General features: G+C 37.4%; 3 protein-coding genes, 1 non-coding gene and 1 pseudogene across 4 annotated transcripts; 1 reads left to right on the top strand and 4 right to left on the bottom strand.

Moving 5' to 3' along the window:
• Positions 1-520: 520 nt before the first annotated feature.
• Positions 521-73,738, bottom strand: PSPC1 (paraspeckle component 1). Its single transcript, XM_090273721.1, has 9 exons — positions 73,191-73,738; positions 64,885-65,186; positions 55,253-55,348; positions 52,922-53,118; positions 36,563-36,647; positions 25,028-25,133; positions 6,681-6,738; positions 3,169-3,338; positions 521-1,293 (listed from the first exon to the last, which is right to left on the bottom strand). Exons 1-9 carry the CDS (start codon positions 73,560-73,562, stop codon positions 1,108-1,110), a joined length of 1,572 nt encoding a protein of 523 aa, XP_090129847.1. The 5' UTR covers positions 73,563-73,738; the 3' UTR covers positions 521-1,107.
• LOC150012359 (U5 spliceosomal RNA) lies at positions 24,658-24,770 on the bottom strand. The gene has a single exon (XR_016510951.1). It is a non-coding gene; the product is annotated as a U5 spliceosomal RNA (small nuclear RNA).
• Positions 60,680-61,026, top strand: LOC150012360 (small ubiquitin-related modifier 2-like). The gene is made up of 2 exons (XM_090275689.1): positions 60,680-60,833; positions 60,891-61,026. Exons 1-2 carry the CDS (start codon positions 60,680-60,682, stop codon positions 60,965-60,967), a joined length of 231 nt encoding a protein of 76 aa, XP_090131815.1. The 3' UTR covers positions 60,968-61,026.
• Positions 73,739-94,906: 21,168 nt separating the features above from the next.
• ZMYM5 (zinc finger MYM-type containing 5) lies at positions 94,907-127,021 on the bottom strand. The gene is made up of 9 exons (XM_090273722.1): positions 126,905-127,021; positions 125,910-125,970; positions 123,306-124,610; positions 117,100-117,592; positions 116,768-116,861; positions 103,708-103,993; positions 102,991-103,156; positions 101,707-101,919; positions 94,907-96,480 (listed from the first exon to the last, which is right to left on the bottom strand). Exons 3-9 carry the CDS (start codon positions 124,253-124,255, stop codon positions 95,725-95,727), a joined length of 2,958 nt encoding a protein of 985 aa, XP_090129848.1. The 5' UTR covers positions 124,256-124,610; positions 125,910-125,970; positions 126,905-127,021; the 3' UTR covers positions 94,907-95,724.
• On the bottom strand, positions 119,082-120,591 carry LOC150012362 (non-selective voltage-gated ion channel VDAC2 pseudogene; annotated as a pseudogene).
• Positions 127,022-144,179: the final 17,158 nt, after the last annotated feature.

Raw genomic sequence — 144,179 nt, forward strand, 5'->3', positions numbered from 1 at the left:
AGAACTTTGTTTTGGGATAAAATTTATAATGACTTAAAATGTTTCTCCTTAGTACTGAAAATCAAACTTCAAAATACATATTCAATAGCAGAGGTATACTATGATTCCAATGACCCTAGCCGTTCTCAAGTTAATTCTGTTTTTTGAAATCCCCTCTTGAACTTGTATTCCTTGGAGACAAACACACCTCCCTATCAGACAAGTTTTACTGGAGACTTACCAATTATTGGAAAATATTTACAACACTGAAATGTCAAGCCATCTTTAATACTTCTAGAAACCAACCCTCTCAAGAAATGTCTTATTTCTTCTAAATTACACAGCAAATCCCCACTTAACATCCAACCTGACAGTATTGTTTGATTTTAAAGAAAATTTAAAGGGTAAGATTCAGATATTGACACCAAATAGATGGCAGATAAGATTAAAAATAGACATTACTTCATAAGCAAGAGATGTGCCTTCAAACAGTTTTTTTCAAGACTGAAAATATTTATTTGAAAAAAATCAGCACACAAAGATACCCTTAATATTCCTCTCAAATACTAAATATTCAGAATCTATATGAAATTTGACAGCAACTATGGTTTCACAGAACATCAATGGTTTACATAGATGTAAACTCCCAGGCCCAATCCCTTACTGGCATTAACTCTAAGCTGCTAGCTTTAGTGCTACTTGCACAAACTAAAAAGCAGAAAATCTATTTTCATTTTTAAATGGCTGGGATTAAAGCAACCAAAGTACTACTGTTACAGCAAAGTTTAGCAAAACTGTAAGAGAATACCACTAATAACATTTGTAAATTATCCAAAATTATTTCTTTATTGAAGTAACTACATAGATTTCACAGTACTATGGCATATTTATATTTATCTAAGGTCACAAACACATTTTTAACATTCACAATGATGAGCATAAGCATTACCATTCTAACCTACAAAACTCATGAATAAAGAAAAATACAAACACCTTAAGTTTTACAAAAGAAATTCTTTAAATTCTACATACATTAACAATAAAATCATTTCTTCCAAGGTAACAGGTTAAGTGTAAAGGCATACCAATGAATTTTTTTTTCTCTAAACAGCTAGGAATGAGAAGTATTTAATATCTACGACGCTTATTAGGGCCTTCAAAGTTACCCCCTTGGCTTCCCCTACCAAAACCACCAGGACCACCACTAACAGGACCTACACCACTAATGGGAGTTTGAGGGGTTTCAGAACCTGTTCGACTACTCATAGGTGATCCCATCTGAGATGGTGGTCCTTGTGGAAATCTATCATTGGGCTAGAATACAACACAATAAATATGAAGTCCATTTGGAACACGCCAAATATAAGTGACAAGAAAAATTGGCAAAATCCCAAGTGGTGGTGTCATGGAGTTCAGCAGAAAGTCCAGCAGAATCAGGATCATACATAGAAGGAAGAAAGGAGCAATTTAATTAGTTACTATGTTTTTTTTTAAAGCATCTGAAGAGTTACATATTGCTACTATGTCCCAATTTCATGAAGAATGAACTGATTTTTTGAAGCAAATGTCATCTTAAACCTAATCAATATTATAGTATTATTCTGGCATCTTTTTATAAGTTTGCATGTAACTGTGGTATCATTAAAAAATACTTTTAATAAATCAGAGATAAAACTAGGGAGCAGCATCACATTCAAAAAGTAAACAGTTATTATAAAATCTTTTGAGATGTTTTTCTGGAAAAACTATTATTGGGAAAATAGTTTTTTTTAATTGACCAATTTATTAAGATGTACTACTAACAGCACAATTAAACATCTGAATCATGTAGTTGGAAAAAATTTCACAGTGATAACCACATAAATTAATCTCAAAAGTTGAGTAGACTCCCTTTGTGCAGTAGTAAAACCCCATTGTGAAAAAGATCAAAGATAATATTTAAGTAAAGTTTACAATTTCAGAGGGAGAGGTGGAAAAATGGGCCACTTAATAGTACTTTGAAATTACTACCACAAAAATTTAACCAAAGTGTTTTAAGTTTTTACTAGCTTTCAAACATTTTCCTATAAAATTAAGCCTCCACTGAAGGAAACAGTACACTAATTATCATGCGCCATCTATCACAGTAGACACAACAGCACTGCCCTTTTTATCTCCCTGAACACTCATTTTTTAAAAATTGTTAGCATGTCTAATTTTTCAAAATTCATAAAAGGTAGCATTTAAAGTAAATAAATTTTAAAATGCTAAAATACTGAATCCATCAATTCTAAAATACACATTCACTTTTAACATCTCGGAGATCAGGAAGGAGTTTACAGCTGATGGCATGTCTGAGTTTAATTAGCAGTGCTTTTTCTTTCTTAGCAACAATGGCACCTCCAGATTTCTGTAGTAGTTCCAAAACAATACCGCCTTTCCAAAATATATAATCAACCAATCTTCCTTTTCTAAATGGTATTTAGAACAATCATTAACAAAAACTAAATTAGAAAATGTTTTTACGAATATAAAGCCTCATTTAAGTGTTAGATTGGAGGGAAATGAAACAGGTATGAGGTCTTGCTACTGAAATTCAAATGTACTACTAAAAAACATTTTTATAATATTTAATGCACACAAAGATATCTTCACACTCTGAAACCAAGACATAAAATTGTCTACATTTAACTCAGTAACAAATGTAATTAGTAATTCTACAATGTAAGAATAAAGATTTTTAACTATAATGTAAATTACTTTTTACAGTAATAAATTCTCTGAAATTAGCAAGTGATCTTTTACTTAGAAATGTTTACTAGAAACTGTTTTCCACATATATTGGAGTTTTGTACCCCCACCAAAGATAAGGAGTCCACAGAGGAATGGAACACAACCATAAAATACTTGAATGCTGGTAAGAAAGAAGTGGATACAAATTAAAAGCACTATAAAAATAACTGTAATTAACATGTGTTTGCTACACTCTTAAGTACAAAGCATGCCATGTATGGTGATTATAACACTCTTGGGATATTTAAAAATAGCCTCTTATAATCAATATATAACTTCACAAATTACTTTTTATTCATTGCATATTGCTCTTTACTGCCAAAACAAATGATGCCAAGTTACCTTAAGTGTGAAGTTACCTTTGGGGCAGAGTAAACATTATTTAATATAATCAAAATAATGTTTATGATACATTACCACTGCTCCATTATCTGGCATCATTGGAGTTCCCATATTTGCAGCTCCTTCTGGTCCCATGGCAGGACCAGGACCCATTGGTGGGCCAGGTATAGTTCCTCTGTTGTTCATATTCATACCCATCATTGGAGGAGGACCTTGGTTACCAGCAGGTGCTGGGCTAAACGCATCTACGCAAAACAATCTATACTTAGAGCTGTCCTATCTTAGTTCAGTAAACATTAAAAATGTAACAACACTTAGGCAATGTATATAGACCATATCATCAAAATCATTTTCCTTCCTTGAGAATGGGAAACTCAATTATCTAATATGTAACAGATTGTTACCTACACTAACAAAATTTTCATTCCAAAAACAAATTTGTATAAAACAAATGAGACAATTATCAATTATCTGAGGACATTTGAGACTGTAAAAGCTTGAGCATTTTTTAAAAAATCTCCTTTACAATGGTGATTAAACTCTACCAGTTTAAATAACCACAAAAGATTAGCACTTAGAAAAACACTTCATTTTCTTAAAAGTCATGACTAAAAATATTAGCATGTAAATTGCATTAAGTTGGGAGAAGACACTCCATTCCCTGCAATATAGCTTTTATAGTTTTACAACTTCTCCCAGAATTAAAGGAGGCATTGTTTTTTAACATTACGTAGAAATATGTAATCTAAACCAAAAAAATTGAATGACTCAACATGACAGAGCTTATTTTTAAAAATAATTGCAACCAAATACAAATAAACAGATTTGATTTTTTGGCATGCTAAAATGCTGCAAATGGAAACAAACAGGTATACTTCTAACTTTTTCATCAGAAAGATATACCCCTGGCCTCATGTTAATTGCAACAGTGTTTGAGCAGTATATAATACTACATTTATAATGGCATCAAACACAGCACTTTTAGGTACTCAAATATTTTTCATTTTTAAACCCTCCATATACTTTTTTAGCATTAAAAATTCAAAACAAAGATTGACTTCAACTTTTGAGTTTTCTTCTAGTATTTCATTATGTAGGTAAATTTTATGACACTCTGAATTCAATTTCTCAAAAACACATTACAATAGGAATTGAAGTTTTCACTGAAATCCACAACTTTACACAGTACCTTAAGCAGCTGAACTTTATAAATGGCTGAGTCCAGGGAGGAGCTGAGAGGAAGAGAAGTCTTACTCCCTGTCAGTCCCTGGCAAAACACTGCTCTTTCTGAACTCAGGCACCTAGCAACTTCACAGGGAAGAAATTATTTCCTTAACCCCTAAATGTTCTTGCTAATAAATCTATAACTTTATCCAAGAATATTTATATTCCCTTAGCATAACTATAAGTAAAAATGTTACTAGACTTTCAGAACAGCTCTCACAATGGAAATGAGAAAGAGTGAAGACACTATCTAGGAAGAATCAATCTTACCTCAACTTTCCCAAAAACAGATCAAAGATTAGGTTTTTAGTTTTGGTTCTTCTTCTCCTTTTTTTTTTAAATAGAACATAACTGTCAAATCTAACTTATGAGATTCTATGTGTATAGTAAAATAACAAAAAAATAATATTTCCCATTATGGATAGCTGAGATACAGTCTTACTTTTAGGAATTACATCTTCTACCACACAGCTATAATTAAAGTAAATTTAAAGATCTAAGGAATGTTAGAATTTTTGTTCCCCTGAAAAGCTTTATAACCTATCTTTCACTTGGTATGCACACTGGTAATACACCAGAAAACCTAATGACACATCTTTTCTATTTTTTCTAATAACGCATTCTGTCAATGCAACTTCTTGAAATGATGTGACAATGTACTGACTCACCAGCAACAAACACTCAACTGCACAATAATACATAACTCCAGTAAAACCATTAGGATAAAGTCTCTGGTTAAATGAAGTATAAAGAGGAGAAAATTACAAGAATTAGACTTTAGGGAGTTGAGTAAATGCTTGAATGTAAATACAGTTCTCTGGTGAATAAACTGCCATAAAAACTTTAATTCTCTTAAATTCCTTACTAAGTAAGGAATCTAAAGGCATAGTCTCATATTTCTATTCATAAAATTGCTAACCAAGCAGTCAGTCAGAATGTTTCTGGGTCTCTTGCAATATCAGAAACATTTGAAGTTTGGTTCTGATGTTAATGGCAATCTAATAATTATAATGGCATTTCAAATCACCTCCAATTCATAATGACCTCTCACATCCTTAAAACCACATGGACCATCTCACAATTTATTTTGAGAAAGACATAAATACTAAACTAATTGTATTTATTATATATACCATTGTTTCATAATTTACAATTTTCACCACTTACTCCTCACTGATTATTTTGTGTACGCATGGTACTAACTCACAATGAAGTTGTTTATGAGTAAGCGCCATGTTTCATGCTTATTTTGCATACTGGAGATGCTCAGTTACTACTCTGATAAAAGAAAAGTGACCAAAAAGACATTGATAAACAACTTTAGGTCATCTGATTGACAGTGCAACAAAGAAACTGTCATAGAGGAAAGAAGGAAGCTGCTCATGGAAAATACTCATTACGCAGATGCTTTAAGATATTTTATTCCATACACTATGTACAATCTGGATTTTCTCAGCTGCTGTGCATGTTATGCATACAAAAATATTAAGGTAATGTATTCTTTACAATAATATGTACATTTCACTTATATAAAGATTTTAAACTCATGATAGCTCCAGTGGGAGAATGTATAAGGAATATATAAAATTATTTATCTAACTTAAGTGTATGACATTTCAAATTTAATACCACTTATGAAAAAATGCCACACTTATTTTTCCCTAGCTTATTTACCTGGTGTTATTTCCCTGACAACCTGGTTATCTAATCAATATTATAGATGTTAATAATATAGGAATTTTCTTAAAAATAAAACTTTGTATCAACTTTAAAGATATGCATTAACCTAAATGTACAAGGCACATCTCATTTTCTTGACAAGTCATAAATGTCTCCAAACAGCACATTTCTGTGCACAATACTGTAGGTTAGGGCAAAATGTTAAACATTAGTAAAATGAATAAAATTAGCTACATAAAGTTACACAAAGAGTTTACCTTAAAACAGAAATTTATAAAGTACTCCCAAAAGGTTTAGAAACACTACAACCAAAAAAAGCACCAAATTTCTAATATAAAAAAGCCAATTTGAAGGCATAAAATTTAATTTTAAAATATTATACCACAAAATTACTGAGCAAGTTTCATATTTCATCAAAACCTGGTTATGGGTTTCCTTCATTAAATCTATAAAAGGTAATACATCTTTTAGCCTTCAAATAAACAAAATGAAAAAGATTTTCCAAGGCATATGTTTTTTATATACTTGTGTTTTTCAATTTAATAAATATAAGAGATTTCACCATTAAAAAGTTGATTCCAATTTTTTAATTTGTTACTGACATGTAGATACCACAAACAGCATGTACAGTTCCCCAAAGAATTACAAGTAAGTTATAGAAGCCTTTTGCTTCCAATCCCTACCTCCCATGTTTATTGCTCCACGGGGACCCATATCACCCATTCTCATTTCCTGTTCTCTCTGTAAGTAAACATAGTTGTCACAGTCAACCTATCGATCTTATCACATTTCCCATCTAAAATCAAAAAGAGAAGAATAAATTGGGACATCACTTTCCATTAAAAAAATTTTAATTTTGCAACCTCTTTGACTTAATAAGAACACTGAAACTTCAGTCTCCCAGGCTTAATATACTGCTACAATGTTTAAAGCATCTAGTTCACAATACCAGATTATAAATGAATCAGATTACATAAAGTGTAGCACAGAATAGTTTTAATGTTTTTATTCAAATAGATCAAAGACACAAGCTTGGATCCCCCCCCCCCAATCTAATAACCACCATGTCCGATTATTTTTTCCTCTCAGGTCACTGACATCTTAAAACAGAAATGACTGTTACCACTTTAATATTCATATGCATTCAAACATATAACACAAACAGTAAGTTAAAAAGTTATAAATTATTTTCACTTTTGAAATACTGCAATTTATCCTTGCACTTTTATTCAAGTATTCAATCATTATCTTACCCAGGACCTATAGGTCTACCATAAAGTTTCCACTACACACAAGAAATTATTAAACAAAGTAAAATCCCTTCTCTTATGCAGCTAGCAAGTTCTGAAACAAAATGCTCTGAGGTTAACTATGACACAAAGGATCATACAAATGTAAAAAGTATCTTCAATTTCAGTACAGAAATTGCTTCCTAAAAAACTCTTCATTTAGTAACAACCACAAAGAATTAACTTCAATCAACTCTTGGTGAAATGACTCAACATATTATAGCTGCAATTTGCACTATTATTTGATTATCTTTCCCAATTTCAGACAAGTGTGTTAAATGTAGCAATCCTAAAAAACATTCTCAGACAAAAGTAGCAATGTCTGAATCTAAAGAAGGCATAATGTTTCTACTGTTAAAAGCAATTTTATTAAAGTATGTTTGTTTAAAATTCCAGTTAATAATACAAAATACTGGTGAAAAGCACCTATAAGCTAGAAATAAAAGAAATAAAAGCCTATGAGGGATAAATGGCATTAAGCAGCAAATCAACTGCCTATCTATCCTAATGGAAATGCCTCAAAAGGTTATCTATAATTAAGCTACAGTACAAGAAAAACACCTAGTTACATAGCATCATGAAGAAATTTTTTGTTATTTAGAAAATTTAAATGCCAAAACCTTTCTCTGAGCTATTTTCAAGCTTTCCTAAAAACAAATTTGTCTCATAAAACTTTTGATTATTAATGGATACCACCTAATGATGAGCAAAAAAAACTATAGAGTATTTTATAAAACTACTATATAATTTTTCCAATTATATGGAAAATACTATTTTACAAATCACCCTTAGCACTATTATCAATAAATCAAATAAGCTGTCCTGTCCAAACATACTGATAAAGCATGAACAGAATCAGCACACCCGAAGTCTTCTAGGTATTATTTATATAAGATATTTAATATGTGGATTTTATAATAATGACATTCTGGGGGGAGAATAAGGGTTTAAGTTACATTTTTACTTTTGTATTTGCCTTAACTATGAAAGATTAGAAATGCAATACCTAACGATTAACAGAAGATAATTATTATAGTCTTACTGTTCGAAACTTCCATTTTCAAATCTCCCTTATATACCCTAACACCTAACTGAATGAAGGCCTGATTCACTGGAGGGAGCAAGGGAAAGTGCCTACCATTTCTATTGTCTTTTTATAACTTCAGCTTTACCTATACACCTATCACTTTCGGAACAATGGTTAGCTTTATTAATTATTAAAGCTAAATACTTTTTTTTTTAATTCCTAAATTATTCTATTACTCCATTTTCTTTATTAACAGAATTTTGTGGAAAACATGAATTAACATACTGAAAAGATATATAGTTTTAAGTCAATTATTCAGTAGTAGCTATAACATTTTCCCTTCCTGATGCTCTATTATAAACTAGTTCCAGTTCTAAAATATATTTCTTTAAATGAAATAATCAGAATGTCTTCCAATAATTCATGCTAATGTAGCAATTCACTATATTAAGATACCAATTTATATTGTATAGTATAGCACATTTCACTAAATATACATACATTCGATTAATTTATTGATGACATTTCCTTAAAGAATATCACTTGATACTATTTTATACTTCAATCATATTTTTTTAAGATAGTATAATTAGATGACAGATCATTTTAAAATTATTTTAGAAGGAACAAAAGAAGTTATCACCTAATCAGTCATGTCTTAAAGGTTACTGTTTCTTTAAATCCACTGCTATATACATCTAGTAAAATAAAATAGAAAGACTTTAACAGTAGTGTTATCAATGGAAATTAAGACAGCACTTCTTATAACCTGATATATCAAATATCAACAAGGAGAATCACTTGAAGACTTTCTCTATAACTGTGTACCCACCCAAGAAGCAATACACAAGGCCTTCACTTCTCCTATGAATTACTTCTAATATATTGTAAATTAGAACTGGTACATAATACATATGTGTAATCTTTTTATAATACAAATTTTAATGATGCTTTAATGTATTAGTAAAAATTAAGAGTTGTTAACATGAAACAACCTATATGTAAACAAAATCTCAAAAAATGACAGTGCAATGAAATGATAAAGCTATAATGAAAACTGCTTTTCATTGATTCAATTAATCCTCACAGCAACCCTGTAAGAAGGTTTATTGTTATCCTACTTTAGAGATCAAAATACTGAGGCACAGAGCTATTAAATAACTTACTCAAGGTCATACATAAAGCAAGTGGTTGAGCTGACCTATAAAATTCTGCCAAAATAGAGTTCATGAAATTTTCACCTTCCCTTTCTAATAAGAATTATGCGTTGGTATTCCTGACACCTTGTCACTAAAGAAAGCTTAAATTCACAGCTGACCAACAAATTAAGGAAAGTATGACTGATTTTCAGAACCACATATCAAAGCAGCATTCCATTCTAAAAGCAGGTCTTAAAGTGTGATTCATGGAGTACTCAAGAGTCCTCAATACTCTTCTGGGGAGTGTACATATTTAAAACTATTTCATGTCTTATTACCAATAGAATATAGTCATAATATTGTGGTCTAATCAGGGTTTTCACTCTCTCGACATTGCTGGATAATGCAAAAGTAATGATGGGCAAAATTTCTAGTTTTTTGGCACAAATCAAAAGCACTTGTCATTCAGTTTCTATTACAAATCATTGTATTCTTCACATGCAATTATGAATACCTAAATGAAGAAAACTTAACTTTATTAAATCACTATCCTTGGGTACATGCCCTTTTAAATATTCTATGCAATAACAAAGGATATATACATAAAGCATGTCTGCTGCATTCTGAAGTAAGGTGGTTATTTCAAGAATAACAATTCTTATAATTGGGTTGCAAACTGAAATGAGACAATTTTTTTCTTAGGACAGGAATTTTACTTAAGACAGCACTGGACAAGTAAATGTTCGCAGACATTTTCTGATAAGATCAGTGATTGATATTAAAATGTGGTTTTTAATTTTGTATGATAAAATGCATCAAAATTTAAAAGAATTGTGTAACTTGATAAATCAGTATTTTTCTAATGTTGGTTATATCAATTACAAAATCATGTCTGGGTAAGAGACCCATTCAAAGCTCAAAGTAAACACCAATAGACTGTAATGCAAAAGAGTATTTCCAAGAAATGACTGTTTATCAAGTTTTACCACAGTATCAAACAAGAATATCCAATTACCAGAAAAGGTTAAAACATATCTCCAGTGTGAAGTCAGTTTTTTTCACTGTACTTTAACCAAGAGCATTTTGCAATAAATGGAATGCAGAAGCAAATACGGAAGCCAGCCATTTTCCATAAAGTCAAGCATTAAGCAAATTTACAAAACAGTAAAACAATACCACGCTTCCTACATTAGAGTTGAACATTAAAGAAATTTGGGAAAAAAAAAAAAGTGTAAAATAAGCTTTGGTTGGTATGTCGCTGGGTTGAGCGCTGACCTGCAAACAGATTCCCAGCCAAGGCACATGGTGAGGTTGCAGGCCAGATTCCAGGTTGGGGGAGTGCGAGAGACAACCAATGAATTTTTCTCTCACACGTAGATGTTTCTCTCCCTCTCTTTCGCACTTCCTTTCTCCCAAATAAATAAATATTTTTAAATGTTTTAAGTGCAAAATAAGGCCACTCTTCCCAATAAAACCAATTTTCTTTCAAAATTCTCCTTTTAAATTTCTAACATGGTAAAACACTAACATAATCTGAATAAAAGTTCACTGGAGCCCTCAGTAATTTTTAAGTCTATAATTTCAAAACCAAAAAGTCTGACATAAAGTAGCAGAAAATTTGCAATGATTTGAATTAACTACAGCAGTAAACACCAAAAAGCAGAATTTGATGCGATTTAATATAATGTACAGATTTTTCTCTTTAATACTTAGGGTATCAATCTGTCATTTCGAACATAGTGCATTTATTTTTCTAGGTAACCTAATTTAAAGGTTTTACATGGTACATAAATAAGGATAAAATAAAGTATATGAATGCCTAAGATTTAGGAAACAGTGAGTAAAAACGTATATCAATTGTGACATTTTGCGATCAATAAAGTATGTTCATCTAATACTGTGATCAATCTAAATTCTTGTTTGAGTGAACTCAGTTAATAACCAATCATTACTCTTCTTTAATTCATAAAGACATCTCATGTATGTCTCTAAAATTTTCTAAAGGTTATCTGGAAATCACCATGAGTCATTTAGGTTCTATGTCTTAATAAACAAAATGCTAAAAATCCTGATGTAAAAGTACAGACATAGAAAATTTTAATCTATGAAGGGAAGTATGATTCTAGAAAAATGTATTAGTTCTGGCAGGTAACAAGATTCAACTGTTTTATCATCAAATATTTAAAAACTTTTTCTTAAACAGAAATTACATTTACCACTTGGGAACATCTTTTCTTTCATTAGAGAATTAAGAGAATAATATGATCATTAGAGAGCCAAACTGTCAAGGGAGAAATTAAATAAAGTGTTAGTAACCAGAAATATTGGGTAGTAAACACAACATATTTTAAAGTAAATAATGGAACAAAAATAAAGTTCATGAAATATTTAGGTATAAATTTTTTAAAAATCTGAAAATGAAAATACACCTCTTTGCCAAAAATTTACTCACATTTAAAAGGTATTGAGATATTTAAAAGTGTGCAACAAAGCTATCTCTTCCTTAAAAAAATAAAATAACTTTAAACTAAAAACGTAACGAAGACATGTTCCCATTGATATAACTCAAACAATATCATGGAAACTTTCCAACATAACCAACAGAGAATGCTTGGAAAACTGAACTTAACATTTTTAATTAAGACAATTAAAAACAAGAATTTCCAGAACATTCCTCTCTCTCTCTCTCTCTCTCTCACGCACGCACGTGCGCGGAACTAGACAGGAATGGGACAAAATACTTCCAGTAACATGAGACAAACTTAATAAATACAACTTATGGTGTTTTTTTCCCCTCAATTTGAATGCATGCATGCCAAAATATCTGCATCCATCAATATTAGGGAAATGGTTCTCACTTTTATTTTTAAATTAAAACTTTACCTCATATATCATCAGGGAATTGCAAATTAAAACAACGAGATACCACAATACACCTATTAGAACGGCCAAAATCTTGAACACTGGCAATACGCAAAGCTGGCAACAATGTGGAGCAACAGGAACTCTCCAGCAGTCATGCTCCTAGGTATATAATAGAAGAAGTTGAAAATTCATGTCTATGCAAAAACTTGCACATGGATGTTTGCAGAAGCCTTACTTGTAATGGCCAAAACATGGAAGCAACTAAGATGTGGTACACTCAGACAATAAAATATTATTCAGCACTAAAAATAAATTAGCTATCTATCAAGTCATGAAAACACAGAGGAACCTTAAATAAATATTACTAAGAAACCAGTACCAGCCCTGACTGGTGTCACTGAGTTAGTTGGGTGTCATCCTACAAAGTGAAAGGTCACAGGTTTGATTCCATCAGGACACATGCCTGGGTTGCAGGTTCAGTCACCAGGCAGGACATGTACAAAAGGCAACTGATCAATGTTTCTCTCTCACATTGATGTTTCTTTCCCTCTCTTTCCCTCTCTCTAAAAACAAATAATAAACTTTTTTTCAAAAAGCAAAAAAAAGCAGCCACTACCAAATAGCAAATATGATTTTGACTAAATGACATTCTGGAAAAGGCAAAACTATGGACAGAAAAAGAATCAGTGGCCCAGGTCAGGTAGCTCAGTTGGTTAGAGACTTGTCTGGATAAGCCAAGGTTGTAGGTTTACTCCCCACTCAGAATACATACAAGAATCAACCAATGAATGCGTAAGTGGGACAACAAACCGATGTTCCTGACTCTCTCTTCCCTCTCTCTAAAAATCAATATATAAACATCTTTTAAATAGAAAGGAAATCTCTCCCTCCCTATCTAAAATCAATCAATCAATAAATAAAACAAGTGGTTATCAGCAGTTGGTGAAGGAGGAACAGGCTGAACACAGAAAATTTTAGCACAGTGAAACTACTCTGTGTGATAATATAATGGTGTGTCCAAAATATTATATATTTGTATGAACCCAGAGAATGTGCAACACCATTTGTGAATCTATATAAATGATAAACTTTGGATGATTAGGATTGTGTCAATTACAATAAATGTACCTCTCTGTGGTGTGGAACTTTGATAATGAAGGAGTCTGTGTGTTTATGGGGGAAGAAGGCACATGAAAATTTTCTGTATTTTCTGCTCAATTTTGCTGTGAACTTAGAAGTATTTTTTAAGTCTATTTTTAAAAAAATTTTTTTAAATGTTTTGCACAATTATCTTACTTTGTATCACAAGTATTAGTTACAAACTAATATTTGTTAAACTTCAAATCAGAAATAGAACAACAAATATAAGTAGGGGGACTTACTTTTAGCTCACTGTATTCATTAATCTAAAGATATATACCTCAAACTAGAGTCACTCAACAATGTACTTTTAAAGTCTGGTTCAGGTAACTTAGTAAGCAGATTATTCTGATGTCACTATCAAATTCAACTGACTATGTAGCAAAATTAAATGTCACTTTTTATAATACACACGGTAGCTAACTAAACATGAATTAAATGTAATTACATATAATTCAGCATGTTTTGAGACAGAGGGGAATAAAGATTTTAAACAGATTAATTTTAAAACATTAATATTCAGCTGAGATTTTTATTTTTTAATCTAAGGGACATTTTCAAGATTATCATTTTCAATTTTCATGGCAAGATCTCTCTGAAGAGGTGCTTTTACAAACTGTAATTGCAAATACCGTATGATCTCACTTATACAAGGAATCTAATGAACAAAATAAGCCAAAGAGAACGAGACACAGAGAATCATGGAACAGACTGACAGTGGTCTAAGAGATGAGGAGGGAGTGGGGCATCATTTGGAAGAAGGTGAAGGGATCAGTCAAGGAATATATATGAAGGGCCCATGGAAATGGACAATGGTGTGGGGATTGACTATGGAAGTTGGGGGAGGGCTGGGTGGAGGTGGGAGAACTGTAACAACATAAACAATAAGACAATTTTTAAAAACTGAAATCGATTAGGAATTAATCATTCTTCAAACTGTTATTTTATCCCAAACTTAGAAGACTTTTAAATATAAATAATAAATCAGCAATAATGGTATAAATAACAGTATCACAGCTATAATACAAACCCAGTACTTTTAATATAGTATCATGCCGAAGCTCACATAATACTAGAGACTAGTCTGCAGTTTTTTACTCAACCCCTTACTAGTACATTTTCTCATCAGAAACACTATCATGACAGGCCAGATTAAGGTATGAAAGATAAAGCCATAGAACAAATATAAACTGCACAAGAAGGTATTCCATCTTAGTCCCACAAACAGAAAAAAGCATAGAAGCAAACAAAGCCTGTATTCCAATATATAAAAAAATTAAACACATCTTTAATAGAAAATATCTTTTTCTGTTTGTGAAACTTGACAGTAAGCAAATTAGTCTACTGAAACTTTGAAATCCTGTGTCCAAGTATATTTTTCTAAGTAGGTAACACAAAGCAACAGATTCAGTATGTATAGCAATTTTTAACTTATTTAAGTGGTAACTAAATAAAATTCAAGAAGTTACTTACAATTATAAGAGAAACTACTATAACAAGCATATCAACTGCATAAAATGAGGATTTAGAAAAAGCAAAAATATGCCAAATGAAGAAAATATGAGAAACATGGTAAACTTACAACCAAAAAGAAAGGATTTGAAACATGCTACACAATATAGTGAAGGATGTCATAAAACAAAGAGGCAGACTTACCCATGTATTTTTAGTTATTTGATATTTTGAGCAGAAACATATACACTTCATCAGCAGAGCATGCCTACAAACCCAAGTCCCTATCCACTATATCACTAGTAGTTTAATTAATAGCTACATATGGAAACTAACATTCACATCTATCCTGTGTGATCTGGTAATTTCAGGAGATCCTACTAGAACTTACTGCCCTCAATATGAAGTACAAAAGACACAAGATACTGATTGACCTGCAAAAAATTTTTAAAAATATAATCACCTTGCCCTGGCCAGGTGGCTCAGTTGGTTGGAGTACCTTTCAGTACACCAAAAGGCTGTAGGTTTAATTCCTATTCAGGGCTCATAACTAGATTGCAGGTTCAACTCCACAAACGATTCATGTTTCTCTCTCACACTGATATGTCTGTCTGTCTGTCTCTCCCCACCCCCAACCCGCACCTATTCTTCTCTCTCAAGTCAATAAACATATCTGCAGGTGAGGATTTAAAAATAAATACATACACACATACATACATATATATATAAAATCACATTGTAGGACAAGTTTTATAAAAGGGCTCTAAATATTATATTAAGAAGTCACAAAACAGAAGTAACAAGTTAAATTGAATCTTTTGCTATTAATTCAAATTATTTAATAATTAAACAAAATTCTTATTATTCATATATGGGACATTTCAAAAACGTGTTTACTTCAGTTGAACACTTCTATTCACCAATCTTGACTCTCCTCTTCATCTCCTCAAAAAAGGTAAATATTAGCTAAAATATCTTACCATTCTAAACCAAGATTAGAAAAACTTACCATTTCAAATGAAAAGACACGAAGTATACCTACAACATAGTGAATAAACCAATCATTTAAGAAAAAAATAATAAACCCAAAATCATTTCCAAAACAGTGCTGAAAATATTCAACACCAACCCTGACACTCCCAAGTAGAGAATCTCTAAAGTCTCCTAACTTTTTAGCTATCTCTCTCTCATACTCTACAGAGACTGCACCTAAAATGCTCTGAAACCTCAGATAGGACCCTGGGCTTGATTCACCTCTGTATCCACTACAGTACTAAACGGAACCCTCTGAATTTTCCTGTATGTCTAACGCTATGAAAGGATATTCAAGTTGGATCTGCATATTGAAAAATTAGGTGTGCTGAAAACCAAGCACAAAAAATTGTGGATTATTTAACTGTTTAAAATTCACTCTTCAATATGTGATTCCATTATGAAGTCACAAAAATAGTTGTGGCTCAATGTCGCCTATGTTTCAAAAACCACTGATGTTAACATGAGACATTAGTACTCCATCAACACTGAGGTACAGTGACCCATAAAGAACAATGAAAATCACCCTGGCTGGTGTGGCTCAGTGAATTGAGTGCTGGCCTGTGAACCAAACTGTCACTGGTTCAATTCCCAACCAGGGCACATGCCTAGGTTGCAGGCCAGGTCCCCCATTGGGAGTGTATATAAGAGGCAACCAATCAATGTGTCTCGTGCAAAGTGATGTTTCTCTTTCTCTCTCCCTTCACCCTTTCTCTAAATCTAAAATATATATATATAAAAAAAACACTGAAAATTGCATAATTGAGCTGTACTGACATTTGAAAAATCAGACACCAAACAACCATTTAATTCTCCCAGCTCGTATCTATGTGACTACAATATGACATAGATTCTTGACCTGAAAAAAATTCCAAGTACAACCAGGACAGCAAAGTCAGAATCATATTAAAAATGACATAGGATGACAGCTGAGGTGAGTAGTCAGAGAAGGTTATGTATGTACTCAGTGAATGTATACAGACTTACTCCAGGAGGAAAAAAGATATGAAAATTTTTCTTGATTATGAGCCTCTGAAACTCTAATGGGAGGTAAGACAAAAAAAGAATCATTAATATGACACGGAAATAAATAAGTACAATAAAATGTCCTCTGATAGTGTATATATGATATACAGGATGTAAGGGACTAAGTAACCATTTCTATCTGGACTCATTCAGAGACTTGTAAATAGAAATAATAAAACAGAAAGAAAAAAAAACCCACTATAATCATAACATATAATTAGGATGACTATACATCCTAGTTTGCCTGAGACAGTCCATGTTATGCTTGCTGTAACAAACATTATATAATACCTATATTCACTTCTCCCAGTATGAATGAAATTTTTTGTTTTCCCTACATATAATTAGATATTATTAAAACCATTAAATAATCCTGTTGAGAAGTGATCAAAGATTTCAACAGCTGGTTTAAAATGACATGTATTTTCAAACTAAATACCCAAAATCGTACAAATCCTAGAGATCATTTCCAAGAGTATATGTAAACATTATAAACATCTATCTTGCTTTGTTTCCATGACTATGAGAGTTTAAGTCAAGTTCTAATTATGTAGCATCCCAAATATTCAGAAAAGTTCTTAGCTCATTATAGTAGGAAATCAATTATTTTAATGAATAAATTTTTAAACACAGTAACAATATAAAAATGGTCACAACTGGAGCATTGTATGTGAGACTACTACAATATAATTGTTATTATCCATTTTGATTTTCACCAGCATGTCAAAACCATTCAAACTGGGCTGCCATTATACCAGTAATAGGTAAAAAACTGCCCAGAGCAGGTCACATCTAAATCTGACACCAAATCCTACATCAAAAATTCTTCAGCAATTTCCATATAATGATGAAGAGGCTATAAAAAACTTTGTGAAATATTCCTTTGTTCAAATGTTTCAGATGTTTAAACTCCCAAAAAAACCAATCTTCTACTGCAATTCAATCACATATCTTGCTAGAGCTAAATAATTCATAGAACAAAGAAGGGATAGCCATGTGGAAACCACAAAATGGCAACTTCTCCTCTCAAAAATTCACAAACCATTTCAGAAAATGTATCTGCACCTCTTATTATTAACAATCAGGATCAGCTATCTCTGCCAGCATTTACCGAGATTTTATTATTGGCAGAAGTGTCTGTTGTGAGTTTTTTACATGGCACATCAGGGAAAGTTCCATTATCATTAAACTAAGGATAAATGGTAAGAGACAGGACACCTACTCAAGAAGCCGGAAAAAAAGAGACTGACATAAAGCGGCTGACTAAACAACAGGCTAAATTTGGGAATCCTGATCAAGAGGAGGTAACATCTGGCCAAGAACACTGCTTTATGTCTCCACTGATTAAAACAAAAGGTTTAAAAACTCCAATATTGCCCTGGCAGGTGTGGCTGAGTGGACTGAGCACCGGCCTGTGAACCAAAGCACTGCCAGTTCAATTCCCAGTCAGGGCACATGCCTGAGTTACAGAGTTACAGGCCAGGTCTCCATTTGGGGGTGCGCAAGAGGCAACCACACATTGATATTTCTTTTCCTCTCTACCTTCCCCTCTCTCTAAAAATAAATAATTAACATCTTTAAAAATTAAAAAAATAAAAATAAAAATAAACACTCCAATATCCGCTATGGGACAGTGAAGCTTTATCAGTTCTTCCTATAACTTTGCTCTTATTCATAACCATGAATATCAATGAACCTTCTGACACTAATTCGGATTCTTCAGGAACCTTGGGTCTAGGATATGAGGTGCTCTGCTCAATGAGCCTTCTAAAAACACTGGAAAAGAACATATAAATTAATAAATTTGCATTTTAATTCATAAGCTCTTAATGAATTTGGTTAACACGAGCCACTTTTTATAGACACCCCTCCACCCCAACTCCCAGATTAGCCCTAGATCAGGGGTCTGCAAACTTTTCTGGTTTAGGGCCAGAGAGTAAACATTTAAGGTTTTGCTGGTCACAGAGTCTTGATACAATTTCATACAGTTCCGTCACAAATAGATAACTGTTTTACTTTGAGGCAAAGCAGCCATACACATAGTATTAACAAGGCTGTGTTCAATAAAACTTCAAAAAACAGGCAGTGTTCAGAGTAGACCTGGCCTACCCTAGTCTGTGGACCCCCGCTCTAGATGAAATATTTAAAACACTAAAAATTAACACATCATTTGAGATAATACCTTCCCCCCACATATAGGCTGAAAGCCCAATGAAACGTTGTCACATCAAACTCATACAGAGAACTATTCATACAGAATGTGGTGCTATTTACACTGTTAACTATATGAATCCTGTCCCCCCATAAAAAATTCAACTGCTCCTATTCTCATTTCTATATATGGCCAGTGATGTTCTAGCTTTGCTTATGAAATAAGTAAGCTGAAGAACTTTTGAAAATGCAGATCCTAAGGCACCAACCCAGACCCACTGTATCAAATTATTTGCTGGATTTCCTCTTGGGCATTTTCTGAAGTTCCAAGTGCTGCAAGGGTTGTCAACTACTGGATTTAGCCAAAAAAGCAATCAATAAAACAATGCATTAGAATCTACTGAAACTACAACACAAACCAATTTATATGCTGGAAACCTAAGAGCCTGTATTTTTAAAAAGTTCCCAGTTTATGCATTACAAGTAACCCAGTATAACATGGTTGTTAAGTTCCTAACAAATGCCATGTTATGCGAATCCATGTTATACGAAACAAAGAACTAGTACAAAAAGGGAAGTTAGGTTCCAAAAATTTGAAAAACATACTATTATATTTTTATAATTAAGAAATATTTTTATTAAAGCAATTTTCATCAAAAGTATTACATATTAGTATGAATTAAGTAGTTTTCTTCATCATCATCACTAAGCTCCATTAACTGAACACGTTTTCTTTTTTGACAAGATAGCCTCATCCTCTGAACTTTCTTCAGCATTATCTTGATTTCTATGCTCTACTTTTTGCAAAAAATCTGTTATTTTAGATTGCTTGCTTTTAGCTGAGATATCTTTATAAATTTCATTATATGGTGCTAAGCACTTTTGAAGTTCTCTCTTAAACTTTGTGCTTCCTTCAATACAAGGATCTTCATTTAAGAAATATGACTAACTGTTCAGCTAAATCTAGGCCTTTCTTTACGCTTTTCAGAGTAAACTGATATGACGTACACGCTCAAATGAAAATTTTTAAATGAGTTATCTTTTGCTCTTAAAAGCTTTTATCACATTCAGTATTGTACGGGGATTTCCCTAATTTTATGTTATACAGGAGTTTTCCCCAATTCCCTAACAGTGTATAGTGAAACCGTGTTGTAGAAGTACTATGCTATACTGGGGAATACCTATATATTCGCAAACCACTGCCACAGAAGAGACAGTAGACCCTTAGCCTCTTGGTCACATCTCCTTAATGCTTTTGGCCTATTTAATAATCCCTGGAGCTTTGATGGGACAGCCACTGACAAAAAAAAACATAACTGGGTCAAATCACTGCCTTAGCATGTAATATACATATCTTTTCAGGATTATTATGTACATGTGGTTCAAATATCCAGGGCTATTCCCACCTATTCAAAGAGGAATAAAAACTCTGCAATATCAATTCACATACGTATTTGAAACAAATATAAAGGTCTACTCTTTTCTTCACTAAAAACCAAATGTTAATATTTATCATACCAGAAAAAAAAACTCTTAACAAAAAGCATCCAATCTAAACACAGCCCCAATTTTCCTAAAGAAAGTATTTATTACTATTATAGCTAGAATGGCATTTAGATATTTTTATGACACTACCATTTTCCCAAGGAAACAAAGTTTACTCTGGAAACAGCATTTTGTTAAAAATCTAAAACGCCCCCCTTTCCCTGGCCTGGTAGCTCAATTGGTTTAGAGTGCCATCCAGATGCACCAAGATTATGGGTTCCATCCCCAGTCAGGGCACATACAAAAATCAACCAATGAACAATGTAATCAATAAAATACATTAAAAAAAAAAAATCAACCAATTGAATGCATGGATAAATTTAACAACAAATTGTTGTGTCTCTATTCCTCTCGCTCCCTAAAAATCAATTAAAGACAAAAATCTCCCTTTACTCCAACCCACAATGAATCCACAAAGGCAGGACACTCTAATATTTCAATGTCTAAATCACTTTAATCAACAGTAAGTGGAACAAACTAACATGAATACACAAGACAATCTCATAAATTCTTACTGTTATTAGTGTAATGCCCAATAAACTTAATAATTTTTTTTAAAAATAACCTCTTGTGATGTGTCCAAAGCTATAAAACTATGATATGTAGAAAATTTCAACTTAGACAATGGTTTGAATAAGCTCTACACTGTAAATATAAACTTCAATGCAATGAAGGCACAGCATAAAAATATATACATTCGTATGGTATTCAAAAATAATTATGCTAAAGAGTGAAAATAACATGTTTAATTTATAATTACAAGAGCTATTGTCAAAGAGCTTGATTTTCTTTAGGGAGAAATAAGGGATAAAATAAAAATGATAACTTTTAAGTGAAGTGTTGACATATCCTTAAAACTTTTTAAAAATATACTCACATATACATCATAAAATCATGATAAAGTTGAAGGCTAACAAAGAAAGCATAACCACACATGATGTGCTTTCCCTCATCTTTTGTTACATTTAAAAGCATTCTTCAAGGACACAAAATATGAAAAATCAGTGTTTATTTTCTACTTCAAAGCCCATACTATTAGTTGTATTGAAATATTTATAATAGAAATGTTGCAAAGAAATGAGAAGTGGCATCTTAAAACAAACCAAGTAAATCTACTTTACTCTTATTACATGGGGAGCTGAACACTTACCATTTGATTCCTCCCTTTAAACTGAACAGTGAAGAAAAGAAAGCATGAAAGAGGGCCTAATTTCAAGGCTTTTAAGAACAAAAATAAATGATAAAATTGTTTAATAATTTTTCCCAGAGCCAGTTTTCAAAGTAAATACAAAAATAACTGAAACAACTACCTCAATGTTTTCTACATTAACATAAAAATATCTAAGATCTATAAAGAGCTTTTCTTAATATTTCTTTAGTACTTGATTAGTATAAGGTAACAAGCATCATGAAGCTAGAAACCAAATAAAACTGACAGCAAATGATGAAAAACTTGTAATTATTCATAATGTCTAATCTCAGAAAGATCTAAAAATAGAACAGACTATTTTCCCCCCAAAGATAGAATTCCATTGCAACATACTATTTTAAATATGGTTCTTCTTCAAAAAATTAAGAGCATAGTAACTTTATGGCCTAACACGAGTATTAATTTATTTTTTTTTAAAGTCATCAACAGTCCAGCCCAAGCTTCAGCAAACTTTTCTGTAAAGGATCAAAGAGTTAAGTATTTTGGGTTTTGTGGGTCACAAATATCTCTGATATTCCTTTTTTTCCCCACAATCTATCAACCCTTTAAAATATAAATACCATTCTTAGTTCTGCAGTAGGGTGGAACAATAATCTATTTTTAAAATGCCAATAAGTCCAACATGAATATTTAAATATTAAATTTATTTGCAAAGTTCATTCAATACTTGTAAACTTTTGCCCACCATTAAAAGGCATTTTAAACGTACAAGTGTTTTTAAATTAAAATAAGAATATGCAGTATTTCAATTTTAAATTGCAGCAACATTTCCAAATCAGTTTTTAATAGAAAAGTAAAGTTAAAACTATCTGTCCTTCATTAATTACACTTATATTTAATGCCATTGAGCATAGTAAAACAATGGTGTATGTTTTGAAAAATAGAAATGATTTCAAAGAATGAATAGTATGCAAACAAGTTTGTGATGAGTCAACTTAATCAAGTTTAACCCTAAGATACATTTTAATCATTACCTTATAGACCCCCAAAAGATTTATGTATATATTTTCACAAATAGCTAAATATTTGCTCTAAGACTGTAAAGTTTATGCCAGAAAAACGCGAAGAAAGTTAATTCCACCCACTTCACAATATGCAAAGCATTTTAGTAAAAGAAATGTTCAGATACATAAGGCCTAGGAAAAAAATCTCTTAATCCTCAATGGAACATAATTAAGTTTCCCTAAGAAACAGAAACACCCTAGCAACTGGTTTTCAAAATATGGGCCTGAAATTTTTAATTCCACTTTCTTTTATAACATCAGAAAATATCCTCACATTGATAAATCTAACAGATCTATATTCAAATATATCAGCCAAGAAACCAAAAACCACAGTTTAAAATATGTCACTGACCCAAGTCCTATGCACTCAAGGAGAAAAAGAGAATTGTAAAATGTTATAAATTACTCAAAAAACTTTTAATAATGCGCCCTGGCAGGTATGGCTCAGTGGATAGAGCGCAGGCCTGCCAACCAAAAGGTCACCCATTCAATTCCCAGTCAGGGCACATGGTTGGGTTGCAGGCCAGATCCCTCAGTTGGGAGTGTGCGCGCAAGACAAATAATCAATGTATCTCTTCCGCACATTGATGTTTCTCTCCCTTTCTTTGTCCCTCTCTTCCCGTATTTCAAAACGTAAATAAATAAAATCTTTAAAAAAAGCTTTAACAGTGCTTTAAAAACCTACTCAAATAATTTGGTGTTGAATTTAAAAACCAATTAAGAATGAAACCCTTCATATGACTTATAAATAAAAACTTGTCTAATGAATTAAATGCCACATAATTTTCATTCAGTAGATATTAACTTGATGGGAAGATAAAAATTTCTTGTTGCTATACAAGTTAGAACTTACTTTACTGTGTGTGCATTCTTCCTAATAAAGTTTTTAAATGTTTTGGAGAAAGAAGAAAACGACAAAAAAGGTAAAAAAAGGGGGGGGGGCACCAATGAGCTGACTACTTTTAGCTTCACGAGCTTACTAAAGAATCATGGCTTTTAAACATCTAGAGAAAAAAACACTAGTAAATATTTTTCAGAATAAGTTAAGCTGGCATTCACCTAAGGTAAACAATGGGACTCTGTTGGTTAACATTAAGAATTTTTGAATTTTAACATTTGAAGTATCCTTTTCTGTCCTATCATTTTGCCTCCCCAAAACAAAAGCCCAGGTTAGAGAAAGTCTTTGGAACTAACTACAGTTTACAAGAAATTCAGGAATGAAGGAACTCGACAACCACAAGAATACAATCAACATAATTCAGGATGTAAGACACTGTATACGAGGACTCTGTTTCTTTATTTAAAGAAAAATTTAAAAGGAGGGGAAAACCTATGAATTAAAAAGACTGGATCTATCAGACAATTTGAAGAAAACAACTTTTGTTTAAAAAGAAAGAGACATTTAACACCTGGGAAAATTTGGGCTTTTATTAAATTGAAGAACTGGCAACTTTCAAGATATAAAGACTTTTTTTTTAAAGAGTCCTTATTTAGAAATACATATTAAAATACTGATGAATAAAATCATATGAAGTCAAGGATTTCATACAGAATAATTTGGGAAACTAGGTATACCTGAAGATGAAAAAGATCACCCATGTGTTAGTAACTGTTATGGTTGGGTGATGAACACATAATACTAATCTACTTTTATAATGTGTAACATCTTCCAAAATAAAGAATTTTTAATTTCAGTAAATGGTAAAAATCAGTCAAGTGGACATTAACTTTTTAATAAAGATTTCTAATTTAGTAGCATGCATTTATATTTTGTTATTTAGCCTTGTAAAAACAAGGCCTCACAGATTGCTTGAAAACTCAATTGTTTCTCTCCACCGAAATCTTTAGTAAAAAGGTGAAAGATGCATTCATTTTAAAGAGAAACCAGAGTACAGAATAGCATATATTTTTAAAAAATAAAATAAAGTAGAAGAAAAACTTAACATCCATTTCATGAAACATGAATATTACCTTCAGAAACTAATTCTAATTTATCACCTGAAGGAAGCTTAAAAAAATCATTAAACATAAAAAAAATTCATATAGATCAGGAAATACACTAATATATAAAGCAACATTTAAAGAATTCTAAACATACATCATCTATTTGATAACAGAAAATAATTTTAGTTAACTAGTGTTTTACTTACATTTTCCATATAATTTGGCTTAAAGCCTTCTTGCTGTCTCCTCAGTTCCTCCTGTTCTCTGTGTCGAATCATTTCCTCCTCACGACGACGATGCTCTTCTTCATGTCTAAAAGATGTTTAAATAAAAATTCAGCATGATTGCTTAGTAAGCCATAATCGAGTGTTTTATTTCAGGTTAAACAAAATCATTTATGCAAGTTACATTATGTTAAATCTGTCAATAATGACTGGCTTAGCAGACTGACCTTCCTTTATTTTGTTCTAAATCTTTAATAGATCAAATAAACCAAAGAAATAAAGTAACTTAACTAGGATAAATCCAAAAGAATAACAACATATAATCAGGATACTTAAATGCTTAAAGCAAAAAAAATTCAGAGTCCAAAAGCTCAAACATGTACTCTGTTACTGTTTAAAGAGAAAAGCCAAGGATCCATCACTGGCACAGCAGAGTACAAAGACATGCAGAGTCTATCTCTGTATAAGCCAGCACAAAAAAAAAAAAAAAAAAAAATACTGCCTAGACAAAAATTCTACTATGTGTAGAAGAAAGTCTTAAAAAGCCCTCTCATCCCCATTTCAACAACCCACTGAAGAAATCCACTGGAGCAAGGGTCAGCCAACACCCTGTTTTTGTAAATTTAGTTTTAAAGAGCAAGCATTTACTTACTGCTATGACCCCCTTCAGGCTAGAGCAGTGTTGATTAGTGGAGACAAACCATATGACCTGAAAAGCCTAAAACAATATTTACCATCTCACCTTTTCCCCAAAACATTTGTCAGACTCTGGCCAAGAGGTATATTCAAGCATTAAGGAAAAAAATAACCAAGCTATATGAATATGCAAGATTGCTATTAAATCAGTAGTTATTATATGATTAAGAGGAAAAACCTACAAAATAATATTACGGTAACAAACTGATATTATATTGGCATTTAAATCAAATTCAAATATACATGTCCTCCACCCCAAAACAAAAAAATAATTTAAATAGTAAAAACTATATGATACTGGTACCCCCTTAGTAGGTCACATTTTCCAGGATACTCTTATAAGCATCTTTCTACACTGAACATAATATCTGAAATCCAAGAAACTCTGTTGTTCTTTATTGTATTACACAACATTCCCCATAATAAAAGTCGCTGAACTAAAAAAATGCTGACATCTCTCACAGTCAGCAGAAAAAAATGGCTGTTAGGACTTCATGTCAGACCACATCCAAGTAACAAGACAGTGTTCTAAGGAATTTCAAGCAAAATCTGAACTATTTTGAGAATTATGCCTAAGTTTCCAATATAAAACTATACTCAAGTAAACTGGTTAACCCACTTCTTGGGTTATTAACACTCATAATTTTACTGTTAAGAAAATACTTTCAGACAAATACCACAACAAAAAATTAAAATTGAAACAGATTCATAAATATAAAGAACAACAGAGCAAAGAGGAGTTAGAGGGCTGGGTGAAAAAGGTGAAGAGATTAAGTACAAATTGGTAGTTACAAAATAGTTACAGGGATATGAAGTACAGCACAGGGAATACAGTCAATAATATTGTAATAACTGTGTATGGTGCAAGGTGGGTAAAATACCAGGGAGATCAATGTGTAAAGTATATGAATGTCTAACCCTATATTGTATAACTGAATCTAACATAAGTGTTGAATTTAAACTATAATTCAAAAATAAAATTTTTTTAAAAGAAAATAGTTTCAGCCCTGGTCAGGTAGCTCAATTGGTTAAGAGTATTGTCCTGACAGGCCAAGTTGGCAAGTTTGATTCCTGGTCAAGACATATATAAGAATCACCCTGGCTAGGGTGGCTCAGTGGATTCAGTGCCAGCCTGCGAACCAAAGGACTGCTGGTTCAATTCCCAGTCAGGACACATGCCTGGTTGCGGGCCTGGTCCCCACCACTTAGGGGCATGGAAGATGCAACCACACATTGATGTTTCTCTCTCTTTCTCCCTCCTTTCCCCTCGCTCTAAAAATAAATAAAATCTTAAAAATAATAAAAAAGATTCAACCAATGACTTCCAGCCAAGATGGAGTCATAATTAGACACACTTCGCCTCATTCCACAACCATAAGAAGCATTACGTCTACCTCCAAAAAAAAAAAAAACCTACTACCAGAAAATCAAACTGCATGGAAAGTCCAACAAAATATATATATATAAAGAAGTAATACTCATCCACACAGGTAGGAGGGATGAAGATGGGGAGCCAGGGTGGAGAGGATGCAGTGCACAGGGACTACGGAAAGAGCAGTCCCACATTATAAAAGCTGAGAGGGATAGCGGGGGAGAGATCCCAGCACCAGGCCAGAGCATGCAGCTCACAGTTCCAGCGCCAGGAAAATAAAGCTTCATTGCTTCTGGTTGTGAAAATCAGTGGAGGTTAGGGTGGTGGAAAAAACTGCCTGTCTCTCAGGAGAGTCCATTTGGAGGGCCCCTGTGGCCCTAGAACCCTTGCAAACCTACCCACTCTGGGAACCATGAACAGCTAGAGGTACACCAGTCACAAATAGGAACCTGTTTAAGTGACTGGAAACAAGTCAAGTGCCAACCAAGCAAGTGGCATTGTTCCCTCTAAGATCCCTTTCCCACATACAGAGCCACAAGTTGGTAACCCAGCACTGACGAATACCTAAGGGTCCTCGCATTACAACATAACAGGTGCGACGGCTCTAACTAATACCCAGAGGCAAACACAGGAGGCTGTAGAGTTGAGGAGACAGAGAAGTATGGCCCAAAAGAGGGAGCAAATCAAGGATCCAGAGGGAAAACTAAGCGAGAAGGAGATAGGCAACCTAACAGACAGTGTTCAAAACACTGGTGATAAGGAAGCTCACAGACTTGACATATATGATTATGTACATTAAATGCATAAGGGAAGACGTGAAGGCTACACTAAGTAAAATGAAGAAAAGTCCACATGAAACAAATGTAAAGGGAAGGAAGCCAGGGTTCAAATTAACAATTAGAAACATAAGGAAGAAATAAACAGTCAACTAGTACAGAAGGAGGAACAAGAATTGAAAAAGAGGAGGAGGATTAGGAACCTCTTAGACAACTCTAACCTTACCAATATCCAAATCACAGGGGTGCCAGAAAGAGGAAGAGCAAGAAATTGAAAACTTATCTGAAAAAATAATGAAGGAAAACTCCCCTAATTTAGCAAAAGAAAATAGATATATAAGTCCAGGAAGCACAGAAAGTCCCAAACAAGCTAGACCCGAAGAGGATCATACCAAGACACATTATAATTAAAATGCTAAAGGTTAAAGATAAAGAGAGAATCTTAAAAGCAGCAAGAGAAAAGCAAAGACTTACCTACAAAGGGGTGCCTGTAAGACTATCAGCTGATTTCTCAAAAGAAACTTTGCAGGCAAGAAGGAACTGGCAAGAAGTATTCCAAGTGATGAAAAGCAAGGACCTACAACCAAGATTACGCTATCCAGCAAAGCCAACATTTCAAATGAAAGGGCAGATAAAGTGCTTCCCAGACAAGGTAAATAAAGGAGTTCATCATCACCAAGCCCTTATTAATGTTAAAGGGACACATTTAAGAAAAGGAAGAGTATCAAAACTACAAACAGTAAAATGACAACAAACTCACAATTACCAACAAATGAACCTAAAAAAAAAAAAGCAAACAACTAGAAAAGGAACAGAACCACAGATATAAAGATCATATGGAGGGAGAAGCAGGAGACTGGGGTAAAGGTGCTGGAGATCAAGAAGCATAACTGGTAGGTACAAAATAGACAGGGGGACATTAAGAAGAGTAAAGCAAATGGAGAAGCCAAAGAACCTATATGCATGGCCCATGGACATGAACTAAGGGGGGGGGGGGGGGGGCATTGCTGGAGGGAAGGGAGGTACTGGGCAGAGGGAGGCAACAGGGAAAAAAACTGGGGCAACTCTAATAACATAATCAATAAAATATACTTAAAAAAAAAAGAATCAACCACTGAATGCATAAATAAGTGGAACAAATTGATGTTTCTGTATTTCTCTCTTCTCTTCCCTCTCACACTCTAAAATCAATAAATAAAACCAAATTTTGTAATAGTTTCATATCATACACTGTTCACAATGTACATACGGTAAAAATTCCCTTATTCAAAAATCCTTAGGGCCACATGTGTTTTCAAATTGAGTGCTTCCTATTTATTTTTTTTTTAAAAAAGCATACTCTGTGTGCTTTCATTATGTGAAGTTTTTATTTTTAATTTATTTTTTAACAAGGTTACTTTATTTTATTTTATTTTTATTTTATTTTATTTATCTGTTTTTAGAGAGAGGGGAAAGGAGAAAGAGAAGGAGAGAAACATCAATGTACAGTTGCCTCTCACACGCCCCCAACTGGGGACCTAGTGTGCAACCTAGTCGTGTGCCCTGACTGGGAATCGAGCCAGCAACACTTGGTTCGCAGGCCAACGCTCAATCCACTGAGCCACAGCAGCCAGGGCTCGTGCTTCTTATTTTAAAAAGGGTCAATATACTTTTATTATATCCCCAGTGGATTCTGAAACAAAACCCACTAATCAACCACATTAATATTTCTGCAGTAAGATGAGCACTCACATTCTGCGAACATAGTTGTGGAAGAAAAGGGGCCACATACTAAACCTGTCAAGCTCAGGGGAGCCCTGCTAAGCAGCCTTACAAGCTCAGAGACCTAAATTACGCAAAAAGGATGTTCTGCAATAGATTTAACCAAAAGCAGTTCATGGCAGGTAGTCATGTCCTAGGCCAGTATTTTTCCCTAACAAAGATCAACCTTTATCTTAACTGAGCTTGTCTGTTGTCTTTTTACATCTATAACATACATTTAGAATGTCTAATTTCCTTTTTCATGACCCCACAAAGCACAGGCAAGAAACCAGCGGAAGACCACAAAACCCCTTGTTATTGTTATGTTAACTATTAACTACCCTATACGCACCTGTGTAACACTGTGTCTATCATTTTCCCTTTTATCCAATCGCAGAGGTTTTCCCACTTTGTTTTCTCGCCTATCACGAATGGATTTTATGGAACCCAGTTACATTTTCTCCTTTGATTCTGAAGTATACAATAAGGTGCTAAATTGTCATTCTCTGAGGATTTCCTCAATTCAAAGAGATTTTGTTTTCCAGCAATTGTCATCAGTGTGGCTCAAATGAACTCATAAAATTCTTACAGGTTTGGACATTTCTTACACTGACATAGTAAAGGCTTGACATAACCACAACCTAAGGACAGGTCAGGTTTGTACATTAGATAGCCTCATATCAGATCATACCACAAATGGCACATTAAAAGGCTTTTGGTTTTTAAAGCTTTTTGGTCTTCGGAATTGCAACGATGACCTTGCTGAAGTCCAAACAGTAATACACAAGGTAATTTTAACTGTGGAAGTCCACAGTTTCCAGTAAACTAAACAGAAATATCAGCACAAGTGTGCAAGGGTATCTATACAAAGATGTACACTGTGGAAAAGGTTGAAGACACAATTATACATGGGGTACAATTACGGTACCCTGATGCAAAGGAACACAATGCAACTGTTACAAAGAGGTAGACTTGCATTTATAGGCATAAAACAATGTCCAAGGTACAGTTGTCTGGGGAAAAAGGCAAGGACAGGAATGGTACTCCTATCACTGTTTTTAAAAATTATTTGTAAGTCTCTGGACTGTGTGGCTCACATGGTTGGAGCACCATTCTCTAAACCAGAGGGTTGCAGGTTTGATTACCAGTCAGGGCACATGTCTAGGTTGAGGGTTCGGTCCCTAGTAGTGGCACCTACCAGAGACAATCCATCAATGGTGCTCTCTCACATTGATGTTTCCCTCCCTCTCTCTCTCCCTTCCTTCCTCTCTCTCTAAAATCAGTAAACATGTACTCGGCTGAGGATAAAAATTAAAATAATTTGTATGAGCACAAAAGAGAGTATGAAAAAGTTTATACTACACTTGGAATATCTGGGGAAGAGGAACATTGCCCTTTTTATTTTATATACAAATGCAGCATGCGAATTTTGTAACATGTTAACATATTAAAGTAAAAACAATAAAAAGTATTTTTTTATCCTCACCCGAGGATATGTTATTGATTTTTAGAGAGGAAGGAAGTGGGAGGAAGAGAGAGACGGAGAGGAGAGAGAGAGAGAGAAGCACTGATTAGTTGCTTCTTTTGCAAGCCCTGACCAAGGATCAAACTTACAACCTAGGTTATGTGCCCTAACTAGGAATCTAATCACAACCTTTCAGTGTAGGGCTGATGCTCCAACCACTGAGCAACCCAACTAAGGCCAGATCAAGTATTTTAAACAAAATTTAAAATGTATTTCCCCCACTGTTAAAAGCAACTTTTTCTGATAACATGAGAACAGATTTATAAATCGGGAGGAAAAAATATAGTAAAAAGGCAAATTTACTTCAAACATTTTATATTTTCCTTCCTTTCCTTTCTCCATGAATTCCAAATTTTCTTTTTTCTTTTGAACTAAGCTGTGATTATACCACACTGACAAGTCTATAATCTAAATTCACAGACTGTACACAGGAACATTCCCTATTGTACATGTATGCTTTGCACTTTTTTTCTAATCCACTAATGCTTTAATGATCAACTTTGTATTTAATGTCTATCTCTTCAGGTCAAGGATAAGTTCCTAGGTCACAGACACAAATGAAACTAATAATTAAGAAATTATGACACATTTTAACATTGTTCCTGTTATATATAACTGAAACTGATAAAAACCTAAATTTGAAGATTTATTTTAACTTGAAGCCCACTAATTATTTGCAGGTCACATATATTTTTATAGTACTCTGGAAAAGGAGAGGCTCTAGGCAGTGAGCTGTGATATGACTAGTGAGGAAAGTTCTGTTGCTCTTTGTTCCTGTTCAGCACTATGCCCTTGACACCTTTCACAGGATTCAGCCCATGATAATTATGTCAAATGACATAAAGAGGAAAGAATGGTAGATGAGTAGGTGAGTAGGAGGGTAGTCAGAGAAGGAATGGAGGAATAAATGAACAAACAATGGATGAACAACTACTAAGTGGACAACTACTAAGTGAACTAGCTCCTCTAACTCCTCTTTCCTGGCCTTCCTTCTTCACTGACACAGCCTTTGGAGAACTAAGTGACCCATGAAAAACTAAACTAATTTGCAGTATTGAAAGGAAAACTACAAACATGTATACTCCAAATAAATCATTTCTCTTAAAACAACATACTTTCTTAAACTAGTTTTTCAATCTCCCACTGAATTTAAAACAAAAAGACAGAATCCCAACTATCTGCTTGTTAACAATTCACAGTTCTTATGTGGTAGCAGATCAGTCAGATAAATCTCTGCAGTTACATTGCTACAGTTTTATTTGCTTTGTCTTATAGGTATTATTAGTATAAAATTACTGTTCCCAGACACAGCAGATTTTCCCTTCCTTTGACACATGCTGCAAAAAACTAATGATTTTAAGACAAGTTGTTCACATTCTTAAATCAAGATTCTCACAGTAATTTCAAAAGTAACTCCACACCACCAGGCACAGGGTAAGCTAGTTAAAAAATCTGTCACTGCCCATTTCTGCTAAAATGTAACCAAGCATAAAGATTTTCCATCAAATTACCACTCAATGTTGAGGTATTTTTATTGTTAATATATAGTTATCTGAATTTCAAACTGAATCTGACATACCCCTGCATATGAAATAAGATTAATGAAAACCAATTCAATAAAAAATCACCATGAACACAGAAGGCTTGCCACATCAAGCAACCAATATTTCTCCTGTTATGAGACTAGGTAACCTATGAAAAATTCAATAAGTACTTCATACTATTTCTGTGCACTTTACTTGCTTTTTAATAATCTGATTATTCCAATTTTTATATGCTTCCCTCCTATACAAATGTAAGTTCCACAGTGGTAGGACTTCTGACTTTTGTTCCTCACTGTATCCTCAATACATAAAAGTACTTTTTCTTTTCTTCCCCTTACCACTAATTTCAAATTTACAGAAAAGTTGCAAAAAAGGTAGTTTCTACATATCACTCATGCAACATCCTGTAATACTAACATCTTACATAAGCATGGTACAATTGTGAAAACCAAAAATTAACACTAATATAACGGTATAGTTAAACTACAGATTTCAAATTTCACCCATTTTCCCTACTAATGTCCTTCTTCTGTACCAGGACTCCATCCAGAATCCCACATTGTATTTAATTATTATCTCTCCTTAGTCTCCTCCAGTTTGTAATAGTTCAGTCTTTTTCAATCTTTCATAACCCTGGCACTTTTTTAAAGAGTACTGGCCATTTTGTATAATATCCTTCAATTTGGGTTTGTCTTAAGTTTTCTCATGACAAGCACGATGTTACAAATTTTTGGCAAGAAAACCACAAAAATAACACTATCCTTCTAAGTGCATCATATTAGGGGGGCCCTGGTGTCAATGTCTTATTACACTGACATAAAAATTAACATTCTTGGTAATGGTGGTGTCTGCTAGGTTTCCTCACTTTAAGTTTACTATTTTTCCCTATGTACCTAATACAAATTTGAGAAAATGCAAACCCTGTTTCTCAACTTTTGCATAACAATTTTAGCACCCATCAATAGACCTTATGTGTAACCATCATCAGTCATGTTCATCCACTGGTGATTATCTCTCCCTATCATTCCTTCCGCAATAATTAAAACTCTACTTTAATGATGAGCTGCCCATTCTCCTCCATTTATTCATTCATTCATTCATTTACTTACTGCCATCACGTAGACTTATGAAAATTTATTCTACATTTTAAAATCTAACACTATCGGGTTTGGCTGGGTAGCTCAGTTGGTTAGATCATCGTCCCATTACACCAAGGTTTCAGGTCCAATCTCTGGTCAGGGCACATAAAACAAGCGACCAATGAATGTATAAATAAGTAGAACAACAAATTCATGTCTCTCCCTCTCTCTCTAAAATCAATAAATTAATTTTAAAAATTTAAATCTAACACAATCATTTTTTACTTCGTTGTTGAAACTGTTCCAACTTTGGCCATCAGGGCTCCTTCAGTTTTGCTCCTGTGTTCTTTCAACATGCCCCATCCTTTCTTGAGTATGTTATTACTGTCTGGCAAAAATATTCCAAGCTAATCTTAAACTTTTCAGTCCTTGGAATCAACCATTTCTCCAAATAATTCTTTGCTGTGGGGCTGTCTTATGCATTCAAAGATATTTAGCAGCACCCTTGGCCTCTACCCACTAGAAGCCAATAGCGTGAGATAGCCAACATACTCAAAAAATATCCAAATCAATACAGTTATTGGTAAAAACGAAAACTGCCTTTTATTTTACGGAAAAAACTAAACAGACTTTTTGGCCAGCCCAATACTATGTCTTTATTTTAGGTGGGTACAAGAAATGTTGGGGGTAAGGAACATTTTCTAAAGCATACTGTCTAACCGCTCTGCTGCACACCTGAAACTAATACAAAATAATGCTGAACATAAACATTAATTGAAAAATTAAAGTAAAAAAGAAATATCACTAAGGTCATATTAAATAAAATTGAATTGGTTAAAAAAAAAAACTATGAAGTATAAATATAAGAGAAGAAAGCTGGATTCAGACAGGGTTTTTTTTGGTTACTGAAGAGGTTTCTTTTCCTTTGTAAAGTAGAAGAGACTTGACGACATTTACATAAAAAGGAAAGAAGTAACACGAAAGACCCTTTATAAAGGTCCCTAGCAGTAAGTGGTGTGGCCCAATGGGATAGCAATCCTCAGGCATACTGAAAGGTCCCTGATTTCATACCTGGTCAGAACACATAACTGGGTTGCCGGCCAGGTCCCTAGTTGGGAATATTGTGAGGGGCAACCGATAAATGTCTCTTATACATTCATTCTCGTTCTCTCTCTCTCTCTCTCTCTGCCCCGTTCCCCCTTTCTCCCTCCTTCTCTCTCCCCCCTTCCCTTTCCTCCCGTCTGTCTTAAAAAATATTTTTTAAAAAAGAAAGGTCCCTTAGGCAGGAAGCTGATGTAGGAAGCTATATTCAATAGTCACTCTGAAACTTTAGGTTGTACCAGCATCACCTGCATAATTTATTATAGCTCTGCCCCTACAGATTACGAAGAGAAATTTGAGGCTTTCTAACAATTCCCCCAGTTACTGGTGCAAACTGTCCAAGTAGTTAAGAGTACAATCAGACTAGTTCCAGGACAGAAATATATGTACAAATCACATACACTGTGGAGAAAAATAAACTAAACTATACTGAATACTACCTATCTCCAAACTGTGAAGACAATTCACACTCATTCATGGTTTTACACTTTCTGCTTTATCTTTTATTTCCTATGAGCACTTTACTTCCTACACAAGTATTTACTACTTTTATAGAACTTCCAAAAACAAATTTTTGCTTTAATCTATCATAGTTTTGTTCACATTTCCTAATTACTATGATTTTTTAAAGTATATTTTATTGATTATGCTGTTACAGTAGTACCAATATTTTTCCCCTTTGCTTCCCTCCTCCCAGTAGCCCCCATTCCCTCCAGCAATCCCACCCTCCTAAGGTTCATGTCCATGGATCGTGCATGTAAGTTCTTTAGTTTCACCCTTTCCTATACTATTCTTAACATCCCCCTGTCTATTTTGTACCAACCAATTATGCTTCTTAATACCTGCACCGTTTTCCCATTAACTCCCCTTCTTCCTCCCAGCTGATAAGCCTCCAAATGATCCCCATACCTATGATTCTGAATTTTGTTTTTATTTTTTAGATTCAGTTGTTGATAGTTGTTTGTTGTCACTTTAATGTTCATAGTTTTGATCCTCTTTTTCTTGAATATGTCCTTTTAACATTTCATGTAATAATGGCTTGGTGATGATGAACTCCTTTAGCTTTACCTTCTCTGGGAGGCACTTTATCTGCCCTTCCATTCTAAATGATGGCTTTGCTGGATAGAGTAATCTTGGTTGTAGGTCCTTGCTTCTCATTACTTCCAATACTTCTTGCCAGTCCCTTCTTGACTACAAAGTATAGTTACTTTGTAGGTAACTCTTCTTTTCTCTTGCTGCTTTTGAGATACTCTCTTTATCTTGAACCTTTGGCATTTTAATTATGATGTGTCTTGGTGTGATGAATTCTTCTATAAAATTATATGCAATAATGCCTAGGCCTCATATGCAAGGTCACACTTTATGCAACCAAGATGTCACTAATCAGCTAAAAAATCATAATAATAATAATAAAGAATTAATGCTAGTTTGTGGAGTAATTGCCCAAGTATAGTCAAAAATGGACAATTTTGTTTGTATTTTCCAACCTGTACAATTTATTCCCAATGGAAGAGCAAAGTTTTATTTGTAATACACAAGAACTATGTAAATTCACACCTACGTTATAATGGCTGTTTTGTTTGTTCGTTTGTTTCAAATTTATTTGTTTTTCTATTACAGTTGTCCCACTTTTTCCCCCATTGCTCCTCCCCCACCCCGTTCACCCGTTCGTTTGTTTTTTTACCTCAGTTGTATTTGCTTCCGTTTTTGCAGCTCTTGGTTCCTGAGTTCTTCCAGGCGTCTGAGTTCTTCTTGACGTCTCATTAAATCTATAAAATATTGATTACCCATTAATATTTTAGCTGCCCTTCTCTATTTTTATATCAATGAACATAAAGACTAATACTGGCAATGATATATAATAATTTATTCATACTCATTCACCCAATGTCTATTACATCATCTTATAATGAGATTATAAGCTGTGTAATTAATCTAATTAATTTCCTTTCTGGGCCTGTTTCTTCATGTGTATGAAGACAATAATAAAATTCATCCTTTTCTCAGAAATTAAGTTTCCTTTAAAAACATGAATTAAAACATGCTAAAAGCAGAATGACAGCTGTATATTCACTTATATATTTTTAACATATTAGAATTTCTCAGCAGCAAATGCAAAGCCTAAAAAGATGTCTTAGGAGATGTTAGTAGAGAGCAGGTAAGAACCAGACCAGTAGGAATAGCAGTAAGACATTTCATAAGGCCCAAAGATCACCAACCCCCCAACATAATTAGTATAAGATTCCTCATACACTAAGTCAGTGTCTTATGAAAAAAGACAGCAAAGAATTCTTGAAAGTGGAAAAAGACTGAATACTGAGATGAGCGAGATCATTTTAAATAAGACAAGCATTGCCACTGACATCATACTTGCTGTATCAAGAACAAAGGCTCCACAGTAGTATAAGGTAACAAAGAGTACATTTTTTTTGCATATCTAAGAAGTAGTAAACTTTCCAAGTGTTAAAAATTTTTGTAATATCTCACCAAATTATGTGGGCCTGCATGTATAAATTTAAAACTACCAAAATATTAAGATATTCTGAAAAGCACAATTATTGGTTACTTTTATTTTCCTTGTCTCTCATCATGTTATCTGATTTTCTAAAATGGCCATAAATTAGCTTAACATTATTTAATAATTCACTACACTCAGAACTTACATAATACAGTTTCAGTTAACTTTCTATGTCGCAATAACTCTATTATCATAACTGTAACAAGGTTGGCAACACAGCCCTAACAAGGTAAATATTATCCTCCTATTTCATAGATTGGAAACAGACTGAATTATGTATTATGTCAAAGAAAAAAAGATTCAGATAAATTATAAATGTGCTCCAGCTATCCACCTATTGCTCGGCCAATCTATCATTATTCCAGAGCTCTTTCCGACATACCAGTAACCCAAACCTGGATAGTCAGATGCAACTGGGAAACTAAAAAAATTAAAATTAAAAAACAGATTTTGGGACTCTTTTCTTCAGGAAAGTCAGTTTTGGTACATGGGGTAGGGACCAGGTGATTATAACAATGTTAGTTAACACTTAGCAATATTAAAAGACATCAAATATGACTACAATGATTTCAGACATTTACACCATTAGTTGTCAACTATAACTAACTACTCATTAGAATTAAACACCTTTTAACCACAGACCAATTAAATCAAAATATCGTGGGATGTGGACCAGACATCAGTATCTTTATTTGAAGCCCCCTAAATGACTCCATTGCACAATCAACGTTGAGAGCCATGCATTAGTTGAGTGGGAGAAACCTAGTGCATAGAAAAAAAATGTAATCTACTTACATTGCTAAAGAGGAAATTCTTCAATAAGCCAAAGAATGGAAAATGTCCCACTATCACCTATAACAATTTCAACATTGTTTTTGGAGATTAGCTGTAGGTTAGCTGCTCTTAAATTAGAGACTACCTAAATATAAAATTCTAAATATAAAAATATGCAACAGATTTTTGCCCATGAGATTTCTGGCCAAGATGGAGGCGTAAATACACGCGCTGCTTCTCTTCACAACTAAGAAGAAATTTACAACCACTTCAAAACTTAAAAAAAAAACCCATAAAATCCAAAAAATCAAAACTATAGGGAAATTCAGCAAGAAATAAAGAAGAAATAATCAATCAGAGGGGTAGGAGGGGCGGAGCTGGGATGGAGAAAAAGAGAAAAGCAGCGGCTGCAGGTGAGTGCTTTTTGTCAGCATAGGTAGAGGCAGTGCAGCTCTCAGGAGAGAGGCGGGCAGACAGGGCTAGCAGCACCCTTGACAAGAAACACATTCATACTGATTAAACCCGAGAAATTATTCAAGCTCCAAACTAGACCACACAGTTTGCAGTTCCAGAACCTGGGAAAATAGAGCCACATTACTTCTGACTATGAAAGCAAGTGGGGTCGGGGCACAGAAAGAAGCTGCCAGTCTCGAAAAGGAGGCAGCTTGCTTAGTATGGAAATGGGAAGAAGTGCCTGGAAAAGCTGCGGAAACTGGCACTTTCCCTCTCAGATCCCTCCCCCACATAAGCACCAAAACACGGTGAACCAATTGCCAGCACTAAGGAATATCTAAGGCTCCACCCCCCATAACGTAAGAGATCCAACAGCCCTTTCCCAAATCACAGAGGAAATCACAGAAAGAGGAGGAGACAGAGAAGTACGACCCAGAAGCAGGGTCAGATCAAGGTCCCAGTCACGCAACTAAGCAATGAGCAGATAGCATGCCTAACAGATGAGAAGACAGACAACTTAACAGATGCACAGTTTAAGGCATTGGTGATTAGGATGCTCACAACTCTGACAACAAAGATTAAATGGGACGGGGAAAGAATGAAGGCTATCCTGGCTGAAATAAAGGAAAAGACACATGAAACAAGTGGTGAAGGAAAGAAAACCAGGGTTGAAATCAACAAATTGGAACATAATGAAGAAACAAACAGTCAACCAGTACAGAAGGAGGAAATGAGAATTTTAAAAAATGAGGAGAGGCTTAGAAACCTCTGGGACAGGTATAAACATGCCAACATCCAAATCATAGGGTTTCCAGAAGGTGAAGAGGGAGAGCAAGAAATTGAAAAATTATGTGAAAAAATAATGAAGGAAAACTTCCCTAATTTGGGGAAGGAAATGGATGTACAGATCCAGGAAGCACAGAGTCCCAAACAAACTAGACCCAGGGAGGACCACACCAAGACACATCATAATAAAAATGCTAAAGGATAAGGATAAAGAATCTTAAAAGCATCAAGAGAGAAGAGGAGACTTCCAGCCAAGATGGAGGCCTAGACTGACACACTCCGTCTCCCTCCACAACTAAGAAGGAATACAACTATCGCAAAACCAGAAATGACCAGAAGTTCCACAAAATAAATGGAAGTCCAACGTATGAAGCTATAAAGAAGTGGAGCTCATCCAGACAGGCAGGAGAGGCGAAGCCGGGGCAGAGAGGTCAAGTTGTGCTGGTGGAGGCAGCAGTGGCAATGGCGGTGGGACAGGGGTAAGCATAGACACCTATATTTAAGGGGAGGCGAGAAGCACCTGGGGAGCAGCCCCGGCTGCAGAACAGACCCATCAGCTTGCGATTCCAACGCTGGGGAAGACAGACCCCCATTACCTCGGACTGTGAGGCCCAAAAGGGGTGGGGACAGAGGAGAAGACTCCCAGTCTCTCAGTGGAGAGTGAATGGCAGAAATCCATCTTTGACCCCCAACCCCACAGAAAACACCACAGCATGGTGAGAAGGGTCACCCAGTTGTAACCAGTGCACAGGCTCCGCCCACTATAGAGTAGGAGTTGACAGCCCCACCCAGGAAGCAACGGTACACACAAAACTGTCTGGATGGCACAGATCATGATAGAGATCCCAGTGACACAGATGACCTGACAGCAAACATCTGATCTAACAGATCAGCAGATAGGAAATCTTTCTGAGGCACAGTTCAGAGCTTTGGTTATAAGAATGCTTACAGACCTGACAGCAGATCTTAAACAAGACAGGGAAGGAATGAAGGCTAGTGCTGCTGAAATGAACAAAAACACATAGGAAACTAGTGGTGAGGGAAAGAAAACCAGACATCAAATCAACAAATCGGAACACAGGAAAGGAACAATCAACCAGTACAGAAAGAGGAAATGAAAAGTGAGGAAAATGAGGAGAGGCTCAGAAACCTATGGGACAGCTATAAGTGGGCCAACATGCGAATCATAGGGTTGCCAGAAGGGGAAGAACTAGAAATTGAAAAATTATGTGAAAAAATAATGAAGCAGAACTTCCCTAACTTGGGGAAGGAAATAGACTTACAGGTCCAGGAAGCACAGAGAGTTCCAAAAAAACTGGACCCAGGGAAAATCACACCAAGATACATTATAATCAAAATGTCAAAAATTAAAGATAAAGAGAGAATCTTAAAAGCAGCAAGACAGAAGAAGAGAATTATGTACAAAGGGGTCCCAATTAGACCATCAGCTGATTTCTCAAAGGACACTCTGCAGGAAAGGGAGTGGCAAGAAATATTCAAAGTAATGAAAAGCAAAAACCTACAACCACAATTACTCTATCCAGCAAAGCTGTCATGCAGGATAGAAGGGCAGAGAAAGTGCTTCCGGGACAAAGTAAAACTGAAGGAGTTCATCAGATCCAAACCACTGTTATACGAAATGTTAAAGGGACTTTTTTAGAAGAAGGAGGATCAAAACTAAGAACATTAAAATGAAAACTGTATCACCACAACCAACAACAGAAGCTTGGGAACCAAAACAAAGGCAAACTAAGTAGGCAACAAGAGTGGGAAAAGAATTATAGGTATGGGAATATTATGGGGGGAGGTCAGCAGGGAGGGGGAAGAGGGGAAAGGGACGGAGATGGTACAGGAATTAAGAAGCATAATAGAAGGAAGTGGAGTAGACAGGAAGATGTTGAGAAGAACTATATGCACAACCAATGGGCATAGACTAAGGGGCAGAGGACAAATGGAGGTAGGGGGTCAGTGGGTGAAGGGGAACAAAGGGAAAAGAAATTGGGACAACTGTAACAGCATAATCAATAAAGCATATCTAAAAAAACAAAAGAGAAGAGGAGAATTACTTACAAAGGAGTACCTATAAGCCTGTCAGCTGATTTCTCAAAAGGAACTTGGCAGGCAAGAAGAGACTGGAAGGAAATATTTAAAGTGATGAAAAGCAAGGCCCTACAACCAAGATTACTCTACCCAGCAAAGATATCACTCAGAATGGAAGGGCAGATAAAGTGCTTCACAGACAAAGTAAAGCTGAAGGAGTTCATCACCAAGCCATTATATGAAACATTAAAGGGACTTATTTAAGAAAAAGGATATCAAAACTATGAACACTAAAATGAAAACAGTATCACAACTATTAACAACAGAAGCTAGGGAATGAAACAAAGGTAAACTAGAGTGGAAACAGAATCATAGGTACGGGGAGCATGTGCGGGGAGGGCAGCTGGGAGAGGGAAGGGGGAGAGGGAGGGAAATGGTGCAGGAATTAAGAAGCAAGGTAGGAGGGTGGGGAATAGACAGGGGGATGTTGAGAAGAGCTTTATGCACAACCCATAGACATGGACTAATGGTGGAGGACTGCTGGAGGGAGGGGATGTTGCTCGGTGGAGGGGAGCAAAGGGAAAAGGAACTGGGACAACAGTAACAGCATAATCGATAAAACATACAAAAAAAATTTTTTTTGCCCATGAAAAAGGAATAAGAAAAAACATGAATGTTTGTTATCTGACAACTGGTTAAGCTGTGCCAGTTCAGAAAACTGCTTCAACCTCTCGAATCACATTCCCTTACCTGTAACATTGGTATAATAATTAGCTCAAATGCCTGGCCAGGTAGCTAGGTTGGTTAGAGCATCAACCTGATACTCCTGATACCAAGGTTGCAAGTTCAACCTCCAGTCAGGGCACATACAAGAATCAACCAATGAATGTATAAATAAGTGGAACAACAAATCAGTATTTCTGTTTCTCTCTAAAATCATTCAAAAAACTTGTTTAATGCTTTCAAATAAGCTTAAAGGCTGGACAATACAATTATCAGATAAGCATCTGATAATAAACAGGATCAATATCAACTTAAAACTACCATATGACAGTGGACTGAATGCTGACCTGCGAACCAAAGGGTCGCTGGTTCAATTCCCAGTCAGGGTACATGCCTGGGTTGCAGGCCAGGTCCTCAGTTTGGGGGGTGAGGGGGGACGTGTGATGCTTCTCTCCTTCTCTTTCTCCTTCCCTTTCCCTGTTCTCTAAAAATAAAATCTTTTTAAAAACTTAAAAATTAATTAATTTAAAAACCTACCATTTGACATTCACAAAATTATTTTTTAAGTTTTGTTAATATCCAAAGTTCCTAAAATTTTAGAAATGTGTATATATCTATATACTGCCATAGTAGTATCGTTTTGGGAAAAAATTACCAAAAAAATACATAACTAGATATGTTTTTGTCCTTTGATCGAGTAAATGACACACTAACAGACATATTTCTTAAAAATATAGCACAAAAGTATTCACAGACATGAATACACCACCTGTAGTATACTACTAATTACCAGACCAAATAACATTTTTATTTTTTTAAAGATTTTATTTACTTACTTTTAGAAAAGGAAAGGGAGAAAAACATCTATGTGAGAGAGAATCACCTGTTGCCTCTTACACACCACCAACCAGGGACCTAGACCGCAACCCAGGCATGTGCCCTGACAGGAAATGAAAGCAGTGACCTTTTGGTCTGTGGAACAACAACCAACCGAGTCACACCAGTCAAGGCTATACCAAATAACATTTTTAAACTTACCTAACAAATTTAATGATAAAAGAACACAAAATTAATCAACACTATAACTTCAATATATCAGAAATACAGATACACAGCAAAAGGGAAAAGAGAGAAACATAGACAGATTTAAAGTTTTATTTACTGGACTGTAAGAAAGTGTTTTCTGAATTGAATAGCCTTCAAGTAATGAAAACTGAATGTATGCTCTCTGATGTAGCAAGTCGACTTTCTGAAAATACAAGAATTGAAACTACAGATTGAAATGACATCATATATTCCCAAGGAATATTATGGCATACAACAAAATACATCTTGAATACGAGAATGGACAGATAAAAAGATGTAATAAAGCAAATATGATGAAAGGTAAAGCAAAATCTAAGTAGTGAACACCTTGATATTAATTCAAGTTGTTTTTTGTTTGTTTAAAACGTCTCCCCTGGCTGGTGTAGCTCAGTGGATTGAGCACAGGCTGATGAACCAAAGGCTTGCTGGTTCAATTCCTAGTCAGGAAACATGACTGGGTTGCAGGCCAGGTCTCCAGCTGGGGGCACAAAAGAGACAACCACACAATGATATTTCTCTCCCTCTTACTCTCTCCCTTCCCTTCTCTCAATAAATAAAATCTTAAAAAAAAAAAAAGAAAAACTTCTTAAAACAAAATGTGGGGGGTGGGGGCATCCTAGTAAGTTATTAGACGTTAGAAATAAAAAATTCATATGAAAACCTGACAAAAGGATCAAGTCACTTGCACAGTGGGAAAAAAATCCAGCCTTATTTAAGACTTCTCCACAGACACGTTCAACACTAGAAGACACTGAAAAATGCTATTACATACTTGAGAAAAAAACGGGAGGGCAAAAACGCACAAATTTTAACCATTCGAGCATCAGTTTAAAGTACAAGGATCACAGAGTACTTTAGAACATGCAAGAACTCCAGGAATGTTGTTTCTATAAACTCCTCTTAAAGAAATTATGAAGACAGAAATGATCCTTGAAGGCTTCAAGTCAAGATGCAGGTATAGGGAAATATGTTTCACTTCCTTGTACAACCATAAAAAGGATCACAACTAGCATTAAAACAAAAAAAACCCAGAATTGCTTGAAAACTGAACTATATAGAAGTCCAACAACTAAGGATTTAAAGAAGCTATATTCATCTAGATGCGTAGCAGGTGCAGAGACAGAGAAATGGTGCAGAGAGGATGCAGTGTGGGAAGGGTAAGGCAGTGGAACAGCATTCACATGTGGAGGATAAAAATCAGGTGGATGCAGGTTAGACTGCACAGCCCAGGGTTCCAGCACCAGTAAAAATAAAGCCTCATAACTTCTGGCTATAAAAAAATCACTGGAGCTTTGAGCAGCAAAAGGAACTGCTGGCTATTAAGGAGTGTGTGTTTACAGGGACCACATGGCCCAGAATGTATGCAAACTCCCATTCTGGGAACCACCATGACAACGACAGCTGGAGGGGTGCCAGTCTTGTACAGGAAGTGGGTGAAGTGACTGGAAACAGGGCAAGTGCCAGACAGCCTCCAAGAAATCAGGCAACAGCAGCACTGTCCCCCCTCTGATCCTTCCTACCCCACAAACGAAGCCACTAGTGACAAAAAGGGTTGCCGTCCTCATTGAATACCTAAGGCTCCACCCCACACAACTTAGAACAGGGCGTCAAAGCGGCTGAACTTAATACACAGAAACAAACACACGGAGATTGCCAAATTGAGGAGACAAAGAAAAATGCCCCAAATGAAAGAACAGAACAGAATTGAAGAAAAGGAGTTAAGCAAAGTAACATAGCTAACTTAACAGATTCAGAGTTCAAAATAATGGTGATCAGAATGCTCAGAGATCTCACTGAGAAGCATAATACATGAATTGAAGGCTACAAGAAGTGAAATTTTAAAAAATCCAGAAGAAAGCAACCGTGAAGGGATGGAAGCAGGGATTCAAAGCTATGATTTGGAACATAAGGAAAAAATAATCATTCAATCAGAACAAAATGAAGACACAAGAATTTAAAAAAAAAAGAAGAAGAATTTAAGAAGACTCTGGGCCCTAGCTGGTGTGGCTAAGTGGATGAAGTACAGGCCTGTGAACCAAAGGGTTGCTGTTTCGATTCCCAGTTGGGGCACATGCCTAGGTTGCAGGGCAGATCCCCAGTTGGGGTTGCACAAGAGGCAACCACGCATTGATGTTTCTCTCCCCCTCATCCTCCCTCCCTTCCCCTCTCTCTAAAAATGGATAAATTAAATATTTTTTAAAAATCCATTCTGGGACACCTCCAAAAGTGCCAACACTCGAATCTCAGGGGTGTCAGAAGGAGAAGAAGAGTAACAAATTGGAAACTTATGTGAAAAAAAAAATGAAGGAAAACTTACCTAATTTGGTGAAGGAAATAGACATATAAGTACCAGAAACACAGAGGGACACAAACTAGACCCAAAGAGGACCACATCAAGAAACATTATAATTAAAATGCCAAAGGTTAAAGATAAAGAATCTTAAAAGCAGCAAGAAGAAAGCAGAGAGTTATCTACAAAGATTATTAGTTGATTTCTCAAAAGAAACTTTGCAGACAAGAAGGGGCCGGCAAGAAGTATTCAATGTGATGAAAAGCAAGGACCTACAACCAAGATTACTCTATCCAGGAGAGCTATCATTTAGAATGGAAAGGAAGAGAAAATGGTTCCCAGACACGGTAAAGCTAAAGGAGTTCATCATCACCAAGCCCTTATTATATGAAATGTTAAAGGGACTTAATTAAAAAAAAAGATCAAAACTATGAACACTAAAATGACAAAGAAACTCACAACTATCAACAACTGAATCTAAAAAAAAAACACTAAGCAAACAACTACAACAGGAACAGAATCATACGTATGGATATCATTTGGAGGGTTATCAGCTGGGAGGGGGAAGTGGGAAGGGTTGAGAAAGAGGGTAAAGGTACAGGGATTAAGAAGCATTAATGCTAGGTACAAAATAGACAGGAGAATGTTAAGAATAATGTAGAAGGAGACTTCCGGCCAAGATGGAGACCTAGAAAAACACACTGCATTTCCCTCCACAACTAAGAAGGAATACAGCTACCTCAAAACTCGAGACAACCAGAAGTTCCAGAATACTGAGCTGCATGGAAGTCCAAAAACCAAAACTATAAAGAAGAAATATTCATCCAGACAGGTAGGAGGGGCAGAACCAGGGAGAAGACCCGGTGTGGCAGAGGCAGAAGCAGAGGCAGGCCGGTGGAAAGCGCAGACACACGTTTTATATAGTAGGGAGGGACACCAAGGGAGCGCTCCCAGGCCCAGACCAGACGGCACAGCTCACAGTCCCAGTGCCAGGGTAAAGTAAAGCCTCATTGTTTTTGACTGTGCAAATCAGCAGGGGTTGGGGCAGAGGAAGAAACTGCTAGCATCTCAGTAGAGTCGCCTGTTTAAAGGGCCCCTGTGGTCCTAGAATGTCCGCAGACCCACCCACTCTGGGAACGACGTCCATGGCAACAGCTAGAAAGGCGCCAGGCACATACAGTAATGGAAGAAGTTCCTGGAAAAGGGGCAAGTACTGAGCAAACAGCATTTTTCCCTCCAGAATCCTCCCCCACCTACAGCACCACAACGTGGTGAAATGGCTCGCCCATACTGACAAATACCTAAGGCTCCACCCCTTACAATGTAACAGGAGCAACAGCCCTACCTAAGACACAGAGGCAAACAAACATAGGAGCCTGTCAAGATGAGGAGACAGAGAAGTATGGCCCAAAAAAGGAAACAAATCAAGATTCCAGTAGGAGAACTAAGGGATGAGGAGATAGCCAACCTAAAAGACATAGAGTTCAAAACACCGGTGATAAAGATGCTCACAGGCTTGACAGATATGCTTCAGTACGGCAAATGCTTAAGAGAAGAAGTGAAGGCTATGCTAAATAAAATGAAGGAAATCTACACAAAACCAATGGTGAATAGAAGGAAACCGGGGTTCAAATCAATGATTTAGAACATAAGGAAGAAATAAACAGTCAACCAGCACAGAATGAGGAAACAAGAATTGAAAAAAATGAAGAGAGGCTTAGGAACCTCTGGGACAGCTTTTAGTGTGCCAACATACGAATCACAGGGGTGCCAGAAAGAGAAGAGAAAGAACAAGAAACTGAAAAAATAATGAAGGGAAACTTCCCTAATTTGGCGAAGGAAATATACATACAATGTCCCGGAAGGACAGAGTCCCAAACAAGCTAGACCCAAAGAGGATCACACCAAGACACATCATAATTAAAAGTAGCAAGAGAAAAGAAGAGAGTTACCTACAAAGGCATTCCTATAAGACTGTCATCTGATTTCTCAAAAAAAACTTTGCAGGCAAGAAGGGACTGGCAAGAAGTATTCAATGTGATGGAAAGCAAGGACCTACAACCAAGATTACTCTATCCAGCAAAGCTATCATTTAGAGTGGAAGGGCAATAAAATGCTTCCAAGACAAGGTAGAGCTAAAGGAGTTCATCATCACTAAGCCATTACTATATAAAATGTTAAAGGGACTCATTTAAGAAAAAGATCAAAACTATAAATATTAAAATGACAACTCACAACTATCAACAACTGAATCTAAAATAAAAACAAAATCCAACTAAGCAAACCAAAATAGGAACAGAATCGTAAGTATGGGGATCATCTCAAGTGTTATCAGCTGGGAGGGTAAAAGGGGAGAAATGGGGAAATGGCGCAGGGATTAAGAAACATAATTGGTTGGTACAAAATAGACAGGCGGGAGTTAAGAATATTGGAAAGGGTGAAGCCAAAGAACTTTATGCATGACCCATGGACATGAACTAACGGGGGTGGGATTACTGAAGGGAAGGGGGGTAACTGGGCAGAGAGGAGCAAAGGGAGAAAAACTGAGACAACTATAGTAGCATAAACAATAAAATATACTTAAAAGAAATTATGATAAACATAAGACAATCAAGAGATGAACAGAAAAGTCATAACTCAAAGAACATATATGATGAGGATTATGGTTAAAGAACATTATGTTAAAATAAAAACATAATATTGAATTAATAGCTGAACTTCCACATTCATTGCCGCATTATTCATACTAGGCAATATGTGGAAAAACCTAAGTGTCTATAAATGGATGATTGGATCAAAAAGACATGATGCAGGGAGGATAAATGGTGATGGAAGGAGACTTGTCTTGGTGTGATGCACACAATACAATATACAAATGATGTAGTATAGAACTCTACCCTTGAAATCTGTAATTTTATTAACTGATGTCACTCCAATAAAGTCAATAAAAGAGATATATATAATAAACATGTAGTGTATATGACATACAATGTGGTGATATACAACACATGTTCACGTATACACAACATATGTACAAAAATCATATATATACATACACATGATGGAGTATTATTCAGCCATGAGAAATACAGATATCTTAGCAAATGTTTGTAAATGCTGATATCCTACCATTTGAAACAACATTGATGAACTCTGAGGGCATTATGCTTAGTGAAAAAGCCAGAGAAAACCAAATACTGCGTAGTACAAGTTACTTCTGGAATTGAAAAAAAATTCAAACACATAGAAATAGAATAGAAATGTGGTTGCCAGGGGGTGGGGGGGTGGGGGGGCAATAGGGAGAAGTTGGGAAAAGGGTACTAGTTAAAGATGAATGAAGTCTAGTGACAACTCTAGCTGTTAACACTGTATTATATAACTGAAAAGTTGCTTAAAGATCTAGAACTTAAATGTTCTCACCAAAAAATAAATAAAACCAGGTTCATACTTTAAAAAATTAAGTTAATATCATAAATCCAGACCAATTGGAAGCAAAATTAATAAAAGATGAGGGGGAAAAGAGAAAGGACGAACTGAAAATATGCCTATTTCCTTGTTCATTTTTCTTTGCTAACCAGGAATCAAAAGAGAACATTTAGAGAAAACAAATATATTTCTATTACTTGATTTATCAGACAAAGGCATACATAAAGAACAATAGTATCAAGAAAAATCCAGTAGTGCAAGAGTAGACAGTAATAGCAAAATGAATGTCAGAATTAATGTCATCCACTGAGAGCTATATAATTACATAATAAAGGGAACACAAATACATCATGAAGAAAATTCAGGAACTGCTTACTATATTTATGATAAAACACAAACACGGAACAAAAACATAACCTCTAATGAGTATAAAGGGATTTGGATCTAAACTAAATAAAGTATAAATAAGGCAATTATTAAAAGTACTGATGTGTCCAATAAGAATCAACATCTAGAAGAATTTGCTAAGACATATACATAAATATTCACCGTAGCACTGATTTCTCTAACAAACTGGAAAGAAAATTAGATGTCAATCAGGGAAGGATGATCCAAACTGATTACAGCTATTTAATAGAATATAGTGCAGCTATTTAAAAAATAAGTTAATTTTTATGTATGTACCTATGTAGGAAGTAAATTATAAACCAGATGCAGAAAAAGATAAACAGGGTTTGTTATAAATACAAACATCTACGAAGATATACAAGATTTTTTTTTTCACTGAGAGATACAAAAGCCCTGACTGGTGTGCACAAATTGGTTGCCTGTCATTCCACAAATCAAAAGGCCAACAGTTCTATTTTTGGTCAGGACACATGCCTGGGTTGCTGGTTTGGTCCCTGGACAGGGTGCCTACCTAAGAGAGACAAAGGATCAATGTTTCTCCCTCCCTTCCCCGCTCTCTAAAAATAAATATATATATTTTTAAATACAAAAGAGGCCCTGGCCAGGTGGCTCAGTTGGTTGGAATATTGTCCCATACACCAAAAGGTTGCAGATTTGATCCTCAGCCAGGGCACATACCTAGGTTGAGGGTTCCATCCCTGGTGAGGGCACATGCTGGAGTAAGTCAATAATGTTCTCTCTCTCTCCTTTCCTCTCTCTTTCTCCCCTGTCTCACCCCCACCCCCCCTTCCTTCTCTCTCTAAAGTCAATAAACATATCCTCTGCTGAGGATTAAAAAAACAAAAACAAACAAAGAAAAAAGATAGAAAAAAGTCCCTGGCTGGGTAGCTCACTTGGTTAGAGCATCATGCAGATACTCCTAAGGTTGAGGATTCAATCCCCAGTCAGGGAACATATAAGAATCAACCAATGAATGCATAAATAAGTGGAAAAACAAATCCACATTTCTCTCTCTAAGAAAAAAACAAAAGAAACTTAAATACAGAAGAAACTGACTCCCACAGAAAACAGAAGGTGGGGTAAAGGTGGAGGGACTTTTTCTGTACCATTTCATGATCTTTCTCCTTCCATGATAGGTCAACTGGAGAGTCCCGTGTTTCTGCAGAGCCACGAAACTAAAATTACCTAAAATCCTTCCCCAACCTGAACACACACCTACAAATGTTAGATAAAATATAAATTGTAGATCAAAAAAGAAAAAATTATAAAATTTTAAACAAACACTTAAAAGAATTTATCACCAGCAAACTTCTGCTGAAATACAAGAGGTACTTCATCAGAAGAAAATCCAGAAGCACAATGAGTGGTATACATTAAGCAATGTGCTTTTCTAATATTATAAACCAAAATATCGTTACCGGGGGTATAATTAAACGCACAAGAAAGCAAAAAAATAGCCCTGGCTGGTGTGGCTCAGTGGATTAAGTGCCAGCTTGTGAACCAGAGGGTCTCAGGTTCGATTCCCAGTTGGGGCACATGCCTGGGTGGGGGGCCACATCCCCAGTTAGGGGCACAAGAGATGCAGCCACATGTTCATGTTTCTCTCCCTCTCTCCTGCCTTTCCCCTCTTTCTAAAAACAAATCAAATCAAATCAATAAAATATATTTTTTTTAAAAAAAGCAATAAAATAAAAGCTCAAAGGAAATAACTTTGAAAAGTTACTCTCCTTCAGAAATGAAAATGTTCTTAGGGGTGAGGCAAAGTTCTCTAAGAGCTCACAAGAGCTCTTTTAGGCATAAAGAAACACTGTTCTTTGTCATCACTAAGTCCTCAGTACTTCAAAACAGCTTTTCCTACAACTAACACTAAGTATATGTTGAAGTGAATGACTTATACTACTGTCAGTAGCAGCAACAAAATACCTCTTAATGCTTTCACTTACTTCCTAGCCATGTCATGACTGTAGATAGTGGGAAAATAATGTGACAAAAAGGCCTAGCAGGCAATGAGCAGAAAACAAATCTTATCAAACAGAAGTGCTAGAGCCATTATGGGGCCTAGGAAACTCAAGTTTTTTTAATTTCCCAGTTTATTCAGGTGTGTAACAAAATTTTAAAACCACAAAACCACCACCAGACTGGATGAACTTGAAGCTCTTCCAGCTCTAACCAGCCAATAATTCTTGACTTTATCTTAGGTAACAATTTCCAAATTTTCTGCAAGAGACTTTATTTTTAATCATAATATATGACATGAACAAGTTCAGTCTTATTAGAAAACTTACAGAACTACTAGGTTTAAGGGTACAAATTAAAAGTAGTATCTAACTAGTTTCTAGTGTTCATTGAGCTGCATTTTGTTTTAACTTATATGGCATCAGCAGTTATTCAGTGACGTGATCATAACTGCTCAATCAATATTTACTGGACAGGGAGATGGGAACCCCCAGATTTTTATTCTAAAGGAAATGAGAATCTATCAAAAGGATTTAGAGATTGAGTGGTGATCAGATTTTCACCTTTCAAAGAAATACTGGCTCTAGTATTTTAAAAAATGGTTTAGAAGGGGGTGGCGAAAAATGCAGTAAGGAAACTGCTGCAGAAATCCAGGCAAGTATCTGTGGGGCCTTAATCTCTGGGGGCAGACAAGAGACCACAGATAAACATTTACTGAAATGCTAACCTAAAGAACAAAACCAGCCCCAGCAAGTGTGGCTCAGTTTGTTAAAAGCATTGTCCCATAAACCAAAAGGTCACAGGTTCAATTCCAAGTCAAGCCACATGCCTAGGTTGTGGGTTCATTCCCCAGCTAAGGCACAAGTGAGAAGCAAAAAAAATTGTTTCACTCTCACATCAATGTTTATCTCCCTCTCTCACTTCCCTTCCCTCTCTGTAAAATCAATAAGCATGTCCTAGGATGAGGATAAAACAAAAACAAAAAATTTAAAAGCAAAATAATAGAAATTAATTTGGTGCTTATTTTAAGAAATACAAAACTATTACAGATAGTGAAAATGATGAGAAATAGGAAGAACCAGAAGAGATTGTTTGGAGAATTAAAAGAAAAAGGGGAGGAGAGAAATAATCAAGATAGGCATAAAAGAGACCCAGAAAGAGGAAAAGTGGACAAGAAGTGAGTTTCTGATATACATTAAAACAGTTTTGCCCTGGCTGGTGTGGCTCAGTGGATTGAACACCAGCCTGCAAACCTAAGTGTGTGTGACTTTATGCCATTAACTACATACCAAGAATTACATACTGTACTTTCCCTTTTTTTGGCAGCCGAATAATATATTAGCTACTGGCAAAATTTAAAAATCTTAATTCCCCCAACTACAATACTTGAGCAGGGAAAACTTAATTCTTCTTTTTTAAAGAATATTCTTTTGAAAAGGGGCGATTGTTTTTTTCTGTTATGTTGAGTTCCAACTGTCTCTAAACTTCTAACTGGCAACTTGAATAGTAACAGATGTCCGCAAGAACTGTAAATGAACCTCAAGAAAAAGAAATCATAACCTATCTACATGAACCTAACTTACCTTGCCTCATCAGCATTAATTGGTGCTCGTGCCTGGCTGCCTCCATTTCTGCCTCCAGCTTCTCTTTGGCTTCTCTAATGTTTCTGTCAACCTGCTCACGCTGCTGCTTCTCCATTTCATCAAGAGCCTTCCATCGAGATGCATATTCAAATTCAAATGTCCCAGGCTGAGCAAAACGTGGTGGCTGTTCACGTTCCCTAAGATTATATTTAAAAACATAAGAAATATATTTTTAAATTATAAAAGAACTAAAAATAACTATCATTTACTGAGTCCTTAGAATGTTCATGGCACTGTGTCAGCCAATACTCACTTTAGCGGTTCTCTAAATAGTACTTTTCATTACTTACTACATGTTTTATAATCTTCAATTCATTATTATTACATTTTTGTCATTTTGCGTTCTTATTTTCTATTCTTCAGTTCATTATTTATTGTATACTCCACCACCAGAAATGTAAGCATCATGAGAGCAGAAATAGTGTCAAGTTGCACTGGCAGCACCTAGAACAGTGCCTGGCATTAAGGCATTCCAATATTTGTTCATGTTACAGTTTATTGTAATAAGTATGTAAATGGTTAAAATGTGTACATACAGAAAACTTAACATTAAAAGTTGTATCAAGCCCTGGCTGCTGTGGCTCAGTGGACTGAGCGTCGGCCTGCAAGCCAAGTGTTGCTGGTTCGATTCCCAGTCAGGGCACACGACTAGGTTGCACGTCAAGTCCCCAATTGGGGACGCGAATGAGAGGCAACCACACAGTGATTTTTCTCTCCCTCTCTTTCTCCTTTCCCCTCTAAAAAAAATATAAAATAAATATACAAATAAATTATTTAAGAAAAGAAAAGAATAAAAGGAGTTCATATTCTGTCTGTGAAGACAAGAATCAACACCCAAACAAGGCAGGATGGATACCTCTAGAGGAAGGCTTCATCTGCAAGTGTCCCCATTGGAAACACAGGGGAGCAGTTGGCCAACGAACACAGCCTCCCTTTAACTACGGGGTGCTCGGACAGACTTTACTGTATTAACCCAAGGTTGCAGCTTGATGCTTTCTGTCTCGCTGAAACATTTCAACAATTATTAAAAATAGATGGGTTTGACTTGCCAAAAAAAAAAAAAAAGTTCTATCATACCGAGTGAAAAGCAATTGGTAAAATAATATACATTTTGAAAATAGGCTGTTTTCTTTTTTATCTCTAAGAAGATAAAACTATGCCAAGATATTTCTCTAGGAATTCCCCCAATCAACCTCCCAAAAGTCTTTAATTTATACCTGAATTATGCTAATTAAATATTTTCATGATTATCTAGATTTCATTGTTACTCTAGCATAAATAGTCCTGCCAGTCTCCTCCTACACATCGATCGATCCCTGCCAGTTATAAAAGTAGAGACTTTTCTATGTACTAGGTTGATGTTTTAACCATATACAAAGAAAACTAGCATTCCATGTAGACCAGGCCACTCTAATAACCAGATTATATGACTGAACAGAACACCGTGGCAACGGCAAATGTAGCTCAGCCCTGGTTCAGAAAACCAACATGTGCGAGGCAGCACACAGGAGCTAGGCCCACAGATCAACTTCACAGATTGGCTTTCCCGTGGGAATTAGGCCTGTATTGTATCTATACTGCTTATAAGCTTGCTTTTCCTAAATTTCCTCATCCTGAACTGAAAAACATCAGATGTTTAATGCATAACTTTTGAGTAACTTCTCAAGGTCTATTCTGAACTGTTTTAAGGATAGGATGTGGTCAGATCTCCCATCCTTATTGTTCCCTTGCATGCGCAACATTCTTTTCTTTATTATCTGTAAACAACAACCATCTAAAGCAACCTTAGCAAAGAGATTTGTAACTTTGTTTGATGTGATCCACCCAGAAAGGAATAAAAGCCTGTCCAGGCAAGGGTCGTGGCACTCTCATTGATTTAGTGACCATTCTGTTCCTTTTCTCCACAGGATTAGTGCAGTCCATGTGATTTTGTTTACTGCGTCCAAAAAACCATATAATCCAACAATACTTAAAAACAAATGTGATGTAATAAATACCCTTGATGGCATGTATCTAAAATATCTTTATTGCCCTGGCCGGTGTGGCTCAGTTGGTTAGAGCATCATCCCGTAACTGAAAGGTTCCGGGTTCGATTCCTGGTCAGGGCACATACCTACATTCGGGTTTCAGTTCCCAGTCCTGGCGCATACAGGAGGGAACCAATTGATGCTTCTCTTTCACATTGATGTTTCTCTCTCCCTTCTTCTCTAAAAAAACAATGAAAAAAGTATCCTCAGATAAAAATATATATCTTTATTAATAAAATCATACTTATGATACTGTTGAGTTTTCTGCATTAGCTTCTCTGGCAAGCCATCTTCATCATCAAACTGCTCCATTGGCTCCACAATGACTGGACGTGGGGTCCTGGATAGGTAAAAAGCATTAATACAGGGTCTAGAATTAACATTCTCCTATCAATTTTTTATAATTCCAAGAGATATACTTGGAAAATGTCCCTCAATAAAAAGTTCTCATAAGTTATCATATATACTCATAAAATCAGGCAATTAGCATTTGTTATGCCAGACACAGAGGAACAGCAATGTCAGACTAAGATGAATGCTTGTTTCTGGAGCAGTCTATTCAAGATGACAGAAAAGTAAAGCAACTATGAACCTTTGTAACCACTGTAGTTAGCCTTTACAAAGTACAAAGGGTAAGAATGAGTACCTAATTCATGTTTTATGTATGTAGTGTCATGTTCCTATGTCCCATGACCTCAAACTCCCATCTCTGTCCACGTCCCAACCTCCTTCTGTGTCTAACCAGTCTTGTTCAGAAGTCTTTCTAAAACCTAAAATGGGACCTAGGGAAAAGGGAAGAAGGGGGAGTCAGAAGATATAACATATTCAAGGAGCAAGCTGAGGGGAGGAGAAAGCAAATAGAAAAAAATGTAAACTATAATTGAAAAAAAAATTTTTAATTAAAGATTGGAAGATGAAAGATATGACTTAAAAACCCTCCTTCTGCCCTGGCTGGGGTGGCTCAGTGGCTAAAATGTCAGCCTGTAAATGAAAGGGTCACCAGTTTGATTCCCAGTCAGGACACATGCCTGGGTTGCAGCACGCGCCAGGTCCCCAGATGGGGGTGCATGAGAGGCAACCACACACTGATGTGTCTCTCCCCCTCTTTCTCCCCTTTTCCTCCAAAAATAAATAAATATTTTTAAAAGAAAACCAGAAAAAACCCTCCTTCTTTACCATTTTCCAAAGTAAACTACCAAACTAACACTCCACCCTCAACCCCTGAGGAGTGGTTAAACTTCCCCTAGTAAACACTTCATTTATGTTCTCTCAACTAGTTGCTGGAGGAGATAAGCCTGTCCTGCATGACTGAACAAGAAAGGACTGCAGGAGCTTACACCTTTCTTCCTCCAGACTTCAGCCCACATGCCCTTTTCTGTGCTGATTTTGCTCTGTATTCTTTCATTGTAATAAATCTTAGTTGGGCGGCTATATGCTGAAGCCTGAGTCTTTCTAGTGAACCACCAAATCTGAAGTTGTCTTGGAACTGCCCCTCCCTGTTACCCCCTAATACACCTAAAAGTACACTAATCAAATACTTCTGACATATTAGTTTTTAATTTCAGTTTATTAACACAAATTTAAATCACAGTATACCTGGTTTTGTGTGCTTTTTATTTCCTAAATAAATGTCTTATTTAAAGAATACGTTTTAGAACAGTAGTTAAAGAGCCTATGTGCATAGCTGAATGCTCTACCATAAATAAATGTGGAGTATATAATTTGTTTTGTATTTTTATTGAGATATAATTCACATACCATAAATTTCGCCCTTTTAAAGTATACAGTTCAGTGGTTTTTAGTATGTACAACCATCACAACAGTGTAATCCCAAAATATTTTTAAATTGATCGTAAAGAGAGAGAGGAGAAAGGAGGGAAGGGGGGAGGGAGGGAGGGAGGGAGGGAGGGAGAGAGGGAGAGAGAGAGAGAGAGAAAAAAACATCGACCTGCTGCTCCATGTATTTATACTCATTCATTGCCTGATTCTTGTATGTGCCTTGACTGGAGATCAAACCGGCAACCATCATGTCTGGACAAAGCTATAACCAACTGAGCAACCTGGCCAAGGCCAAAACATTTTTATCATCCTAAAAAGAAACCCATAATCATTAGCTGCCAACTCCCTATTCCCTTAGCCCTGAGCCTCTGGCAACTATGAGTCTCTGTGGCATATATTACCTTTAAAAAATTATTCTTTTCACAAGTGTTGCATTTTCTGGTGCCATAAAATATTCTTACCAAAATTAACTACATATTAATCCACTGTATCTACATGACCAATTCTCTATTAGAAAATTTAGATTTTTCCAATATTTTATTAGAAGTAAAATGATAAACCAGATATAAAATAATACAACAAATATTTCAGTCAAAATATTTAAAGTACATCTCTATTATTATATTAGTGAGTCAAAGAATCTTAAGGTTCTCATGCCTAGTACCTAAATCCTTTCCAAAAACAAGATGACCAATGTCCATTACCACCAGGAGTTATAAAAATACTCATCTGGCTTCACTTTCATTCACTGAGTTTTATTTATTTACTTACTTATTACTTTAACAGAAATTTATTTTCTCACAATTCTGGAGCCTGGAAGTCCAAGATCAAGTTAGCAACATTGGTCTCTCCTAAGACCTGGGCTCTGAGATGGCATCTTCTCCCTGTGTCCTCACATTCACTGGGTATTTTTAAATCTTTACCAACAAAATAGATTTTAAAAAGAAAAAAGAAAAAAAGAGCCCTGGTCAGGTGGTTCAGTTAGTTGAGCGTCATCCCGACACCAAAAGGTTGCCAGTTCAATTCCCAGTCAGGGCACATACCTAGGTTGTGAATCTGATCCCCAGTTGGGTATGTATGGAGACAACTGATAGATGTTTCTATTTTTCCCTACGCCCTCTTACCCTCTCTCTAAAATCAATAAAAAACATATCCTCAGGTGAGTACTTGAAACCCAAGAGTTTATTCTTGTTATTATCATATTTTCCACATGAACTAATAAACCTATTTTTGCCCCATCCAGTATTTTCATTTTACTTAACCTGTAATTATCTTTAAAAACAAAAAAAGCAAGAGAGAAAAATTGAACTAGTGAATGCCTATCATTATTCGTGCGCAGCTCTAGGGTATGAGCACCTCTCATGGTCTAGTTGTAATTCTAATGTTTAACAATGTGGACATACCATTATCAGAGATAAAGGTTTTAAATCCCCCCCCCCCAATTTTTCTGCCTCTTGTAATTTCAAAACAGCATTAATATATAAGTTACATATACTTTCGTATAACGTTAATCGTTATATATACCGTACAATTGTATACTCCATGGGTAATATACAGCATTTTATGACAATTCAGAGAAGTTTTGATTACCCAAGACGTCTATGTTTAGAAACTAAATCTCTATGACACCAACCCTATAAATCACTTGAATTATCAGAGATACCTGAGATTCAGTCAGTCTATCAATAAATATTTGGTTACTTAGTAAGTACCAACACTGTACTTGGGACTAGGAATACAAGGGTAAACAATATAATCCCTAAAGTCTTCTAAGAGACAAAAATAAAAAATAAAAAAACAAAGTGATCATTTTAAGAATCAGCAGAAAGAATAACAGAGGGAGCCCACTTTAGATAAGGCAGTCAGGAAGTCCTCTCCATGAAATGACATTTCAGCTGAGACCCACTAATCAAACAGCAGGGAAAAGAGCATCCTTAGCTCCATGAGAAAGTTTAATTAACAAAGCCCCAGAGCATGGACTCTACAGAAAGAATAAACCACACCATCTGAAGCACCAACTATACTTCACAACCTATTAGCTGTGCATCTTAAGCAAATTACTTAACATCTCTGGGCCAATTTTCTCACCTGACACATGGGACAAATAACGACCAGAGTTGTGGAAATCTGAGAGATAATGAGTATGAAATACCTCACAGGTAACAAAATATTCAACACTACCCTGGCCATGTGGCTCAGTTGGCTGGGCTTCCCCTGCAAAGCAAAAGGTTGCCAGTTCAATCTCCCATCAGGACATGGTCCCCAGTTGGGATGCATATGAGAGTCAACCGATTAATTTCTCAGTATTTCTCCCTATCTTTCTCTCTAAATAAATAAATAAAATATTTAAAAATATATATTAAACACCTTCCCCATCCCATTAACATTGTTTTTGGCCCTGGCCAGGTAGCTCAGTTAATTGGAGGGTCGTCGTAAAACACCAGGCTTACAGGTCCAATCTGCAGTCTGGGCACATACAGGAGGAATCAACCAATGAATGCATGAATGAGTGGAATAACAAATCAATGCCCTTCTCTCTCTTACATCAATATATTTTAACTGTTCTTAAATTATTCTAAAAGCTACCTGTTAAGAAATGGTTAAATATTTACTATACCTAGCTATGACTTTAAAAAACACTAATTACCCAATGCTAGCAGTGGGGGGTGGTGGGGAGTGATACATCTTGCCTATTGTTTACGTTCCCTCCCTCATTCATTCATTAAATTATTATAAGCTTAATATATGGCCAGGAATTATTAGAATACAGGTACTGGGCCATGACTGCTATGGCTCAGTTGGTTGAGTGTCATACCGAAAACTGAAAGGTCACCGGTTTGATTCCTGGTCATGGCACCAGCCTAGTGGCAACCAGATCTTTAGTTGGGGGCCTACGAGAGGTAACCAAATGATGTTTCTCTCCCTCTTTTTCTCCCTCCCTTCCCCTCTCTAAAGCAATAAGTAAAGACTATCTTTAAAAAACAAAACAGGCCCTGGCTGGTATGGCTCAGTGGATTGAGTGCTGTCCTGTGAACCGAAAGGTCACCGGTTCAATTTCCAGTCAGGGCACAAACCTGCATTGCGGGTCAGTTCCCCAGTTGGGAACATGTGGGAGGTAACCACACATTGACGCTCCCCTCCTTCACCTTCTCCCCTCCCTTCCCCTCTAAAAATAAATAAATAAATTTTAAAATAAGAAAATAAAAAAGGATACAGGTGCTGGGATTACAGTATTGAACTAAACTGAGTCCATGCCCTTGTGGAGCTTACATTCTACTACAGAGAAAGACATTAAAAATTAAAACAGTAAATGCTCTGAAGAAAAATAAATTGTAAACTAAAGCATCATTGATGGCAGAGGGAGTGGTTATTTTAACATAAAAGAGTAAGCTTCTCTGAGGAGGCAATATCTTAGCAAAATGTGAAAAAAATAGAAGAGCAAGACCGGTTATGATCTGGAGAAAATTCTCTAAGCAAAGAAAACAAGACCAAAGACTCAAAGAGAACAAGTTGGCAGTGATGTAAAACAGCAGACATGGCACAAATACTTAACTATCTAAAACACATGGAAAAATTTCCTATAAATCACGGACCCAATCTGGTAGGCCAGGAAACAAAATTTTTTTTACATTGTCTTTGTATCTAAGTCCCCAAACCTTAAAACAGTTGAATGATCCCAACCAATAGCAAAGTAAGTGCCAGAGCTGGGCAGTATCAGGGATAAAAGGAATCCAGGCAATAATCAAATAAAAACTTTTATACCAAATCCAGTCTGAAGACTAAGGGTAAACATCAAAAACGTCTTCGCTACTGGTGCTGCTTGTGTGCTTGTCTGGTGCGGACCTGGTAACTGTTTTGTGAAGCGGCAGCTGAGGAGATTTCAGCGCTCGCCATGGCCAAAGAAAAGCCCAAGGAAGGAGTCAAGACTGAGAACAACGATCATATTAATTTGAAGGTGGCAGGACAGGATGGTTCTGTGGTGCAGTTTAAGATTAAGAAGCACACACCACTTAGTAAACTAATGAAAGCCTATTGTGAAAGACAGGGTTTGTCAATGAGGCAGATCAGATTCCAATTTGACAGGCAGTCAATCAATGAAACAGACACACCTGCACAGTTGGAGCTGGAGAATGAAGCTACAACTGATGTGTTCCAGCATCAGACAGGAGGTGTCTACTAAAAAGGGAACCTGCTACTTTACTTCAGAACTCTGTTCCTCCAGACCAAGAAGACATTCTCAATTAGAAAACTGCCATTTGGTTCCACCACATCCTGACTACTACAGTAGTTTACTCTGTTCTTTCATTTTCCCTTTCCCCATTCCTTTATTGTACATAAAGTAACTGATGTATGTACCCAAGCATTTGCATTTTTTTGTTTTAACTAAATAACCAATGGTATGTTTTGACTGACATCAAATGGAGATGGGATAGGGTAAAATACTAGTTCTGTGAAAATACCCCCTTTCTCCATTAGTGTCACATGCTCATTCAGCTCTTGTCTTTATATTCCAGGAAGTTATTTTGCTCTCGCTGTTTAACAAAAAAAAGAACAACATAAAAATCCTACCATACCTTGTTTGATTGGAGAATTTTAACATTTTTCTTTTATCATTGTAAAACCAAGGAGAATTTTATAACGTTTTTGTACGTAGCTGTTACATGTAGGGCAATCTGTCTTTAAGTAGGGAAAAATTACTGTGAAAGAAATGAATCCTAGATAGTTTTCCCTTCAAGTCAAGAGTCTAGTTGTTTAAATAAACTTATTTAAAATGAAATAAATAAAAAAATAAATAACTTCTTCATGGGCAAACTGAAAGGCATGTTAACATGGCAACAGGTTTCATGACTTTTAATTACATAAAATGATTTCTAAGTAAATGGAAAGACACCATGTTTATGGATTGGTAGAAGTCAATAGTGTAAAGATGTCTGTTTTCCCCAAATGAGCTGCCGACTCAATGCAATTCCAAACAAAAGCCCAGGAGAATGTTTTCTAAATTGATAAATTGATTTTATTTTTTTAACTTTTATTTATTTTTTAGAAAAGGGAAGGGAAGGAGAAAGAGAGGAAGAGAATTAACAATGTGCAAGAAAAACATTCTGTTGCCAATCACATGCCTCTAACTGGGGACCTGGCAACCTGCCCTGACTGGGAATCAAACTGGTGACCTTTTGACTCACAGACCACAGCTCAATCCACTGAGCCATACGAGCCAGGGCGACAAACTGATTTTAGAGCCAGTAAGGTTATGATAAGAAACAGTAACAACCAGAACAATTTGCCCTGACTTGTGTGGCTCTTGGGCATCGTCCTGCAAACAGAAGGTCTCCGGTTTGATTTCCAGTCAGGGCACATGCTTGGGCTGACATGTGAGAGGCAACTAATCCAAGTTTCCCACACAGATATTTCTCTCCTTCCCTTCCACTCTCTCTAAAAATAAATAAATAAAACCTTTAAAAAAATAAATAACCCGAACAATTTGAAAAAAGAATTAAATGGATGATACTATCCGATTTCAAAGCTTAGACTAAAGAAAGTAAGTACAATACAGATATAAAGGCTATACTAATCAATGAAACAGAAAAGCACACAGATTTTTCCCCCCAGATATTTGACAAAGATAAAAAGGAACAAAGGAGAAATCATACTTTTTTTTTCAGTTAACAGTGCTAAGACAATTGGATATCTATATTAAAAAAATGAATTACCTTATATCATACTCAAAATGGATCACAGGTATAAATTAAAAAGCTATAATATTTCTCAAAAAAAAAAAAAAAGCTATAATATTTCTCAAGAACCCTGGCCAGTGTGGCTCAGTTGGTTGGACGTCATCCTGCAAAGGTCACAGGTTCAATTCTGGGTCAGGGCACAAGCCTGAGTTAAAGGTTCAGTCCCCAGTCAGGGCATGTGCAGCAGGCAACTAATTCCAATGCTGCTCTCTCACATCAATGTTTCTCTCCCTTCCTTCCCCTCTTTCTAGAATCAATAAGAATAAACAAAAAAATCTTTTTAATTTTCTCAAGAAAACACAAGAAATGATTAAATACTACCTCAGAAAGGCAATGATTTCACACAAGGATACAAAAAGCACAAACCATAAAAGAAAAATATTGGCAAATTAATAAATTAGACTTCACAAAACATAAAAAAATGTCTGCTCTTTGTAGAACACTAATGAAGAAAATTAAAAAGCCACAGAATGGCAGAAATTATCATAATATACACTGTACTCAAATTTGTTAATGATGTAAGACAAACCACCCAATTAAAAAACAGGCAAAAACTGTCAACAAATTTCACAAAAAAATATAAAAATAGCTAAAAGGCACATGAAAAGATGATCATCATTAGTTGTTAGGAATATAAAATCTGTTTAATATAACTTTTTTTAACCCTCACCCAAGGGTATGTTTATGAAAGAGGGGTGGGGGAGAGAGGGAGGGGAGAGAGAGACAGACAGACAGACATTGATGTGAGAAACATTGATCAGTTGCCTCTAGTATATACCCCGACTGGGGATAAAACCTGTGATCAAGGTATGTACCCTGACCAGGGATCCTGGTGCACAGGATGTCACTCCAGCCAACCAAGCCACCCTACCAGGACAGGAATATAAAATTTAAACCACAATAGGCACACCTACACTCAGACTCTCAAGTGTTGGTAAGGATATGGATCAACTATAACTTTCTCATGCAGTGCTGGTGGGAGTGTTAAATGGTATAACCATTTTGGGAGAGTTTGGCAGTTTCTTATAAAGTTGAATATACAGTTATTTACTCGTAAATATTACCCAAGACACATGAAAGCATAATGTTCACAAAAAGCCTTCCACACAATGGTCAATAGTTGTAATCAATTCAGATGTCCACACAAAGGTCACTGGACAAACTGTAGTTATAACCCTACAATGGAATACAACGCAGCCATAAAAAGGAACAAAATTAAGAGCCCAGCCACCGTGGCTCAGCTGGCTGGGCATTGGCCTGCAAACCAAAAGATCATCAGTTCAATTCCCGGTCAGGGCACACATACCTGAGCTACAACACCTATGTTTCTCTCCTTTTCTTTCTCCCTCCCTTCCCCTCTCTCTAAAATCAAAAATAAAAATAAATAAATCTTTTTTTAAAAAAGACCAAAAATACAAATACAACATGCTAAGCAAAATAAACCAGACACAGAAGAGTACATACTGTATGATTTCATTTATATAAAATACTAGAAAAGACATAACTCATTTATAGTAACAGAAAGATCAATAGCTGCCTAGAACAGAAATAAGGGAAGGGAAGGATGAATACAAAAGGGCACAAAGGAACTTTTGTTGGATGATGGAAATATTCTTTGTATTAATTGTGGTAGTAGGTTGTGTGAATATACAAACATCTGTTAAAACTAATCAATTTAAAACTGGGTTCATTTTAACATGTAAATTATATCTCAATAAAGTTGACTAAAATGCCATTTAGTCATGAATTATTTAAATAGACTTATCTTGTTTTATTGCACTTCACAGATACTGCAGTTTTATAAATTGAAGGTTGATAGCAACACTATGTTGGGCAAGTATGTCAGCACCATTTTTCCAACAGCATTTGCTCTTTTTAAACAATAATGCATTTTTTAATTAGAGTATGTAATTTTTTAGACATAATACTACTGTACACTTAACAGACTACAACTAGTGTACACATAACTTTTACTGTACTGGGAAACCAAAGCTTCATGTGACTTGCTTTATCACCATATTCACTTTACTATAGTGATCTAGAATTCAACCCACAACACATCCTGTATTCCTGTATAAAATTTTGCTTTGCATATTAATACATTCAGTAAGTTAAATGAAAATCATAATATGAAACATTCCTGAGATACAAGTATGAATCAATAAACTCCAGTTACAAGAAAGTATGACCCTGATTCCTAGAGGTACACAAAAATTCCTTATTTATATTCACTGAGTATTCACTCAACAGCTACTTACCATATGTCAAGACAGTATGAACTACAAGGAAAGACACAAGTCCAAAACAGAGAGAATCCTACATGTAACTGCCTAGATAAAATGACAAGATGTTTAAAACTTACGTTGTTAACAAGAATGCCCCATCACCACATCTTTCCAGAGCCTTTCGTGCAGGAGGTTTTGCTGCAAATTCTACAAAACCTTTTCCCGTAGCTCTACCACGATCATCCACAACCACAACAGCTTTCTCTACTGGACCAAACTGAGAAAAAGCTTGCTCTAGAAGTTCATTGGAAACAACTGGAGAAAGGTTCTTGACAGTTAGGGCTGCTCCATGTGTAGCAAAACGAATTCGGAGAGGTCTGCTCTTCAAAATGGTGCCATCCAGCTCTGCTTTTGCAATTTCAGCCAGTGTTCTGGATTCCTTTTTAGGAGGAAAAATGACTTTTTAAAGATGAAAGCAACAGAAAAATTGTAAATAGTACTTTGTTTCTAGTTAGACTAGCTAGTCAACTGAGCAGCTTTAGGAAATGACATAGGATTACTTTATTTTTGTGTCTTTCAATTTTGGTATTAAATGCATTTTATTAATTATTCAATATAATCTTAAACATCCTAAGTTCAAAGTCCCAACCCCAATGTCCTATTAAAAGCCATCACTTTGCCCTGGGCTGGTGGCTCAATTGGAGTGTCATCCCATGCACCAAAAGATAGCAGGTTCCATGCCAAATCAGAGCACAAAACTAGGTTGCAGGTTCAATCTCCTGTTAGGGTTTATATGGGAGGCAAACAATTGATGCTTCTCTCTCTAAAATCAATTTTTTAAATATATATATATACATGTGTGTATTTCCTCAGGTAAAGATTTTAAAAAGCCATCATTTAAAGAGTATATACTCATAAACAAATTACAAACTATTAAATACTCAAATAATATCTTTTTTTAATTCTCCAACATATATTAAGAGAAATACATAATTATTTTTCAAGACCAAGTACCAGTTACTAGAAATTATTTTTGAAAACAAAATTCTCTATGCACTTCATGTTTTTGGTATTTATTTATATCCTTTTATTTGTTTTAATTTTATTTCTTTAGACAGAGGGGAAAGGAGGAAAAAAGAAGGGGAAAGAAACATGATGTCTGAGAGAAACTGCAATCAGCTGCCTCTCTCACACCCTCAACTGGGGACCTGGCCCCCAACCCAGACAAGTGCCCTGACCAGGAATCGAACCAGCAAACAACCTTTCAGTCTGCAGGCCAGCACTCAATCCACTGAGCTACACCAGCTGGGGCTATCTACATCTTCTTAAAATTGACTTTAGAGAGGAGAAGGGAGAGGGATGGGGGGAGAGAAAGAGAGAAAAACATGGATTTCATATTCCACTTATTGATGCAATCTTTGGTTGATTCTTGTATGTGCCCTGATGAGGGATCAAAGCTGCAACCTGGTTGTATTAGGACAACGCTCTAACCAACTGAGCTACCTGGCCAGGGCCATTTATATCTTAATAAAACATACCACACATCTCCAAAGTCAGACAAATCCCCTTTCCTTTTTATTTCCATTTATTTTATAGTATCTGTGAAAACTATTATACTACCAGGTGTTGTTAATCACTTCTCCAGAAATACTTTCATGAGCTACAGATTTCTCACCATTACATTTGAGAAGGCACACACACACACAGTCATGGGCTGTAACAGTTCTCTCCATTTCATAGAGAAGCAAGTGCACATGCACTTATAAACGAGAAAATACGTTCATTGCTGAAACCACAAGGTAAGAGATGTTCCTTCTTGAAAAATTTAAAGCTGGTATAGAAGAATACACGCATCTAAAACAATAAACAACAAACTGATAAATGTAATAATACAGGTGTGGTGAATATCTTTGTAAGAACTGTCCAGGAACTTAAAAAAGGCTCTGTATGCATTTCTAAGAAGAGTACAAATATGAGAAACGTCATACGGTAACAAGGGCTCTTTAGTCAATCCCTAAAATGTTCACAACAGCTTTAAAATACTGCACTTATGCAAAAATCTACCTAGAGAATATTACAAAAAAAAATGAATCTAACCTTTTTACAGATATTCAAAATGCCCACTTTGTTTTTTACTGTTAATAGTAGTAGTCCTAACAAATATTTAATGAGTATCTAACAAGGGATATGTACTATGTACCTAATAAATCATAATCCAACAACTCTGAGAGGCAATGGAGAATTAAATGCTGTCAGATATAACTGGGAATGGGAAGGGACATGAGGAAATTTCATGGGATGACGATAATGTTCTGTACCTTGGTAAGAGTTTGAGTTAAACACATTGAGGTTAATTGTCTAAAATCACCAAATCACACTTAAAAATTGAGTATTTCACTGTATATAGATTTCAAATACCTCAAAAAAAAAAAATACTGAATTTTAGTTAATGAAAAGCATGCTGGAGTTTTTAAGAGTCATAAACTGATGAATGATGGAAAGAGATAAAGATATGTGAAAAAAACATATACAGCAACATTTAACTGTAGAATCAAAGTGGTGAGCTATGCATATATATACAATCTGTCTCAAATCTTTTACAATAAAATGTTTATGGACAGGAGGATAGAGAGCATGATGAGGACTTTGTAAAACTAAAGGGTGTTTCTAGTGGGGATCACCTTGTTAGATTTAGTCAGATACATTCACGATGTCCTTTTTTTTTTTTTCAGGGGAAGCAAGGAATCTCAATTTTTGTTAAATTAAGTAATTTTTTACTGTTAGAAATTAATTCAATGTTTAATACTGTTTGGCCCAAGAAAAATATTTCTGTTGTCAGGAATTTTCAATGTCATAATTTTAAATGATTCTACATCAGGGTTTTTTTAACCCAGGCATCACTGACAGCATGGGCTAGATAATTCTTGTTGTGCGGGGGCTGTCCTGCACATTGTAGGATGTTTACATCAATAGAAACAACCCGCAGTTTTGATAACCAAATGTTTCCAGACAGTGTCAAATGTCCCCTAGAAAGCAAAGCTACTCCATTAGAGAACCACTGCTCTAAATGTATACTGAAGTATGTTTAACCAATTAATGTAACCAAGCAGTAACTATATGCCAGCCATTCATTAAAACACAAATGTGTGTATTATCTTTCATTATCCTCACCAACAGTCTTATGCAGTAGGTTTTGTTTCACACACTGCAAATCTGATGTAAATCTATACACAAGTCACAATCTCCACCAATACACCATAAATCTCACCTTCCCACTGGTGTCCCTGCATCACTCTGCATAAAAAGTGAAACTACGGATTAACTGAAAGGAATAATAAAAATAAAATAAAAACAAGAAACTAGGTGACTACCCAAGATAGAGGATGCTTAACTAGGGTCTAATGATTATTACCACAGGACCACTTCTAAAGGGTCTTTCCAAAGCACAATATCTTTTCTCCAACTGTTCATTAGTGGTTAAAATTCACCACTGGAAGAATACTAAGTATAAGTAAATCCACTGATGCAAAATGGAAAAAGCCTTTAAGTTCATCGACAGAAAATTGATTCAGTAACTTGCATTACATTCATACTGCAAAATACTGTCATTAAAAAGAAAACTGCCACCCTGGCTGGTGTGGCTCAGTGGACTGAGTGCCAGCCTGTGAACTGAAAGGCCGCCAGGTCCATTCCCAGTCAGGGCACATGCCTGGGTTGTGGGCCAGGCTCAGTTAGGGGCAAGAGAGACAACTAACTGATCGATGTTTCTCTCCCCTCCCTTACCCTCTCTCTAAAAATAAATTAAAAAAATATTTAAAGAAAAAAGAAAAAAAGAAAACTACCCTGGCTGGTGTGGCTCAGTAAATTGAGCACCAACGTGTGAACCGAAAGATCGCCAGTTTGATTCCTAGTCAGGGCACATGCCTGAGCTGCAGGCCAGGTCCCTAGTTGGGGGTGTGTGAGAGGCAACCACACACTGATGGTTTTTTTGCTCCCTCTCTTTCTCCCTCCTTTCCCCCTCTCTAAAAAATAAATAATATCTTTAAAAAAGGAGGAAAGGAAGAAAGGGAGGGAAGGAGGGAAGGAGGAAAATGGTTCTCAAACTTCACCATCAGAATCACACTGGATATTCCTGGGCCCCAACCCCAAAATTTCTGACTCACTAGATCTACAAAGGGGCCCTAGAATTTGCATTTTTAACAAATTCTCAGTTAACTGCTGAGGCAAGACAATTTTTGAGATGGTATAAGGTCAGTATTGCTAGCACAAATAGAAGGAGAAATAAGTGGCCTTCTGCTTAAACTAGGAAGAGATCTGAAGCAGTTGGACAGGGACCACACAGTTCTGTGACTCACAACTCCATAAATCTAGATTACTAAAGCTAAAAGTAGGAGATGCGGGTAAAAAAGCAGAAACCATGTTCAGGTGAAATACCATCTAACTACATAAAACTAACTTTAAAATGCACTGTAACTTTTGAGTTGATTTATCCGATCTAAATCGGCAGTAATGAGTAAAAACCTAAAAAGAAGCTGTTGGGTCTAAAATTCCACAAAAATGTGTCCAAAATAAACAAACAGTCTATTTTAACCCTAATGTCCCAGAGGCTCACACTATGGATTAGGACCTCATCACAAGGAATTTCCACTTAAATTCTTTTTTTTTTAATTAGGATTTAGTTTTTGTTTTTTTTAAGTGTGTACTTTTGTTTTCCAAAGACTTTATTTATTTATTTTTAGAGAGAGGGAGAGAAACATCAATGTGTGGTTGCCTCTCGCGCGCCCCCAACTGGGGACCTGGCCCGCAACCCAGGCATGTGCCCTGACTGGGAATCGAACCTCAAACACTTCCGTTTGCAGGCCGGCGCTCAGTCCACTGAGCCACACCAGCCAGGGCCACTTAAATTATTTTACCTGCCCTAGCCAGGTAGTTCAGTTGGTTAGAGCATCATCCCAAAACAACAAGGCTGCAGATTCGTTCTCCAGTCAGGAAAAAAACAAGAAGCAAACAATTAATGCATAAATAAATGGAACAATAAACAAATGTGTCTTTCTTTGTTTCCCTCCCTCCCTCTCTCTCTCAAATCAATAAATACAATTTTTTTAAAGTCTTTTCCCTACCTCTAATGCTAACCCTATACCACATCAAACATGTTGTCTCACTTCATTAATTAACTGCAAAACTACAACTACCATTCCAAAAAAATTTGTTTGCATTTAAAATTACTAAACAAGTAAGCCCTGGCTGGTGTGGTTCAGTGGACTAAGAGCCGACCTGTGAACCAAATGGTAGCTGGTTCAATTCCCAGTCAGGGCACATGCCTGGGCTGCAGGCCAGGTCTCCAGTTGGGGGTGAGAGAGGCAACACATTGATGTTTCTCTTTTTCTCCCTCCCTTCCCTCCTCTCTAAAAATAAATAAAATCTTTTAAAAAAATAAAATACTAAACAAGTAAAACCACAAATCTGAAAAAACTATCACTATTTTAGAGCCACTATACCACCCTGTAGGTACACACAATACAGCCATTATGCCATTACTTATATTCAAATCAGGCATACACTCTCTGATTTTCCTAAATAGAAAAAAAATACATAATAGCTCAAAAATATTTAAACCTTTTAAATTTAGCTATTATCACAGAGCTCAAGTTAAACAGTAAAGTTAACCATAAAGTCAAATTTTGTACAGTATTCCCTCACTTATCGCGGCTATTACGTTCTAGAACCCCCAGCAATAGGTGAAAATCCGCGAAGTAGGAACCTTACATTTATTTTAGTATTTATATATATTTTAAGGCTTTATAAACACTTTCCACACACTTATAAACGATTCCCAGTCCCTTATTAACCTTTCCCACTCCCTTAACCTTTTCCACACTTTTAGAAACACTACTTATGTTCTTAAACATATTCTACACTCTTAAACCTACATAACGTTAACAACATACGTATATAGCACCGCAAAATCCCGCAATATAGTGAAAAATCCGTGATAAATAATTAAATGTAATATTTTTTAAAATCCCACGATACAGTGAGGCCATGATAAGTGAACCATGATATAGAGAGGGACTACTGCACACCCAATCCTAATTTCCAGTTGACAAATTTTTAACATTCTTACACACAAATTTAGGGTAATATGTTTGGAGAAGCATATCCCAAAGGGGCAAGGTAACAGCAGACCTTCTCACCTCCCCATTTCATAGTCTCGTATTCTTTTTTTAAAGAAAGTAAAGCAATGAGCTCTGCTGTCCAACATAGTAAGCCACTAGCCACATTTGACTACTTAAGAACAAATAAAATTTAGCCCTGACCCGTGTGGTTCAGTTGTTTGGGCGTAACTCTGCAAAGCAAAGCAAAAGGTCACTAGTTAGATTCCCAGTCAGGGCACATGCCTAGGTTTCTGGTTCCGTCTAGGTCGGGAGCGCGAACAAGAAGCAAATTATCGATGTTTCTCTCTCACACTGACGTTTCTCTCCCTTTTTCTCCTTCCCTTCCACTCCATTTAAAAATAAAATTTAAAATTCAACTCCTCAGTTACAATAACCATATTTTTTTGAAAAATTTTCAGAGAGGGGAATGGAGGGAGAAAGAGGGGGAGAGAAACATAAGTTGGGTTGCCTCTCCCTTGGCCCCAAATCAGGGACCTGGCCCACAATCCAGGCAAGTGCCCTCACTGGAAATTGAACCAGTGACCTTTCAGTCCACAGGCCGGCACTCAATCTACTCAGCCACACCAGCCAGGGCACAATAGCCACATTTTAATTAGACAACAATCACAGACACTAGTGGCTTTTATATTAGACAACACAGATACATAGCATTCCTATCACTGCAGAAAGTTCTATCGCACAGCTTTAATAAAGAAGGATTACTAGCTTTAAAGATAGGAAGGGAAGATTTCTCCATGTCAATAAAATGTTTACTGGACCCCTGGCTGGTGTGGCTCAATGAATCGAGTACGAGCCTGCAAACCAAAGGGTCGCTGGTTCAATTCCCAGTCAGGGCCCATGCCTGTATTTTGGGCCAAGTCCCCTGGTTGGGAGCACACGAGAAGCAACCACACATTCATGTTTCTCTCCCTCCCTTCCCATCTTTCTAAAAATAAATAAAGTCTTTAATTTAAAATTTTTTTTAATGTTTATTGGCTTGTTTGAAAGACTTCCAAAAGAGGGAAATGCAGCCCTACCATTCTTCCAGAATGTCAACTTCAGCACAGACCAAGATGATGCCAGAGGCTTAAGATTTTGAAAATGTTAAATACCGTCCTTTTGGGAAAGTTTACTAAAAGATGTCTGTAAGAGTTTATTGTAGAAACCTAACTTCCTTTAAGAAAACTTTTTAATACATATATATTAAAAATAATTTTACCCAGTGACGGGCTGTTTCTCTAATGCCCAAAGTATAATTCAGTGCATTAATAATTTTATGTTGAAAATGAACTTAAGAAAATGTTCATGTCTCATTAATACCCCATGGAAATCTCCCCTTCTTTTGAAGCCGTTTAGATGTTCAAACGTCTTCCCTAAGAAGTAGTGTCATTTAATCACAATCAGTTTTCTCTGCAGTTCAAAATTTTGTCTTCGCCACCCATTGAAAGCCCAATATTAAAAGCTAAAGTTCCAATAGGAAAGCTTCCACAAACTGCCATGATCGTAAAATCTGAGATCACTAGATAATACACATACTTACTAGTGTAAAAAAGCTTCCCTCCAAAGATATTTTGTTGGAAAAAAATCTATTATCTAAATATGAATTACAACATTGCTGTAAAACTGACACGGATGGAATTCACCAGAAAGCTCACAGGAACACCAGGTAGATGATACTGTGTCCTTAAGTGTAAAGCCTCACCGATAAGACTCTATAAAAAAATATTTAGGGGAGACACAAGCTGTGCATGCTGCTGAATAACTTTCGAAAAACTTTCTAAGATTTAGATTACAAAAGAGTCAAGATATATAGTATTCTAGTATTAAAATGCGTAAATATTAAATAGTATGTAATTCCAAAACGTGGAAAGCTCCCGAATGTTGGTGGGGACACATTATACTAGACACAGTAATTCAGCACAGTCAGATGCGGGCTAGGCTGAGGCGAGGCACGGTAAGAAATAACGGGATAACCGTTAGACGCTTGAAGGTCTGGTGGAAACCAAAGTGCCGATTTGGGTAATTTTGTAAGAATCAAGTCTGGTAGGTGGGCTTTTGTGCCCAATGAGACTTCCGGTTAAGACTGGAGTTCCAATTCCCAATTCCTATCCCATTCATTCTTCTTCCAAACCCATTCTGCCTGGACTCGGAGTTGCCACCCCGCTGGTTCCCGGTACCGGTGACCACAACCAACAGGGCAGGGCTAACCTGCACAAGGTAGGCTGCTCGGAACCTCGGACAACCCGCCGGCCGGGAGAGGACGCCGCCGCGCTCTCGTCCACACTCACCAGGCGGATGAAGCCGAAGCCGCGGTCGCGGTTGATGAAGACCTCGCTAGGCTCGCCATAGCGCTCGAAGAGCCGCTTGAAGTCCTCCTCCGTGATATCAGTGGGCAGGTTCCCCACGAAAAGGCGGCAGCGCTGGGTGTACGTCTTCTCGCCCGGCTTGAGGAAGCTCTTGATGTCGATAGTGAAGCCAACCTCCTCGTCCGGGCGCTCCTCCGCCGGCGCGGGAGCGGGAGCGGGTGGCACCGTCTCACCAGCCAGCGCGAGCGCCATGGCGGCCGCCGGCTCGCTCTCGCCCGCCGCCGATTCAAGAGCGCGCAGGCGGGCCGGGTTTTTCTCAATTCGAACTTGCTTCAGGTTTCCCCTCAACATCATCGGAGGGCTTCGCCTCGGGCACAGAGCCAACCCTAGCTGTAAGTCTGTGGCTCCGTGCCTCCGTGTAGAGATGGTACTGGAAAAGAGAAAAGCAAAGAAAACCTGGAGGTCGCCAGACCAAAAGCACCACCCAGCCTACAGTACAACTACGGCTACTGCACGTTCAAAATGGCGCTGCCTCCAGCCGCAGTTGGAAGAGACTAGACCGCAAGCCCCGCCCCTACGCAAACGCCGGCGCGGCAGCCAACGCGCCTGCGCAAACTTGCGCCGACGCACCGGAGCTGACACGCTTCTGCGCATAGCGTTACCAGTGTTCCTTTTCCCGGGTTCCTTTTAGCACAGTTAAGTGGTTTCCCAACCCCCTGAAAGAGCAGGAATTCTTGGTAGTACATTTAAAGAAAATTGTGCGATGTGTGCAGCAGTGTGTGAAAATACGATATTCTATGTAAATATCCCGTTCAATACGCCATGACTGTGGGGAAATGAAAACTTGCACAGTTTATACACAGCTTTCAATAACGGTATCTCCCAGTAATTGAAACAAGTAAAAACACGTTTCGCCTGTTTGAAGAGCAAGGCTTTTATTATATTTCCTAATACGACACTCCAATTCTATAAAATGACTGTGCATATGAAAGTAAAATAACCAGCACTATTCTATGACAAGAATACACAAACATTTTCTATTTTTCTAAGCATATTTTATTGATTATGTTGTTACGGTAGTTCCAATTTCTTTTCCCTTTGCTCCCCTCTTCCCACTACCCTCTTCCCCCAGCAATGCCACCCCACTTAGTTCATGTCCATGGGTTGTGCATATAAGTTCTTTGGCTTCACCCTTTCCTATATTATTCTTAACATCCCCATCTATTTTGTACCAATCAATTATGCTTCTTAATCCCTGCACCATTTCCCTTCCTAGCTGAAAACCCTCCAAATGATTCCTATGTCTATGATTCTGTTCCTATTCTGGTTTGCTTAGCTGGATTTTGTTTTTACTTTTTAGATTCAGTTGTTGTTAGTAGTGAGTTTGTTGTCATTTTAGTGTTCATAGTTTTGATCTTCTTTTTCTTAAATAAGTCCCTTTAACATTTCATACAATAATGGTTTGGTGATAATGAACTCTTTTAGCTTTACCTTGTCTGGGAAGCACTTCATCTGCCCTTCCATTCTAAATGATAGCTTTGCTAGAGAGAGTAATCTTGGTTGTAGGTTCTTGCTTTTCATCACATTGAATACTGCTTGCCAGTCCCTTCTTGCCTGCAAAGTTTCTTTTGAGAAATCAGCTTATAGTCTTATAGGCACCCCTTTGTAAGTAACTCTTGGCTTTTCTCCTGCTACTTTTAAAATTCTCTTTTTATCTTGAACTTTTGGCATTTTAATTACGATGTGTGTTGGTGTGGTCCTCTTTGGTCTAGCTTGTTTGGGACTCTCTGTGCTTCCTGGACTTGTATGTCTATTTCCTTCACCAAATTAGGGAAGTTTTCCTTCATTATTTTTTCACATAAGCTTTCAATTTCTTGCTCTTCTTCTTCTCCTTCGGGCACCCCTATCATTCGATGTTGGCACATTCGAGGTTGTCCCAGAGGTTCCTAAGCCTCTCCTCATTTTTTTCAATTTTTGTTTTCTCATTCTGCACTGGTTGACTGTTTTTTTCTTTCTTATGTTCCAAATCATTGATTTAAACCCTAGTTTCCTTCCCTTCACCATTGGTTTTGTGTGGATTTCCCTTCGTTTCACCTAGCATAGCGTTCACTTTTTCCTGTATGTGTTCGCCATACTCAAGCATATCTGTCAAGCCTGTGACCATCTTTATCACCAGTGCTTTGAATTCTGCATCCATTAGGCTGGCTATTTCCTCTTCTGTTAGGTTGGCTATCTCCTTGTCCCTTAGTTCTCCCATTGGAACCTTGATCTGTTTCCTCTTTTGGGCCATACTTCTCTGTCTCCTCATCTTGACAGGCTCCTGTGTTTGTTTGCCTCTGTGTCTTAGGTAGAACCGTCGCTCCTGTGATGTTGTAAGGGGCAGAGCCTTAGGTATTTGTCAATACAGGGTGACCCATTTCACCACGTTCTGGTGCTGTATGTGAAGGAGGGTTCTGAGAGGGAACATGCCGCTTGCTCAGCACATGCCCCTTTTCCAGACACTTCTCCTGCTTCCATATAGGACTGGTGCCCCTCTAGCTGTTGCCCTGGCCCTCGTTCCCAGAGTGGGTGGGTTTGCGGACGTTCTAGGACAGTGAAGGCCCTTCAAACAAGCAGACTCTGCTGAGAGAACGGCAGTTTCTTCCTCCGCCCCAACCCCCACTGGTTTGCACCGTCAGAAGCACTGAGGCTTGATTTTCCCTGGCGCTGGGACCGTGAGCTGTGCGGTCTTGTCAGGAGCTGGGAACGCTCCCCAGCTGTCCCTCCTACTTTTTAAAACGTGTGACTCGGCTTTCTGACAGCCTGCCACTGCCGCTGCTGCCACCTCCACCACACCATGTCCTCTTCACCTCGGCTCCGCCCCTCCTACCTGTCTGGATGAGTATTTCTTCTTTACATCTTTGTTTGCTGGACTTCCATGCAGCTCGATTTTCCGGAACGTCTGGTTGTCTCTAGTTTTGAGGTAGTTGTATTCCTTCTTAGTAGTGGAAGGAGACGCAGCATGTCAGTCTAGGCCTCTATCTTGGCCAGAAGTCCCACAAACGTTTTCTGTAAAAAGCCTGACTGCAAACATTTTAAGATCTGAGAACCATACTGTATCTACCCAACTACTTAGTTCTGTCCAGTACCATTCCTGGTACATGGTTACGTCTTCAATAAGTGTTTAGAAATGAATTCACAGTCACTGCAAAACAGTTCAACAGTTTCTCCTAAAGTTAAATATTGGATGACTTTAGAACAAAAACCCTACTCCTAACTATTTAGCCAAGTGAAAGAAAAACTTGTGTTCACACAAAAACCTATACACAAATGTTTAAAGGGGCTTTTGTTTTAATTTGCAAAAAACTGAGGGGCTTTTGTTGTGATCAGCAAAAAAATGGAAATAACCCAAGCATCCAACTAGTGCATGTATAAGCAATGGTACATTCACATAATAGAATATACTACACGATAAAAAATAAATTACTGCCCTGGCTGGAGTGGCTCAGCGAATTGAGCACCAGCAGGCAAACTAAAGGGTCGCTGGTTCAATTCCTGGTCAGGGCACATGTAGGCGATGGAGAAAGCTGAAGTTACAAAAAAGGGCCAACTTGCTTGGCCAGGATCAGGTATTTGCAAGGTCTTTCCTGACTGAATACGTCTGCAACATGTAGCCTTTTGATAAGGAAAGCTGGAGCCGTGGGGACTGGAAATGAGGTAGGAGCAGGGAACATCCTGACTATTAGATTAGAGCAGAGGCTACTTGCAAGATATCTGAAAATCCTTCGCCTACTGCTTTCTCAGCAGTTTCTCATCAGTTTTGTTTCTTAGAAATTTCACTTGTTAGTTTTACTTCCTGCCTGCTAATCTCAGTAGCTGATGTAATGAAATATTATAAATAAACTTGGTGGACTCAGGCTAGTGTCATTTTCTCTCCATCCGAGGGCAATGGACCACCTGACCCCAGCTTTGCATTAATCTTGTGTCTGTGTTTTTCTTTTAATCTCCACATCACCCCCTTCTCTGGTACCTTAGGTTTCGACATCAAGCTGCATGGGTCATGGCAGGCACATGGCCTTGGTTGAGGGCCAGGTCCCCAGTTGGGGGTGTGCCGGAGGAAAACACACATCGATGCTTCTTTCTCTGTCTTTCTCCCACGTTCTCCTCTTTAAAAATTATGGTAATTAATAAAATCTTTAAAAATAAATGAATAAAAATAAATAAATAAACTACTAATACAGCTCTAGCCAGGTAGTTCAGTTGGTTTTAGAGCACTGTCCAGGTACAACATGGTTAGGGGTTCAATCCCTGGTGAGGGCACATACAAGAATCAACCAATGAATGCACAAGTAATTGAAATAACAAATCAATGTTTCTCTCTCTCGCTACCTCTCTTTCTCTCTCTCTCTCTCTCTCTCTCTCTCTCTCTCTCTCTCTCTCTCTCTCTCTTTCCCTCTCTCTCTCTCTCCCTCTCTCTCTAAAACTCAATAAATAAAATTTTAAAAAAATTAACCACTGGTACAGCAACAATATGACTAAAAAGCTATATTCTGTATATAAAACTCTGGAAAAGACAAAGCTGTAGCTCCAGAAAACAGATCTGTGGTGGCCAGCAGCTGGGAGGCAGGCAGAGGTTTACTACATAGGGACACAGGAAAATTTTTGGAAAAATGGAACTATATATTGATTATAGTCTTCGCTATACAACTGTTTGTATTTGTCTAAACTCGGTAGACCTGGACACTAAAAGGGTCAATGTTACAGTATTTAAATTATACATTAAACAAAATAAATTATCCAAAGAAATAAAAATAAAATAGTCAGAACTAATACCCATTTGCCTCAATTACCACCAAAATTCTAATAACTCAGATTCACAGACAGCTCTGCAAATTCCTCGGTCTGACTCATTTCTCCCACCCGACTCAGTCACTCCAAAGTCCTTGGAAACTAACTCCCTGCCATCAACAAAATACCTACCCTTAATCTTTTCTCTGAACATTTCTTCACCTTCCTGCTTTAAATGGAACATGGCTTTCCTCTGAAGACTGTTTCCCCTTCAGTCATTGCTAGAAGTGGATGTGTTGTTTTCCTATATCCCAAGGACATTCTCCTTGATCCATTGTAACTTGGACACCATTTCCCTTCTCTCCTTAAACAAAAATTCCAGATCCAAAAACTCGTACCAACACAAACTCCCTCTCTTCCCCTCTCCCTTCTTCTTCATTCCCTTCTTTCTCCCACTTCAATAACTTTCTGATCACTCTTTAAATTTATGGCCACAAGTAACAGGTAGGCAGCATCTAGTTATTTCTCTCGTCTAATTTCCTATGCAACAAGTTCACACATTTTCTCTCTCCTCAGGCCAACACTCCTCCTCATCTCACTCATAGCTAATACTGCCAACTTCTATTAATTTCATGAAGAAAAAGACGCAATAAAATTGCCACATTCTCTAAGCACCAAATCTACCAGCCTAGCTCCAAATGTAGCCATATACACTGTTTCTCTCCTGCTACATTGAATGGGTTGCCATTGATCTTCTCTAATGTCAATCCACTGGATAGCATCTTTTTTTTTTTCCTAATCATAATCTACTTTTAAATGTATTGACTTTAAAGAGAGAGAGAGGAAGAGAAAAAGAGAAAGAGAAACATCAATTTTGTTGTTACAACCATTTATGTATTCACTGGTTGATTCCTGTATGTGCCTTGACTGGGGATTGCAGCCGCAACCTTGATGTATCAGGACAATGCTCTAACTGACTGAGCTACCCAGCCAGAATTGAATAGCCTCTTCTTTCCTAGTACTTTGGTTTTATCTGTTCACCTTCCCAAGTGATCAGTTATTTGGTCAGTGCTGAACTCCTCCCATCTGCAAAACAAACTGCTGATATAACTTTCATCTTAAAAAAAAAAAGGAAAGAAAAACTTTTTAGATCACATGTCCTTTAGCTACTATGTCTTTACAAAAGAAAGAAGAGTCACCTACATTTTGTCTCCATTTGCTCATCTCTTGATTTCTCATTAAGCCCCACTAGTCAGATGTCTACCCCCACATTCCATTCCTCAGAAACCTCTCTTGTCACAGTGGGCAACAGCCTCTACTTTACCAGATGCGACAATCAAACCTCAGACCATTCAACAGTATTTGACATGGTAGATTTGTGCCTATGTTTCATCATGTATAATATGGGAACAATACCTACTTCATAGGCTTATTGTGCATGTTACATGAATTAATTACGGTTTTTGGAAAATATTCTGGCACTATAAAATTATTATTATTGATCATTTCCCTCCTACCTTTTGAAACAGTGCTCTGTCTTCCATTCTATCATGTTCTCTGGTATTCTTACACCTCACTGTCCACTCCAGTCTCTGTGGGTTTCTTGGGAATCTTCACTTATATTTTGGACAACCACAGAATCTAAGTCGTCCTCTCCTCTCTTCTCCAGCTACTCATTCCCTAAGTCAGATACCAGGGTGCCTCAGAAGCATTAGAGAAGGTTTTCTAAAACCTTAACACTGTTGATATTTGGGACCAAATAATTATTTCTTGTAAGAGTATGTGCCAATAGCACCCTACTCCCAACTGTGACAAACCAAAATCTGTCAGGCATTATTCTAATTGCTTTACACTTATTTAGACCTTTTTAAAAAGCAGTTAGGGTCACAAAAATTTAAGAAGAAGGTACAGAGATTTCTAAAACACTCCCCACCCCCACACATGCACAGCCTCTCCGATTATCAACATCTTTCACCAGAGTAGTATATGTTATAAAAGATAGATATACATTGACACATCTGATTGCCAAGTTGAGAGTTTACATCAAGATTCACTTTTGGTGTTGTACAGTCTATGGGTCTAAAAAAATTTTTAATGGTATGTACCCACCATTACAATATCAGACAGTGCTTTCACTACCCTGAAACTCCTCTGTGCTTCACCTATTTATTCCTCTCCCCATCCACCCCCTGGCAACTACTGACCTTATTTATTTATTTATTTATTTATTTATTTATTTATTTATTTATTTATAATCCTCCCCTCATCCAAGAATATGTTTATTGACTTTATTTTTTAATATTTATTGTATATTTTTTTCCATTACCATTTAGTTCCCCTATACCTCCCAACCCCAGCCATCACCACACTGTTGTCCATGCTCACGAGTGCTTTTTCCTTTTTGCTCAATCCCTCCACCCACTAATCTCCCCCCACTAGCTGCCATTTGCTCTCCATCTATGAGTCTGTCCCTGTTTTGCTTGTTAGTTCAGTTTGTTCATTAGATCCCACATATGAAATCATATGGTATTTGTCTTCCTCTGACTGGCTTATTTCACTTAGTATAATGTTCTCCAGGTCCATCTATACTGTCACAAAGGGTAAAATGTTCTTCTTTTTTACTGCCAAGTAGTATTCCATTGTGTAAGTGCCCCATAGTTTTTTCTTCCACTCATCTATTGATGCATACTTGGGCTGCTTCCATATTGTGACGATTGTAAATAACACTGCAATGAACATAGCAGTGCTTATGTTCTTTCAAATTAGTGTTTAGAGTTCCTAAATATGTAAAGCAAATCTTGATGGACAGAAAGTGAGAGATCAACAGAAATACAGTAATACTTGGGGATTTTAACACCCCATTGACTTCAATGGATAGATCTTCTAAGAAGAAAATCAATGAGACAGAGTCCTTAAATGACACACTAAAGAAATGAATTAAGTTGATATCTTAAGAGCATTTCACCTCAGAGCAACAGAATATATGTTTATTGATTTTAGAGAGAGGAAGGGAGAGAGAGGGAGAGAGAGGGAGAGGGAGAGAAACATGGATCATTTGCCTCCCATATGCACCCTGATTGGGGATCTAACCTAGGTATGTGCTGTGACCAAGAATTGAACCCACAACCTTTTTGGGTATGGCACAATGCTCCAACAAACTGAGCAACCCAACCAGGGAAACTACTGAACTTTCTATTGTCTCTCTAGACTTGCCTTTTCCAGAATATCATATACTTTGAATCATACAGTATGTAGACTCTTCAGACAGAATTCTTTCACTATGTAACACGCATTTAAGTTTCCTTTAATTCTCTTCATGGCTCAATAGTTCATCTTTTAAAAGTTATTGACTTGAGAGAGAAAAATATTGGTCTGTCGTTCCACTTATTTATGCATTCATTGGTTGCTTCTTGTATGTGACTTGACTGGAGATCAAACCCACAAACTTGGTGTAGTGGGACAATGCTCTAACTAACTGAGCTACCTGACCAGACCTCATTTCTTGTCAGTGTTGGCTAATATTTTATTGTTGGGGTGTACCACAGTTTATCTATCCATTCACCTACTGGAAGACATCTCAGTTGTTTCCAAGTTTGGCTGTATAAACATCTATGTGCAGATTTTTGTGTGCACCTAAAATTTCAACACCTTAGGGTTGAAAACTGTTAAGATGGAGTAGATGGTAAGAGTGTGTTTAGTGCTTGAAAAACTGCCAAACTAGCTCCCAAAGTGGTTGCGCCATTTAGCATTCCCACCAGTAATGAATGAGGGTTCCTGCTGCTCCACATCCCTGCTAAAATTTGGTGTTGGTGTTCTGGATTTTGGCCTTTCTAATAGGTGTGTGCTCAAAGTAAAGAGCAACCATACTTAAGCAGAATTCAGTTGGAAGGAATCAGTTTCTCTGGGACAGTGTTTCTCAAAGTGTGACCTGGTAATAGCATCAGAATTCCCTACAGTATGTGAAAAGTATAGATTCCAGGGCCACACACTGGAAATCTATAGTTTATTAAACAAGCCACCCCGCCACCCCAGGTCTTCCCTAGGTTCTCTAAAGTGGAAGAAAACATCTCTAAATCTCTGAAAACAGAGATTATCTGAGAAAGCCACAGGAAATATTTCTGTCTAATAACAGCAAATTAAGGATCAAAACCCACAAGAAACTTATATTTGAATGTTCTGAGATTATAAAGTCTAAAAAAAAGTCATTACCTTTTCTAATTTAGTATATTGGGCATTAAGGAAGGAATAGTAAAGATTTATATTTACTTATACCATAGTAAAGAAAATGTTTTTCCCGGAAAGAAATATTTCTGTTCATCAAAACATGTAAGAAAAAAGTCCGAGATACAACAAATTCATTTCTTATTCTAGTATTCCTTACCTAAATCAAGTCAATTTCTTCATGGGCATGTTCTAACAAAATGTGGAATAAAGGTGGGAAAAATGAACACCTCTAGATGCTGTTCCTTTTTTAAGGAATATATTTATTTTTTCCACTTTTAAATTATTTTTATTTTTGAATTACAGTTGATATGCATTATTATATTTGATTCGAGTGTACATCCCAGTAATTAGACACTACATAACTTACTAAATAATCATCCCGATAAATCTCACACCCATCTTGAAAGGATAAAGCCTGTGCCATTTGCTATCTGGTGCTGTTTGCTGAGAAGGCCTATGACTGTCATTTTACTCTTCTGAGTTGATATCCGCAGGACTGCAAATTACTGGAAAACAAGAACAGAACAGAACATGACTAATACCCGCCCACAGCCACAGGCAAAAGATAACATTGGAGCAAACTGCAGTTTATGCAAAACCAACCAAAACCTCCTGTGTTGCAATGCCCCTAACAGCCCAGGGGCCACACGACAGCACCCCCCAATGCTTTTATAATCCAGTTATAATCCAATAAAAACTCAAAGCCTCTACATATCATTGCTGGTGTATCTCTCCTTTCCCCTCTTCAAAAGTGAATAGAACTTTGCTCTCTGCCATTTCTGTGAATTGTTTCACAGCCCACGCCACTGACCACCCTAACATTTTGGTCACCCATATGGGGATATTCTCTATTTCTCTCTCTCCTCCGCTTCCTGAGACTTGCAACTAATTAGGGGAGAAGTAGGCAGCAGAAGCTCGACACAGGCTTACCCCCTAACCCTCTCTCTGTGAGGTTTGCAGAGAGGATTCTAATCCTTTTCCATCTCTCTGGACTCTGCAGACAACCTCCTCCTCACCCCAGTACATAGTGATTAGTATGTCTCCCTGAATCTCAGAATGAAAACATTTGCTTTGTCAAAAGTGATAGCTTAGCCTTGGCTGGTGCGGCTCAAGTGGGTTGAGCGCTGGCCTGCAAACCAAAGGGTCACCGGTTCAATTCCCAGTCAGGGCACATGCCTTGATTGTGGGCCAGGTCACCAGGTGGGGGTGTGTGAGAGGCAACCACACATTGTTGTTTCTCTCCCTCTTTTTCTCCCTCCCTTCCCCTTTTCTAAAAATAACTAAATAAAATCCTTTAAAATAAATAAATAAATAAAATATTTAAATAAAAAAAAGTGATAGCTTAGCCCCCCCATGTCATAGTCATAAATCCTCGTTCCAGGCCTATCACTTTCCTAGTATTCCAGCCATGAGGGATGTCCCCAACCATCTCCCTGCTGGGTTTGGTCTACTCTCAGATTCAGGGACACCTAACTCTGAACAGATCTTCATGGTTCAGTTTGTTCTGAGGCTCAGGAACACTGGGCTCTGAGGCAGATCTTTGTGGTCGGTCTGCCCTCAGACTTGAGGATTCTAAACTCTCATGGCAGATCTCTAGGTTGTTTGAAACAAGGGCACGGATCTCAAACCTTCCCTCTGTTTTGGTCACAAGTTATCCTTCCCTCTTACCATGGGCAATATTCAATAGTCCTCGCCCAAGGATTCCCCATTGGGATGTCTACTTAGGAACTGGAAGGCTCTGGGACTTACAGATCTCAAGCCCCAAGTGCTTGATTTTCTGTTGCAATATGCTCTGGCCCAATACAGACTGAATGACCAGGAGGTCTGGCCCATAAATGGATCTGTTAACTATAATACTATCCTCCAATTCAACCATTACTGTCACTGTCTTGATCCCCTTCTTAGGTTTAGTTCTCCAAAAGAGAAGACAAGATTTTGACTTTCAGCCGGGATTCCAGACCTCTTTCTCCTAAGTATGCCTGTTCATTCAAATTTGCCTCACTCATAAATTTATTTCCTCCTTTCTCTGACTGTTTTATTTACATCTCTGCCACCCCTCTTGCCTATTCTGCTACACAGTTATTGCTGTGTTTGTGATACAGAGATCAGATCAGATAACTGGGGAGGAGTTGGGAGAGACAGTAGGAGGAGGTTGCCCAAGGCAATGGTAAACAGTCTAGTACTGGATTGGCTGAGAAGCTGAGTGCCTCTGGAGCATGTGGAATTATGGGCCAGAATATTTAAAATAAAAGGAGGACAAAGACTGGATCTCTGACTCTTCCTCAAGGATGCCTGGATGATCGTGCTATAGCTGGCTGCATTTCCCAACGGACTGTATTTTGGATGGAAGAAGGAACTCTGGGGGCAGCCAAAGATCAGGCTGGCCTTGCAGAGGGTGGAAGGTTTATTCTTTGGGTGTTCCAGAAAGAACGAGCTCTGAGGCAGAAGCCTGTCATTCTTCTAAAATTGCTTTTGTAAATCATGTTGTTTTTGTTTATAAAGTAATCCTATAGAAATAAGATAATTTAACAGGGGAATGATATCGGGAACTAAGGAGTTAAAGATTTTAGCCTTAATTGATATAGGTTTAAGTGATTAAAGCTGTAACTAAAGAGTTAAATATTTTAGCCTTAATAAGTGACTAGTGCATGTGGAAAGCTGTTATTCAAAAATTGCGTAGCTTTAGAATAAAGACTTCTTTCCTTTATCACTAAACTGTTGCCTCCAGAATTTTGCCTAGAGGGTGGCAGTGGGCAGCACGACCCCACTTGATGTTCAGTAACATTTGTTTGGGCATTTAACAAGCAGCTGGATGCCTACCTCTCCAATGTAGGGGAAGAAAAGGTGATTCTTAATCCCTTCACTTTACTCACTTAATCCCCTCTTTACCTCTGCCAACTGACACTCTCCCTCAGAGTAAGCTTCTGTACAAATAGTAGAGATAATTACCCAGTGTCTTTTCTAAATCAAAACCTGTTCTCTCTCAACTGGGAAATATTATGGGGCAACATATATTTTTACCAATCAAATCTGCCCTGATTCACCTAGTTAGGATGAGACTTTCTTAAAACCAATGATGCTCAAATATGTTTTTCCAGAATGTATTTAGAACTAAATAAACCAGATACTATAATGATTTTAAAGGAACCAACTAAGAGGAATCTAATCTTGAGACTAACTGAACATTTGCTCTCATCTTTTCTTTATTAACTTCCATGAGAGCCTTAGAGACAGTTTAACAGAGTACTTGCTCTACTCAGAATGGCTCAAACAGCCCAGAGACTTTAGAGATAACTCTAACTTTCAGCTTGCTACATTTCTGTCTCTCTGTAGACTGGGAACCAGTCCACAGTGCCTGAAGAGTCCTTTTTTGGGGTACATATTCACCAATTGGAAGGAATTTGACCCTGAGTCCCATGAAGAAAGAGGCTACTCTCCTTTTGTAACAGCCTGGTCTCAATATAAAGTGGGCAATGGAGATGTTTGGCCAGTCAGTAAACACCATTAATTTCAATGCTATCCTATGACTGGACCTGTTTTACTATTCCCATGGGAATTCTCATGCGCACGCGCGCGCACTCTCTCTCTTACTCTCTCTCTCTCTCCAAATATCAGTAATTCAAATTATGTACATGGTCTTCATGTGTTCAGCCTTCATGTGTGTGGTCTTTATGTGGTGTGTTTATCTGTGTATTGCATGTGGTTTGTCTTCTGCCTCCTGATGGCATAACTAGGGGATAATATTTTATTGGCCTAAAGAAAATAAATACTTATATAAATTAATCAGGATCCTATGGTCTGGACAAAATATTTGATATTAAAACCAGTTTTAAGTTTGATTAATGACTTGTAGGGTTATTACCAAAAAATGTGTTGTTTTACAAAAAGTTTATGTTACAATCTTTTGGTTAAGTATATTTGACAACTTTCCCAAAGTGTACATTTTTAAAACTGAGAAATGGCTTGAGTGGTCCCAATAGGCCCCTGAAATGCCTCAAGGATTTGTTCTCTCTCCTTATGAAAGAGAAGTTTTTTTGTTTTCTTTTTTTAACTAATTAGGCCTATTTATACTATGTTCAAAAAGTACATGGGAAGCTTTGCCAAACAAAATAGTAATAACTGTATTGTATTTACATACATATATTTTTAATCAAAATAGATATTCTAGAAATTTCAACCAGCCCTAGAAAGAAACTTGCAAAGATTCAGAATCAAGTTCAAACATGAAGCTCTCAGGATTAGCAGGTGTCCTGTCAGTGACACTGAAAAAGCCATGAGTAATTGTTTCCTGTGGAAATATCAAGCAGAGGTGCTCTGGGTATTTGTAACTCACACATTGGGAATTTATTAATTGTTTCCAATGTTCAATGCACACTTCTGATAAGTCCTGTATAGTGTTTCAAAGCCTTGTATACTGTTTGGTCTTGACATATATTGAGATCGTGTGTTAAATCTAAAAATATGGGCCTTATATTATTCTTTTATGTCATTTCATAGTAATTATGATATAAGAAGAAATTGTTATCTTAGAATGTTGTATCTTACAGAAAAGCAAAATTCTGTATCAATTACATTATAATCAAACCTATAACCGTGTCATTTTAAATTTGGTCATTTATAAACAGTCACTGTTTTATTCTGAGGCATTTGCAAATGTATCTTTGGATAGATTCATGAAAAGGACTCTGACTTACTCTAAATTACAGGTATCTCAACAAGTCTATCCTTGAAGTAAATAAAGATTTACAGGACCCTAAGGAATAACTGGATCCATGGAAATACTCGCAAATAATCAAGGCAAACAAAATTGGTTATTGAGGACTAAATGAACTAAAGATAATTGTTATTCTTTAAACTTTGTTAAAAATATTAATTTTAAATCTTTTGTTTTCCAGATATAAGGAAATTTTTTTCCCTACAGCAATTTGTTAATTTATACCCTCATAAACAATACTGAACAATATTTTTCTCCCTACCTAATTCCTCTAGAATTTGATAACTCTTAATAAGTATTATTTTCATGGCAATGTTTGTTTGTATAACCCCAGTAAGAATCTGTTCTTTATAATAGAATCAGTTTCCAAATGTGGTTTTATTAACCAGGTTTTTTGTCTGGAATGTCATAATCAAAAGAATCTTCCCTGGACTCTGAATGTCACCAGAAAACCTTAGGAATTAAGATTGACTTTTAAAGCCAATAAGAGCCCCTTGGAGAAATGGCCTTGTAACTTGCTTTGTCACGTAGTACATGGCAGTCTTCCCAGGTAAGGAATGAATGTTGCTTTCTTGTAAGTCAGCAAGGAAGGAATCTGAAGACATTTTGGAGACCTCAAGAACTTGAGGAATCCATCCAAACCGATAGGTATTGCAGGCAAAGAAAATTGGCAGCGCTGTGGCTTGGCTTCTGTGCCCTGAAGGGCTGACTAAAGCTCAATCTGAAGTTTCCTTGTGAAATTCCAGCAAAGCAGATTTGAAAGAGTCTATGTGATCATTACTATTCATGCTGTGTTCATGCAAATAATCAGGCCAAATCGAAAACTGGACTTAATGCAGTCTCTTTGATAAATGAGATTGATTTTAGGGAAATTGTGTTTTATTGTAAATTACAATGTTCAATTGTCACCCACAAACTCAATTAAATCCTAATTTTTCTAAGTTTCTACCAAGCTAATGTTTCATTTTTTTCATTCATCCTTTGATTTGGAATTACTGAAAAATACTGATGCAGTGTCAGCCATACAGAATTTATCTGCCACTTCATCTCTCCCTTTTTGGGATTTTAAGGTCAATATATGGTCCTGGTTTTCCTGGCTAACTCCCTTCATAGGACCTGTAGCAGCCTTTTTCAATTCTCACTTTTGGACCATATTTCCTCAAATATTTCATATTCTTCATTCAATGAAGATTCCAACTCTTAGAGATTCCCTCCACAAATGGCCTCCAACAACAGCTCTCGCTTTCGGGCTGTTCAATCCCACCCTCTTTCCCGTAACAACTGTTACCCAGACTCACAGACAGGGACAGCTCTACACTCCTCAACTGCCTGAGTAGTTACAGAAAAAGAGACCTTCATCCCTACTCCCCACAACCAGAATCAAGCCAGGTTATTAAGAATAAAATGATTTTAAAAGGAGAATAGGTAATGAAAGAATAAAGCTGGCACCATTTGCTATCTGGCACCATTTGCCAAGCAGGCCTATGACAGCCATTTTACTCTTCTGAGCTTAAATCCCAGGCCTGGAAATTCTGGAAAGCAAGAACAGAATGTGGTTAATCACCCCCCAACACACAGCTACAGGCAAAAGAAAACATTGAAGCAAACTGCAGATTATGCAAAACCAATTGAAATTTGTGTAGCAACATCCCTAACAGCTCAGGGGCCACACAACAGCAACCTCCCACACCCTTTTATAATCCAATAAAAACTCAAAGCCCCTGCATTTCACTGGTGGTGTCTCTCTCCTTTCCCCTCTTGGAATGCGAATAAAAGTCTGCTCTATGCCTCTTCTTCTTGTGAATTCTTACACAGCCCATGTCACTGACCATCCTAACACCTGTGACACTGTTACAGAAACAGGGGAGTCCAAAAATCCCCAGAGTTTGCTGCTGGGGGATGGGGAGAAGGAAGCAGCTTTCATAATGCCTCCACATGCCTGAGGCTGGTGGCCAATGTCTTTCTTATGCAAAATGGCTTTAATGCATCCAAAGCCTCAGGTAGATGGGAGGAGTCTTGAACCAGGGGACGGTATGGAAAGCACAAAGAGCCTACGTGGGGTTCTGTGAATGGTCAGAACTGTTTGCAACGCCCACAGCGTCAGAAGACGCAGTCAGGGATATATAAGCAGCTGCGAACATTTTAGCGCTCTCTCGCACTCTCGTGCGCGCTCTCTCGCTTGCGCACTCGCTCTCGGGCTCTCGCTCTCTATCTCTCGCTCTGGCTCAAGCGCTCGCTCTCGAGCTCTCGCTCTCTCGCTCTCTCGTGTGCTCCTTCCACGTGGCTTGGTGAAGGGGCCTTCTCCATGTGGAATAAAGAAGCTAAGTTCTCCATGTGGCTTGGAGAAGGGGTCTCCAGGCTGCTTTAAGAGGCTCTCGCCATGCAGTTTTGAGGAGAGAAGATCCACGCGGTTTGCAGGAAGAAGGCAGTTTGCAAGGAGGCTGAGAATCCAGGCGGTTCTGCATTGAGAGCTGGAGGGCACCACAGCACAGAAAGGACCTCCCCAATCAGGATTGAGTGATTGGCAGCTGCTGGTAAAGCTGAAGTGTGTTTGGAAAGTAGGGAAACGGTTTCTCTAACTTTCCTAAAACTAGCCTGGTCTGGAAGACGGGGAGGCAAGGGTATGTGTTTGTGGGTGTTTTAAAGAGCATAAGACTTAACAACAGAAATCCGCAAATAACTAAATCTATATAACTGTTAAATAAACAATTCTTTTTCTTTTCACTAAACTCTGGTATTGAGAGTTATAATTTTGGCGGCGGGCAATCGGGCCCCTAACTAAAGAGCCCGTGGGTTTGTTTTCAACTGGAGCAGCCCAGGGGTTCTGTAACAACACCATTGTTACTAGAATGTTATTTACTATATTCCCTATGCTGTACTTTACATCCTCATTATAATTATTACTAATTTGTACTTCTTAATTCCGTCACCTTTTTTACTCATCCCACCAAATCCCCTCCCCATATGCCAACCATCAAAATGTTCTCTTTATCTATTCTGCTTTACTTTGCATAGTTACTTTTTTAAAGGTTTTATTTTTAGAGAGAAAGGAAGGGAGGGAGAAAGTGAGGGAAACATCAATGTGTGGGAGAAAATTGGTTGTCTGGGTTACCTCTCACACACCCTCAACTGGGTACCTGGTGTGCAACCCAGGCATGTGCCCTGACTGAAAACTGAACCAGCAACCTTGTGGTTTGCAAGCCAGTGCTCAATCCACAGAGCCACATCAGCCAAGGCTGCACTTTGCTTCTTAACTTCCATCTTTTTCATTTTCTTGGTCCCCCAAATAGGGACTACATTTCACAGGTTCTCAGAGGTTTTTTGTTTTTAATACTATTCATTTATTTTTAGAGAGAGGGGAAGGGAAGAAGAAACAGAAACATCTATGTGTGGTTGTCCCTCGCATGCCCCCAACTGGGGACCTGGCCCACAACCCCGGCATGGGCCCTGACTGGGAATTGAACAGGTGACCCTTTGGTTCGCAGACCAGCGCTCAATCCACTGAGCCACATCAGCCGGGGGTCTCAAGAGGTTTTTTTAACCTAAAAATAAAAAAGCCTTTCAACTTTGGACTTTTGGCCAAGATGGAGGCATAGGTAGACACACTTTGCCTCCTTGCACAATCATAAAGAGGATTACACCTACCTCAAAACAAAAAACCTCAAAACAAAAAACCAGAACTGCCAGAAAATTTTAACTGTGCAGAAGTCCAACAAAGAAAGATCTAAAGAAGTAATACTCATCCAAATAGGTAAGTGGAGTGGAGATGGGGAGTTGGGGTGGAGAGGATGTGGTGTGGCTGTGGTGGCAAGAAGAGTGGCTGCAGCCAGACAGTGGACTGAGTGGTCACACATTATAAAAGCTGGAGGGACGCCTGGGGAGTGATCCCAGAACCAGGCCAGACAATACAGCTCATGGTTCCAGTGATGAGAAAAGAAAGCCTCATTGCTTCTGGCTGTGAAAACTAGTGGGAGTTGGGGCAGTGGAATAAACTGCTGGTCTTTCAGGGGTGTTTGTTTAGAGGGCCCCCACAGTCCTAGAACATATGCAAACCCACCCACTCTGGGAACCATCACCAGGGCAACAGATAGAGGGGGCACCAGTCCCATACGGGAAGCAGGTGAAGTGACAAAAAGGGGAGAGTGGCAAGCAAGCCACATTATCCCCTCTCTGACCCCTACCCCACATACAGTGCCACAAGACAGTGAACATTAAAAAAAGTGAAGTAAATGGAGAAGTCGAAGAACTTATATACACTATCCAGACATGAACTAAGGTGTGTGTGTGGGTGGGAGTATTGTGGAGGAATACAAAGGGGAAAAAAATTGGGACAACTGTAATAGCATAATCAATAAAGTACACTTTAAAAAAGCCTTTTAAAGGGAGCAGCAACATATTTATTTTTTTTTAAATTATTGATTTTTTTTTTTGGAGGGGAAGGTAGGGAGGAGAGAGAAGTATCAATGTGTGGGAAAAACATCAATCACCTGCTTCCTGCACCCCCCCCAACCAGGGACCTGGCCTGCAACCTCAGCATGTGCCCTGACTGGGATGGAACCGTGACCCTTCGGTTCACAGGCTGACACTCAATCCACTGAGCCACACCAGCCAAATCAATATGCTTTTATTTGAAAATCAAAGAATAGATATTCAGGACCCACTGATTCAGGCAGAAGCCCAAAGTGTTCTGATTTGGAGACAAAGACAAGGTATTTATGAGAAGAGGAAGGGAACTACATTAATAGAAGTGTTACAGAAACAGAAGTGTCCAAAAACAAACCCCAGAGTTTGCGGCTAGGGGATGGGGAAAAGGAAGCAGCTTTTAAGACGCCTTTGCATGCCTGGGGCTAGTTGCTAGTGTCTTTGTTACACAAAATGGCTTTGATACTTCCAAGGCCCAAGAAGATGGGAGGAGTCTTGAACTGTGGGATGGTACGAAGGAGCCTACAGAGCCTGCATAGGGTTCTGTGAATGGTCAGAACTGGTTGCAACACCCACTGCGTCAGAGGACGCAGTCAGGGATACATAAGCAGCTGTGGACATTTTAGCTGGGACTCACTCACTCGGACTCTCTCTCACTCGATCTAGTGCTCTCCCTCTCTCTCTCTCTCCATGCAGTTTTGAGGAGAGGAGATCCATGCGATTTGCAGGAAGAAGGCACTTTACAAGGAGGCTGAGAATCCAGGCGGTTCTGCATTGAGAGCTGGAGGGCACCGCAGCACAGAAAGGACCTTCCAATCAGATTTGAGTGATTGGCAGCCACTGGTAAAGCTTGACTGTGCCTAGGAAGCAGGGAAACAGTGTTTCCAACTTTTCTAAGGCTGGCCTGGTTTGGTAGGGGGAGGCAGAACTGTGTGTTTGTGGGTATTTTAAAGAACATAAGACTAAACAGCAGAAATCCGCAAATAATCTAAATCTATTTAACTGTTAAATAAACAGTTCTTTTTCTTTTCACTAAACTCTAGTACTTAAGAGTTGTAATTCTGGCTGCGGGCAATCGGGCCCCTAACTAAATGGCCTGTGGGTTGTTTCAATCAGAGCAGCCCAGAGGTTCTGTTACAGAAGCAAGGCATTTTTTTTTTTCCTTTTTAAAAATTTTCTTTATTTTTAGATAGGGAGAGAAACATCCATTGGCTGCTTCTCACACACACCCCCACCGGGACCAAATCCACAACCCATGTGTGTGCCCTGACTGGGAATCGAACTGGTGACCTTTCAGTTCACAGGCGGGCACTCAATCCACTGAGGCATGCCAGCCAGGGCAGAAAGGCATTTCTATTGGTGCAGATAAGGTAACAGTGATGCTAATTATAAACACTGTTTCTACATTTCAGTCTTGTAGCCACCAGTCCAGTAGTCATTAAGATCTGCTTTTCTGTTATCTTTACAAACATTTTTTTTTTTTTTTGGAATGATGTTTCTTTAGGCTCAGTTCAAAGGTTATTTTGCTGTTATAACATTCCAAATTTTGAGGCATAAGACATGCAAGACAGTTCCTCTGGCATGGCAGCCCAGGATCCATTTTAATGTGGCTCACTCTTTATCTAGTCTGGTTGATGCTGCTAGGTCCTTACACTCTGCGGTGTCTGCTGATCACCTATTCTGATGCACTTGACCATCCTTTATGTTGAATGATTTAGTGTTTGTCCTTAAATTTCATAAAATGCCACTGGCTAATTTTTTTTACAGTAATGATAGCTACAAGCTTTTGAAAGAATCTTCTCTAGTCCTCAATATTACACTATTTCCTCAAACTAACTACTTTCTCAAAAACAGATGTAGGTATGTGGCTCAGATTTTCCTTTCAGCTCTTTTTGAGTTCTCAAATTCCTAGTTTCACTCTAATATGTTCACTATTAGTCAGCACTATTGAAGACTATTCCATTTCTAAAATTTTGTATTTCATATTGTCTAAACTTTCTATTACCTGTCATTGATGACTGAAGCTACCTATCTTACCTTGTGTTAAGTTGGGAGTTTTAAACTATAATCAGTTGGGATCTTCAAAGCTTTGAAACAGGTAATATGACCTAAAGTGATACAGCACTATTCTTTCTACCTAACTTGACTGAGCTCTTTACTGCAACCCCTTACTCACTTTTGTATCTATGTAGCAAATTGTATCTTGCACAAGGCATGAAGTGCCAATTAGCAACTCTCACTGGCTTACAGCCATGAGCAGGGGTGGGCCAGGAGATCACAGTAAGAAAATGGCTCACTGTAGGAATTTTAAAGATGGCAATTTTGAAATTGTGAGATTTAAAAAAATTTACTTGTCTTCTGTGAGAAAAGGAATTGTCATTTATTGAGGACTGTTATTCTGAATTGTCCTTCCTAATTTTGGATATCTAATTAGTAGTAGGAGATACTTTTTTCAAATGCCTTTTCTGAGTGAAATTAAAAGGATCAGAAACAAACTCTGGGTATAGCTCAGATCACTGGTGACCAATCCCAAAGCAGGAGAATGGGGGAACAGGAAACAATTTGCACTTTTGATGCTGTGTTCTCCCTTCCTTTTTTACAGCAAGCACAGTCTAATTTTACAATGGAAAAAAAAAGCTAGATAAGAAAAGTTATTCTCCTCCCTAGAGATAGTTCTATCATCTCCTGAATTTAGTTCATTTTTCCCTCAACATTTCATTATGAAGAACTTCATATATAGCAATAATTTGGAAGAAATTTACAGTGAACACAGATAAACCCAGCACCTATATCTTTTGACTTCTTTACATTTAACGCATTACTATACGAAGGGTTTATGGTGTGCAGTATGCTAAAGAAATAAAAGAATTTTAAGGTGAGGATCTAATTTTGTTTTGTCAATGGATAAATTTGATGATTTTACTAAATTTAAGTAGCTGCTGGTGGATTTCATTACTGTGCCCAAATACTCAACAGTTTAATATAATTACAGAACAATGTCATTCAATTAACTCTAAGCTTTAATGAATTAACAAGCACATTGACCATTTGCAAAGGAACTTCAGAAAAACCTGTTATATTTTCTAGAATATCCTCACAGGCCTCTGAGAGCAAACAGGATTTTTTGGAAGCATTCCAAAGACTCATTCAAATCCAAGTTTGAAAGACTGATATGATCACTGCAAAAAAAAAAAAAGTTATAAATTAATAAGAATGATTTCCCTGGGTGCTCCAGCACAGGCCTCACTGATATTCAACAGGTAAGTACTCTTGAGTGTCAGCCTCACCAAGAATGCACCTTTTTCTGCCCAAATGCCATTTTGTTTCCTGGGAAAAACCTTGAGACAAGCTCAAGTATATATAAGAATTTAATATATGATAAAATTGGTATCAGAAACCAGAAACAATGGGAGAATTACTACATATATAGTCATGGGAACACTGGCCATCTGAGAAAAATTAGAGTCTTAATTTTCATGAGTATTTCTCAGATTTCAAGCATGAAGTCTCCTTCAGGAAAAAAAAGCCACAATACCTAAAGGTTAACATAACATATTTTTATTTTCACATTTCTTATATTTGTACCAACATAAAAATAGGTATATGCTTTATGCTTATACTTCTCACATAATAAAAGCTAAAATATTTACCAATTAAAGCAGAACCAATAAAATGCAAATTAACCACCTTAAAATTTATTTAATATAACAAATGATGCTGTTTTGTTCAAATAAAAAAAACAATCATGAGTATTAGATTTAATAGCAAAAAGCTACAGTTCCATATTCTTAAACTGCATGTTTTTCACTTATTTATTGGGTAAGGGAGGGCGATAGGGAGAGAAACATCGATGTGAGTGAGAAATATAGATCAGTTTGCCTCTCATACATGTCCCAACTGGGGACCGACCCAAAACCCAGGCATGTGCCCTGACCAGGAATCAAACTGGGGACCCTGCGCTTTGCAGAATAATACCCAATCAACTGAGCCACACAGGTCAAGGCTGAACACTTTTAATAATGATGATAACACTTGTACACACAAGTGTTTTATTCAGACTTGTACTGAAAAACTTAAGCTTTTTTCCTCCCTCTTTCAAGATAATCAGAACAGAAAATTAACCAAACCTATCAAATGCCATTTTGAAATGGTGTGAAATGGCTGACTAAAAAAATTAACAACTGCCTTTATCAAAACCTGCATTAATCACAACTGAATCCAATTAGCTTTAAAATTTGGAAAAAGAAACATTATTTACTATTTATTTACTATTATGCTTATTGCTAATGAACTGTTGAGTTAACTCTGTGTAGGAGCCTCACAACAGAATGGTATTGACTGGAAGGTACAGATATCCTCTGAGTTTAACATAAGATCCTGGTAGGTATATCATGTGTACAGCAACAGTACACCCTCACTGTTCTCATTCTCATGTATTCTGTATTCTGCGGCTTCAACAGTTCTGTTCTTTTTCAAATCAGATTTTAATTTTGAATACTTAACACTGTTGTTGATATGCATTTCACTTTCTTCATGTTTGCTAAGAATATGTGATAAATGCTGCCAATCTTTGCACCCATTCTCATTCTTCAGTTGATTTTTTCCTTCCCCAAAGAGTTTGCAATATAGACAAAACACAGAATCTTTTGAGGTTGAATAAAGTAACCAGGATCTAGTGGTTTTTTCACCATTTGGAAGAATTCTTGTGTAATAAGTTTCTGAAAACTTCCTCCCTGTATTGTCTTTTGGAAAGTTATAATTTCTTACTTGAGGTGGATCATTTTCAATAAAAATATTCCGTTGTTTAATATTCAAAATTCGTGGCCAAGTGCCTGGATCTGCAGAAAGCATAACTGGTTGAATGGAGTCTTCTGATTTTTTCTCTTCCAGTTGCTCTTGAAATGTATCAGCTATAGCAGACACAGAAGTAGGTAAATTCACATCCTGTCCGGTCAGTGATGCATCTGTGCTGCACTCTGCTAATACTTGTGACTCTGAAGTCTTTCCCTTTTTTCCTGGTATTCTCTCTATTTTTTCCAAAAGTATATTAAATGATCCATGTAACTTTCTTTCATTTTCTTCTCTAACAGCGTTCCTTTTTCTGTTTTCTAATGTGGACAATTTTTTTGATTTTGTTTCTGGCACCTAGGAAGAAAGAGATTATAACTTTATCTTAGAATTATTAACACTAAAAAAAAAACTAATATGTGTAAAATGCCTAGTAAGCAATGAAAAGATGTTCATTATTAATCATCCAAGAAATACAAATCAAAACCACCACATTCCACTTCAGATCTACTAGGATGGCTACAATATTAAGATAGGTATTGGCAAAGATGTGGAAAAAACTGGAATCTTTCTAAGGTGATGGTGGGAATGTAAAATGGTATATGTAGTTACTTGGAAAACAGTTTGGGAATTCCTCAAAAGTTAGTTACCATATGACCCAGCAATGCCTAAATGAAAACATACATCCAAATAGGTATACAAAATGTTCACAGCAGTATTACTCACAATAGCCAAAAGTAGAAACAATGAAAAAATCCATTATGATTGATAAATTAAAATGTGGTATTATCCATACAATGAAATATTATTTGACAACAGAAGCAGATACATGTTATAACATGGATGAACACTGACAACAAGATGATATGTGAAAGCCAGTCACAAAGTACCACATGTATGATTTAATTTAATAAAAAGACATCTATTTTGTAGTCAATAAAATAAAAATACAAAATAAAGATTGAAGAGCAAAATATGTGTACAATGTGAACGGCAGCTTGGTAGCTGTAATAGTTTTATATACAGCACAACTTGAATATGTATACAATGGAGCTTAAGAAACAAAAATTGGCATGCTCTCCCTCCAGGAGCAAGCCTGTGATTTTCCCTTCTCCCACAGGCATACATCTCCCAAACTATAAGGGATCCCATGAGACTTGCAAACAGGTAAGCAATGGGCAGCTGCAACTCAACCCAGGCTAACTCCAAGAACCTTTCTCCAAGACCTTTTCCCTGACTTTCCAGTGAGCTAACAGCAGCCCTGCCTTGGCTCACTTCTTTTACTGTGTGACTTCTGTTCCTCAGTGAGCCAACACAGCCCTGCCTCGGCGCTATCCTGTTTCTTCTTCTGTTCTAAGCCCTTCCTAGCTTCACTGTCCTTAGCTTTCATAAACATACTCTCAAAATAAAACAACGAAAACCCAAAGAGCTTTGTAGTAATTTAATTCTGAGAGCAATATGGCAGCAGAGAAAAAAAAAAAAAAGCAAGAGTGACATGATCAAATCTGTATTTCATACAGAAAAATCATTCTGATTGTAGTATGTATTTCCAGCTGAAAGGAAGGCCAGCCATACAGGAACAGTCAAGAAGCTGTGGTAATGCTTGCAAGAGGATAGAGGCTATATCTAGGATGATAGTAGAGATAGGATAGATTCCAGAAATATTTAGGAAGTAGAATCTGGATTAGTTGGAAAATGAGAGTCTGGAGGCTGAAGAGGAGGAAGGTGTACAGAATGATCCTCATATGGCTGAATCAGATGACTTCATGACATGATCTCAAAGAACTTCTGACCAAAGAACATTATGGATGTGAAATATTTGTCATAAATAAATAGTGACCCACCACCTCCAACCTATCTCAGGCATCTGACTGAATGATGGGATCATTTATTAACAAGGGAAACAACTAAGGAAAGCAGTTTTGGAGTTTCAGTTTTATATGAAGTTTGATGTATGTGTGAAACATGCAAATGGAGATTACAGATGGCCTGAAAGTTTAGAAACGTGATCTTCAGATATTTTGGAAGTCATCAATATATATTAATTGAACTATGGAAGGGGAGAAGACTGTATTATAAGAGCACATAGAAAAAAAACAAACAAACAGAAAGCCAAGGACTGTAGTGTTATTTTTACATAACCCAACCGAATCCAAGCCCTGGTTTTATCTCTTTCCTTCCTGGGTTTCTTGTATTATGATTCTCAATGGGTGGGACACTTCCCAGCTATATGATCTTGGGGAATCAGTTACTCAAACACCTAAGATCAGAACACATACAAGAAGCAACAGAATGAATCCATAAGTAAGTGGAACAACAAATTGATGTTTCTCTCTCTTGGAAAATCAATCAACAATTTTTTTTTAAAGAAAAGAATGGAGAGAACATAAACTCACCTTTTTTGTAAAAACTTAATAGTCAGCTATGGCTATCAATTGTTTCCTCTATTGTCAATAAGCCTTACACTTGAGTCACTTTTCCTTAAAAGCTAATTACTTACATTCTTATCCAGGGAGGATGAACAATGTTCCTGGTCATTACTTAAAAAAAAAAAAAAAAAAAAAAGGGAGACAAGGAAGCTACTAGATGCACAGTTCAAAAACTGATTACAGGGATGCTCAAGGAACTTAGTGAGGTCCTAAAGAATATTAAAAAAGAAAAATCCAGTCAGAAATAAAGGATATACTAATTGAAATAAAGAATTTATAAGGAATCAACAGTAGTGTAGATGAAGCCAAGACTCAAATCTGCAATTTTAAATATAAGGAGGCAAACAAACAAACAAACAAATAAACAAAAATCAAAAGAGTAAGAAGAAAAAAGAATCCAAATAAAATGAGGATAGTGTAAGCAGCCTCTGGGATAACTTCAAGCATACCAACATCTGCATCATGGGGGTGCTGGTAGGAGAAGAAAGCAAGGAAGAAATTAGAAACCTATATGGAAAAGTAACTACAGAAAACTTCCCTAACATGGTGAAGAATATAAATATACAAGCCCAGGAAGCACAAAAGAGCCCCCAACAATATGAACCCAAAGAGGCCCACACTTCCCCTGACTGTTGTAGCACAGGCTTGATAGATATGCTTGAGTATGGAAAACGCATAAGGGAAGAAGTGAATGCTATGCTAAGTGAAATTAAGGAAAATCCACACAAAACCAATGGTGATGGGAAGGAAACCAAGAGTCAAATCAATGATTTGGGAAATAAGGAGGAAAAAAACAGTCAACCAGTACAGAATGAGGAAATAAAAATTGAAAAAAAGGAGGAGAGGCTTAGGAACTTCTGGGACAACTTTAAACGTACCAACATCCGAATCATAGCAGTGCCAGAAGGAGAAGAGGAAGAGCAAGAAATTGAAAGCTTATGTGAAAAAATAATGAAGAAAAACTTCCCAAATTTGGTGAAGGAAATAGACATACAAGTCCAAGAAGCACAGAGTCCCAAACAAGCTAGACCCAAGGAGGACCACACCAAGACACATCATAATTAAAATGCCAAAGGTTCAACATAAAGAGAGAATCTTAAAAGTAGCAAGAGAAAAGCAGAGTTACCTGCAAAGGGGTGCCTATAAGACTGTCAATTGATTTCTCAAAAAAAAACTTTGCAGGCAAGAAGGGACTGGAAAGAAGTATTCAATGTGATGAAAAGCAAGGACCTACAACCAAGATTACTCTATCCAACAAAGCTATTATTTACAATGGAAGGGCAGATAAAGTGCTTCTCAGATAAGGTAAAGCTAAAGGAGTTCATCATCACCAAGCTATTATTATATGAAATGTTAAAGGGACTTACTTAAGAAAATCAAAATTATGAACATTAAAATGAGAAAAAAATTCACAGCTATCAACAACTGATTCTAAAAAATAAAAACAAAATCCAAGTAAGCAAACCAGAATAGGAACAGAATCATAGGTATGGGGATCGTTTGGAGGGTTATCAGCTAGGAGTGGGTAGGGGGAGAAATAGGTAAATGGTACAGGGATTAAGAAGCATAATTGGTTGGTACAGAATAAGACAGGGGGAAATTAAGAATAATATAGGAGAGGGTGAAGCCAAAGAACTTATATCTACAACCCATGGACATGAACTAAGTGGGGTGGGAGTGCTAGAGGGAAGTAGGGTACTGAGCAGAGGGAAGCAAAGGGAAAAAAACTGGGACTACTGTAACAACATAATCAATAAAATATATTAAAAAAAAAAAAGACCCATACCAATACATATCATAATTAATATACCAAAGGTTAAAACAAAAAATCTTAAAAGCAGCAAGAGAAAAGAAGTTAGTAATGTACATGGGAGCTCCCCATAAGACCGTCAACTGAATTTTTAAAAGAAACTTTGCAACTAGACGTGATTGGCAAGAAATAATTCAGTGATAAAAAGCAGGGACCTACAACCAAGATTACTCTACCCAGCAAAGCTATCATTTAGACTCTAAGCATAAAGAGTTTCCCAGACTAGAAAAAGCTAAAGGAATTGATCACCACCAAACTAGTATTATATGAAATACTAAATGGTCTTCTTTAAGAAGACGCACAAATGTGTGAACAATAAAATGGCAATAAATACCTAATGATCAACAATTGATTCTAAAAAACAAAATAAACAAGCAGGAAACAAACAGAGTCATAGATACAGAGAACCTTTTGATGGTTGCCAGGTGGGAAGGGAGTCAGAGGGATAGGCAAAAAAGATGAAGGGATTAAGTACAAATTGGTAGTTTCAGAATGGCCACGGAGAGGTAAAATACAACATAGGGAACAGAGTACCCAAAGAACATATATGCATGACCCATGGACATGAACAATGGTGGGGGATTGCATGAGGGAGTGGGGAGAGGAGCGAATAGAGGGGGCAAAGGGGGAAAAACTGGGACAACTGTAATAGTATTAACAATAAAATATAATTAAAACAAAAACAACAAAACTGGCTGAAAACTTGAATACACTTTATAAAAGAAGACATTATGAGTGATTAAAGGGGAATATTAGTTATCAGGGAAATGCAAATTAAAACCATAACATAATCATTCCAGTTTTACTAGAATACCTTAAATGAAAACAGGCAACACCAAATTTTGGTGAGGATGATAAAGTAACTGGCAACGTCTGTCAGTGGGATTGCAAGATGATAGAGAAAAAAATTACTTGTAACTTCTGCAAATAGTAAAATTTAAAACAAGTTTACTGCCCTGACTGGTATGGTTCAACGGGTTTGGTGTCATCATGCAAACTGAAAGGTCAATGATTCGGTTTCTGATCAGTGCACATGCCTGGGTTGTGAGCTAGGTCCCTATTTGTGGGCGTGGCGAGAGGTAACTGATAGATGTTTCTCTCCCTCTCTTTCAATCTCCCTCCACCCTCTCTCTAAAATAAATAAGTAAAATCTTTAGTAAAAAACAAAAAACAAAACAACATGCTTGCTTTCAACAATCTATTTCAATACTCACTTGAGATGGGACAGCTCAATGACAGATTGTCAAAAGTGAGACTAAATGAGATTCTAAGATCAATCTAATGTAGGCTAACAGACAGAAACTACTGTATACCTGATCACCTAAAACTTATTAAAAGAATTACCTGTTTATATTCATTAACACAACTTTGGCAGCAGAATCTCATCTGCTGGCCATCAATTACCAGGACATTGTTTCCAGAACCTTTGCTGGGCAGGTACTCTCCACACTGTTCACAGCAATTCATTATCAGACCATTTGCCAACCTGTACTTGTTAAAGCAGTGGTTACTGCATAGTTTATGTGTCACATTATTAACACTGACTTCATGACGAATCTAAAAGAAAAACGAGAACTTATCAAATAAATGAACCACATTAACACAGTAAGCAATGACAAAAAGTTTCTTCAACAGAAACAAAGAAAACTTGGGGGGGGGCAGTGAAGAGCAAAGGGGAAAAATTGGGACACCTGTAATACAACAACAACAAAACGATATTAAAAAAAGGTAAAGAATTAGAAAAAAAGAAACAAACTATTAACCTCTCTGAGGAAAAAATATTCAGGGAAAAGACTAAAAAGCCCATTTAGTTAGTTATCATTGATCTCTTTATTAAATCATTCTTTGATTTTATAAAAGAAAAAAACAAGATTCATAAAACAAAAAGCAGTAAAATCAGTAATAACTTCCTCAGAGCACTTAAGGATTCCAAAAAACAAATTGGCTTAGAAGATTTTGATATCATCTGCCTAAAAGGAATCGATTGAGAATTCTTAGTATTATAAGCTTCACTGCCCTAGAAAATTTGTGAAAGGGACTAAGGGAATCATTCCATATTCAGATGGTATCTATATATACAAGACTAAGTGCTTCTTGCTTCGTTCAGCTCTGTGATATCTGAGATAAAATTGTGTCCTGGATTGGCATTGCTCCGGAAAAACCAACACCAAACTCAGTCGCCAAGGACTGTTAAGTGAGGAAAGCCTGCATGCATGTTTCTTCTTTAAGCAACTGGAAGAATTGCAATACCACTTAAGAAATGTAAAATTACCTAAACTATTTTCAGTCCACATGTTCTATATGTTCTTGTGCTAGGATGGGCCACTTCCTCCATGTCCTGAGCAATACATTTTTATTTAGTATGTCTTGTAAAAACAAAATCCACCATACAACTATTGTTCTGTGGACAAATACATCCAATTTCATTAAAAAAGGTGTGTATTTTTCATACTATGCAAATAGGACATTTATTTATAAGATAGTTCTTACATATCCTTATGGCTTCCTTTAACTTCACTGTCTAGATTCAGGACATGTGCATTATGTATGTACATGGCACAGCACAGAATAGCACTTAAGAGTTAAAGTTATCCTAGATAATAACCTGAATAAGATAAAAATTCAGACCTCTGTTAGTTTACTACAGATTGTACATCTTGATTTGTTCAGAATTCTTTTTCTGAGACTCTGGTTGGCTTCGTAGGGAGACACACAGTATGCACTACAGAATTCCTGGAAGGGCTGGATTGACTGCACTTGAGGAACAACATTCGCCCTTTTTGTACGTGCATCTCTGAAACACAGGAATAAACACAATATAAAGATGCTGTATTTTATTTTCAAATATATACCAAAATAATGGACAGTCTTCATTTTCTCATAATTTAATAACTAGGAATCAAGTATAATTTTTAGATTTAGCAAAATCCACTTTTCGGTTTCATCACCAAGAGTTCCTAAATAAAGTGGGAAGAGAAGATTTGGAGGTAAAAATATTTTGCATCACAAGAAGCTTGCCAGATTTTGATGACTTTTCGAAGCAATCAAAAAGGGTGGTAACAACTTGGTAGAACTGAGGTAGAAAATGGGGGAGGGGCTGAGGCAGAGTTGGTGGTGGGTCAATTTATTTCCATATCTACACTCCATTTTCCTGCCAAGAGTAGGAACAGTACAAATGAGCCCACAGCTCAGACAAACTTTAAGATAACTCAAGCTCAATAACCTTGAGGACACCTATGCAACAATTCTACTCATGAATTTATGCATCTCTCCAATTACATTCAGAACACGCATTTACACTATCAGTATCAACCACATGGAGTCATGTTGGAAGGTATAGCTTACTTTTTACACGTCACATTGCTTTTCTTTTGAGTATGCTTATGAGAGAAGGAGGAAAGGCAGGTGGTAGAACAAAAGAGGTGAGCTGATCCTTTCCGTTGAAAAGCTGTCTGTCCTTTCTGTAAAGGGTTTTTGCAGTGTGCACAAGTGATTTTAGCTTGTTTAGTGGGTTGCTGTTGGACTGAAGGCTGGCAAGTCTGTTTAGGAAGGGAGGCCACTGGTGCTAAAGAATCCACCCCTGGCTGTTTCTGATTGCGCGGAAATGATGCTGACTGGGAGATCCAAGAATCTTAAAAATAAAAAACAAGAAAAGTCATGGAACATTCAAATTCACATCAGAAAAATATTTAAAATTTTCATTTTGTGTAAGTCTAAGAGAAGAGTAAGGAAGCCATAGAAGCACTTGGTTAAGGCCAGGAAGCCTTGTTGCAAGGGGAACTATTAACTTTATATTCTAACTGAATGATACCCCATTGTGCCAAGGATGTAAACAGGGACCCTAGAATTTTGCAATGTGGTAGACATCATCTCCTAAGTCAGACTTGTCAGGTTTAAAAGGTATGTCCTGAGCTCACTAGATTGTGCAAGCAGTATATTAAACTGTGTCAGTGTTACAGTAAAGCCTTATGTTTGGTACCCGGCACTTGCAACAAATATTAGCCATTTTCCTTCTCTAAGAACAAAGTATCAATACATTATAAAATAAATATGCAAATACAAAGATAACTATAGGGTGTGGTATATGATGTTCATTTTTGTAACAGCTTCCCCCTTAAAATTTTATTATGAAAAATTAAAAGCATATAGAGAAATGGGAAGAATTTCACAGTAAACTCCCTCCCATATGCTCACCAAATAGATTCTACAATATTTTACAACCACCCCCCCCATTTTAAAGATTTTCTTTATTTTTAGAAAGAGGGGAAGGGAGGGAGAAGGGGTGAGAGAAACATCAATGTGTGGTTGCCTCTCGTGTGGCCTCAACTGGGGACCTGACCTGCAACCCAAGTGTGTGCCCTGACTGGGAACTGAACCGGCGACCTTTCGGTTTGGTCCAGTAATCAATCCACTGAGCCACACCAGCCAGGGCTACAATTTTTTTTTAAATTAAATTTCCTGAGAGTAACATTGGTTAATAACATTATATACATTTCAGGCATACAAACTTATAATATATCTGTATACTGCATTGTGTGCTCTCTACCCGAAGTCTAGTCTCTGTCAACATATATTTGACATGCTTTACCCTCTTGCCTTTCCTTTACACTATTTTACTCTTTTTGCTTTATCATCTTTTTATCTATTCTGAATAATCAACCCATCTTCTTTTATGTATTTCAAATAATATGTAGACATAAACATATTTCTTTCCAAAATACTCTGAAATACATGTAATTTAGACATTACAAAGCAAGTCTTTCCACAATTACTTCCTAGCTTTCTAAAACATTTTTCATAGGCATTAATATAGGTGGTGGATTACTCAGGAAAGATTTCACAGTGAAACATCCCCCTCCATCATATATTACTGTTGCTTCAAAATATACTACAATGTTATGTTCAGATAATAGTGCCTCTCAAACTTTAACATGCATTAGATCACTTGGAAATCTTGTTTAAACAGAGATTCTAAATAGTTGGTCTTCGGAGGGCCATGATATTCTAAATTTCTTGGGTGATGATAAAGCTTTGAGAAATGAGGCTCTCCTCAAAAACAGCTTTTGTCATCAGCATGAGGCATATGGACCCCTCCACCTATCACAGCTCCAAAGGCCTCTTACAATACTACCAACACTAATAATTCCCTTTTCATTTCTAAAGACCCACCCACTGCTTCAAATTTTCTTTGTTCCATTTCCAGATATCTCTTATCCTACAGGGAAAACCAAAACAGAACTAAGGAATTTTCATTCCACAGGATGAAATGCTGGTTAATATGGAATATATGCCAATAAAGGTTTTTTTTTTATCACCAAGTACTCACTCAGAAAGGAAGTTTCTTTCCTTTTTTATTAATTTTATTGAATTTCTTAAAGAACCAACTTTTAGGGCCATGAATTTTTTCTTTTTCTTTTGTATGTATTTTTGCTCTTTATAATTTCTTATCTTCTCCTTGTCTGGAGTTCTTTTTGCTCATCCTTTTCCTTTTTTTTTTTATTTTTAAAAATTGTTTTTCTAGTACAGTTGTCCGATTTTTTCCCCCTATGGTATCCCCCACCCTGCCCAGTAAGTTTCTTTACTGCTAAATTTTCCTTCTTCTAAACCATTCCTTTAGAAAACAAAATCATTCTGAACCACTCCAAAGAAACAAGAAATTACATATTTATCTATAAATTAAATATTTGTTGCCCTGGCTGGGTAGCTCAGTTGGTTAGCGCTAATCATATGCCAAGGTTGCGAGTTGGATCTCTGGTCAGGGCACATACAAGCAGCATCAATGACTACATTAATAATAGGTGGAATGACAAAATTGATGTTTCTCCCTTTCTAAAATAAGTAAAAAGTAAATAAACATAGGGTGCATCCTAGAATCAAACTTCCCTGAATATTATCTGGGTAACAAACTAGATTTAATAAATAGAAATAAAGACAGCCAACTATTATATGATTTCTCATTACCAGTAATATGTGAGGAATAAAAACCCTGAACACAAAAACATTGGGCTTTTTAATTCTGTGGGCTAATCCACACTTAAAGGGGCATATCTATCTCTAATAATGGAAAATGAGACATCAATTATACTGCTCAAGACAGTAAATAGATCCTGAAAATGTTATTCACTTTAGCCTTGATGCATACATAAATAAAGCATTTCCTTTATATTGCATTATTTAATTCCTAATTTCATATTTATTTCATCATGTTTTTATTTTTGGTATTAATGTGTCCAGGTTAAACTTAGAGAATTCCCAAATTCCTACAGCTTTATTTCTGGAATACATTTTAAGATAAGAGGCCTAGTATATTTCTTAATCCAAATCCCTTAGTATATAAAGAGAATTAAGACCTAGAAGTTAAAGTGATTTGCTGAAAAGTCCAGTAAGTACTAGATCCACTATTTGACTTTTACGTATTCTTCCTTTCTTTCTGCATCTAAACTCTTCTGCTTAAACAACATTTTGTATTTCTTTAGTGTTGGGTCTGTTGGTGAAAAGTTCTTTCAGTGCCTTGGTGGGGTTTATTTTATTTCAGTTGGTAAAGAATAGCATATACACATACAGTTTATAAATCCTAAGTGCAAAGCTCCATGGAATTTTTTTCATAATGATTACATTTGCATGAGTACCACCCAGATACAGATACAGAAAATTTCAGAAAGTTTGCAATAGCCCAGAAAGTTTCCTTATATATTTTTCCACTCAATAACATCCCTAAATTTCCCACAAGCCATCCCTATTCTGACTTCAAATATTGGTTTTATTTTGAACTTCACATATATGAAATCATATAATATGTACTCTTTTCTGTCTTTCTGTATTTCAGCATGTATTGTTTTTAATGATTTTATTTATTTTTAGAGAGAGGGGAAGTGAAGGAGAAAAAAGAGGGAGAGAAACATCACTGTGCCAGAGATACTTTGATGAGTTGCCTCTTTCTCCTACATGCCCCAACAGGGTACCTGGCCTGCAACCCAGGCATATGCCTTGACTGGGAACTGAACCAGCGACCTTACGCTTTGCGGTACGACACCCATTCCACGAAGCCACATCAGTCAAGGCAACATTTTGTCTCTAAGGTTCATTCAACAATTGCACATAGTAGTTCATCCTTTTTCCTTGTTTGGAGCATTCCAATGTGTGTGGCTAATATTACTCAACCATTCTACTGCTGATGGATATTTGGAACGCATTCAATTTTTGACTCATTTCTGTACTTGTTATTTAATGGTTTCTTAGGTATCTATCAAGCTTGGGATTTTTTTTCCTTCATTATAGAAAATTCTCACTTGTACTTCTGCCTCCTTTCTTTCTTCCTCTTTCTGGGACATCAGTTACATGTCCTTTTCAACATGTGTCATAGGTCTCTCATATTCCTTTAAATCACTACCTGAGCCCTAGCTGGTGTGGCTCAGTTGGTTGGAGGGTCACGCAGTACTCTGAAAGGTCATTGATTTAGTCCCAGGACAGCTGTATGCAGAGGGAACTGATTGATGTTTCTCTCATATCAATATTTCTCTCTCACACATCAATATTTCTCTAGATATGTACATTGAATATGTATTTGGCTGAGGATTAAGAAAAAAATTAAATATTCACCTGGGGATATTTTTTATTATTGATTTTAGGGAGAGCGAAAAACATCAACGTTGAGAAAGACAGATCGATTGGATGCCTCCCATACATGCCCCAACTGGGGATCAAACCTGCAATCTTTGGTTGCATGGGATGATGTTCCAACTCACTGAGCCACCTGATCAGGACTCTCACATTCCTTTCTGTGTTTCCCACCCTTTTAGCTATGATTCGGTTTGGATAATATTGTAATATAACTTCCAGTTAACTCATGCTCTCTTCAGCTGTGTCCCATCATGAAGTTAAAACAGTTTCTTAAAATCCATATCTGATTGATAATCCAATTATCTGGATACCCTTGTGGGCTCACCTCTACTGTCTGCTTTTTAAAATACTGATGTTCTGTTATATGGTCTTTGTTTTCTCATATTCCTAATTGTTTTTCATCATTTTTATATTATAAAACTGAAAAAAAAATTGAGGTCCTGGCTTATGTTAGCATCCCAATCCAAAGGTTGGAGGTCTTGTGTGTGTGTGTGTGTGTGTTCCCCTGTGAGTCTGCTTAAAGTTCCTTTTATTCTATGTTTTAAAAATATTTGATTTGTTTTTAGAGAGAGGGGAAGGGAAGGAGAAAGAGAGGGAGAGAAACATTGATAAGTTGCTGAAGAGTCCCTTGTCCAGCAGGACTCATGGCACAAATGAAAATGACCCAGAAACTGTGTCTGGGAAGAAAAGGGCAAGCAACTCCTCAAAGAGAGAAATGCTGCTTGACCCTTTCCCTGTGTCCAGTTTTATTAAGTAGCATATATGCAGGAATTTTAAAAAGCATAATATATCTACTAAGTCAAACAGAATGAGGGTAAATCATGTACAGAATTTAGAATACCCCATTTGAAAGTTAGCCTGGCACCAGATGACTACTATCTCTTTTTATTACTGCTGGCCTGCTTTCACTCAGAAGATTGTAACTGGTCAGGGCTGTATTCAGCTTTGATTTTATCGCCTCTGCTTTCAGGGCATGTGTGGGGGCTACAATCTTCAGAGCCAGTGCCACCCATCCCCCACAAGTTGCCTCCTGCACACACTGCAGTGGGGACTGGACCTACAACCCAGTCATGCACCCTAACCGGGAACAAACCAGTGACCTTTAGCTTTGCGGGACAACGTTCAATCAACTGAACCACGCTGGTGAGGGCTGCTGAAAGTTCCTTTTAGATTCTCAGCTGTCTCAGCAGTCTTTTTGGAAAATAAACACATACCCATAAGAAAAGCAGGCTCAAGGAACAGATTACGGTACTTTTCTGACAATCCTTCTCTCAGATCTTAGAGCCCTATTTTTTCACTTTATTTCTAGCTCTATGATGCCTTCAGTAGATATATTTTGTCTACTTTCCCCTAATTATTCTCTGCAGGAGGGATAGGAATTACCTAGCCTATTATTATCAAAAGTACTCCCTAGAATCAGTATCATGATCAGAAATGTTTAGAATGCAATAAAAACACAACATAGATGCAAGAGTAATTTCTAAGGGGTTAGGTATTTTCCATGTGAGGTTTTTACTGTTGATATAAAAAGTGATGAGCAAAAAACTTTCACTGAAAAATAGTCTGTCCTAAAGGTTAATGAGGGAAGGATCCAAGATGGCAGTGGAGTAGGTGAAAGTCATAATCACCTTCTCGCAAGAAAAAATCGAAATTACAACAAAATAATACAACCACCAACCAGAATAACCAAATGAAAACTAAATGAACAGAAATCTTACAACAGGGATACAGAAGCAGCCACACTGAGACTGATAGAAAGGGTGGAGATGCAAAAAGGACTGGCCCCACACCCATGTATGGCAGCCAAGAATCTAGAGGGTCATCTCAGCTGCAACTGTAAAGTGTCCCCCTTACCCCCTGCCCCCAGCAAGGAGTTACGTATCTCAACTCCACTTTAGGTTTCCAGCTGAGAACACTAGTGCCAAGTACCCACATAATGTGGCTGAGAAAATCAGTGGGAATTCCATATCCACCAGGGAAAGACAGGAATCTGCTAGAAACTTAGGGCCCTCTTAAAGGGTCAGTGTACAAAATCTTGTTCATGGGCATTCACCCTGGGCTCCAGCAGAGGGATGGCAGCTCAGAGTGGACCAGAGTCATACTGGGAGAGATTGGTAGCCTAGAGGAGAAATCTAGAGGGACAGCTGTTAATATCCCTATACTAGGTCCCTCTTCCACACGGCCTACACACATCTTTCCTGGGTCGAACACTCTGCTCCATGCTGATTCAGTCTGGAAAGAGGTACTGGTCTGGCACTGCTAAGGTGAAGCTCTGCAGAGCAGACTTTTTTGTAAGGCTCTTGAGGAGGTCATCCCCCACAACCTGAAAACCCGCCTCAGCGCCACTATTCCTGCGTAGAACCCTTCCTCCACACGGTCAAATCTTAATCTGTTTCAGCTGATGAATTCTCCAACCTGACAATTCCAGGACCTTGTTCCACCACAAAGATCCATACACTGAGTGGGTGTTGGCTGGCCTTGGTGTACACTGAAACTTTTGCTAAGCTCCCTCAGACCCAGCATGAATGTCAAGTCTGAATCTCTATCAACCTGGTGAACAACACTCACCCCTTACCTGGTGACTCATTGAGAACCAACTTCATGCAACTTGCATATAGCCAGAGGATCTTTCAGGGACTGAGCCTAACAGGCAGCCAGCATGTGGAAGCCAGCCTTGGTACACACCCTGAAAATCCCACAAGCCCCCAGGCTCAACACAGGCAGTCAGGCTCAACACAGGCAGTCACAAACTGGATTCTTTTGTAGCTCCTAACAGGTAGCCCAGGACCAGCCACTGACAGTCTCTGACTGACCTTCACCAAAGTCTCTACAAAATATTACTAAACTGAATTCAGCATTACATTAAGAAGATCATATACACTAGGATCAAATGGGATTTATTCATGGGATACAAGGTTAGTATAATATCTGCAAATCAATTGATGATATACCACATAAACTGAATAAAAAATAAAAATTAAGTGAACTGGACTTCCAGTCAAGATGGAGGGATAGGCAGACATGCTTCACCTCCTCACACAATAGAATTACAACCAGATCTGAAAATAAATACCAACCAGAACCATCAGAAAATTGAGCTATATGGAAGTCTGACAACCAAGAATTTAAAGAAGCCACATTCATCCAGATGGGTAGGAGGGGTGAAGAGGTGGTGTAGTTCAAACAAGTAGCAGTGGCTGTGGCAGAACAGACGGCTCCACATTCAAATGTGGTGGATAAAAATCAGGAAAAATAACCTGGGAGTGAGCGATCCTTGTTGCAGGCCAGACCACACAGCCCAGGGTTCCAGTACTGGGAAGATAAACCTGTATTACCTCTGGCTGTAAAAACTAGTGGGGCGGTGGAAGAAACTGCTGGATTTTTGTCGCTTAAAGGGCCCACATGGTCTTAGAACATACACAAACCTCAAGGCAGCAACTGAAAGGGCATCAATTGCATATAGGAAGTAGGTGAAGTGACTGAAAATGGGGCAAGAGCCAGGCTATTCATTTGCCAGAAGCCAAGCAGTGGCACTGTCCCCTCTCCGACTCCCCCACCACAAAGAGAACCACAAAACGGTGAATTGGATAGCCCCACCCTGGCAATTACCTGAGGCTTCGTTCCACACAATTTAGTTTCCTTTGCTATACAGGCCACGAACTAAGTCTGGGAGTAAAAGCAGTTCTAGCTAATAAACAAACACAGGAGGATGCCAAATTGAGAAGGCAAAAAAATATGGTCCAAATGAAAGAGCAAAACAAAGCCCCAGAAAAAGAAGTAAAGAAAACGAAGATAGACTACCTAACAGAGGCAGAGTTCAAAGCACTGGTGATAAAAGATGCTCAGAATGCATAAAGTACAGCAAAAAAATAAAGGAAGAAATGAAGATTGCACAAAGTGAAATAAAGAAAAATATACAGGGAACCAGGAGTGACGGGAAGGAAGACGGGATTCAATCAATTAGGAACAATAGAAAGAAATAAACATTCTACCAGAACAGAAAGAAGAAACAAGAATGCAAAGAAAGTGAGGAGAGCCTTAGGAACCTCTGGGACAACTTTAAACGTACCAACATCCGAACCATAGGGGTGCCAGAAAGAGAAGAGGAAGAGGAAGAAATTGAAAACTTATGTGAAAAAATAAAGAAAACTTTTCTAATTTCGCAAATGAAATAGACATAAAAGTCCAGGAAACAGAGTCCTAAACAAGCTAGATCCAAAGAGGACCACACCAAGACATATCATAACTAAAATGCCATAGGTTCAAGATAAAGAGAGAATCTTCAAGGCAGCAAGAGAAAAAAAAGAGAGTTACCTACAAAGGGGTGCCTGTAAGACTGTCAGCTCATTTCTCAAAAGAAACTTTGCAGGCAAGAAGGGACTGGCAAGAAGTATTCAATGTGATGAAAAGCAAGGACCTACAACCAAGATTACTCTACCCAGCAAAGCTATCAGTTAGAATAGAAGGGCAGAAAAAGTGCTTCCCAGACAAGGTAAAGCTAGAGTTCATCATCACTAAGCCATTACTACATGAAATGTAAAAGGCACTTACTTAAGAAGATGATCAAAACTATGAACATTAAAATGAGAACAAACTTACAACTATCAACAACTGAATCTATGAAAACATTTGCAGGGTTATCAGTTGGGAGGGAGAAGGGGGGCAATGGGGGAAAAGGTACAGGGATTAAGAAGCATAACTAGTAGGAACAAAATAGACAGGGAGATATTAAGAATAGTATAGGAAACGGAGAAGCCAAAGAACTTACACTCATGACCCATGGACATGAACTAACGGGGGGCAGGGGGAATTGCTGGAAGGAAGGGGGGCAAAGGGGGAAAAATTTAGACAACTGTTAACAGCATAACCAATAAAATATACTTAAAATTAAATGAACATACAGATAGAAAAAAAAGCATTTGACAAAATCCAGCACCCATTTATAAGAAGTCTGAACAAGTGGGAATAGAGAGAACATACCTCAAGATAATAAAGGCCATATATGAAAAACCCACAGTTAACATCCGAGTCAACGGGGAAAAATTTAAGATTAGGAAGAAGACAGGGATGTCCTCTGTCACTACTCTTATTCCACATAGTATCCAAAGTCCTAGCTATAGCAGTCAGATAAAGTGAAGAAATAAAAGGTGTACAAATTGGAAAGAAAAAAGTAAAACTGTCAGCATTGGCAGATGACAAAATACTGAATATAGAGAACCTTAAAACTAAAAGAACTACTAAAACTGATAAATTAATTTGGTAAATTATGAGGTTAGAAAATAAATATTAAGAAATTGATTGCATTTTTATTTACTTAAAAAGTATATTTTATTTTTTTATTTTAGAGAGAGGGGAAGGGAGGGAGAAAGGGAGAGAAACATTGATGTGTGAGAGATACATTGATTGATTTCCTCTCACATAGCCCCAACTGGGGACCTGGCCCACAACCCAGGCATGTGCCCTGACTGGGAATTGAACCAGTGACCCTTTAGTTCGCAGGCTGGCGCTCAATCCACTGAGCCACACCAGCTAGGGTGAATGTAAACTTTAAATGAAAAAAGAAAGAAAAAATATCCAAAATAAAATATAGGAAAGGTTAATAAAATGATTATATGAGCCCTGGATCAGTTTCTCTCTAAAATCAATAAACATATCCTTGGGTGACTTGAGAAAAAGAGAAAGAAACACCAATTTGTTGTTCCCCTTATTCATGCATTCATTGGTTGATTCTTGTATGTGCCCTGACTGATTGAACTGCAACCTTTATCAGGACAATGCTCTTACCAACTGAGCTACCTGGCCAGTGCAAAAACTTTCATTTACATAAATGAGTGTCAGCAGAGTCATTTAGTACTTTTTCGTCTTCTATTTTATGTAACAAGTATCAGAAATATATAGTTTTGAATTGAGATAAAATGATATGAAAAACAAAATCCAATAGTAATCAAAACTACTTGCAAACAATGTTTCTAAGTTTCAATTATGCCCACAATTTGAGTGACATGATAGTATAGTATCTAACTACAGGCTGCTTTTTTATAATTATCAGCTTATGCTATACTTTAAAATTGACAAGCACCTTATTTATCCACCTTAACATGAAACACACAACTTCAATTTAGTCCAGAAGGTGAAAAATGGGAACACTGAAACATAAAAGAAATACATGGCAAGACTTCTGGTTTTAACCTTGTACCAGAACTTCTAGTTTTAGCCTCTTATCAGCTTGTATGAGAGACAAAGGATAGGTGTTTCTCTCACATCAATGTTTTACACATCTTTCTCTCCCTCTCTCTCTAATAATCAATGCACATAAGATGGAGTTTGTGCTTATACAAACATACATCTAAAATTTAGGACATAATTACAAAATAAAAAAGTAAAACAATGAAAGAAATAAAAAGATACCAAAGAATAATTTTCAATGGACATAATTTCAAGTCTTCAACATCTTCAATTACTTTTAAATTTAACCCATCTTTCAATATAGAGAGCCCAAATTTTTATTATTGTTCATCAAGCTTAACTCTTAATCAATAAACAAAAGGTGTACACAGTAGTAAACTGGTAACAAACATGAGTGAACAAATTCATAAAATGTTTGCAAATATATTTTCACAAATTCAGTGACATATAAATTAATCAAGATACCACGGTTTAGTGATCAGTTTAGCAAAGATTAAATGACATTTCTACCCCTGTGGAAAGCTTACAATATGGGAACAAATACTCTTATGTTGTATAGAAAGTAATACAATTTTTTGGTGGGGGAAATTTTGCATTAACCATCAAAGCTTTAAAAAAATGCTGACATTTTGATATAGCAATTCCTCCAACAGAAACTTTTCTCAAGAAAATAAGACAAGTGTGCCAAGCTTAAAGAGATATTCCTGTGAACCCTGTTTATAGTTAAGAAAATTAGAAACAACCTTAAATAACAAGCTATTAAATAAAATATACAGATAAAGAGCTAATTATATTGGACAGGAGCTAATAATATATATAACAAAGAGATGTCAAGAACAAGACAAGGGTTTATATATACTCTTACCACTTCTATTAAATATTATATTAGAAAAAATAAACAGAGAACCTGGGAGGCCAAAATATTTTCATAATAACACTAAGATTATTTGCCTTGTTCACTGTGTTGGTATTTGCACTAATGGTGCAAAAGCAAAGATGGGTAAAACTGCTGAGTAGTTTTCTTCACAACCATGCACTTGTAGAAAAAGAAAAAAAAATCACCTTCCCTTATGGTTGTTATTCAAAAACCAACCGGTCAATACACTTCTGATGTCAACCACCTGGATTTTAATATAGAGAGCATGAAAAGTTCATTATGTATATAGTTTAAAATTCCTTATTGTAAGAACTTTAAGAAACTAGCCACTTGCCAAGTTTTGATGCCATTCCCCAAAAAACAAAATAACAAAAAAAAATGAGCAGTAAAAAATGAGAAACCATGTAAATGTTAAAAGAAAGCTGAGGAACAGGTATCTCAGACAAAGGAATATTTTATAACCATAAAACTTCTATTTTTAAGATGACATAACATACTAAAATTTAGCCTAAATAAATCAACAGAATACAAACCTATATGTAATATGCTCTGAATTGCATTTTTTACAACCACAGACGCAAAGACTAAAAGCAAACAAACCAAAAATTTCCACAGTGGCCACTTCCAGTTAGCAGGCTAAGGTGACAGTTATTATGATTTCTTCCAAAAATCCTATAATAACCATGTAGTATTCTCATAACCAGAGAAAAAGACTGACCAAAAAACAAAAGAGAAAGAAAGAAAAAACAACAACTAGCATTCTATTAAAGAAGTAGCTAGGTTCTTAGCTCTAGTTACTGTTTTGGCCTTTCCCAAAATTCTAAGTTGGTCAATAGCTAAAAAGCACTAAAAAGGCTAAAACCAATACCAACAACACCCTTCTTCTCTAAAATACAAAAAAATTCCTCCTCAAACCCTACATGTGTCATGAAAAACCACAAAAAATAGCTGTGCTCAGTTTTAAACAACTTTCATTATATCTTAATTTTTATCAGAACAAGACTATTTTTAAAATATAGATCTCTAAATTAAAGACAAGAAACTTTTAAAATTAAACAATAAAATGCTGGTTAAAAAATGAAAACCAGCCTTGACTGGTGTGGCTCAGTGGACTGAGCACTGGCCTATGAACTAAAACGTTGCTGGTTCAATTCCCAGTCAGGGTACGTGCCTGGGTTGCAGGCCAGGTCCCCTGCTAGGGGTGGGCAAGAGGCAACGATACATTATGTTGCTTCTTCTCTTTCCCCTCCCTTTCCCTCTTTCTAAATACAAAAAAGTAAAATCTTAAAAAAAAGAAAAAAAACAGAGAAAAGCAGTCTAACAGTAAACACCTGTAAAGCAAAAATTTGAAATTTCAAGTTACATAATTAAAAATAAAATTCAATTACAACATAGTGTTTTATATTCCACTTCAGTTCAACTCATTTTATTTGATGATTTGTACATTAAAATAGATACTAGTAAACAAGGGTGGTGGCAGTGGTTATGGAAGATTTTCAATTAAAACACTTTAGATGTAAACCATAATGGGTAAAATAGAGTAATACTTGAAAATTCAGAGACCAAGTAGATAGCACAGTTTTATTAAGTAAAATATCCTATATTAATTTGAAAGCTGAGAGCAAGAAAATATTTCACATATAGACGTAAATAAAATAGATATGGTTACTAAACGTAACAGCCAAAAGTTTATTTACTCGCAGAAGATCACTCATGGCTTACCAGGACTATGATGAGTTGCAAATCCTCCGTTCTGAAATTCGTCTCCTGCCACATTCATTCTACCAGGATTAAAAGGTCCTACTCCAGTCTTGGTCTGTGAAGTTAAAGATGGGGGTGTACGTTTGTATATTAACACCAAAATTACTTGACTGAAGTCCTTTAGCGACATCTCCCAAGCTGGTATTCTATAGTGATGTTACAACTGAAATCATTTAGGTTCATATCTCGCCCAGCATTCACAGAGCTTACACCTGTATCTAAGGATGTAAAATTAGCAATCTGAATTTCAGAGTCGATTCTGTAGTGATAACATTACCCATTCCTGCATTTACCTTTCTTCTTGAAAGACTGGAAGTGGAGAAATCCACATCTTTGGTTCTGTTTTTAGTTTCCGGAAGTCCCCATTCAATAAAACTGGAAGAAGTTTTCTTTTCCCCTCCATTTATTTCTATGTCCTCTTCATCATCAATAACAATAGTCTCACTTAAATTTCCCTTTTGAGAAGCCAAATCTCTTGAGGGAGAAAGAATTATGGAATAATTTCCTTGTAGCTTTTCATTTCTTGATGAAGCAAATATAAAATTTCTTTCATCAGCTATTGCTGAAGAAGTGGAAGGAGGTTGTATAGATTCAATAAACACAACATCATCCTCGTCATCTTCCACTGCTGAGTTTCTAGATCTATTAACTAAAGGACTAGTTGAATTACCAAATGAATTTCCTATTTCCATGAGACTAGCTGCCATGGCTTTACTCCCTAATAACATAGGAGTCTGTTCAGTCAAGTTTAATTCTCCCGCTGAACCTGTGTCCATGCCAAAGAACCTGTAAGAGAAAAAGAAAAGGGAAAAAAAAATTTATAGTATATAATAGTACAGTATAGTATGATTATTTTAAGAAACAGCACAAAATTTTAATTCTATTCTTCATGTAATTTTGATCTAACTTTTTAAGAAAAAAACTGTCACCATTAGGTTTTTCCTCTCCCATTAATCATACAATGCTTATTTCTTCAGAATTTCATAAGAATTAATAATCCAATTTTTGGTAGTCCTTAAAAGAATTCACTCAACAGTAAAGTTGTCATTCAACATCATCAATAGTTTCTGTGACATTAATCAAAACATTTAAGGAAACCATTTTACAATAGGCTGATTGACATAAACAAAAGCTAAGTTCCTATAACATTTAATCAATGGTATAATGAAACTATTTGAATAACTGCTGTACTCAATTTAATCTACTCACCCTTGATAGCAGAAAAAAAAATACGTCTTCCTTTGAAATGGAAAACATTAAAAAAATAATTTATCAAGTATTAATAACCCAGAGTTCAAATATAACCAATATACTACATATAGTTCCATCTAAAAAAATGATTGTTATTGTTGCATTTCTATTTCTGTAGCTTTTTAATGTTTTATTTATTTACTTTTAAGAGAGAAGGGAACGGAAGGAGAAAGAGAGGGAGAGAAATATCACTGTGTGAGAGATACATCCATTGGTTGCCTCTCACACGCCAACTAGGGACCTGGCCAGCAACTCAGGCACATGCCCAGACTGGGAATCGAACTGGCAACTTTTTGGTTCACCGGCTGGCTGGCACTCAATCCACTGAGCTACACAAGCCAGGGTTATTTCCATAGTCTTTTGTAATTGTTTTTCAAACTCTCTACTTCCAATGTAACTATGTGACTAAATCTTTCCATATCATTATTTTATGTATACCTGTTTTATTCATGATTTGGCATGTTTTAGGATACTAAAAACGATTCTAATGGTTTCTAGTTATCAAAAAAAATTTTAACCTCATCTTAAATCCACTGACCCATTTTACTCAATGGCAATATTCAATGTTAAAAGACTTAAGGAAAAGATCAAAACTATGAACATTAAAATGACAACAAACACAACTATCAACAACAAAAAATAAAAACAAAAAAACTAAGCAAATGACTAAAACAGGAACAGAATCACAGGTATGGGGATCATTTGGAGGGTTATCAGCTGGGATGGGGAAGGGGGAGAAATTATGCAGGGACTAAGTAGCATAATTGGTAGGTACAAAATAGAGAGGGGGAAGTTGAGAATAACACAGGAAAGGGCAAAGCCAAAGAAATTATATGCATAACCCATGGACATGAACTAAGGGGGCTGGGATTTCTGGAGGGAAGCGGGGTACTGGGCAGAGGGGAGCAAAGGAAAAAGAAACTGGGACAACTGTAACAGCATAATCAATACAATATACTTACAAGTAATAAAATATTACAAAAAACAAAACACACCGCTCCTGTTTAGGTCATCCTTATTTTGATCACCTTCTTGGAGGGAAATAGGCCTGTTTGTAATACTGGAAATATATTAGGGCTAAATCTGATATCCATTGCCAGAGGTTTTTCAGGTGAATTATGGCCTCCACCATTAATACTCTACCCACCTATCAGAGCAGATAATGTAAGCTTCAGACCAGGTCTCAATCTGAGTGTAGCCCACTCCAATTAAATTAGAGTTGTTCAATTTTGCAGAAGTGGAAGCAGTGGGATACAACTGATACTTAGCTGCAATGCCAGAATACAATTGGTACCCGATGGTACAGTTGGTACCATCACTGACATTAGTGAGTAGCTGGAAGCTACTAGTCCTGAAGCCCACTGCAAAGTTATTCCTTGTCTGCTTTGATTTGGCACTGTTAAAGGTCACCTGATAACCAGCAAGCCTACCCTCATAACCAAAGTCAGCTGAACCATGGACTGCAGGGCCAGCAAAAACAAAGTCAACATCGCAATCAAGAATTATATATTCCCTCTTTTAAGACTTGATTTTACCACTTTTCTTTCCTGTGTTTGGTGAAAAGGTGGTACCAAATGTCAGTTTCAAATCTTCACCAATCTTCAATCACAATTCCTGTTCCCAGAGCTATCAGTGTTCCATTTCTCTGTGAAAAGTCAGACCATACTCACACCATTTATATTTGGTCTCCAAGGTTCCAGTAACTTTATCAGTGTCTGTATCAGATGAACCAGATGTTGAAAATTCCACACCACTGCATGACCTTGTTTTCACATCGTTACCAACCCAAAACCAAACCCTTTGTTGAAAATACCTCTGGCAGCTTTGTCAAGGTCAGCATATGATGGAAGGATACACACTGCCTGAGCCCAGCTCTGTCCGTAGGTTGCCAGGGTGAGGCCACCTGAAGAGGCAATCTAGCAGTCTCCTAAGGGGGGGGGAGTTGCTGTTGCTGGGCTTGGGGTAGGGCTGCGGCTGCAAGGAGACACCATTCTATCTGTCCTCCCTGCTCCAAATTATTTTTGTCCTCGTCCAGGAATTGTCAGACATTATGCTGTGTTCTCTATGTAAAATTCTAAAAACACCACCATGACGTATATATAATTTAATCCACTTCACAGATCAGAAAAGAGAAGCTAACTAAACTGTTCTGAGTAAGTCCAAATAAGCCTTAAACTCGGGGCTCTAATTCTAGGCCACAAATTCTTTACCACTCTGTTATATTCAACAAACACTTCTTTCTACCCACTATGCACTCAAGTATGACAAAAGAAAGGATCCAACAGAGGGATACAGTTGAAGAATCTGGAGAAATGAATAAGCAATAAAGCGAGGCTCCAGAAGGCTTTTGCAGGTGGTAGTAAAATTCATCTTGAGTAGAAATCACCTCTATCTCAAAAATGCCAGAGGGAAAATGATAGGCATAATTGGATGTATGTATGTAGAAATGACAGATGGAAAGCTGAGTTACGTTTATCCACATTGGACTCAATTTCTTTAGCTAGTAACTCCAGTGTTATATGTGGGAAATGCATGGGTGTCAAATGTTTTAAAAAAACTTCATTTGGCAGTCATCATTCCATCTTAAACCCCTAATAATAAAATATGTTAAGTAATAGTTCTCTTCTAAAATTTTCCACAAGTAATTTAATTGATGATAGTAATAGTCATGTAATAGGTAACATTTATTCTTAATAGGTGCTATGTCAACAATATGTTAATTCAGTGAATGCTTACATGAGGTAGGAACTATTCTTTTTCCCACTTTACCCATTAGGAAACTAAGACTCAAAAGATATAGAATGTGCACCTGCCCAAGTCTCCATTACTGAAAAGGATAGTCAATTGAAATCTAAGAAATCTGATTCCAGAATCTATTTCAAAGCCACTATCTTACATGTAATTAATGTATAAAACAATTTTTAAAAATCACTTATTTTTTATTACAATGGATAAATTCATTAAAAAAAAAAAATCAACATTCAATTAAGTCTATTTCAGCCCTGATCAGTGTGGCTCAGTTGGTTCGGCATCGTTTCACAAAAGGTCCCTTGTTGGATTCCCAGTCAGGACACATGCAAGAAGCAACGGACTGAAATTTCTCTCCTTTTCTCCCTCCCTTCCCCTCTCTCTAAAAATAAATAAATTAATTAATTAATTAATTAAAAAATAAAAGGTGTTTCAAAGATGCAGAAATAATGATTCTAAGGGACTAGTATAAAAGGGTTATAAAACAAAAAAATTGAGATCATGGTTAACATTTTTTCCATAGACTTAGTATGTGGTTGGTTTTCAAAGGCAAGAGGCAATAAATAATTTAGCCTCAACTGAGTTATGAAATATAAGAGCTGTATATATGAATTTCTTCAGTCCTTTCTACATTTGAGTAAATGCAAAACAGAAAAGAGCAATTTCTGGAAAAGACCTATAGCTGACTGCACAACATCTTCTGTGGCTGCTACATCCTAGGTCCTATCTCAATCTCCTCCAAGAAAATAATACACAGAGTACTCATTCTTCATGCTCAGCTCACTGCAATCACCAACCTCTGAAAAAAAAGATTAAGTATTCACCTACTTTCATATCCCAGTTTATGAAAAAGTTAAACCACTACTAAAATCCATTGTGCATTTGCCCTGACTGGTGTAGCTCAGTGGGTTGGGCATCGTCCTGCAAACACTAAGGTCGCTGGTTTGATTTCAGGTCAGGGCACAAGCCGGAGTTGCAGGCCAGGTCCCCAGTTGGGTGCATGCAATAAGCAACCAATCAATGTTTCTCTCACACATCTCTCTCTCTCTCTTCCCCTCTCCCCCCGCCACTCCCCTCCCTTCCCCTCTCTCTAAAAATAAAACAAAATCCTGAAAAACCATCGTGCATTTAATTTAACCATCAAACACTTCCTTAAATTCCATAAACACAAAACTACAGAAAAAGTTTTTACTATTTCTTTCTTTCTTTTTTTCCCTCAAATTATTCCCTGTGTCTTGACTGGGGTTAGGACTGGCAACCCTTCGGTGCACTGAACAAAGCTCCAACCAAGTGAGCCACGCAGCCAGGGCAGTTTTTATTATTTCTATGATATTATTCAAAAAAAGAGAAAACATTATGATTTAGCTAATTACCTGTGTGCCATTGATCAAATTACTTCGCCTCAATAAATTTTAGTTTTCTAAACTGTAAATGGGGATAATATTACTCTGAGGTTTTTATTGATAGGGATTAAGCTGGTAGATTGATGACACACAACTAACTTCACCCCCCTCTAAAGTTTCCATAAACAACATACTTGAAAAAAAAGAAACAAAAGCAACAAAATTTTATAAGAAGAGCTGATAGATGGGCAGTTAACGAACTCAACCAACCCAAGAGCCAAACTCTAAAACAGTGATGGAAAAGCTAAGAATCACTCTGATTTAGGCTGCAGAATCCTCTCAAAAGGCTCCAGATACTCTTGGAATAGGGGCGGGTGGCTAAACTAAGAAGGCTGGGAAATCCTCAATCCCTTCTCTTCCTCCATATTCATGTTGAGGTCTTTCTTCACTCTCGCACAAGTTCTAGACTTCTATTCTCTGGAGAGGCTAGAATGTAAGATCTTTTTTGGGGTTCACCAAGGAAGGACAAATGCTTCAATACCATGTAAATGAAATGACCCCAATCCCACTTATCCCAGAAAGCTGCATCCAAACTTCTGTCTTCCAGGCAGTAAACTCTCCTGTAAGACTTCTTTCTCAAAAACACTCTTCTCTGTGGAATTGGGAACCAGCAAAAAGTAAAGACCTAAAGACAAGCACTCAAGGTTTCCCATCAATGAGCAAAAGAACATAAAAAATGAAATTTCTAATATATAAAAGACCCTCCAGAAATTAAAATCTTAGCAGAAATGGAAAACTCAGTAAAAGACTTGACAGATAAAGCTGAGGAAATCTCAGGAAATCAAGTAAAAAAAAAAAAAAGAGGATAAGTATTATGGCTAACATTAACAATATACATATACAGTGGTATCTCAGTATTTATTGTTAATTCATTCTAGAACTTGTGATGAGTGCCAAAACCGATGAGTACCGAACTAATTTTTCCCATAAGAAATAATGTATTTAGTAATAAATCCTGAAAGTTCCCCAGAACTTTCACCTTTTACTGGCCCAATATTAGGTAATGGAATTGTTTTGTAATATATAACATTAAAACTAAACAGATGGTGATAAACAAGCAATTAATTACATAAAAATAAAATTTAACTTCACTTTACCTGTACTTTGAGGAGTTCCTGGCATAATGGGATGGTGGCAAGGAAGTAGAGTCCTCTTTCAAGAAAATTTCAGATTTCTTAGGGGTTTCTTCTGTTTCCTGTCTCTTTGCTTCACTGAACGCTGTTGGAGACTCAGATTTAGGGAGTTTCACTAACAATCTATCAAGAGGAACTTGTTTCTGTCTATGTTTCAAAATGTTTCTAAAATGTGACATTGTCTGTTCATTAATCAGGTCCACATTTCGGCTTGCTAGAGCTTTGTCTGGGTGATACTTTTCCACAAAGTTTTGAACTTCAACCCATTTACCACACATTTCTTTTATCAATGCAGTAGGCACTTCCTCCCTTCCCTCCTCACCTGTGGAAATTTCCTCAGCCACTATCTGTTGCTGCTCCTTTTGAAGTTCCTGCAGCTCCTCAGTGCTGAGCTCTGTTCTGTTCTCCTCCACTAACTCTTTGACATCTTCATCATTGACCTCCCCATGCCTCACCACACTATAAATACCAGTTCTCTTTTTAAATTTATCAAACCATCCATGACTGGCTTTAAACACTTCAGTGTTCACACCATTTGTTCCAGGCTTGTCTTTTAATAGATCAGCATGCAATTGCCTAGCTTTCTCACAAATTATTGCCTCAGAAATATTGTCACCCGCTAACTGTTTTTCATTAATCCAGATGTAAAGAAATTTTTCAACTTCTTCCAATGTCTGTGAACGTTGTTTACTCACAGACTTTACCCCTTTAGCAACACTTGCTGCTTTAATCGCTTCCTTATTTCTCACTATCGTCGAAACTGTCGTTCTTGGCATCTTGAACATAAGAGCAATATCAGTCACACCTATACCACTCTCATACTTAGCTACGATCTCCTTTTTCTTTTCAATCGTGGTTCTTATTAACTGCCTTTTAGGCTTAGTGGTATCACTCTTAACCTTTCTGCGACCCATGGCAAGCACTTAAAATGCACAAAAGTACAAGGCAGTAATGACGAATATGGGGGGGTTCTGCATTGTTCAAGAACTATTGTAAAACTAACATGAAGACCTTTGTTTCATGGTGAGAGAAGGGCGCCAAATGTCAAGCAAGCGACGAGTGATGCATTTTCTTTTGCGGAGCAGCATCTTGACTCATAAAAGTTCCAGCAAGTGAGATGAGTCCTGAGCAAGCACCAAGTGCTGAAACTTTTTTTCCTCGCCAAAATGAGACAAGTACAGGGTTTGACTGTATATGTGTGTGTATCCCATAACTTATGGGCCAGGCACTCTACCGATTTTTATACTCATTTCAATCTTCATAGCAGTCCTAGGAAAAGAAACATAACTTACTCATTTACAAAATGTGCATGCTAAAAAAGCATTAACTAAAGAGGATGTACATTGGTAAATGTGTATAAAAGAGGTCTAAGTATTGACCCTTAGTTTACACTTGCCAAAGTAAGAGAGCAGATGTGTACCCCACTCTGGCTGTCCCTAAAACCTGGTCCTTTGTTCCACATTGTGATGAAATACCCTGGAAACACTGATGAGAAAAATGGCTTTTCTAAGTGATTACAATAGGGTCAGTGACTTGTTGCCCTGTCAATCTTAGTCCCTGCTAGTTCCCTTTTCCCGTGAAGGCCCATCTGAGCTCTATAATCATACTTACATCCCCTCATCTCCCCAAACTACTAGAGAATGTGAAACATCACCACTTCAGGTTTCCTAACAAAATTATCATGTTGAACAATATTCAATCTTAACAGCTAGATATAGCATTCTACATCCTGACACACTATCCTAACTCTATAACCACAGAGGTGTGCTGTGCAGCATAATACAGTAAGCGCAAATCCACCTTTGATCAAAGCAAAGGGAAACCAAGAATACTACTATGGGAGAAAACCAACTGCAAGTTTCTTTTTGATGACCAATGGGAACTGTTTGATCAGCTTGAAAGGACAAAACAGGCAAACCAAAGACTGTACAGAATCCCAGATAATAAATGTAGATATATATGATTAATCATTTTAAGCCCTGGATGGTGTTGCTCAGTGAATTGAGCGCCAGCCTGCAAACCAAAGGGTCACTGGTTCAATTCCCAGTCAGGGCACACGCCTGAGTTGCGGGTTAGTTCCCCAGCTGCGGGCATGTGAGAGGCAACTACATATTGATGTTTCTCTCCCTTTCTTTCTCCCTCCTTTCTGCTCTCTAAAAATAAATTAAGAAAAAATCATTCTCAGATTCCTAATAAAATTGAGTCAAGAAGGACTGGTGTTAAAACTATTACCTGAATAGCTGAGAGAAAAGTGGGCATTTTATTGTGCCAAAAAAAAAAACCACTAAGTAGATTACTTTCTGATAAAAAAGAAAAAACACATTCACTTCATAATGGAAGCATCAGTCACTACCAATTCAGTGGTCAATCTCAGAACCATGGGTAGTATGATAACTAAACTACTAAGATGCTGGCTGGGGACTTGCCCAGTGTGACTCTGGGGACAGGGTCCACCCAAGCAATTAGATCTTTGACTTCAAGAATAAAAAAAGGTAAGTCACACAGAACACCACCATACATACTATTCACTCAGTGTATGAAACAGAAAAATAGGGTAAGATTACTCACAAAGGGTGTTTCCCTCCTTAATTTCTGCCAAAGCGTCACCAGATTGGCCTGAAGATGATTCCTGGTGTCATAAAACGAGAAAAAAGATAAAAAACGCTTTAGTTTACAGCCCACCTGGATGTTGCACAATCCCTACCCTACAGAGGGAGGAAGCAACGGGGCAAAGAATAAAGAAATTCACCGCTCTTTTGCCTGCCCCTACCCCTCAATGCGGCGGGGAAATCAGATGAAAACAACTATGGTGACAGAACCAGACAGAGCTGAATCTGTTCCTTCGAACTACAGAACAAGGGGCAGGGGCATCCGACCAGCTCAAGAGAAGGGAAGGAGGTGCGGGACAGACATTGCCTCGACACCAGCAAGAGAATGGCATTCCCTCCTAAATGTGCCCACCCGGCATCACCCAGTCATTCCGGAAACCAACTCCAAGGTAGGATGGCTGACGTCGCCAGCTGGGCTAAAATCTCCCAGTCGTCCCAAGCCTTTGCCCTGGGTCCGTGGCTTGCCCTCCCCTGACGCCTTAAAAACTCGACCCACTAAGAGCTGAGAGAGAGCGCGAAACAGGAGCCGGCGCGGATGCGGAACCTCGTCCCCAAACTTGAAGACTCCCTGGATCCGCGCAGCCCCAGGAATTAGAGGACCAGGCGCCCCTCCCCCACCGCACTCGGAGAGAAAGGAAAACGCCCGCGACGCCACTAGCTGGCTTCCTCACCGGGCCCTCCCGACCTCGTCCGCAGCCCTCAAGCCGCACACGATAAGGGGAGTGAGGACTGACCAGTCCCCGGACCCGTAGCTCAGCGGCGAAGGTTGCCGCGCCTCGAGGGTTAGTCTCGGGCCGGTGGAAGGCTCTGAGGGCCCTCGCTCATCTCCGCCTCCCGAAGCTGCGCTGTATCAGGCACCCCGTCCGTGGGTCTGAACTGCGAAGACCGCGGGGACGAGTCTCACCCGGTTCTGGCTGTGGCTCCGCGAAACGAACCTCCCCTATCCAGACCTACCCCACTTCCAAAAGCACAGAAGCTCCGCTCAACCCAGTACCAGGAATAGCGCTGAGAACAGGCGGAGGCGGCTGGCAGCGCAGCCGAGTCCGAGCACACCCCCGCCCTCCGTGCCATCATTGGCTGGCGGGGAAGGTCCCGGGGCACCTGGGGAGCGTACATTGGCTGCAGGTCTTCCTTCAGGGCCCCTCGAGGGGATGGCCGGGGAGGCTGTCCATCAGGCGCAGGCCACACCCCCGGCGTTTCTATTGCATCGCTCCTCCGCCAGCCCTGGCCTAGGCCCCATCCCTCCCTCCGTGCCCTTCCACTAACCCAGTCTGTTAGCTCAGTGGCGCGGTTCTCGTAGCTGTCGCACCGATCAGAAGCTCTGTCCCTGAGGAACGGGAAAATGGGGGTGGGGAGGTGGCTACCCGGGTCGGACGACACGAAACACTGAGGCCAGACCCTCTGCCCTCGCGACCTTTCCCAGTGTCCATACCCAGGAAGGGACGCAGCCTCGGCGTACCCAAAACCCTCCTGTCCAGGAGGCCCCTTACGGGCCGCCAGGAAGTAGCTGCCGCGGACCAGAGGAATTGGGCGGTGGGCGAAGGCGTTCCCGAGCGATCTGGGGTGGACGCACGTCCACCCGCGCCCGGTCCCATGAGGAGCACTCCCGACGCCCTCAAAGGCTGTGGGAGGAGACGGCGTCCTCCATCTTGTCGGGACCCACTCCGAACCAGACCGGTAGGGCTAGGCGACGTGTCGCCGGGCAGCTCTTGCTGCGCCGCGGCATTCGGCCGAGGGACAGCCTGCTCCCAGCGTCCGCGTGGGGCCCGGGAACAGGAAACGGCAGGGCTACCCAGATGCCGCTCTCCGTTCCAGCAGCCAAGATGGAGGCACTGCGAAAACCCCTGGAGCCAGGACCACCGTGTGTCCCTGAGTGCCCCCGCCACCCTCCTGCACCTCCCCCTAGCGGATCTTGGTGGTATTTCAACGATGAAGTTGGGTTTCATAGTAATACCCCTTGGTCCTAATCTCTGGTAATACAAATAACACTATTAATGCGATGTTTTACCATAAATAAAATTTTGATTACTTATGGTACAGATACAGGTTTATTGAGTTACAGACACACATCATCTAAGACAAAAGCATGTTCATTGATTGAAAAGTGTCCAGGGTTTCTGTGTACACACTGTTGTATTTCATGGACATTCTTAGTGTCACCAAGGTTTTTTTATTTCTATTTTTTTAACTTTCAGCCCTCAATTATTGGTTGTAAATAAATGAAGTAACAAAACATTATGCCAACATTTTCATAACTTAAAAATTATCGTTATCCCCCTTGAGTTGATAGAAAAAAGCTCTATGAAGATAATTTAAAGTAAGGTCTTTCAGAGTTTAAATGTTAGGTTCAGTAACCATGTGTCATGTATTTTCCAAAGCACTGACTTGCTCATCCTTCTCTTGAATTTGATACTCTTCAAAGATGAAAAACTGGTGACATTTCTTTTCCCTGGTAATGGCCAATGTACCAAGTCTATTTTCCAATGAAAACTTACGGTGGTGTGCTGCTACAATTTCAGAGAATGTTGAAAATATAGTACAACAGAAAGTCTATTGGTGATAATATGTACATTGATAAATTTAATGTCATACAAAATTCATGTTTCTAAATAAAATTTCTTTATTAAGATGAACACAATGGTTTCTATATAGACCACAAGAGGAAACTAAAATAAGGTAGCAATAAGATAAAGCTGAATGGCCCTGGCTGCTGTGACTCAGTGGATTGAGCGTCGGCCTGCGAGCCAAGAGTCGCTGGATCGATTCCCAGTCAGGGAACATTACTAGGTTGCATGTCAGGTCCCCAGTTGGGGGCACGAGTGAGAGGCAACCACACAGTAAATAAGTAAATAAATAAAATTATTAAAAAAAAAAAAAAAGATAAAGCTGAATGACATTAAGCTTCCCAGGACAGGAGACTTGCATTCAAATTCTTGTTTGGTCTGTGTCTAATCACAAATCCTTGACGAACTCTTACTCTTCCTCAGCTTCACTTGCTATGTTATAATATAATAATATAGGGTGTTGTAAGATCCAAATAAAAAAAACTACAACACTGTTAAGAACAAGACAGTATTATTTATTCTGGATCTTTTGATAATTAAGGATTCACCACTTCTGGAAAGGCAGAAGCATTGGGACTAGGAGTGTACTGTACTTTCTGGAGGCAGATTGCCTGCCTTTGAATCTTTAACACCAGCTGACAAGTTACTTAAACTCTCACTGGTAGTAGCTGGCATATTTCCACCACCTCATAGAGTCACATAGGAAATTATTGTATTCATCTTAAACATTATTAGAAGAGGGAGTAGAAAAATTGAAAAATCAACCAGCCATCTCAAGCTTTTCAAAGTTTGTTACTTCTAAGTTTTTTCAATTTTCTTACTTAAAACACTTTTTTGTTTTGTTGTTGGTTTATCTAAGTATTCCCTTCTTTTCTCTTTAATCCTCCACCCCTCAAAAAGAAGTTCTATTGTTTTAAGACAAGTTTTTGGTGATTTGTTATGTCAGCCTTAAAAAACTTAATATGTTAAAACAATATAGCCATAAAACAAAACAAAGAAATGAAGAATTAGATAAATCAATGAATAGTTTTATTTGAAGAATTAACATACTCTCAGAAATTGATGAATCAAGGAGACTAAAAACATAGCCCTGGCTGGTGTGGCTCAGTGAATTGAGTGCTGGCCTGCAACCAAAGGGTCACCTGTTTGATCTCCAGTTGGGGCACATGCCTGGGTTGTGGGCTGGGTCCCCAATTGGGGACTCAGGGTGGTGAGGCAGCCTCACATTGATATTTCTCTCCCTTCTTCCCTCCCTTTCCCTCTCCTTAAAGATAAATAAAATCTTTTTAAAAAGTAATATATATGTGTGTGTGTGTGTGTGTGTGTGTATAGAACTAAACAATTAGCAAATAGACAGTTTTACATAAAAAATATTTACAACAGCCTTGGCCAGTGTGGCTCAGTTGGAGCATCGTCTGGTAACTCAAAGATTGAGGGTTTGATTCCCAGTCAGGGCACACACCTGGGTTGTGGATTCAATTCCCCATCAGGGCAAATACCTGGGTTGTCGGTTCCATGCTGGGTCAGAGGCATGTGATCTCCAGCGCTGGCACTTATACGCAGTCTGGGTGCTTGCTGGGTGCACCAATCCATGCTGCTTCTTTCTTGCATCAACCTCTCTCTCTTGCCCTTCCTCTCTCCTTTCCTTTCTCTTCAAAAGCAATGAAAAAAAAAGTCCTCTGGTGAAGATAAAATAATAATAATAAAAATAAAAATATTTACAATAAAAAACATGAACCAATAAAGGCTTCTTTCTGTTTGGAAAAAAATTTACAATAGATCAGATTTAGCCATAATGTAATCCTTAATAAATTCAAAAAATATCATACCATGTTCTCCAACCATAGCCCAATCACATTTAAATAATAACAAAGTAAACCATTGATGCTTGAAAACTACGTAACTGTTGAGGTAAAAGCAAATTGTGAAGTACTTAAGGACGTAATGGTAATAAGAACATGAAATGTCAAAATATGTGGGAAAGACCCAAAGCAGAATTAGAGGGAAGCTGTGACTTAAAATATGTTTATCGGGAAATTTTCCTTCTTTAACACCTTCCTGTCTCCACATGCTGTCTAACTGCAAAGCAATTTCCACATTTACAGGCATTTATAACAATGCCCTACTTCCAAGTCCCAAAACTCTGTTTCATATTTCAATTCCTTGAAAGATACAGTCTGCCAAAACTCAGAGTAGAAGAAACAGACAATCTGAATACTGTATAAGTTAAAAAAAACTTTACTAAAAAGTAAAAGTACACATCAGCCAACTATAAATGGCTCACACTAGCAGTAGACTGAATAATGTCTCCCAAAGATACCAGTTCCTAATTCTTGAAATCTGTAAATGTCTTTATATGACAAAGATTTACAAATGATTAAGGATCTTGAGTAAAGAAGAGTACAGGATAATCATTGTGGGTCCTAACTGCATTTACATGTATTTTTGTAAGAGGAACCCTCATAAGATTTGACACACAAAAGATAAGAAGGCAATGTGACCATAGAGGTAAATATTGAAATGATGTGGCTGCCTGTTAAGGCTTGCAGTCATTACCCAAAGCTGGAAATGGTAAGGAATGGATATTTGCTAGAGCCTCTGGAGGGACCATAGCCCTCCCAACACTTCACTTTTGGCCCACTTAAACTGATTTTGGACTCTGTCCTCCGAAACTGTGAAAGAATACATTTACTTCTTTCTCTTTAAATGCAATTATTACATCCCAGTTTCTGTGAGTTAGCAATCCAGATGCAGTTTAGCTGGTCCTCAGCTTCAGGGTTTCAAAAGACTGCAATTAAGGTATTGGCCGGAATCATCAGGCGCTGTCTGTAAAACTGCTGGCCTGGGCTCTTCAAAACTGTAAGGGTCACGAAAGACAGAAAAGCCAAGGGGCTATCACAAATTCAAGGAGACTAAAGAGACCTGGCAACTCAGTGCAATACTTGTTCATGGGCCAGATCCTGGATAAGGGCAGGGGAAGGGGTTATTGCCATAGCGGAAAATATTAGGACAACTGATAAAATTTGAACATTAGGTAAGAGCATCATACCAATGGACTCTGATACATTTATATTTATGCAGGAGAATACCCTTATTATTTATCATGTGCTGAAGAATTTAAGTGCAAAGTTGCATTATATCTGCAACTAACCCAACTCATTCTAGGAAAAACAAAGGAGCATATAGAGAGAGAAAGGGAGTGGCAAAGCAGATGTTGTAAAATGTTAGCAATCAGTGAAAATGAGTGAAAATGTATTCAGGAACTTTTGTTCTATTTTAAATATAATTTTCTGTCAAATCATTTCAAAATAAAAAAATATTTTAACATCTGAATCTGTGGCTTTTTGTAGAATTTTGATTATTGCTTTAATTTAATAGTTTTTAAAATCCTATTTCCTATTTCTTTTTGTGTTGATTTTAGTAATTTTAATTTTTTTCTTGGCAATAGTCGATTTTACCTAAGATTTCAAGTTTGTTGACAAAATTGTATGCAGACTTTTCTTAATAAAAAACTGTGTTACAGCTTTATCCTATTTAGTATTACTACTACAGTATATACATGTAGTCTCTGTGGTGCCCATGACTAATATTGACTGAGACTTGTCTACTTTATTACTCTTCTCAAATAAAGTGTTTGGTTACTTTCATCTTCTCTATATTTATTTGCCTTTGAGTATGTTACTATTACTCTGATCTTTAAATTTTCCTCTTCTTATTTTCAGATTTGTTACATTCCTCTTTTTCCAACTATGACTCCAATATGTATTTCATTAATTTTGTTTTACTTTTTACCCAAAAAGGGCAGTAATAATGTTCACACTTCTTCACATGGATGGATTTAACTTCATACTACATTTAAAAAATATGGTACTTGCATTTTTGTTGTGTTCTAAATTTTTATAAGTCCCAATAAAATTTCTCCTTTGACCATGACTTATTTTGAAGTATATTTTCAAATTTATAAACATATGAGTTCATTTATAATTTAATATAATGTGCGGTTTTAAATTTCTTGAAGTATCACTCTGATTTTTATTAACTTTTTGTTTTTGTGCATGGCAGTCTGTTATAAGAGCTATTCCTTCACATATGTTGGGAAATCCCTTATAATCTACTTGGTGGTCAGTCTTTGTTAATGTTCCACTTATGATATAAAAAAAATAGCCATTCTCTAATTGTTGAGTGAAGTTCAACCTTTTACATTTATTGTAAATTAAAACCATCATTGAGCTTAAGAGATGCACCTCAGAACAAAAGACATACAGACACTGAAAATAAAGGGATGGAAAAAGATATTTTAAACAAATAACAATGAACTATAGCTGGGGTAACAATACTTACATCAGACAAAATAGAAATAAAGGATATATATATATATATATATATATCTCCTCACCCAACGATATATTTATTGATTTTAGAGAGCGGGAAAGGGAGAAAGGGAAACATCAATGTGAGAGAGAGATAGCAAATGGTTGCCTCCCATATACACCTTGACCAGGGATCCGAATCCACAACCCTTTGGTGCACAGGATGATGCTCCAACCAACTGAGCCACATGGCAATGGAAACAAAGGCTATATATATTTTTTATCTAATCTACTACTCTGTACCTTTTTATTGCTTAATTCAGTCCATTTACATTTGGGGTAATTATTGATGTATGAGGATTTCCCATAACCAGGTTATCTTTTGTTTTCTGGTGCCTCTGTGCCTCCATTGGTTCTTTTCCTTCGTGTTTCTGTTTATTGTTTTTGTTTACTGATATTCCATATCTCTTTCCTCTGTTTCCTCTTTTTTTAAAGTTATGTATCCCAGTTTTGGATTTTTTTGTGTGGTTACCATTAGACTTATTAAAAAGAAATTTTCATATAAACAGTAGTCCTTTTTCTTTGAATGAGGGTGCTCTTAATCCTCCTTTGAAAATCCTTACCTTTACCCTTCACCTTTTATGTTTTTATTGTCACAAATTATCCTGGTTTATACTGTAAGTTTGTTGGTGGTATTACTTGTAGTTTTGTGACCTTTTGTTTATTGTTTCAGGGAGAATAACCCCCTTGATTATTTCCCACAACAGAGGTCTTCTGGTGATAAATTCCCTCAGCTTCTGTATGTCAGGAAAGGTCTTTATTGCTCCTTCATATTGCTCCTTCAAAGTTATCTAAAGAATAACTTTGCTGGATATATTATTCTTGGCTGGTAATTTCTTTCAGTAGTTTGAGTATTTGTTTCCACTTTCTTCTAGTTTGTAGAGTTTCTGCTAAGAAGTCTGATGATAACCTAATGGACTTCCTTTATGGATTACTTTCTTCTCTTCCGTGGTTGCTTTGAGACTTCTTTGTCATTAATTTTTGACAGTTTTAATACAATGTGCCTTGGATAAGGTCTTTTTGGATTGTGGTAATTAGGTGTTTTGTTTGCTTCTTGGATTTGAGGACCTAACTCTTTTCATAGGTTTGAGAAGTTCTCAACTATTTGTTTGATTAGGCTTTTTATTCCCTTCTCCCTACCCTCTTATTCCAGTATGCCTATTATTTTTATATTGCTCCTTCTTATGGAGTCATATAATTCTCAAAGAGTTTATTAATTATTTTTATGCTCAACTCTACCTCTTCTTCCCTCTGTGCAATCTCTATATTTCTATCGTTGATATCACTAATTCTTTCCTCCAACTGGTCAACTCTATTTCCTATGTTCACTAGTTTATTCTTAATCTGTTTTATTGAGTTATTCACCCCTAGAATTTCTTTTTCTAAGTATATTTATTCATTATGTTTTTACAGTTGTCCCAATTTCTTTTCTCTTTGCTCCCCTCAACCCAGTTCTCCCTTTCCCTCCAGCAATCCCACCCCTCTTAGTTCATATCCATATGCATATAAGTTCTTTGGCTTCACCCTTTCCTATATTATTCTTAACTTCCCCCTGTCTATTTTGTACCAACCAATTATGCTTCTTAATCCCTGCACCATTTTCCCATTTCTCCACCTTCCCCCTCCCAGTTGATAATCCTCCAAATATTCTTATACCTGTAATTCTCTTCCTATTCCAGTTTGCATAGTTGGAATTTGTTTTGTTTTGTTCTTTAGATCAATTGTTGATAGTTGTGAGTTTGTTGTCATTTTAATGTTCATAATTTTGGTGATAATGAACTCTTGTAGCTTTAGCTTGTCTAGGAAGCTCTTCATCTGCTCTTCCATTCTAAATTATAGCTTTGCTGGATAGAGTAATCTTGGTTGCAGGTCCTTGCTTTTTATCACATTGAATACCTCTTGCCAGTTTCTTCTTGCCTGCAAAGTTTCTCTTGAGAAATCAGCTGATAGTCTTACATGCACCCCTTTGTAGCTCTTTGCTTTTCTCTTGCTGCTTTTAAGATTCTCTCTTTATGTTGAACCTTTGGTATTTTAATGATGATGTGTCTTGGTGTGGTCCTCCTTGGGTCTAGCTTGTTCGGGGCTCTCTGTGCTTCCTGGACTTGTATGTCTATTTCTTTCCTCAAATTAGGGAAGTTATCCTTCATTACTTTTTCACATAAGCTTTCAATTTCTTGCTCTTCCTCTTCTCCTTCTGGCACCCCTATGATTTGGATATTGGCATGTTTGAAGTTGTCCAAGTGGTTCCTAAGCCTCTCCTCAATTTTTTCAATTCTCATTTCCTCATTCTGTACTGGTTGACTGTTTTTTTCTTTCTTATGCTCCAATTCATTGATTTGAACCCTGGTTTCCTTCCCTTCACCATTCGTTTTGTGTGGATTTTTATTCCTTCATTTAGTATAGCCTTTACTGCTTTCCTCATGCGTTTGCCATACTTAAATATATCTATCAAGCCTGCGAGCACATTTACCACCAGTGTTTTGATTCCTGCATCGGTTAGGTTGGCTATCTCCTCGTTGCTTAGTTCTCCCACCAGATTCTTGATCCGTTCCCTCTTCTGGGCAATACTTCTCTGTCTCCTCATCTTGACAGGCTCCTGTGTTTGTTTGTCTCTGTGTCTTAGGTAGAGATGTCGCACCTGTTATGTTGTAAGGAGTGGAGCCTTAGGAATTTGGTGTACAGGGCGACCTATTTCACCACATCGTGGCGCTGTATGTGGAGGAGGAGTCTGAGAGAGAACAATGTCTCTTGTTCAGCACTCACCCCTTTCCCAGGCACTTCTCCCATTTCTGCTTGAGACTGGCATCTCTCTAGCTGTTGCCCTGGCAATTTTTCCCAGAGTGGGTGGATCTCTGGACATTATAGTACCATGGGGCTCTTTAAACAAGTGGGCTGTACTGAGAAACTGGCAGTTTCTTCCTCTGCCCCAATATCCACTGGTTTGCAGGGTCAGAAACAATGAGGCTTCACTTTCTCTGGCACTGGAACCTTGAGCTGTGCAGTCTGGTTGGGGGCTGGGAGCGCTCCCCAGGTGTCTATTTCTACTTTTTAAAATGTGTGACTGTGCTTTCCACTGGCCCACTGCTGCTGTAGCTGCTGCCGCCACCACACCATGCAGCTTGATTTTCTGGAACTTCTGGTTGTCTCTAGTTTTAAGGTAGTTGTATTACTTCTCAGTTGTGGAGGAGACGCAGTGTGTCTGTCTAGGCCTCCATCTTGGCTAGAGGTCAACAGTTGTCCCAATTTTTTCCCGTTTTCCCACGGGAGGTTTGGTACCTCCCTTCTCTACAGCAATCCCCCCTCCCTTAGTTCCTGTCAATGAGTCAAGCATATAAGTTCCCTGGCCCCTCTATTTCCTGTACTATTCTTAATGTCACCCTGCTAATTTTGTACCTACTAGTTATGTTTCTTGATCGCTGCACCTTTTCCCCTATTTTCCCCCTTCCCCACTGACAGTCCTCCATATGATCTCCATATCTATGGTTCTGTTCCTGTTCTAATTGTTTGTCTAGCTGTTGTTGTTTTTTTAGATTCGTTTGTTGTCATTTTACTGCTTATAGTTTTCATCGTCTTTTTCTTAAATGTGTCTTTTTAAACATTTCATATAATAAGGACTTGGTGATGATGAACTTCTTTAGATTTACATTGTCTGGGAAGCACTTTATCTGCCCTTCCATTCTAAATGATAGTTTTGCTGTATAGAGTAATCTTGGTTGTAGGGTTTTGCTTTTCATCACATTGAATATTTCTTGCCAGCCCCTTCTTGCCTGCAAAGTTTTTTTTGAGAAATCAGCTAATATCTTATAGGGACTCCTTTGTAGGTAACTATCTGCTTTTCTCTTGCTGCTTTTAAGATTCTCTCTTCAACATTAGCCTTTGGCATTTTAATTATGATGTGTCTTGGTGTGCTCCTGTTTGGGTCTAGCTTGTTTGGGATTCTCTTTGTTTTCTGGATCTGTATGTCTATTTACCTTGCCAAATTAGGGAAGTTTTTCTTCATAGGGAAGTTTTTCTTCATGATTTTTTCATATAAGTTTTCAATTTCTTGCTCTTCCTCTTCTCCTTATGGCACCCCTATGATTCGGATGTTGGTAAACTTAAAGTTGTCTCAGCGGTTCCTAAGCCCCTCCTTGTTTTTTTAAATATTTGTTTCTTCATTTTGTACTGGCTGATTGTTCATTTCTTCCTTATGTTCCAAATCATTGATTTGAACCCTGGTTTCCTTCCCTTCACCATTCGTTTTGTGTGTATTTTTCTTCATTTCACTTAGTGTAGCTTTTACTCCTTTCATCTGTTTGTCATGCTCTATCATGTTTGTCAAGTCTGTGAGTATCATTTTCATTGGTGTTTTGAACTCTTCATCTGTTAGATTGACTATCTCCTCGTCGCTTGGTTCTTCCACTGGAACCTTGATCTGCTCCCTCTTCGGGGCCATACTTCTCTGTCTCCTCAACTTGATAGCCTCCTGTGTTTGCCTCCGTGTCTTAGGTAGAGATGTCACACCTGCTATGTTGTAAGGGGCGGAGCCTTAGGTATTTGTCAGTGTGGGGCGACCTGTTTCACCACCTTATGGCACCGTATTTGGGGAGGAGTCAGAGAGAGAACAATGTCGCTTGCTAAGCCTTTGTCCCTGTTGTAGTTACTTCTCCCACTTCCCTTATGTGACTGGGATTCCTCTAGCTGTTGCCCTGGTGAGGGTTCCCAGAGTGGGTGGGTTTACCAACATTCTAGGACCAGGGATCTCTAAAGTGACTCTCATGAGAGATAGGCAATTCCTTCTGCTTCCCCGACCCGCACTGGTTTTCACAGCCAGAAACAATGCAGCTTTACTTTTCTGGTGCTGGAACCGTAAGTTGTGTGGTCTGGCCTGGGACTGTGATTACTCCCCAGGTGTCCCTCCTGTCTCTTACAATGTGTAACTGCTCTTTTTATGGCCTGTTACAGTGAAGGATTTGCTGCTACCACTGCAGCCACAACAGCCACACCATGTCCTCTCTGCCCTTTTCTGCCCCTCCTACCTGTCCAGATGAGTATTGCTTTTTTATATCTTTGTTCGTTGGATTTTCATACAGTTTGATTTTCTGCTAGTTCTGGTTGTTTCTTGTTTTAAGTAGATGTTATTTTTATGATTGTGGAAGGAGGGAAAGTGTTTCTACCTATGCCTCCATCTTGCCTGGAAGTCTTAGTCCATTGTCTCTTTTACTTGCCCCAGCTGGGGACGAAACTTGCAACCCAGGCATTTGCCCTGACCAGGAATTAAGCTGGTTACCTTTTACTTTGTGGGATTACCCAAACAACTGTGCCACACTGGTCAGGACACATTGCTGCCCTTTTAAAAAGTACAGTGATTAAATATTTATTTTTCTTTTAATAGGCAAGCATAATGAATCTATTCATACTTACTAAGATTATTTATATTTTGGTATCCTTTTTTGTTTGGATGTTATTCTTGTTTACCAAGTTTTTTCTTTGTTCATGCATTTTCTTCCTTCCTGACTGTGATATATATGTTTTTATCATATATAAAAGGATATATTTCTTTAATTGCTTTTAGAGAGAGGAAGGGAGAGAGAGAGAAACTGGTTGAGAGAGAAGCACCCATTAGTTTCCTCCCATACATGTTTCCACTGGGGATTTTTCATGCCCGCAGATAGAACCTGCATTGTAATTATGTGGCCTGACTAGGAATTGAAATGCAACCTTTTTGTTCTGTGACAACACTCTACCAACTGAGTGAGAGGCTAGGGCTGACTATGATGGTTTTAATATATATTCACAAATTCTCACCACTCTTCTATTAAAATTTTTTTTTAATACCGAATAGTAATAATTCTGTTCTCTGGGTTCTGGATGCACCAGCTCTTACCCTCTTGAGTGGGTGGGGGAGGAATCTCATGTGCTTTTTTTAAAATAAATTATTTTTTATTTGTTTGTTTGTTTATTTATTTATTTTTAGAGAGAGGGGAAAGGAGAAAGAGAGGGAATGAAACATCACTGTGTGGTTGCCTCTCACTCGTGCCCCCAACTGGGGATTTGACGTGCAACCTAGTCATGTGCCCTGACTGGGAATCGAACCAGTGACACTTGGCTCACAGGCCGATGCTCAATCCACTGAGCCACAGCAGCCAGGGCTCTTCTATTAAATTTGTGGTGCCTAAATCTTATCTCCTTGATAAGCTATGTCCACTGAAAAGCACATGAACAATGACCAACTTAGTAGCCATAAAGATACCTGATGCCCAGATTATAGTCCCTGACTACTATTTCCACTAAAAAAACCCATGGCTCTTGGGGAAAATGACTACATTGGGTGTGGGGTAGGAAATATATGAGATGAGCCTGGAGTATCTTGTCATAACACAAAGCAAGGAAATATGAACTATGCCTTTAAATATATCAAAGGGCTTGGGAGCAAAGTTGAAATAACCAAGGATAACGACTATCAATAAATGATAACACAGTGGGTTAAAACTATTATATATGTTTAAATCCCTGAGTTAATCATTGTGTTCATCCTAGTAAAATAATTAATATCTTTGAAGGATAACTCTAAAACTCATTATTTTGAAAACTGTTAAAGAGAAATAGTCACTATTTATTTGCTATGGGAACTGTATCTTAGAATAAGGAAATTATTAATACAAAGATTCTCTTTACATGAACTTTCCAATTAATGGAGTATTTTAAAAGTTCATAAACTGTAACAGGTGTATATTAAGAGGAGGTCTGCCCATTGCCCTCAGCTCCTGGGAGGTGATCTTTAAGCACACTAGATGCGAGTGTCTTTGTTTGTCTCGGCCTTGGCCACTGCAAAGTCTCAGTGAGATTTATGAAGGGGACTTTGGCTATGTCATACCAGTTCCAATCTCAGGAGGACTGGGAGAGCAAAGCTATTAACTTGGCCAATGACTGAGGCCTAAGATTAAAAGTCAGACACATGGGCAGTATATGATTGCTTGCTAATAAAAGCTGTGAATACTAGAAGTTTGATGAGCTACCATGGTGGGCAATACTCTGTGCAGATGTCATGGCCAGGGAAAGGTAATGCTCTCCATTTTTCTACATGGAGCGAACAACCAGAAGTTCTGCATTTGGACCCTCCCCAGACTGCCCTGTGTGCTTCTTCCCCTGGCTGATTTTAACCTGTATGATTTCCCTGTAATAAACTTTTAATATTTTAACTTTCTGTGGGTCTTGAGTGTTCTTCAGCAAATTGCTGAAAATGAGGATGGTTTTGAGAACCCCATGAACTTGTCAGAAATAAAGACAGTTTTTGTGGGAACTGTTCCCTCAGACCTTGCAGTTTGATCTACTCCTCAAAACAGGAGATTGGAGTAAGTAGGGACTGGCTAGTTGGAACTGAAGAGAATGTAAATAATATAGGAATAACAGAGTAGGAGAGGCTCCTTTAGGGTTCAGACAGAGTGCCCAAGGAAAACACCCCACCTACTTACTCTGCCAAGGCTAAGATTCAGAACTTGGTGGAAGGGGAGGACATAACTCACAGAATGGCAGAGCACTCACTATAGTGCTGCATCAGTGGAACTTTCTGGAAATTTGCCCACTGAAACTTACTGGAATTCCTGGCATTGTGTCATTGTAACTTACTGAAATCCACTCTCAGGAACTTGTTGAGATTCATTCTTCAGGATACTGAAGAAAGCTATTAACAGGGAACTGTCTCACTAGAATCATTCTACTACAAAACCTCCTGAGGGAATGGGTTCCAAGGGAAACTACCGTCTGCAGGGTGCTGCTGGCTGCTTAACCATAGGACTCAGGCCCTGTAAGAGTTGTGAATACTGTGGCAGCTTGATTCTGGAGAAGCCACACTAGCTGCAGGAAGGAGGTACTGGAGAGATTGTAGGCACTGTAGGAGCCTGCTGAACAAACACCTGGACCAGGATGCAAAACCTTCCCCTTCCGCAGTGCACTCTTCAGTACCCTCCACTGACTACACTTAACATTATGCCAGCTATAAAAGAAAGCACATTTGAAGGACCTAAACCTATTTCACAAAGCTGGCCAAAAAAAAAAAAAAAAGGCGAATTTAGAGTTGAGAGACAATAAAATGACCACCAACATAGGTGATATCAGTTGGCCTATCCATGATAAACGTCTCCATTCATGTTTAACTAATGGTTTTCTCATCTATTGGTGGTAAATTGCCTAGGTCATTGCCTAAAGCCTTTAGTTCAACAGGGGTCTCAAATTAAACATGATTCTTCTTCTTATTTTATTTATATAGTACATGATTTTTTATATTTTCCAAAACTTGTATGCACATAATCTTTGTTTACCATTGCTTCCTGAATGCCACTCTTGTTCTTTAGAATTCCTGCTTATTGAAATATCTCATTAGTTGGTTCTTTCAATGAGAAGTAAACTCCCTCAGTTTCTGTTATAAAAAGTGGTTATTTGGTTTCACTACTGAAAAATCTTTGAAGTAGGTATAGAATTCTAAGTTAACCCTTATTTTTCACTCAGCACATTAAATATACTATTGAATCATATTTAGGTAAGGATTTTACTTAATGAGAAGTTCATAATTATTCTTTCAAAAAAAGATTTTGTTTATGTATTTTTTAGAGAGAGGGCAAGGGAGGGAGAAAGGGCGGGAGAGAAACATAAATGTGAGAGAGGTACATCAATCGGCTGCCTCTTGCATGCCCCCAACTATGGACCTCACCCACAACCCAGGTATGAAGGATTCAAACTGGCGACCTTCTGGTTTGTGGGATGATGCCCAACCCACTGAGCCACACCAGTCAGGGTAAAATTTCATAATTATTCTAATTTAACTTTTTGTTTAAACACTTTAATTTCTCTCTTAAAATTTTTTTATCTTAGATTTTATGCCATTTTACCATGATTGTCTAGGTGAGAATTTGTTTTTAATTATCTTGTTCACAATTAAGTGTGCTTTTTTCATACTGGAGATGTATATCTTTTCTTTAAAACTGGAAAATTCTCAACTGTTATATTTTAAAATAAAGCCTCATCCCAATTTTAATATTTTCCTTTTGGAACTCCTAATGTACACATCTTTAAAATTCTCTTTTTTATTTTCTTTTATTGTGGTAAAACACACATAACATAAAATTTACATTTTTAAGTGTATAGTTCAGTAGTATTAAATATATTTTCATTGTTGTGCAACTATCACCACCAACCATCCTCATATTTCATCTTGTAAAACTGAAACTCTGTACCCAATACTCCCATGTAAATGGAGTCATACAGTATTTGTCTTTTTGGTTACTTTATTTTTATTTTTTTAATCCTCCCCTAAGGAGGCTGATTTTGGGGAAAGAGGAAGGGAGAGACAGAGAGTGAGAGAAAAAAGATCAATGTAAGAGAGAAACATCAATCGGTTGCCTCCTATGCACACCTCAACTGGGGATCAAAATCGCAACCCAAGTATTGGGGGAATCAAACCCACAAGTATAGGATGATGCTCCAGTCAACTGAGCCACCAGGCCAGGGCCAGTATTTGTCTCTACAACTGGCTTATTTCACCTAGCATAATGTCCTCACCGTTCATCCATTCTTTTTTTTAAGAAAAATCATTATTCAAGGAAAATCACAATGATCAGTGGTAGTGTATAAAGTAGTGCAGCTATTCATCTTTAAAGTTTCCTTTCATTTAAAATGTTTTCACTTGAAAGTTAAACTGTGTGGTATCATCAAAGATATTTAATTTATAGGCAAGAAGAATGTCAAATGCCTTGCAACTGGATATCTTCCCAATAAGACAGTCTTACAGATTTAGAGACTTGTTTGTGGGTTATGTTACATAAATTAACATGTGTTTTCTATTTTCAAAGGGCATAAGGCTATGATCTCATTACCTGAGTGATTGTCTGTATGTATAAGCCTCACTTAATCCTGTCTGCAGCGCTGCCTCCTGAGACTCAATGGTTTGGCTGAACTAAGTGGCTGGGTTGGTGAAGAATGGGGTGGTCTGTGGGCCTCACTTTAAAACTGGTTTCTCTTTTATATCCTAATGGCTTGTACAGAAAGGGCCCAGAGATCTGAGAAGGGGGGAAACCTAAAATATTCCCCTCAGCTCAAACTAAGTATAATGGGCAAAAGGGTTTTGGACAGGTGAGATGTGCCTGGGATACCTTCCTCCAAAGAAGCCCCCTTTTTTTCCCCTAATGTGGGACATTGAAAAATTAATCCCTGCCTTTTGTCATCTAGTAGTTATGGAGTGAATGATGTCTTTTAACCCTTTTGCCAAATCTGTTGCCCCCAGAATACAACAAGAATGCCAGCCTGTTAAACCAAGCATGCCATTGTCCAGGGACAGCCAACTAACCTGGAGTCAGCACGATCCTTCCCCATGTGGGAAGGCCACCCTCCCCTCCACACCCCCACTCTTATTAGGGACTTCTGGACCCATGAGTAGGTAGGACGACGACCATGTCCAGCTTGAAGCAGCTAGAGGAGCTTGAGACCTTTGCCCATTGTCCTTTATAAGATTATAAAGGGTCTTAATATCTGAGAGGGAGGGATTGTTATTTTTTATTATTAAAATAATTATTAATCATTTATTTATTAAAAAAAGAAGAAAAATATATAAAAGGGTGAAGCGGGAGAGCTTGTATGTACAAACCATGGGCATAAATTTGGGGGTGGATTGCTGGGGGAGAGGGGTATTGGGTGGAGGATAGCAAAGGGGAAAAATTGGAACTATTGTAACAGTATAATCAATAAAATATACTGAAAAAAATGCTTTATTGATTATGCTGTTACAGTTGTCCCAATTTCTTTCCCTTTGTTCCCCTCCACCCAGTGACCACCCTCCCTCCAGTTGTCCCCCTTGCTTAGTCCATGCTCTTTGGTTGTGCATATAGTTCTTCTCAACATCTTCATGTCTACTCCACTCCCACCTACTATGCTTCTTAATTCCTGCACCATCTCCCTCCCTTTTCCCCTTCACCCTCCCCGCTGACCTCCCCCCATAATGTCCCCCATACCTATAATTCTTTTCAAACTCCCATTGCCGACTTAGTTTGCCTTTGTTTCGGTTCCCTAGCTTATGTTGTTGGTTGTTGTGATACAGTTTTCATTTTAATGTTCATAGTTTTGATCCTCTTTTTCCTAAACAAGTCCCTTCAACATTTCATATAACAGTGGTTTGGGTCTGATGAACTCCTTCACTTTTACTTTGTCCTAAAAGCACTTTCTCTGCCCTTCTATTCTGAATGACAGCTTCGCAGGATAGAGTATTTGTGAATATAAGTTTTTGCTTTGCATTACTTTGAGTATTTCTTGCCAGTCCCTTCTTCC

This window comes from Furipterus horrens, unplaced genomic scaffold, assembly GCF_987537825.1.
Source record: "Furipterus horrens unplaced genomic scaffold, mFurHor1.1.pri manual_scaffold_4, whole genome shotgun sequence".
NCBI classification, from domain to species: Eukaryota; Metazoa; Chordata; class Mammalia; order Chiroptera; family Furipteridae; genus Furipterus; species Furipterus horrens.

What these genes read in the sequence shown, in the direction of transcription:
- ZMYM5 (XM_090273722.1), bottom strand. Translation starts at nt 124,255, where the DNA reads ATGGGTCGCAGAAAGGTTAAGAGTGATACCACTAAGCCTAAAAGGCAG. An exon ending in CCAGTCTTTCAAGAAGAAAG is followed by an intron (nt 116,862 to 117,099) that starts GTAAATGCAGGA and finishes TTAACTTCACAG; the next exon opens with ACCAAGACTGGAGTAGGACC. An exon ending in GTGTTAATGAATATAAACAG is followed by an intron (nt 96,481 to 101,706) that starts GTAATTCTTTTA and finishes CTTTCTTCCTAG; the next exon opens with GTGCCAGAAACAAAATCAAA.
- PSPC1 (XM_090273721.1), bottom strand. Translation starts at nt 73,562, where the DNA reads ATGATGTTGAGGGGAAACCTGAAGCAAGTTCGAATTGAGAAAAACCCG. An exon ending in AAAACTCAACAGTATCATAA is followed by an intron (nt 53,119 to 55,252) that starts GTATGATTTTAT and finishes ATATAATCTTAG; the next exon opens with GGAACGTGAACAGCCACCAC. An exon ending in TGGAGCAATAAACATGGGAG is followed by an intron (nt 3,339 to 6,680) that starts GTAGGGATTGGA and finishes TGTTTTGCGTAG; the next exon opens with ATGCGTTTAGCCCAGCACCT.
- LOC150012360 (XM_090275689.1), top strand. Translation starts at nt 60,680, where the DNA reads ATGGCCAAAGAAAAGCCCAAGGAAGGAGTCAAGACTGAGAACAACGAT. An exon ending in AGCCTATTGTGAAAGACAGG is followed by an intron (nt 60,834 to 60,890) that starts GTTTGTCAATGA and finishes TCAATGAAACAG; the next exon opens with ACACACCTGCACAGTTGGAG.